A 144179-nucleotide genomic window follows, 5' to 3' on the forward strand; every position below is an offset into this window, starting at 1 on the left:
TATATGGCTGGCAGCGCAGTATTAGGGTACATACGGCAGCGCAGTATTAGGGTACATACGGCAGCGCAGTATTAGGGTACATATGGCAGCACAGTATTAGGGTACATACGGCAGCGCAGTATTAGGGTACATATGGCAGCGCAGTATTAGGGTACATACTGCAGCGCACTATTAGGGTGTATACGGCCGGCAGTGCAGTATTAGGGTATATACGGCAGTGCAGTATTAGTTTGTATACGGCAGCGCAGTATTAGGGTGTATACAGCCGGCAGCGCAGTATTTGGGTACATACGGCAGCGCAGTATTAGGGTGTATACGGCCGGCAGTGCAGTATTAGGGTACATACGGTAACGCAGTATTAGGGTGTATACGGCCGGCAGCGCAGTATTAGGGTGTATAAGGCAGCGCAGTATTAGGGTGTATACGGCAGCGCAGTATTAGGGTACATACGGCAGTGCAGTATTAGGGTACATACGGCAGCGCAGTATTAGGGTTTATACGGCCGGCCGCGCAGTATTAGGGTGTATACGGCCGGCAGCGCAGTATTAGGGTACATACGGCAGCGCAGTATTAGGGTACATACGGCAGCGCAGTATTAGTGTGTATACGGCTGGCAGCGCAGTATTAGGTTACATACGGCAGCGCAGTATTCGGTTACATACGGCAGCGCAGTATTAGGGTACATACGGCAGCGCAGTATTAGTGTGTATACGGCTGGCAGTGCAGTATTAGGGCACATACGGCAGCGCAGTACTAGGGTACATATGGCAGCGCAGTATTAGGGTACATACGGCAGCGCAGTATTAGGGTACATATGGCAGCGCAGTATTAGGGTACATACGGCAGCGTAGTATTAGGGTGTATACGGCTGGCAGCGCAGTATAAGGGTACATACGGCAGCGCAGTATTAGGGTACAAACGGCAGCGCAGTATTAGTGTGTATACGGCTGGCAGCGCAGTATTAGGGTACATACGGCAGCGCAGTATTAGGGTACATATGGCAGCGCAGTATTAGGGTACATACGGCAGCGCAGTATTAGGGTACATATGGCAGCGCAGTATTAGGGTACATACGGCAGCGCAGTATAAGGGTGTATACGGCCGCGCAGTATTAGTGTGTATACGGCCGGCAGTGCAGTATTAGGGCACATACGGCAGTGCACTATTAGGGTGTATACGGCCGGAAGCGCAGTATTAGGGAGTTAATGGCAGCGCAGTATTAGGGTGTATACGGCAGCGCAGTATTAGGGTGTCTACGGCCGGCAGTGCAGTATTAGGGTACATACGGCAGCGCAGTATTAGGGTGTATACGGCAGCGCAGTATTAGGGTACATACGGCAGCGCAGTATTAGGGTGTATACGGCCGGCAGCGCAGTATTAGGGTGTATACAGCCGGCAGCGCAGTATTAGGGTACATACGGCAGCGCAGTATTAGGGTGTATACGGCCGCACAGTATTAGGGTGTATACGGCCGGCAGTGCAGTATTAGGGTACATACGGCAGCGCAGTATTAAGTTGTATACGGCAGCGAGTTTAAGGGGACATACGGCAGCGCAGTATTAGGGTGCATACGGCCGGCAGTGCAGTATTAGGGTACATATGGCAGCGCAGTATTAGGGTGTATACGGCTGGCAGCGCAGTATTAGGGTGTATACAGCCGGCAGCGCAGTATTTGGGTACATACGGCAGCGCAGTATTAGGGTGTATACGGCCGGCAGTGCAGTATTAGGGTACATACGGCAACGCAGTATTAGGGTGTATACGGCCGGCAGCGCAGTATTAGGGTGTATACGGCAGCGCAGTATTAGGGTGTATACGGCAGCGCAGTATTAGGGTACATACGGCAGCGCAGTATTAGGGTACATACGGCAGCGCAGTATTAGGGTTTATACGGCCGGCCGCGCAGTATTAGGGTGTATACGGCCGGCAGCGCAGTATTAGGGTACATACGGCAGCGCAGTATTAGGGTGTATACTACCGGCAGCGCAGTATTAGGGTACATACGGCAGCGCAGTATTAGTGTGTATACGTCTGACAGCGCAGTATTAGGTTACATACGGCAGCGCAGTATTCGGTTACATACGGCAGCGCAGTATTAGGGTACATACGGCAGCGCAGTATTAGTGTGTATACGGCTGGCAGTGCAGTGATATGGTACATACGGCAGCGCAGTACTAGGGTACATATGGCAGCGCAGTATTAGGGTACATACGGCAGCGCAGTATTAGGGTACATATGGCAGCGCAGTATTAGGGTACATACGGCAGCGTAGTATTAGGGTGTATACGGCTGGCAGCGCAGTATTAGGGTACATACGGCAGCGCAGTATTAGGGTACAAACGGCAGCGCAGTATTAGTGTGTATACGACTGGCAACGCAGTATTAGGGTACATACGGCAGCGCAGTATTAGGGTACATATGGCAGCGCAGTATTAGGGTACATACGGCAGCGCAGTATTAGGGTACATATGGCAGCGCAGTATTAGGGTACATACGGCAGCGCAGTATTAGGGTGTATACGGCTGGCAGCACAGTATTAGGGTACATACGGCAGCGCAGTATATGGCAGCGCAGTATTAGGGTACATACGGCAGCGCAGTATTAGGGTACATATGGCAGCGCAGTATTAGGGTACATACGGCAGCGCAGTATTAGTGTGTATACGGCTGGCAGCGCAGTATTAGGGTACATACGGCAGCGCAGTATTAGGGTACATACGGCAGCGCAGTATTAGGGTACATACGGCAGCGCAGTATTAGGGTACATACGGCAGCGCAGTATTAGGGTACATACGGCAGCACACTATTAGGGTGTATACGGCCGGCAGTGCAGTATTAGGGTATATACGGCAGTGCAGTATTAGGGTGTATACGCAGCGCAGTATTAGGGTGTATACTACCGGCAGCGCAGTATTAGGGTGTATACGGCCGGCAGCGCAGTATTAGTGTGTATACGGCTGGCAGCGCAGTATTAGGGTACATACGGCAGCGCAGTATTAGGGTACATACGGCAGCGCAGTATTAGGGTACATACGGCAGCGCAGTATTAGTGTGTATACGGCTGGCAGCGCAGTATTACGGTACATACGGCAGCGCAGTATTAGGGTACATATGGCAGCGCAGTATTAGGGTACATACGGCAGCGCAGTATTAGGGTACATACGGCAGCGCAGTATTAGGGTACATACGGCAGCGCAGTATTAGTGTGTATACGGCTGGCAGCGCAGTATTACGGTACATACGGCAGCGCAGTATTAGGGTACATATGGCAGCGCAGTATTAGGGTACATACGGCAGCGCAGTATTAGGGTACATATGGCAGCGCAGTATTAGTGTGTATACGGCTGGCAGCGCAGTATTAGGGTACATACGGCAGCGCAGTATTAGGGTGTATACTACCGGCAGCACAGTATTAGGGTGTATACGGCTGGCAGCGCAGTATTAGGGTACATACGGCAGCGCAGTATTAGGGTACATACGGCAGCGCAGTATTAGGGTACATACGGCAGCGCAGTATTAGGGTACATATGGCAGCGCAGTATTAGGGTGTATACGGCTGGCAGCGCAGTATTAGGGTACATACGGCAGCGCAGTATTAGGGTGTATACTACCGGCAGCACAGTATTATGGTGTATACGGCTGGCAGTGCAGTATTAGGGTACATACGGCAGCGCAGTATTAGGGTACATACGGCAGCGCAGTATTAGGGTACATACGGCAGCGCAGTAATAGTGTGTATACGGCTGGCAGTGCAGTATTAGGGTACATACGGCAGCGCAGTATTAGTGTACATATGGCAGCGCAGTATTAGGGTACATACGGCAGCGCAGTATTAGGGTACATATGGCAGCGCAGTATTAGGGTACATACGGCAGCATAGTATTAGGGTGTATACGGCTAGCAGCGCAGTATTAGGGTACATACGGCAGCGCAGTATTAGGGTACATACGGCAGCGCAGTATTAGTGTGTATACGGCTGGCAGCGCAGTATTAGGGTACATACGGCAGCACAGTTTTAGGGTACATACGGCAGCGCAGTATTAGGGTACATATGGCAGCGCAGTATTAGGGTACATCCAGCAGCGCAGTATTTGGGTGTATACGGCTGGCAGCGCAGTATTAGGATATATACGGCAGCGCAGTGTTAGGGTACATACGGCAGTGCAGTATTAGGGTACATATGGCAGCGCAGTATTAGGGTACATACGGCAGCGCAGTATTAGGGTACATATGGCAGCGCAGTATTAGGGTACATATGGCAGCGCAGTATTAGGGTACATACGGCAGCGCAGTATTAGGGTGTATACGGCCGGCAGCGCAGTATTAGTGTGTATACAGCAGCGCAGTATTAGGGTGTATACGGCCGGCAGCGCAGTATTAGGGTACATACGGCAGCGCAGTATTAGTGTGTATACGGCTGGCAGTGCAGTATTAGGGTACATATGGCAGCGCAGTATTAGGTTACATACGGCAGCGCAGTATTAGGGTACATATGGCAGCGCAGTATTAGTGTGTATATGGCTGGCAGTGCAGTATTAGGGTACATACGGCAGCGCAGTACTAGGGTACTTATGGCAGCGCAGTATTAGGGTACATACGGCAGCGCAGTATTAGGGTACATTTGGCAGCGCAGTATTAGGGTACATACGGCAGCGTAGTATTAGGGTGTATACGGCTGGCAGCGCAGTATTAGGGTACATACGGCAGCGCAGTATTAGTGTGTATATGGCTGGCAGCGCAGTATTAGGGTACATATGGCAGCGCAGTATTAGGGTACATACGGCAGCGCAGTATTAGGGTACATATGGCAGCACAGTATTAGGGTACATACGGCAGCGCAGTATTAGGGTACATATGGCAGCGCAGTATTAGGGTACATACGGCAGCGCAGTATTAGGGTGTATACGGCTGGCTGCGCAGTATTAGGGTACATACGGCAGCGCAGTATTAGGGTACATATGGCAGCGCAGTATTAGGGTACATACGGCAGCGCAGTATTAGGGTGTATACGGCCGGCAGAGCAGTATTAGGGTACATACGGCAGCGCAGTATTAGGGTACATACGGCAGCGCAGTATTAGTGTGTATACGGCTGGCAGCGCATTATTAGGGTACATACGGCAGCGCAGTATTAGGGTACATATGGCAGCGCAGTATTAGGGTACATACAGCAGCGCAGTATAAGGGTACATATGGCAGCGCAGTATTAGGGTACATACGGCAGCGCAGTATTAGGGTGTATACGGCTGGCAGCGCAGTATTAGGGTACATACGGCAGCGCAGTATTAGGGTACATACGGCATCGCAGTATTAGTGTGTATACGGCTGGCAGCGCAGTATTAGGGTACATACGGCAGCACAGTATTAGGGTACATACGGCAGCGCAGTATTAGGGTACATACGGCAGCGCAGTATTAGGGTACATACGGCAGCGCAGTATTAGGGTACATACGGCAGCGCAGTATTAGGGTACATATGGCAGCGCAGTATTAGGGTACATACGGCAGCGCAGTATTAGTGTGTATACGGCTGGCAGCGCAGTATTAGGGTACATACGGCAGCGCAGTATTAGTGTGTATATGGCTGGAAGTGCAGTATTAGGGTACATACGGCAGCGCAGTACTAGGGTACTTATGGCAGCGCAGTATTAGGGTACATACGGCAGCGCAGTATTAGGGTACATTTGGCAGCGCAGTATTAGGGTACATTTGGCAGCGCAGTATTAGGGTACATACGGCAGCGTAGTATTAGGGTGTATACGGCTGGCAGCGCAGTATTAGGGTACATACGGCAGCGCAGTATTAGTGTGTATATGGCTGGCAGCGCAGTATTAGGGTACATACGGCAGCGCAGTATTAGGGTACATACGGCAGCGCAGTATTAGGGTACATATGGCAGCACAGTATTAGGGTACATACGGCAGCCAGTATTAGGGTACATATGGCAGCGCAGTATTAGGGTACATACGGCAGCGCAGTATTAGGGTGTATACGGCTGGCTGCGCAGTATTAGGGTACATACGGCAGCGCAGTATTAGGGTACATATGGCAACGCAGTATTAGGGTACATACGGCAGCGCAGTATTAGGGTACATATGGCAGCGCAGTATTAGGGTACATACGGCAGCGCAGTATTAGTGTGTATATGGCTGGCAGCGCAGTATTAGGGTACATACGGCAGCGCAGTATTAGGGTACATACGGCAGCGCAGTATTAGGGTACATATGGCAGCACAGTATTAGGGTACATACGGCAGCGCAGTATTAGGGTGTATACGGCCGGCAGTGCAGTATTAGGGTATATACGGCAGTGCAGTATTAGTTTGTATATGGCAGCGCAGTATTAGGGTGTATACTACCGGCAGCGCAGTATTAGTGTGTATACGGCTGGCAGCGCAGTATTAGGGTACATACGGCAGCGCAGTATTAGGGTACATACGGCAGCGCAGTATTAGGGTGTATACTACCGGCAGCACAGTATTATGGTGTATACGGCTGGCAGCGCAGTATTAGGGTACATACGGCAGCGCAGTATTAGGGTACATACGGCAGCGCAGTAATAGTGTGTATACGGCTTGCAGTGCAGTATTAGGGTACATACGGCAGCGCAGTATTAGGGTACATATGGCAGCGCAGTATTAGGGTACATACGGCAGCGCAGTATTAGGGTACATATGGCAGCGCAGTATTAGGGTACATACGGCAGCATAGTATTAGGGTGTATACGGCTGGCAGCGCAGTATTAGGGTACATACGGCAGCGCAGTATTAGGGTACATACGGCAGCGCAGTATTAGTGTGTATACGGCTGGCAGCGCAGTATTAGGGTACATACGGCAGCACAGTTTTAGGGTACATACGGCAGCGCAGTATTAGGGTACATATGGCAGCGCAGTATTAGGGTACATACGGCAGCGCAGTATTAGGGTGTATACGGCTGGCAGCGCAGTATTAGGGTACATTCAGCAGCGCAGTATTTGGGTGTATACGGCTGGCAGCGCAGTATTAGGATATATACGGCAGCGCAGTGTTAGGGTACATACGGCAGTGCAGTATTAGGGTACATATGGCAGCGCAGTATTAGGGTACATACGGCAGCGCAGTATTAGGGTACATATGGCAGCGCAGTATTAGGGTACATACGGCAGCGCAGTATTAGGGTGTATACGGCCGGCAGCGCAGTATTAGGGTGTATACAGCAGCGCAGTATTAGGGTGTATACGGCCGGCAGCGCAGTATTAGGGTACATACGGCAGCGCAGTATTAGTGTGTATACGGCTGGCAGTGCAGTATTAGGGTACATATGGCAGCGCAGTATTAGGTTACATACGGCAGCGCAGTATTAGGGTACATACGGCAGCGCAGTATTAGTGTGTATATGGCTGGCAGTGCAGTATTAGGGTACATACGGCAGCGCAGTACTAGGGTACTTATGGCAGCGCAGTATTAGGGTACATACGGCAGCGCAGTATTAGGGTACATTTGGCAGTGCAGTATTAGGGTACATACGGCAGCGCAGTATTAGGGTACATATGGCAGCGCAGTATTAGGGTACATACGGCAGCGCAGTATTAGGGTACATATGGCAGCGCAGTATTAGGGTACATACGGCAGCATAGTATTAGGGTGTATACGGCTGGCAGCGCAGTATTAGGGTACATACGGCAGCGCAGTATTAGGGTACATACGGCAGCGCAGTATTAGTGTGTATACGGCTGGCAGCGCAGTATTAGGGTACATACGGTAGCACAGTTTTAGGGTACATACGGCAGCGCAGTATTAGGGTACATATGGCAGCGCAGTATTAGGGTACATACGGCAGCGCAGTATTAGGGTGTATACGGCTGGCAGCGCAGTATTAGGGTACATCCAGCAGCGCAGTATTTGGGTGTATACGGCTGGCAGCGCAGTATTAGGATATATACGGCAGCGCAGTGTTAGGGTACATACGGCAGTGCAGTATTAGGGTACATATGGCAGCGCAGTATTAGGGTACATACGGCAGCGCAGTATTAGGGTACATATGGCAGCGCAGTATTAGGGTACATACGGCAGCGCAGTATTAGGGTGTATACGGCCGGCAGCGCAGTATTAGGGTGTATACAGCAGCGCAGTATTAGGGTGTATACGGCCGGCAGCGCAGTATTAGGGTACATACGGCAGCGCAGTATTAGTGTGTATACGGCTGGCAGTGCAGTATTAGGGTACATATGGCAGCGCAGTATTAGGTTACATACGGCAGCGCAGTATTAGGGTACATACGGCAGCGCAGTATTAGTGTGTATATGGCTGGCAGTGCAGTATTAGGGTACATACGGCAGCGCAGTACTAGGGTACTTATGGCAGCGCAGTATTAGGGTACATACGGCAGCGCAGTATTAGGGTACATTTGGCAGCGCAGTATTAGGGTACATACGGCAGCGTAGTATTAGGGTGTATACGGCTGGCAGCGCAGTATTAGGGTACATACGGCAGCGCAGTATTAGTGTGTATATGGCTGGCAGCGCAGTATTAGGGTACATACGGCAGCGCAGTATTAGGGTACATACGGCAGCGCAGTATTAGGGTACATATGGCAGCACAGTATTAGGGTACATACGGCAGCCAGTATTAGGGTACATATGGCAGCGCAGTATTAGGGTACATATGGCAGCGCAGTATTAGGGTGTATACGGCTGGCTGCGCAGTATTAGGGTACATACGGCAGCGCAGTATTAGGGTACATATGGCAGCACAGTATTAGGGTACATACGGCAGCGCAGTATTAGGGTACATATGGCAGCGCAGTATTAGGGTACATACGGCAGCGCAGTATTAGTGTGTATATGGCTGGCAGCGCAGTATTAGGGTACATACGGCAGCGCAGTATTAGGGTACATACGGCAGCGCAGTATTAGGGTACATATGGCAGCACAGTATTAGGGTACATACGGCAGCGCAGTATTAGGGTACATATGGCAGCGCAGTATTAGGGTACATACTGCAGCGCACTATTAGGGTGTATACGGCCGGCAGTGCAGTATTAGGGTATATACGGCAGTGCAGTATTAGTTTGTATACGGCAGCGCAGTATTAGGGTGTATACTACCGGCAGCGCAGTATTAGGGTGTATACGGCCGGCAGCGCAGTATTAGTGTGTATACGGCTGGCAGCGCAGTATTAGGGTACATACGGCAGCGCAGTATTAGGGTACATACGGCAGCGCAGTATTAGGGTACATACGGCAGCGCAGTATTAGTGTGTATACGGCTGGCAGCGCAGTATTAGGGTACATACGGCAGCGCAGTATTAGGGTACATATGGCAGCGCAGTATTAGGGTACATACGGCAGCGCAGTATTAGGGTACATATGGCAGCGCAGTATTAGGGTACATACGGCAGCGCAGTATTAGGGTGTATACGGCTGGCAGCGCAGTATTAGGGTACATACGGCAGCGCAGTATTAGGGTACATACGGCATCGCAGTATTAGTGTGTATACGGCTGGCAGCGCAGTATTAGGGTACATACGGCAGCACAGTATTAGGGTACATACGGCAGCGCAGTATTAGGGTACATACGGCAGCGCAGTATTAGGGTACATACGGCAGCGCAGTATTAGGGTACATATGGCAGCGCAGTATTAGGGTACATACGGCAGCGCAGTATTAGTGTGTATACGGCTGGCAGCGCAGTATTAGGGTACATACGGCAGCGCAGTATTAGGGTACATACGGCAGCGCAGTATTAGGGTACATACGGCAGCGCAGTATTAGGGTGTATACTACCGGCAGCACAGTATTATGGTGTATACGGCTGGCAGCGCAGTATTAGGGTACATACGGCAGCGCAGTATTAGGGTACATACGGCAGCGCAGTAATAGTGTGTATACGGCTTGCAGTGCAGTATTAGGGTACATACGGCAGCGCAGTATTAGGGTACATATGGCAGCGCAGTATTAGGGTACATACGGCAGCGCAGTATTAGGGTACATATGGCAGCGCAGTATTAGGGTACATACGGCAGCATAGTATTAGGGTGTATACGGCTGGCAGCGCAGTATTAGGGTACATACGGCAGCGCAGTATTAGGGTACATACGGCAGCGCAGTATTAGTGTGTATACGGCTGGCAGCGCAGTATTAGGGTACATACGGCAGCACAGTTTTAGGGTACATACGGCAGCGCAGTATTAGGGTACATATGGCAGCGCAGTATTAGGGTACATACGGCAGCGCAGTATTAGGGTGTATACGGCTGGCAGCGCAGTATTAGGGTACATCCAGCAGCGCAGTATTTGGGTGTATACGGCTGGCAGCGCAGTATTAGGATATATACGGCAGCGCAGTGTTGGGTTCATACGGCAGTGCAGTATTAGGGTACATATGGCAGCGCAGTATTAGGGTACATACGGCAGCGCAGTATTAGGGTACATATGGCAGCGCAGTATTAGGGTACATACGGCAGCGCAGTATTAGGGTGTATACGGCCGGCAGCGCAGTATTAGGGTGTATACAGCAGCGCAGTATTAGGGTGTATACGGCCGGCAGCGCAGTATTAGGGTACATACGGCAGCGCAGTATTAGTGTGTATACGGCTGGCAGTGCAGTATTAGGGTACATATGGCAGCGCAGTATTAGGTTACATACGGCAGCGCAGTATTAGGGTACATACGGCAGCGCAGTATTAGTGTGTATATGGCTGGCAGTGCAGTATTAGGGTACATACGGCAGCGCAGTACTAGGGTACTTATGGCAGCGCAGTATTAGGGTACATACGGCAGCGCAGTATTAGGGTACATTTGGCAGTGCAGTATTAGGGTACATACGGCAGCGCAGTATTAGGGTACATATGGCAGCGCAGTATTAGGGTACATACGGCAGCGCAGTATTAGGGTACATATGGCAGCGCAGTATTAGGGTACATACGGCAGCATAGTATTAGGGTGTATACGGCTGGCAGCGCAGTATTAGGGTACATACGGCAGCGCAGTATTAGGGTACATACGGCAGCGCAGTATTAGTGTGTATACGGCTGGCAGCGCAGTATTAGGGTACATACGGTAGCACAGTTTTAGGGTACATACGGCAGCGCAGTATTAGGGTACATATGGCAGCGCAGTATTAGGGTACATACGGCAGCGCAGTATTAGGGTGTATACGGCTGGCAGCGCAGTATTAGGGTACATCCAGCAGCGCAGTATTTGGGTGTATACGGCTGGCAGCGCAGTATTAGGATATATACGGCAGCGCAGTGTTAGGGTACATACGGCAGTGCAGTATTAGGGTACATATGGCAGCGCAGTATTAGGGTACATACGGCAGCGCAGTATTAGGGTACATATGGCAGCGCAGTATTAGGGTACATACGGCAGCGCAGTATTAGGGTGTATACGGCCGGCAGCGCAGTATTAGGGTGTATACAGCAGCGCAGTATTAGGGTGTATACGGCCGGCAGCGCAGTATTAGGGTACATACGGCAGCGCAGTATTAGTGTGTATACGGCTGGCAGTGCAGTATTAGGGTACATATGGCAGCGCAGTATTAGGTTACATACGGCAGCGCAGTATTAGGGTACATACGGCAGCGCAGTATTAGTGTGTATATGGCTGGCAGTGCAGTATTAGGGTACATACGGCAGCGCAGTACTAGGGTACTTATGGCAGCGCAGTATTAGGGTACATACGGCAGCGCAGTATTAGGGTACATTTGGCAGCGCAGTATTAGGGTACATACGGCAGCGTAGTATTAGGGTGTATACGGCTGGCAGCGCAGTATTAGGGTACATACGGCAGCGCAGTATTAGTGTGTATATGGCTGGCAGCGCAGTATTAGGGTACATACGGCAGCGCAGTATTAGGGTACATACGGCAGCGCAGTATTAGGGTACATATGGCAGCACAGTATTAGGGTACATACGGCAGCCAGTATTAGGGTACATATGGCAGCGCAGTATTAGGGTACATATGGCAGCGCAGTATTAGGGTGTATACGGCTGGCTGCGCAGTATTAGGGTACATACGGCAGCGCAGTATTAGGGTACATATGGCAGCACAGTATTAGGGTACATACGGCAGCGCAGTATTAGGGTACATATGGCAGCGCAGTATTAGGGTACATACGGCAGCGCAGTATTAGTGTGTATATGGCTGGCAGCGCAGTATTAGGGTACATACGGCAGCGCAGTATTAGGGTACATACGGCAGCGCAGTATTAGGGTACATATGGCAGCACAGTATTAGGGTACATACGGCAGCGCAGTATTAGGGTACATATGGCAGCGCAGTATTAGGGTACATACTGCAGCGCACTATTAGGGTGTATACGGCCGGCAGTGCAGTATTAGGGTATATACGGCAGTGCAGTATTAGTTTGTATACGGCAGCGCAGTATTAGGGTGTATACTACCGGCAGCGCAGTATTAGGATGTATACGGCCGGCAGCGCAGTATTAGTGTGTATACGGCTGGCAGCGCAGTATTAGGGTACATACGGCAGCGCAGTATTAGGGTACATACGGCAGCGCAGTATTAGGGTACATACGGCAGCGCAGTATTAGTGTGTATACGGCTGGCAGCGCAGTATTAGGGTACATACGGCAGCGCAGTATTAGGGTACATATGGCAGCGCAGTATTAGGGTACATACGGCAGCGCAGTATTAGGGTACATATGGCAGCGCAGTATTAGGGTACATACGGCAGCGCAGTATTAGGGTGTATACGGCTGGCAGCGCAGTATTAGGGTACATACGGCAGCGCAGTATTAGGGTACATACGGCATCGCAGTATTAGTGTGTATACGGCTGGCAGCGCAGTATTAGGGTACATACGGCAGCACAGTATTAGGGTACATACGGCAGCGCAGTATTAGGGTACATACGGCAGCGCAGTATTAGGGTACATACGGCAGCGCAGTATTAGGGTACATATGGCAGCGCAGTATTAGGGTACATACGGCAGCGCAGTATTAGTGTGTATACGGCTGGCAGCGCAGTATTAGGGTACATACGGCAGCGCAGTATTAGGGTACATACGGCAGCGCAGTATTAGGGTACATACGGCAGCGCAGTATTAGGGTGTATACTACCGGCAGCACAGTATTATGGTGTATACGGCTGGCAGCGCAGTATTAGGGTACATACGGCAGCGCAGTATTAGGGTACATACGGCAGCGCAGTAATAGTGTGTATACGGCTTGCAGTGCAGTATTAGGGTACATACGGCAGCGCAGTATTAGGGTACATATGGCAGCGCAGTATTAGGGTACATACGGCAGCGCAGTATTAGGGTACATATGGCAGCGCAGTATTAGGGTACATACGGCAGCATAGTATTAGGGTGTATACGGCTGGCAGCGCAGTATTAGGGTACATACGGCAGCGCAGTATTAGTGTGTATACGGCTGGCAGCGCAGTATTAGGGTACATACGGCAGCACAGTTTTAGGGTACATACGGCAGCGCAGTATTAGGGTACATATGGCAGCGCAGTATTAGGGTACATACGGCAGCGCAGTATTAGGGTGTATACGGCTGGCAGCGCAGTATTAGGGTACATCCAGCAGCGCAGTATTTGGGTGTATACGGCTGGCAGCGCAGTATTAGGATATATACGGCAGCGCAGTGTTAGGTTCATACGGCAGTGCAGTATTAGGGTACATATGGCAGCGCAGTATTAGGGTACATACGGCAGCGCAGTATTAGGGTACATATGGCAGCGCAGTATTAGGGTACATACGGCAGCGCAGTATTAGGGTGTATACGGCCGGCAGCGCAGTATTAGGGTGTATACAGCAGCGCAGTATTAGGGTGTATACGGCCGGCAGCGCAGTATTAGGGTACATACGGCAGCGCAGTATTAGTGTGTATACGGCTGGCAGTGCAGTATTAGGGTACATATGGCAGCGCAGTATTAGGTTACATACGGCAGCGCAGTATTAGGGTACATACGGCAGCGCAGTATTAGTGTGTATATGGCTGGCAGTGCAGTATTAGGGTACATACGGCAGCGCAGTACTAGGGTACTTATGGCAGCGCAGTATTAGGGTACATACGGCAGCGCAGTATTAGGGTACATTTGGCAGTGCAGTATCAGGGTACATACGGCAGCGCAGTATTAGGGTACATATGGCAGCGCAGTATTAGGGTACATACGGCAGCGCAGTATTAGGGTACATATGGCAGCGCAGTATTAGGGTACATACGGCAGCATAGTATTAGGGTGTATACGGCTGGCAGCGCAGTATTAGGGTACATACGGCAGCGCAGTATTAGGGTACATACGGCAGCGCAGTATTAGTGTGTATACGGCTGGCAGCGCAGTATTAGGGTACATACGGTAGCACAGTTTTAGGGTACATACGGCAGCGCAGTATTAGGGTACATATGGCAGCGCAGTATTAGGGTACATACGGCAGCGCAGTATTAGGGTGTATACGGCTGGCAGCGCAGTATTAGGGTACATCCAGCAGCGCAGTATTTGGGTGGATACGGCTGGCAGCGCAGTATTAGGATATATACGGCAGCGCAGTGTTAGGGTACATACGGCAGTGCAGTATTAGGGTACATATGGCAGCGCAGTATTAGGGTACATACGGCAGCGCAGTATTAGGGTACATATGGCAGCGCAGTATTAGGGTACATACGGCAGCGCAGTATTAGGGTGTATACGGCCGGCAGCGCAGTATTAGGGTGTATACAGCAGCGCAGTATTAGGGTGTATACGGCCGGCAGCGCAGTATTAGGGTACATACGGCAGCGCAGTATTAGTGTGTATACGGCTGGCAGTGCAGTATTAGGGTACATATGGCAGCGCAGTATTAGGTTACATACGGCAGCGCAGTATTAGGGTACATACGGCAGCGCAGTATTAGTGTGTATATGGCTGGCAGTGCAGTATTAGGGTACATACGGCAGCGCAGTACTAGGGTACTTATGGCAGCGCAGTATTAGGGTACATACGGCAGCGCAGTATTAGGGTACATTTGGCAGCGCAGTATTAGGGTACATACGGCAGCGTAGTATTAGGGTGTATACGGCTGGCAGCGCAGTATTAGGGTACATACGGCAGCGCAGTATTAGTGTGTATATGGCTGGCAGCGCAGTATTAGGGTACATACGGCAGCGCAGTATTAGGGTACATACGGCAGCGCAGTATTAGGGTACATATGGCAGCACAGTATTAGGGTACATACGGCAGCCAGTATTAGGGTACATATGGCAGCGCAGTATTAGGGTACATATGGCAGCGCAGTATTAGGGTGTATACGGCTGGCTGCGCAGTATTAGGGTACATACGGCAGCGCAGTATTAGGGTACATATGGCAGCACAGTATTAGGGTACATACGGCAGCGCAGTATTAGGGTACATATGGCAGCGCAGTATTAGGGTACATACGGCAGCGCAGTATTAGTGTGTATATGGCTGGCAGCGCAGTATTAGGGTACATACGGCAGCGCAGTATTAGGGTACATACGGCAGCGCAGTATTAGGGTACATATGGCAGCACAGTATTAGGGTACATACGGCAGCGCAGTATTAGGGTACATATGGCAGCGCAGTATTAGGGTACATACTGCAGCGCACTATTAGGGTGTATACGGCCGGCAGTGCAGTATTAGGGTATATACGGCAGTGCAGTATTAGTTTGTATACGGCAGCGCAGTATTAGGGTGTATACTACCGGCAGCGCAGTATTAGGGTGTATACGGCTGGCAGCGCAGTATTAGTGTGTATACGGCTGGCAGCGCAGTATTAGGGTACATACGGCAGCGCAGTATTAGGGTACATACGGCAGCGCAGTATTAGGGTACATACGGCAGCGCAGTATTAGTGTGTATACGGCTGGCAGCGCAGTATTAGGGTACATACGGCAGCGCAGTATTAGGGTACATATGGCAGCGCAGTATTAGGGTACATACAGCAGCGCAGTATTAGGGTACATATGGCAGCGCAGTATTAGGGTACATACGGCAGCGCAGTATTAGGGTGTATACGGCTGTCAGCGCAGTATTAGGGTACATACGGCAGCGCAGTATTAGGGTACATACGGCATCGCAGTATTAGTGTGTATACGGCTGGCAGCGCAGTATTAGGGTACATACGGTAGCACAGTTTTAGGGTACATACGGCAGCGCAGTATTAGGGTACATATGGCAGCGCAGTATTAGGATATATACGGCAGCGCAGTGTTAGGGTACATACGGCAGTGCAGTATTAGGGTACATATGGCAGCGCAGTATTAGGGTACATATGGCAGCGCAGTATTAGGGTACATATGGCAGCGCAGTATTAGGGTACATACGGCAGCGCAGTATTAGGGTGTATACGGCCGGCAGCGCAGTATTAGGGTGTATACAGCAGCGCAGTATTAGGGTGTATACGGCCGGCAGCGCAGTATTAGGGTACATACGGCAGCGCAGTATTAGTGTGTATACGGCTGGCAGTGCAGTATTAGGGTACATATGGCAGCGCAGTATTAGGTTACATACGGCAGCGCAGTATTAGGGTACATACGGCAGCGCAGTATTAGTGTGTATATGGCTGGCAGTGCAGTATTAGGGTACATACGGCAGCGCAGTACTAGGGTACTTATGGCAGCGCAGTATTAGGGTACATACGGCAGCGCAGTATTAGGGTACATTTGGCAGCGCAGTATTAGGGTACATACGGCAGCGTAGTATTAGGGTGTATACGGCTGGCAGCGCAGTATTAGGGTACATACGGCAGCGCAGTATTAGTGTGTATATGGCTGGCAGCGCAGTATTAGGGTACATACGGCAGCGCAGTATTAGGGTACATACGGCAGCGCAGTATTAGGGTACATATGGCAGCACAGTATTAGGGTACATACGGCAGCCAGTATTAGGGTACATATGGCAGCGCAGTATTAGGGTACATATGGCAGCGCAGTATTAGGGTGTATACGGCTGGCTGCGCAGTATTAGGGTACATACGGCAGCGCAGTATTAGGGTACATATGGCAGCACAGTATTAGGGTACATACGGCAGCGCAGTATTAGGGTACATATGGCAGCGCAGTATTAGGGTACATACGGCAGCGCAGTATTAGTGTGTATATGGCTGGCAGCGCAGTATTAGGGTACATACGGCAGCGCAGTATTAGGTTACATACGGCAGCGCAGTATTAGGGTACATACGGCAGCGCAGTATTAGTGTGTATATGGCTGGCAGTGCAGTATTAGGGTACATACGGCAGCGCAGTACTAGGGTACTTATGGCAGCGCAGTATTAGGGTACATACGGCAGCGCAGTATTAGGGTACATTTGGCAGCGCAGTATTAGGGTACATACGGCAGCGTAGTATTAGGGTGTATACGGCTGGCAGCGCAGTATTAGGGTACATACGGCAGCGCAGTATTAGTGTGTATATGGCTGGCAGCGCAGTATTAGGGTACATACGGCAGCGCAGTATTAGGGTACATACGGCAGCGCAGTATTAGGGTACATATGGCAGCACAGTATTAGGGTACATACGGCAGCCAGTATTAGGGTACATATGGCAGCGCAGTATTAGGGTACATATGGCAGCGCAGTATTAGGGTGTATACGGCTGGCTGTGCAGTATTAGGGTACATACGGCAGCGCAGTATTAGGGTACATATGGCAGCACAGTATTAGGGTACATACGGCAGCGCAGTATTAGGGTACATATGGCAGCGCAGTATTAGGGTACATACGGCAGCGCAGTATTAGTGTGTATATGGCTGGCAGCGCAGTATTAGGGTACATACGGCAGCGCAGTATTAGGGTACATACGGCAGCGCAGTATTAGGGTACATATGGCAGCACAGTATTAGGGTACATACGGCAGCGCAGTATTAGGGTACATATGGCAGCGCAGTATTAGGGTACATACTGCAGCGCACTATTAGGGTGTATACGGCCGGCAGTGCAGTATTAGGGTATATACGGCAGTGCAGTATTAGTTTGTATACGGCAGCGCAGTATTAGGGTGTATACTACCGGCAGCGCAGTATTAGGGTGTATACGGCCGGCAGCGCAGTATTAGTGTGTATACGGCTGGCAGCGCAGTATTAGGGTACATACGGCAGCGCAGTATTAGGGTACATACGGCAGCGCAGTATTAGGGTACATACGGCAGCGCAGTATTAGTGTGTATACGGCTGGCAGCGCAGTATTAGGGTACATACGGCAGCGCAGTATTAGGGTACATATGGCAGCGCAGTATTAGGGTACATACGGCAGCGCAGTATTAGGGTACATATGGCAGCGCAGTATTAGGGTACATACGGCAGCGCAGTATTAGGGTGTATACGGCTGGCAGCGCAGTATTAGGGTACATACGGCAGCGCAGTATTAGGGTACATACGGCATCGCAGTATTAGTGTGTATACGGCTGGCAGCGCAGTATTAGGGTACATACGGCAGCACAGTATTAGGGTACATACGGCAGCGCAGTATTAGGGTACATACGGCAGCGCAGTATTAGGGTACATACGGCAGCGCAGTATTAGGGTACATATGGCAGCGCAGTATTAGGGTACATACGGCAGCGCAGTATTAGTGTGTATACGGCTGGCAGCGCAGTATTAGGGTACATACGGCAGCGCAGTATTAGGGTACATACGGCAGCACAGTATTAGGGTACATACGGCAGCGCAGTATTAGGGTGTATACTACCGGCAGCACAGTATTATGGTGTATACGGCTGGCAGCGCAGTATTAGGGTACATACGGCAGCGCAGTATTAGGGTACATACGGCAGCGCAGTAATAGTGTGTATACGGCTTGCAGTGCAGTATTAGGGTACATACGGCAGCGCAGTATTAGGGTACATATGGCAGCGCAGTATTAGGGTACATACGGCAGCGCAGTATTAGGGTACATATGGCAGCGCAGTATTAGGGTACATACGGCAGCATAGTATTAGGGTGTATACGGCTGGCAGCGCAGTATTAGGGTACATACGGCAGCGCAGTATTAGGGTACATACGGCAGAGCAGTATTAGTGTGTATACGGCTGGCAGCGCAGTATTAGGGTACATACGGCAGCACAGTTTTAGGGTACATACGGCAGCGCAGTATTAGGGTACATATGGCAGCGCAGTATTAGGGTACATACGGCAGCGCAGTATTAGGGTGTATACGGCTGGCAGCGCAGTATTAGGGTACATCCAGCAGCGCAGTATTTGGGTGTATACGGCTGGCAGCGCAGTATTAGGATATATACGGCAGCGCAGTGTTAGGTTCATACGGCAGTGCAGTATTAGGGTACATATGGCAGCGCAGTATTAGGGTACATACGGCAGCGCAGTATTAGGGTACATATGGCAGCGCAGTATTAGGGTACATACGGCAGCGCAGTATTAGGGTGTATACGGCCGGCAGCGCAGTATTAGGGTGTATACAGCAGCGCAGTATTAGGGTGTATACGGCCGGCAGCGCAGTATTAGGGTACATACGGCAGCGCAGTATTAGTGTGTATACGGCTGGCAGTGCAGTATTAGGGTACATATGGCAGCGCAGTATTAGGTTACATACGGCAGCGCAGTATTAGGGTACATACGGCAGCGCAGTATTAGTGTGTATATGGCTGGCAGTGCAGTATTAGGGTACATACGGCAGCGCAGTACTAGGGTACTTATGGCAGCGCAGTATTAGGGTACATACGGCAGCGCAGTATTAGGGTACATTTGGCAGTGCAGTATTAGGGTACATACGGCAGCGCAGTATTAGGGTACATATGGCAGCGCAGTATTAGGGTACATACGGCAGCGCAGTATTAGGGTACATATGGCAGCGCAGTATTAGGGTACATACGGCAGCATAGTATTAGGGTGTATACGGCTGGCAGCGCAGTATTAGGGTACATACGGCAGCGCAGTATTAGGGTACATACGGCAGCGCAGTATTAGTGTGTATACGGCTGGCAGCGCAGTATTAGGGTACATACGGTAGCACAGTTTTAGGGTACATACGGCAGCGCAGTATTAGGGTACATATGGCAGCGCAGTATTAGGGTACATACGGCAGCGCAGTATTAGGGTGTATACGGCTGGCAGCGCAGTATTAGGGTACATCCAGCAGCGCAGTATTTGGGTGTATACGGCTGGCAGCGCAGTATTAGGATATATACGGCAGCGCAGTGTTAGGGTACATACGGCAGTGCAGTATTAGGGTACATATGGCAGCGCAGTATTAGGGTACATACGGCAGCGCAGTATTAGGGTACATATGGCAGCGCAGTATTAGGGTACATACGGCAGCGCAGTATTAGGGTGTATACGGCCGGCAGCGCAGTATTAGGGTGTATACAGCAGCGCAGTATTAGGGTGTATACGGCCGGCAGCGCAGTATTAGGGTACATACGGCAGCGCAGTATTAGTGTGTATACGGCTGGCAGTGCAGTATTAGGGTACATATGGCAGCGCAGTATTAGGTTACATACGGCAGCGCAGTATTAGGGTACATACGGCAGCGCAGTATTAGTGTGTATATGGCTGGCAGTGCAGTATTAGGGTACATACGGCAGCGCAGTACTAGGGTACTTATGGCAGCGCAGTATTAGGGTACATACGGCAGCGCAGTATTAGGGTACATTTGGCAGCGCAGTATTAGGGTACATACGGCAGCGTAGTATTAGGGTGTATACGGCTGGCAGCGCAGTATTAGGGTACATACGGCAGCGCAGTATTAGTGTGTATATGGCTGGCAGCGCAGTATTAGGGTACATACGGCAGCGCAGTATTAGGGTACATACGGCAGCGCAGTATTAGGGTACATATGGCAGCACAGTATTAGGGTACATACGGCAGCCAGTATTAGGGTACATATGGCAGCGCAGTATTAGGGTACATATGGCAGCGCAGTATTAGGGTGTATACGGCTGGCTGCGCAGTATTAGGGTACATACGGCAGCGCAGTATTAGGGTACATATGGCAGCACAGTATTAGGGTACATACGGCAGCGCAGTATTAGGGTACATATGGCAGCGCAGTATTAGGGTACATACGGCAGCGCAGTATTAGTGTGTATATGGCTGGCAGCGCAGTATTAGGGTACATACGGCAGCGCAGTATTAGGGTACATACGGCAGCGCAGTATTAGGGTACATATGGCAGCACAGTATTAGGGTACATACGGCAGCGCAGTATTAGGGTACATATGGCAGCGCAGTATTAGGGTACATACTGCAGCGCACTATTAGGGTGTATACGGCCGGCAGTGCAGTATTAGGGTATATACGGCAGTGCAGTATTAGTTTGTATACGGCAGCGCAGTATTAGGGTGTATACTACCGGCAGCGCAGTATTAGGGTGTATACGGCCGGCAGCGCAGTATTAGTGTGTATACGGCTGGCAGCGCAGTATTAGGGTACATACGGCAGCGCAGTATTAGGGTACATACGGCAGCGCAGTATTAGGGTACATACGGCAGCGCAGTATTAGTGTGTATACGGCTGGCAGCGCAGTATTAGGGTACATACGGCAGCGCAGTATTAGGGTACATATGGCAGCGCAGTATTAGGGTACATACGGCAGCGCAGTATTAGGGTACACATGGCAGCGCAGTATTAGGGTACATACGGCAGCGCAGTATTAGGGTGTATACGGCTGGCAGCGCAGTATTAGGGTAAATACGGCAGCGCAGTATTAGGGTACATACGGCATCGCAGTATTAGTGTGTATACGGCTGGCAGCGCAGTATTAGGGTACATACGGCAGCACAGTATTAGGGTACATACGGCAGCGCAGTATTAGGGTACATACGGCAGCGCAGTATTAGGGTACATACGGCAGCGCAGTATTAGGGTACATATGGCAGCGCAGTATTAGGGTACATACGGCAGCGCAGTATTAGTGTGTATACGGCTGGCAGCGCAGTATTAGGGTACATACGGCAGCGCAGTATTAGGGTACATACGGCAGCGCAGTATTAGGGTACATACGGCAGCGCAGTATTAGGGTGTATACTACCGGCAGCACAGTATTATGGTGTATACGGCTGGCAGCGCAGTATTAGGGTACATACGGCAGCGCAGTATTAGGGTACATACGGCAGCGCAGTAATAGTGTGTATACGGCTTGCAGTGCAGTATTAGGGTACATACGGCAGCGCAGTATTAGGGTACATATGGCAGCGCAGTATTAGGGTACATACGGCAGCGCAGTATTAGGGTACATATGGCAGCGCAGTATTAGGGTACATACGGCAGCATAGTATTAGGGTGTATACGGCTGGCAGCGCAGTATTAGGGTACATACGGCAGCGCAGTATTAGGGTACATACGGCAGCGCAGTATTAGTGTGTATACGGCTGGCAGCGCAGTATTAGGGTACATACGGCAGCACAGTTTTAGGGTATATACGGCAGCGCAGTATTAGGGTACATATGGCAGCGCATTATTAGGGTACATACGGCAGCGCAGTATTAGGGTGTATACGGCTGGCAGCGCAGTATTAGGGTACATCCAGCAGCGCAGTATTTGGGTGTATACGGCTGGCAGCGCAGTATTAGGATATATACGGCAGCGCAGTGTTAGGTTCATACGGCAGTGCAGTATTAGGGTACATATGGCAGCGCAGTATTAGGGTACATACGGCAGCGCAGTATTAGGGTACATATGGCAGCGCAGTATTAGGGTACATACGGCAGCGCAGTATTAGGGTGTATACGGCCGGCAGCGCAGTATTAGGGTGTATACAGCAGCGCAGTATTAGGGTGTATACGGCCGGCAGCGCAGTATTAGGGTACATACGGCAGCGCAGTATTAGTGTGTATACGGCTGGCAGTGCAGTATTAGGGTACATATGGCAGCGCAGTATTAGGTTACATACGGCAGCGCAGTATTAGGGTACATACGGCAGCGCAGTATTAGTGTGTATATGGCTGGCAGTGCAGTATTAGGGTACATACGGCAGCGCAGTACTAGGGTACTTATGGCAGCGCAGTATTAGGGTACATACGGCAGCGCAGTATTAGGGTACATTTGGCAGTGCAGTATTAGGGTACATACGGCAGCGCAGTATTAGGGTACATATGGCAGCGCAGTATTAGGGTACATACGGCAGCGCAGTATTAGGGTACATATGGCAGCGCAGTATTAGGGTACATACGGCAGCATAGTATTAGGGTGTATACGGCTGGCAGCGCAGTATTAGGGTACATACGGCAGCGCAGTATTAGGGTACATACGGCAGCGCAGTATTAGTGTGTATACGGCTGGCAGCGCAGTATTAGGGTACATACGGTAGCACAGTTTTAGGGTACATACGGCAGCGCAGTATTAGGGTACATATGGCAGCGCAGTATTAGGGTACATACGGCAGCGCAGTATTAGGGTGTATACGGCTGGCAGCGCAGTATTAGGGTACATCCAGCAGCGCAGTATTTGGGTGTATACGGCTGGCAGCGCAGTATTAGGATATATACGGCAGCGCAGTGTTAGGGTACATACGGCAGTGCAGTATTAGGGTACATATGGCAGCGCAGTATTAGGGTACATACGGCAGCGCAGTATTAGGGTACATATGGCAGCGCAGTATTAGGGTACATACGGCAGCGCAGTATTAGGGTACATACTGCAGCGCACTATTAGGGTGTATACGGCCGGCAGTGCAGTATTAGGGTATATACGGCAGTGCAGTATTAGTTTGTATACGGCAGCGCAGTATTAGGGTGTATACTACCGGCAGCGCAGTATTAGGGTGTATACGGCCGGCAGCGCAGTATTAGTGTGTATACGGCTGGCAGCGCAGTATTAGGGTACATACGGCAGCGCAGTATTAGGGTACATACGGCAGCGCAGTATTAGGGTACATACGGCAGCGCAGTATTAGTGTGTATACGGCTGGCAGCGCAGTATTAGGGTACATACGGCAGCGCAGTATTAGGGTACATATGGCAGCGCAGTATTAGGGTACATACGGCAGCGCAGTATTAGGGTACATATGGCAGCGCAGTATTAGGGTACATACGGCAGCGCAGTATTAGGGTGTATACGGCTGGCAGCGCAGTATTAGGGTACATACGGCAGCGCAGTATTAGGGTACATACGGCATCGCAGTATTAGTGTGTATACGGCTGGCAGCGCAGTATTAGGGTACATACGGCAGCACAGTATTAGGGTACATACGGCAGCGCAGTATTAGGGTACATACGGCAGCGCAGTATTAGGGTACATACGGCAGCGCAGTATTAGGGTACATATGGCAGCGCAGTATTAGGGTACATACGGCAGCGCAGTATTAGTGTGTATACTGCTGGCAGCGCAGTATTAGGGTACATACGGCAGCGCAGTATTAGGGTACATACGGCCGCGCAGTATTAGGGTACATACGGCAGCGCAGTATTAGGGTGTATACTACCGGCAGCACAGTATTATGGTGTATACGGCTGGCAGCGCAGTATTAGGGTACATACGGCAGCGCAGTATTAGGGTACATACGGCAGCACAGTAATAGTGTGTATACGGCTTGCAGTGCAGTATTAGGGTACATACGGCAGCGCAGTATTAGGGTACATATGGCAGCGCAGTATTAGGGTACATACGGCAGCGCAGTATTAGGGTACATATGGCAGCGCAGTATTAGGGTACATACGGCAGCATAGTATTAGGGTGTATACGGCTGGCAGCGCAGTATTAGGGTACATACGGCAGCGCAGTATTAGGGTACATACGGCAGCGCAGTATTAGTGTGTATACGGCTGGCAGCGCAGTATTAGGGTACATACGGCAGCACAGTTTTAGGGTACATACGGCAGCGCAGTATTAGGGTACATATGGCAGCGCAGTATTAGGGTACATACGGCAGCGCAGTATTAGGGTGTATACGGCTGGCAGCGCAGTATTAGGGTACATCCAGCAGCGCAGTATTTGGGTGTATACGGCTGGCAGCGCAGTATTAGGATATATACGGCAGCGCAGTGTTGGGTTCATACGGCAGTGCAGTATTAGGGTACATATGGCAGCGCAGTATTAGGGTACATACGGCAGCGCAGTATTAGGGTACATATGGCAGCGCAGTATTAGGGTACATACGGCAGCGCAGTATTAGGGTGTATACGGCCGGCAGCGCAGTATTAGGGTGTATACAGCAGCGCAGTATTAGGGTGTATACGGCCGGCAGCGCAGTATTAGGGTACATACGGCAGCGCAGTATTAGTGTGTATACGGCTGGCAGTGCAGTATTAGGGTACATATGGCAGCGCAGTATTAGGTTACATACGGCAGCGCAGTATTAGGGTACATACGGCAGCGCAGTATTAGTGTGTATATGGCTGGCAGTGCAGTATTAGGGTACATACGGCAGCGCAGTACTAGGGTACTTATGGCAGCGCAGTATTAGGGTACATACGGCAGCGCAGTATTAGGGTACATTTGGCAGTGCAGTATTAGGGTACATACGGCAGCGCAGTATTAGGGTACATATGGCAGCGCAGTATTAGGGTACATACGGCAGCGCAGTATTAGGGTACATATGGCAGCGCAGTATTAGGGTACATACGGCAGCATAGTATTAGGGTGTATACGGCTGGCAGCGCAGTATTAGGGTACATACGGCAGCGCAGTATTAGGGTACATACGGCAGCGCAGTATTAGTGTGTATACGGCTGGCAGCGCAGTATTAGGGTACATACGGTAGCACAGTTTTAGGGTACATACGGCAGCGCAGTATTAGGGTACATATGGCAGCGCAGTATTAGGGTACATACGGCAGCGCAGTATTAGGGTGTATACGGCTGGCAGCGCAGTATTAGGGTACATCCAGCAGCGCAGTATTTGGGTGTATACGGCTGGCAGCGCAGTATTAGGATATATACGGCAGCGCAGTGTTAGGGTACATACGGCAGTGCAGTATTAGGGTACATATGGCAGCGCAGTATTAGGGTACATACGGCAGCGCAGTATTAGGGTACATATGGCAGCGCAGTATTAGGGTACATACGGCAGCGCAGTATTAGGGTGTATACGGCCGGTAGCGCAGTATTAGGGTGTATACAGCAGCGCAGTATTAGGGTGTATACGGCCGGCAGCGCAGTATTAGGGTACATACGGCAGCGCAGTATTAGTGTGTATACGGCTGGCAGTGCAGTATTAGGGTACATATGGCAGCGCAGTATTAGGTTACATACGGCAGCGCAGTATTAGGGTACATACGGCAGCGCAGTATTAGTGTGTATATGGCTGGCAGTGCAGTATTAGGGTACATACGGCAGCGCAGTACTAGGGTACTTATGGCAGCGCAGTATTAGGGTACATACGGCAGCGCAGTATTAGGGTACATTTGGCAGCGCAGTATTAGGGTACATACGGCAGCGTAGTATTAGGGTGTATACGGCTGGCAGCGCAGTATTAGGGTACATACGGCAGCGCAGTATTAGTGTGTATATGGCTGGCAGCGCAGTATTAGGGTACATACGGCAGCGCAGTATTAGGGTACATACGGCAGCGCAGTATTAGGGTACATATGGCAGCACAGTATTAGGGTACATACGGCAGCCAGTATTAGGGTACATATGGCAGCGCAGTATTAGGGTACATATGGCAGCGCAGTATTAGGGTGTATACGGCTGGCTGCGCAGTATTAGGGTACATACGGCAGCGCAGTATTAGGGTACATATGGCAGCACAGTATTAGGGTACATACGGCAGCGCAGTATTAGGGTACATATGGCAGCGCAGTATTAGGGTACATACGGCAGCGCAGTATTAGTGTGTATATGGCTGGCAGTGCAGTATTAGGGTACATACGGCAGCGCAGTATTAGGGTACATACGGCAGCGCAGTATTAGGGTACATATGGCAGCACAGTATTAGGGTACATACGGCAGCGCAGTATTAGGGTACATATGGCAGCGCAGTATTAGGGTACATACTGCAGCGCACTATTAGGGTGTATACGGCCGGCAGTGCAGTATTAGGGTATATACGGCAGTGCAGTATTAGTTTGTATACGGCAGCGCAGTATTAGGGTGTATACTACCGGCAGCGCAGTATTAGGGTGTATACGGCCGGCAGCGCAGTATTAGTGTGTATACGGCTGGCAGCGCAGTATTAGGGTACATACGGCAGCGCAGTATTAGGGTACATACGGCAGCGCAGTATTAGGGTACATACGGCAGCGCAGTATTAGTGTGTATACGGCTGGCAGCGCAGTATTAGGGTACATACGGCAGCGCAGTATTAGGGTACATATGGCAGCGCAGTATTAGGGTACATACGGCAGCGCAGTATTAGGGTACATATGGCAGCGCAGTATTAGGGTACATACGGCAGCGCAGTATTAGGGTGTATACGGCTGGCAGCGCAGTATTAGGGTACATACGGCAGCGCAGTATTAGGGTACATACGGCATCGCAGTATTAGTGTGTATACGGCTGGCAGCGCAGTATTAGGGTACATACGGCAGCACAGTATTAGGGTACATACGGCAGCGCAGTATTAGGGTACATACGGCAGCGCAGTATTAGGGTACATACGGCAGCGCAGTATTAGGGTACATATGGCAGCGCAGTATTAGGGTACATACGGCAGCGCAGTATTAGTGTGTATACGGCTGGCAGCGCAGTATTAGGGTACATATGGCAGCGCAGTATTAGGGTACATACGGCAGCGCAGTATTAGGGTACATACGGCAGCGCAGTATTAGGGTGTATACTACCGGCAGCACAGTATTATGGTGTATACGGCTGGCAGCGCAGTATTAGGGTACATACGGCAGCGCAGTATTAGGGTACATACGGCAGCGCAGTAATAGTGTGTATACGGCTTGCAGTGCAGTATTAGGGTACATACGGCAGCGCAGTATTAGGGTACATATGGCAGCGCAGTATTAGGGTACATACGGCAGCGCAGTATTAGGGTACATATGGCAGCGCAGTATTAGGGTACATACGGCAGCATAGTATTAGGGTGTATACGGCTGGCAGCGCAGTATTAGGGTACATACGGCAGCGCAGTATTAGGGTACATACGGCAGCGCAGTATTAGTGTGTATACGGCTGGCAGCGCAGTATTAGGGTACATACGGCAGCACAGTTTTAGGGTACATACGGCAGCGCAGTATTAGGGTACATATGGCAGCGCAGTATTAGGGTACATACGGCAGCGCAGTATTAGGGTGTATACGGCTGGCAGCGCAGTATTAGGGTACATCCAGCAGCGCAGTATTTGGGTGTATACGGCTGGCAGCGCAGTATTAGGATATATACGGCAGCGCAGTGTTAGGTTCATACGGCAGTGCAGTATTAGGGTACATATGGCAGCGCAGTATTAGGGTACATACGGCAGCGCAGTATTAGGGTACATATGGCAGCGCAGTATTAGGGTACATACGGCAGCGCAGTATTAGGGTGTATACGGCCGGCAGCGCAGTATTAGGGTGTATACAGCAGCGCAGTATTAGGGTGTATACGGCCGGCAGCGCAGTATTAGGGTACATACGGCAGCGCAGTATTAGTGTGTATACGGCTGGCAGTGCAGTATTAGGGTACATATGGCAGCGCAGTATTAGGTTACATACGGCAGCGCAGTATTAGGGTACATACGGCAGCGCAGTATTAGTGTGTATATGGCTGGCAGTGCAGTATTAGGGTACATACGGCAGCGCAGTACTAGGGTACTTATGGCAGCGCAGTATTAGGGTACATACGGCAGCGCAGTATTAGGGTACATTTGGCAGTGCAGTATCAGGGTACATACGGCAGCGCAGTATTAGGGTACATATGGCAGCGCAGTATTAGGGTACATACGGCAGCGCAGTATTAGGGTACATATGGCAGCGCAGTATTAGGGTACATACGGCAGCATAGTATTAGGGTGTATACGGCTGGCAGCGCAGTATTAGGGTACATACGGCAGCGCAGTATTAGGGTACATACGGCAGCGCAGTATTAGTGTGTATACGGCTGGCAGCGCAGTATTAGGGTACATACGGTAGCACAGTTTTAGGGTACATACGGCAGCGCAGTATTAGGGTACATATGGCAGCGCAGTATTAGGGTACATACGGCAGCGCAGTATTAGGGTGTATACGGCTGGCAGCGCAGTATTAGGGTACATCCAGCAGCGCAGTATTTGGGTGTATACGGCTGGCAGCGCAGTATTAGGATATATACGGCAGCGCAGTGTTAGGGTACATACGGCAGTGCAGTATTAGGGTACATATGGCAGCGCAGTATTAGGGTACATACGGCAGCGCAGTATTAGGGTACATATGGCAGCGCAGTATTAGGGTACATACGGCAGCGCAGTATTAGGGTGTATACGGCCGGCAGCGCAGTATTAGGGTGTATACAGCAGCGCAGTATTAGGGTGTATACGGCCGGCAGCGCAGTATTAGGGTACATACGGCAGCGCAGTATTAGTGTGTATACGGCTGGCAGTGCAGTATTAGGGTACATATGGCAGCGCAGTATTAGGTTACATACGGCAGCGCAGTATTAGGGTACATACGGCAGCGCAGTATTAGTGTGTATATGGCTGGCAGTGCAGTATTAGGGTACATACGGCAGCGCAGTACTAGGGTACTTATGGCAGCGCAGTATTAGGGTACATACGGCAGCGCAGTATTAGGGTACATTTGGCAGCGCAGTATTAGGGTACATACGGCAGCGTAGTATTAGGGTGTATACGGCTGGCAGCGCAGTATTAGGGTACATACGGCAGCGCAGTATTAGTGTGTATATGGCTGGCAGCGCAGTATTAGGGTACATACGGCAGCGCAGTATTAGGGTACATACGGCAGCGCAGTATTAGGGTACATATGGCAGCACAGTATTAGGGTACATACGGCAGCCAGTATTAGGGTACATATGGCAGCGCAGTATTAGGGTACATATGGCAGCGCAGTATTAGGGTGTATACGGCTGGCTGCGCAGTATTAGGGTACATACGGCAGCGCAGTATTAGGGTACATATGGCAGCACAGTATTAGGGTACATACGGCAGCGCAGTATTAGGGTACATATGGCAGCGCAGTATTAGGGTACATACGGCAGCGCAGTATTAGTGTGTATATGGCTGGCAGCGCAGTATTAGGGTACATACGGCAGCGCAGTATTAGGTTACATACGGCAGCGCAGTATTAGGGTACATACGGCAGCGCAGTATTAGTGTGTATATGGCTGGCAGTGCAGTATTAGGGTACATACGGCAGCGCAGTACTAGGGTACTTATGGCAGCGCAGTATTAGGGTACATACGGCAGCGCAGTATTAGGGTACATTTGGCAGCGCAGTATTAGGGTACATACGGCAGCGTAGTATTAGGGTGTATACGGCTGGCAGCGCAGTATTAGGGTACATACGGCAGCGCAGTATTAGTGTGTATATGGCTGGCAGCGCAGTATTAGGGTACATACGGCAGCGCAGTATTAGGGTACATACGGCAGCGCAGTATTAGGGTACATATGGCAGCACAGTATTAGGGTACATACGGCAGCCAGTATTAGGGTACATATGGCAGCGCAGTATTAGGGTACATATGGCAGCGCAGTATTAGGGTGTATACGGCTGGCTGCGCAGTATTAGGGTACATACGGCAGCGCAGTATTAGGGTACATATGGCAGCACAGTATTAGGGTACATACGGCAGCGCAGTATTAGGGTACATATGGCAGCGCAGTATTAGGGTACATACGGCAGCGCAGTATTAGTGTGTATATGGCTGGCAGCGCAGTATTAGGGTACATACGGCAGCGCAGTATTAGGGTACATACGGCAGCGCAGTATTAGGGTACATATGGCAGCACAGTATTAGGGTACATACGGCAGCGCAGTATTAGGGTACATATGGCAGCGCAGTATTAGGGTACATACTGCAGCGCACTATTAGGGTGTATACGGCCGGCAGTGCAGTATTAGGGTATATACGGCAGTGCAGTATTAGTTTGTATACGGCAGCGCAGTATTAGGGTGTATACTACCGGCAGCGCAGTATTAGGGTGTATACGGCCGGCAGCGCAGTATTAGTGTGTATACGGCTGGCAGCGCAGTATTAGGGTACATACGGCAGCGCAGTATTAGGGTACATACGGCAGCGCAGTATTAGGGTACATACGGCAGCGCAGTATTAGTGTGTATACGGCTGGCAGCGCAGTATTAGGGTACATACGGCAGCGCAGTATTAGGGTACATATGGCAGCGCAGTATTAGGGTACATACGGCAGCGCAGTATTAGGGTACATATGGCAGCGCAGTATTAGGGTACATACGGCAGCGCAGTATTAGGGTGTATACGGCTGGCAGCGCAGTATTAGGGTACATACGGCAGCGCAGTATTAGGGTACATACGGCATCGCAGTATTAGTGTGTATACGGCTGGCAGCGCAGTATTAGGGTACATACGGCAGCACAGTATTAGGGTACATACGGCAGCGCAGTATTAGGGTACATACGGCAGCGCAGTATTAGGGTACATACGGCAGCGCAGTATTAGGGTACATATGGCAGCGCAGTATTAGGGTACATACGGCAGCGCAGTATTAGTGTGTATACGGCTGGCAGCGCAGTATTAGGGTACATACGGCAGCGCAGTATTAGGGTACATACGGCAGCGCAGTATTAGGGTACATACGGCAGCGCAGTATTAGGGTGTATACTACCGGCAGCACAGTATTATGGTGTATACGGCTGGCAGCGCAGTATTAGGGTACATACGGCAGCGCAGTATTAGGGTACATACGGCAGCGCAGTAATAGTGTGTATACGGCTTGCAGTGCAGTATTAGGGTACATACGGCAGCGCAGTATTAGGGTACATATGGCAGCGCAGTATTAGGGTACATACGGCAGCGCAGTATTAGGGTACATATGGCAGCGCAGTATTAGGGTACATACGGCAGCATAGTATTAGGGTGTATACGGCTGGCAGCGCAGTATTAGGGTACATACGGCAGCGCAGTATTAGGGTACATACGGCAGCGCAGTATTAGTGTGTATACGGCTGGCAGCGCAGTATTAGGGTACATACGGCAGCACAGTTTTAGGGTACATACGGCAGCGCAGTATTAGGGTACATATGGCAGCGCAGTATTAGGGTACATACGGCAGCGCAGTATTAGGGTGTATACGGCTGGCAGCGCAGTATTAGGGTACATCCAGCAGCGCAGTATTTGGGTGTATACGGCTGGCAGCGCAGTATTAGGATATATACGGCAGCGCAGTGTTAGGTTCATACGGCAGTGCAGTATTAGGGTACATATGGCAGCGCAGTATTAGGGTACATACGGCAGCGCAGTATTAGGGTACATATGGCAGCGCAGTATTAGGGTACATACGGCAGCGCAGTATTAGGGTGTATACGGCCGGCAGCGCAGTATTAGGGTGTATACAGCAGCGCAGTATTAGGGTGTATACGGCCGGCAGCGCAGTATTAGGGTACATACGGCAGCGCAGTATTAGTGTGTATACGGCTGGCAGTGCAGTATTAGGGTACATATGGCAGCGCAGTATTAGGTTACATACGGCAGCGCAGTATTAGGGTACATACGGCAGCGCAGTATTAGTGTGTATATGGCTGGCAGTGCAGTATTAGGGTACATACGGCAGCGCAGTACTAGGGTACTTATGGCAGCGCAGTATTAGGGTACATACGGCAGCGCAGTATTAGGGTACATTTGGCAGTGCAGTATTAGGGTACATACGGCAGCGCAGTATTAGGGTACATATGGCAGCGCAGTATTAGGGTACATACGGCAGCGCAGTATTAGGGTACATATGGCAGCGCAGTATTAGGGTACATACGGCAGCATAGTATTAGGGTGTATACGGCTGGCAGCGCAGTATTAGGGTACATACGGCAGCGCAGTATTAGGGTACATACGGCAGCGCAGTATTAGTGTGTATACGGCTGGCAGCGCAGTATTAGGGTACATACGGTAGCACAGTTTTAGGGTACATACGGCAGCGCAGTATTAGGGTACATATGGCAGCGCAGTATTAGGGTACATACGGCAGCGCAGTATTAGGGTGTATACGGCTGGCAGCGCAGTATTAGGGTACATCCAGCAGCGCAGTATTTGGGTGTATACGGCTGGCAGCGCAGTATTAGGATATATACGGCAGCGCAGTGTTAGGGTACATACGGCAGTGCAGTATTAGGGTACATATGGCAGCGCAGTATTAGGGTACATACGGCAGCGCAGTATTAGGGTACATATGGCAGCGCAGTATTAGGGTACATACGGCAGCGCAGTATTAGGGTGTATACGGCCGGCAGCGCAGTATTAGGGTGTATACAGCAGCGCAGTATTAGGGTGTATACGGCCGGCAGCGCAGTATTAGGGTACATACGGCAGCGCAGTATTAGTGTGTATACGGCTGGCAGTGCAGTATTAGGGTACATATGGCAGCGCAGTATTAGGTTACATACGGCAGTGCAGTATTAGGGTACATACGGCAGCGCAGTATTAGTGTGTATATGGCTGGCAGTGCAGTATTAGGGTACATACGGCAGCGCAGTACTAGGGTACTTATGGCAGCGCAGTATTAGGGTACATACGGCAGCGCAGTATTAGGGTACATTTGGCAGCGCAGTATTAGGGTACATACGGCAGCGTAGTATTAGGGTGTATACGGCTGGCAGCGCAGTATTAGGGTACATACGGCAGCGCAGTATTAGTGTGTATATGGCTGGCAGCGCAGTATTAGGGTACATACGGCAGCGCAGTATTAGGGTACATACGGCAGCGCAGTATTAGGGTACATATGGCAGCACAGTATTAGGGTACATACGGCAGCCAGTATTAGGGTACATATGGCAGCGCAGTATTAGGGTACATATGGCAGCGCAGTATTAGGGTGTATACGGCTGGCTGCGCAGTATTAGGGTACATACGGCAGCGCAGTATTAGGGTACATATGGCAGCACAGTATTAGGGTACATACGGCAGCGCAGTATTAGGGTACATATGGCAGCGCAGTATTAGGGTACATACGGCAGCGCAGTATTAGTGTGTATATGGCTGGCAGCGCAGTATTAGGGTACATACGGCAGCGCAGTATTAGGGTACATACGGCAGCGCAGTATTAGGGTACATATGGCAGCACAGTATTAGGGTACATACGGCAGCGCAGTATTAGGGTACATATGGCAGCGCAGTATTAGGGTACATACTGCAGCGCACTATTAGGGTGTATACGGCCGGCAGTGCAGTATTAGGGTATATACGGCAGTGCAGTATTAGTTTGTATACGGCAGCGCAGTATTAGGGTGTATACTACCGGCAGCGCAGTATTAGGGTGTATACGGCCGGCAGCGCAGTATTAGTGTGTATACGGCTGGCAGCGCAGTATTAGGGTACATACGGCAGCGCAGTATTAGGGTACATACGGCAGCGCAGTATTAGGGTACATACGGCAGCGCAGTATTAGTGTGTATACGGCTGGCAGCGCAGTATTAGGGTACATACGGCAGCGCAGTATTAGGGTACATATGGCAGCGCAGTATTAGGGTACATACGGCAGCGCAGTATTAGGGTACATATGGCAGCGCAGTATTAGGGTACATACGGCAGCGCAGTATTAGGGTGTATACGGCTGGCAGCGCAGTATTAGGGTACATACGGCAGCGCAGTATTAGGGTACATACGGCATCGCAGTATTAGTGTGTATACGGCTGGCAGCGCAGTATTAGGGTACATACGGCAGCACAGTATTAGGGTACATACGGCAGCGCAGTATTAGGGTACATACGGCAGCGCAGTATTAGGGTACATACGGCAGCGCAGTATTAGGGTACATATGGCAGCGCAGTATTAGGGTACATACGGCAGCGCAGTATTAGTGTGTATACGGCTGGCAGCGCAGTATTAGGGTACATACGGCAGCGCAGTATTAGGGTACATACGGCAGCGCAGTATTAGGGTACATACGGCAGCGCAGTATTAGGGTGTATACTACCGGCAGCACAGTATTATGGTGTATACGGCTGGCAGCGCAGTATTAGGGTACATACGGCAGCGCAGTATTAGGGTACATACGGCAGCGCAGTAATAGTGTGTATACGGCTTGCAGTGCAGTATTAGGGTACATACGGCAGCGCAGTATTAGGGTACATATGGCAGCGCAGTATTAGGGTACATACGGCAGCGCAGTATTAGGGTACATATGGCAGCGCAGTATTAGGGTACATACGGCAGCATAGTATTAGGGTGTATACGGCTGGCAGCGCAGTATTAGGGTACATACGGCAGCGCAGTATTAGTGTGTATACGGCTGGCAGCGCAGTATTAGGGTACATACGGCAGCACAGTTTTAGGGTACATACGGCAGCGCAGTATTAGGGTACATATGGCAGCGCAGTATTAGGGTACATACGGCAGCGCAGTATTAGGGTGTATACGGCTGGCAGCGCAGTATTAGGGTACATCCAGCAGCGCAGTATTTGGGTGTATACGGCTGGCAGCGCAGTATTAGGATATATACGGCAGCGCAGTGTTAGGTTCATACGGCAGTGCAGTATTAGGGTACATATGGCAGCGCAGTATTAGGGTACATACGGCAGCGCAGTATTAGGGTACATATGGCAGCGCAGTATTAGGGTACATACGGCAGCGCAGTATTAGGGTGTATACGGCCGGCAGCGCAGTATTAGGGTGTATACAGCAGCGCAGTATTAGGGTGTATACGGCCGGCAGCGCAGTATTAGGGTACATACGGCAGCGCAGTATTAGTGTGTATACGGCTGGCAGTGCAGTATTAGGGTACATATGGCAGCGCAGTATTAGGTTACATACGGCAGCGCAGTATTAGGGTACATACGGCAGCGCAGTATTAGTGTGTATATGGCTGGCAGTGCAGTATTAGGGTACATACGGCAGCGCAGTACTAGGGTACTTATGGCAGCGCAGTATTAGGGTACATACGGCAGCGCAGTATTAGGGTACATTTGGCAGTGCAGTATTAGGGTACATACGGCAGCGCAGTATTAGGGTACATATGGCAGCGCAGTATTAGGGTACATACGGCAGCGCAGTATTAGGGTACATATGGCAGCGCAGTATTAGGGTACATACGGCAGCATAGTATTAGGGTGTATACGGCTGGCAGCGCAGTATTAGGGTACATACGGCAGCGCAGTATTAGGGTACATACGGCAGCGCAGTATTAGTGTGTATACGGCTGGCAGCGCAGTATTAGGGTACATACGGTAGCACAGTTTTAGGGTACATACGGCAGCGCAGTATTAGGGTACATATGGCAGCGCAGTATTAGGGTACATACGGCAGCGCAGTATTAGGGTGTATACGGCTGGCAGCGCAGTATTAGGGTACATCCAGCAGCGCAGTATTTGGGTGTATACGGCTGGCAGCGCAGTATTAGGATATATACGGCAGCGCAGTGTTAGGGTACATACGGCAGTGCAGTATTAGGGTACATATGGCAGCGCAGTATTAGGGTACATACGGCAGCGCAGTATTAGGGTACATATGGCAGCGCAGTATTAGGGTACATACGGCAGCGCAGTATTAGGGTGTATACGGCCGGCAGCGCAGTATTAGGGTGTATACAGCAGCGCAGTATTAGGGTGTATACGGCCGGCAGCGCAGTATTAGGGTACATACGGCAGCGCAGTATTAGTGTGTATACGGCTGGCAGTGCAGTATTAGGGTACATACGGCAGCGCAGTATTAGGTTACATACGGCAGCGCAGTATTAGGGTACATACGGCAGCGCAGTATTAGGGTGTATATGGCTGGCAGTGCAGTATTAGGGTACATACGGCAGCGCAGTACTAGGGTACTTATGGCAGCGCAGTATTAGGGTACATACGGCAGCGCAGTATTAGGGTACATTTGGCAGCGCAGTATTAGGGTACATACGGCAGCGTAGTATTAGGGTGTATACGGCTGGCAGCGCAGTATTAGGGTACATACGGCAGCGCAGTATTAGTGTGTATATGGCTGGCAGCGCAGTATTAGGGTACATACGGCAGCGCAGTATTAGGGTACATACGGCAGCGCAGTATTAGGGTACATATGGCAGCACAGTATTAGGGTACATACGGCAGCCAGTATTAGGGTACATATGGCAGCGCAGTATTAGGGTACATATGGCAGCGCAGTATTAGGGTGTATACGGCTGGCTGCGCAGTATTAGGGTACATACGGCAGCGCAGTATTAGGGTACATATGGCAGCACAGTATTAGGGTACATACGGCAGCGCAGTATTAGGGTACATATGGCAGCGCAGTATTAGGGTACATACGGCAGCGCAGTATTAGTGTGTATATGGCTGGCAGCGCAGTATTAGGGTACATACGGCAGCGCAGTATTAGGGTACATACGGCAGCGCAGTATTAGGGTACATATGGCAGCACAGTATTAGGGTACATACGGCAGCGCAGTATTAGGGTACATATGGCAGCGCAGTATTAGGGTACATACTGCAGCGCACTATTAGGGTGTATACGGCCGGCAGTGCAGTATTAGGGTATATACGGCAGTGCAGTATTAGTTTGTATACGGCAGCGCAGTATTAGGGTGTATACTACCGGCAGCGCAGTATTAGGGTGTATACGGCCGGCAGCGCAGTATTAGTGTGTATACGGCTGGCAGCGCAGTATTAGGGTACATACGGCAGCGCAGTATTAGGGTACATACGGCAGCGCAGTATTAGGGTACATACGGCAGCGCAGTATTAGTGTGTATACGGCTGGCAGCGCAGTATTAGGGTACATACGGCAGCGCAGTATTAGGGTACATATGGCAGCGCAGTATTAGGGTACATACAGCAGCGCAGTATTAGGGTACATATGGCAGCGCAGTATTAGGGTACATACGGCAGCGCAGTATTAGGGTGTATACGGCTGGCAGCGCAGTATTAGGGTACATACGGCAGCGCAGTATTAGGGTACATACGGCATCGCAGTATTAGTGTGTATACGGCTGGCAGCGCAGTATTAGGGTACATACGGTAGCACAGTTTTAGGGTACATACGGCAGCGCAGTATTAGGGTACATATGGCAGCGCAGTATTAGGATATATACGGCAGCGCAGTGTTAGGGTACATACGGCAGTGCAGTATTAGGGTACATATGGCAGCGCAGTATTAGGGTACATACGGCAGCGCAGTATTAGGGTACATATGGCAGCGCAGTATTAGGGTACATACGGCAGCGCAGTATTAGGGTGTATACGGCCGGCAGCGCAGTATTAGGGTGTATACAGCAGCGCAGTATTAGGGTGTATACGGCCGGCAGCGCAGTATTAGGGTACATACGGCAGCGCAGTATTAGTGTGTATACGGCTGGCAGTGCAGTATTAGGGTACATATGGCAGCGCAGTATTAGGTTACATACGGCAGCGCAGTATTAGGGTACATACGGCAGCGCAGTATTAGTGTGTATATGGCTGGCAGTGCAGTATTAGGGTACATACGGCAGCGCAGTACTAGGGTACTTATGGCAGCGCAGTATTAGGGTACATACGGCAGCGCAGTATTAGGGTACATTTGGCAGCGCAGTATTAGGGTACATACGGCAGCGTAGTATTAGGGTGTATACGGCTGGCAGCGCAGTATTAGGGTACATACGGCAGCGCAGTATTAGTGTGTATATGGCTGGCAGCGCAGTATTAGGGTACATACGGCAGCGCAGTATTAGGGTACATACGGCAGCGCAGTATTAGGGTACATATGGCAGCACAGTATTAGGGTACATACGGCAGCCAGTATTAGGGTACATATGGCAGCGCAGTATTAGGGTACATATGGCAGCGCAGTATTAGGGTGTATACGGCTGGCTGCACAGTATTAGGGTACATACGGCAGCGCAGTATTAGGGTACATATGGCAGCACAGTATTAGGGTACATACGGCAGCGCAGTATTAGGGTACATATGGCAGCGCAGTATTAGGGTACATACGGCAGCGCAGTATTAGTGTGTATATGGCTGGCAGCGCAGTATTAGGGTACATACGGCAGCGCAGTATTAGGGTACATACGGCAGCGCAGTATTAGGGTACATATGGCAGCACAGTATTAGGGTACATACGGCAGCGCAGTATTAGGGTACATATGGCAGCGCAGTATTAGGGTACATACTGCAGCGCACTATTAGGGTGTATACGGCCGGCAGTGCAGTATTAGGGTATATACGGCAGTGCAGTATTAGTTTGTATACGGCAGCGCAGTATTAGGGTGTATACTACCGGCAGCGCAGTATTAGGGTGTATACGGCCGGCAGCGCAGTATTAGTGTGTATACGGCTGGCAGCGCAGTATTAGGGTACATACGGCAGCGCAGTATTAGGGTACATACGGCAGCGCAGTATTAGGGTACATACGGCAGCGCAGTATTAGTGTGTATACGGCTGGCAGCGCAGTATTAGGGTACATACGGCAGCGCAGTATTAGGGTACATATGGCAGCGCAGTATTAGGGTACATACAGCAGCGCAGTATTAGGGTACATATGGCAGCGCAGTATTAGGGTACATACGGCAGCGCAGTATTAGGGTGTATACGGCTGGCAGCGCAGTATTAGGGTACATACGGCAGCGCAGTATTAGGGTACATACGGCATCGCAGTATTAGTGTGTATACGGCTGGCAGCGCAGTATTAGGGTACATACGGCAGCACAGTATTAGGGTACATACGGCAGCGCAGTATTAGGGTACATACGGCAGCGCAGTATTAGGGTACATACGGCAGCGCAGTATTAGGGTACATATGGCAGCGCAGTATTAGGGTACATACGGCAGCGCAGTATTAGTGTGTATACGGCTGGCAGCGCAGTATTAGGGTACATACGGCAGCGCAGTATTAGGGTACATACGGCAGCGCAGTATTAGGGTACATACGGCAGCGCAGTATTAGGGTGTATACTACCGGCAGCACAGTATTATGGTGTATACGGCTGGCAGCGCAGTATTAGGGTACATACGGCAGCGCAGTAATAGTGTGTATACGGCTTGCAGTGCAGTATTAGGGTACATACGGCAGCGCAGTATTAGGGTACATATGGCAGCGCAGTATTAGGGTACATACGGCAGCGCAGTATTAGGGTACATATGGCAGCGCAGTATTAGGGTACATACGGCAGCATAGTATTAGGGTGTATACGGCTGGCAGCGCAGTATTAGGGTACATACGGCAGCGCAGTATTAGGGTACATACGGCAGCGCAGTATTAGTGTGTATACGGCTGGCAGCGCAGTATTAGGGTACATACGGCAGCACAGTTTTAGGGTACATACGGCAGCGCAGTATTAGGGTACATATGGCAGCGCAGTATTAGGGTACATACGGCAGCGCAGTATTAGGGTGTATACGGCTGGCAGCGCAGTATTAGGGTACATCCAGCAGCGCAGTATTTGGGTGTATACGGCTGGCAGCGCAGTATTAGGATATATACGGCAGCGCAGTGTTAGGGTACATACGGCAGTGCAGTATTAGGGTACATATGGCAGCGCAGTATTAGGGTACATACGGCAGCGCAGTATTAGGGTACATATGGCAGCGCAGTATTAGGGTACATACGGCAGCGCAGTATTAGGGTGTATACGGCCGGCAGCGCAGTATTAGGGTACATACGGCAGCGCAGTATTAGTGTGTATACGGCTGGCAGTGCAGTATTAGGGTACATATGGCAGCGCAGTATTAGGTTACATACGGCAGCGCAGTATTAGGGTACATACGGCAGCGCAGTATTAGTGTGTATATGGCTGGCAGTGCAGTATTAGGGTACATACGGCAGCGCAGTACTAGGGTACTTATGGCAGCGCAGTATTAGGGTACATACGGCAGCGCAGTATTAGGGTACATTTGGCAGCGCAGTATTAGGGTACATACGGCAGCGTAGTATTAGGGTGTATACGGCTGGCAGCGCAGTATTAGGGTACATACGGCAGCGCAGTATTAGTGTGTATATGGCTGGCAGCGCAGTATTAGGGTACATACGGCAGCGCAGTATTAGGGTACATACGGCAGCGCAGTATTAGGGTACATATGGCAGCACAGTATTAGGGTACATACGGCAGCCAGTATTAGGGTACATATGGAAGCGCAGTATTAGGGTACATACGGCAGCGCAGTATTAGGGTGTATACGGCTGGCTGCGCAGTATTAGGGTACATACGGCAGCGCAGTATTAGGGTACATACGGCAGCGCAGTATTAGGGTACATATGGCAGCGCAGTATTACGGTACATACGGCAGCGCAGTATTAGGGTACATATGGCAGCGCAGTATTAGGGTACATACGGCAGCGCAGTATTAGTGTGTATATGGCTGGCAGCGCAGTATTAGGGTACATACGGCAGCGCAGTATTAGGGTACATACGGCAGCGCAGTATTAGGGTACATATGGCAGCACAGTATTAGGGTACATACGGCAGCGCAGTATTAGGGTACATATGGCAGCGCAGTATTAGGGTACATACTGCAGCGCACTATTAGGGTGTATACGGCCGGCAGTGCAGTATTAGGGTATATACGGCAGTGCAGTATTAGTTTGTATACGGCAGCGCAGTATTAAGGTGTATGCGGCAGGCAGCGCAGTATTAGGGTGTATACGGCCGCGCAGTATTAGGGTTTATACGGCCGGCCGCTCAGTATTAGGGTTTATACGGCCGGCAGCACAATATTAGGGTACATACGGCAGCAGCGCAGTATTAGGGTGTATACGGCAGCGCAATATTAGGGTGTATACGGCCGGCAGCGTACTATTAGGGTACATACGGCAGCGCAGTATTAGGGTACATACGGCAGCGCAGTATTAGGGTACATACGGCAGCGCAGTATTAGGGTACATACGGCAGCGCAGTATTAGGGTGTATACGGCAGGCAGCGCAGTATTAGGGTGTATACGGCCGCACAGTATTAGGGTGTATACGGCCGGCCGCTCAGTATTAGGGTGTATACGGCCGGCAGCACAATATTAGGGTACATACGGCAGCAGCGCAGTATTAGGGTATATACGGCAGCGCAATATTAGGGTGTATACGGCCGGCAGCGTAGTATTAGGGTACATACGGCAGCGCAGTATTAGGGTACATACGGCAGCGCAGTATTAGGGTACATACGGCAGCGCAGTATTAAGGTACATACGGCAGCGCAGTATTAGGGTGTATACGGCAGGCAGCGCAGTATTAGGGTGTATACGGCCGCGCAGTATTAGGGTTTATACGGCCGGCCGCTCAGTAATAGGGTGTATACGGCCGGCAGCACAATATTAGGGTACATACGGCAGCAGCGCAGTATTAGGGTGTATACGGCAGCGCAATATTAGGGTGTATATGGCCGGCAGCGAAGTATTAGGGTACATACGGCAGCGCAGTATTAGGGTACATAAGGCAGCGCAGTATTAGGGTACATACGGCAGCACAGTATTAGGGTGTATACGGCCGGCAGCACAATATTAGGGTACATACGGCAGCAGCGCAGTATTAGGGTGTATACGGCAACGCAATATTAGGGTGTATACGGCCGGCAGCGTAGTATTAGGGTACATACGGCAGCGCAGTATTAGGGTACATACGGCAGCGCAGTATTAGGGTACATACGGCAGCGCAGTATTAGGGTGTATACGGCAGGCAGCGCAGTATTAGGGTGTATACGGCCGCGCAGTATTAGGGTTTATACGGCCGGCCGCTCAGTAATAGGGTGTATACGGCCGGCAGCACAATATTAGGGTACATACGGCAGCAGCGCAGTATTAGGGTGTATACGGCAGCGCAATATTAGGGTGTATACGGCCGGCAGCGTAGTATTAGGGTACATACGGCAGCGCAGTATTAGGGTACATACGGCAGCGCAGTATTAGGGTACATACGGCAGCGCAGTATTAGGGTGTATACGGCAGGCAGCGCAGTATTAGGGTGTATACGGTCGCGCAGTATTAGGGTTTATACGGCCGGCCGCGCAGTAATAGGGTGTATACGGCCGGCAGCACAATATTAGGGTACATACGGCAGCAGCGCAGTATTAGGGTGTATACGGCAGCGCAATATTAGGGTGTATACGGCCGGCAGCGCAGTATTAGGGTACATACGGCAGCGCAGTATTAAGGTACATACGGCAGCGCAGTATTAGGGTACATACGGCAGCGCAGTATTAGGGTGTATACGGCAGGCAGCGCAGTATTAGGGTGTATACGGCCGCACAGTATTAGGGTGTATACGGCCGGCCGCTCAGTATTAGGGTGTATACGGCCGGCAGCACAATATTAGGGTACATACGGCAGCAGCGCAGTATTAGGGTATATACGGCAGCGCAATATTAGGGTGTATACGGCCGGCAGCGTAGTATTAGGGTACATACGGCAGCGCAGTATTAGGGTACATACGGCAGCGCAGTATTAGGGTACATACGGCAGCGCAGTATTAAGGTACATACGGCAGCGCAGTATTAGGGTGTATACGGCAGGCAGCGCAGTATTAGGGTGTATACGGCCGCGCAGTATTAGGGTTTATACGGCCGGCCGCTCAGTAATAGGGTGTATACGGCCGGCAGCACAATATTAGGGTACATACGGCAGCAGCGCAGTATTAGGGTGTATACGGCAGCGCAATATTAGGGTGTATATGGCCGGCAGCGTAGTATTAGGGTACATACGGCAGCGCAGTATTAGGGTACATACGGCAGCGCAGTATTAGGGTACATACGGCAGCACAGTATTAGGGTGTATACGGCCGGCAGCACAATATTAGGGTACATACGGCAGCAGCGCAGTATTAGGGTGTATACGGCAACGCAATATTAGGGTGTATACGGCCGGCAGCGTAGTATTAGGGTACATACGGCAGCGCAGTATTAGGGTACATACGGCAGCGCAGTATTAGGGTACATACGGCAGCGCAGTATTAGGGTGTATACGGCAGGCAGCGCAGTATTAGGGTGTATACGGCCGCGCAGTATTAGGGTTTATACGGCCGGCCGCTCAGTAATAGGGTGTATACGGCCGGCAGCACAATATTAGGGTACATACGGCAGCAGCGCAGTATTAGGGTGTATACGGCAACGCAATATTAGGGTGTATACGGCCGGCAGCGTAGTATTAGGGTACATACGGCAGCGCAGTATTAGGATACATACGGCAGCGCAGTATTAGGGTACATACGGCAGCGCAGTATTAGGGTGTATACGGCAGGCAGCGCAGTATTAGGGTGTATACGGTCGCGCAGTATTAGGGTTTATACGGCCGGCCGCGCAGTAATAGGGTGTATACGGCCGGCAGCACAATATTAGGGTACATACGGCAGCAGCGCAGTATTAGGGTGTATACGGCAGCGCAATATTAGGGTGTATACGGCCGGCAGCGCAGTATTAGGGTACATACGGCAGCGCAGTATTAGGGTACATACGGCAGCGCAGTATTAGGGTACATACGGCAGCGCAGTATTAGGGTGTATACGGCAGGCAGCGCAGTATTAGGGTGTATACGGCCGCACAGTATTAGGGTGTATACGGCCGGCCGCTCAGTATTAGGGTGTATACGGCCGGCAGCACAATATTAGGTTACATACGGCAGCAGCGCAGTATTAGGGTATATACGGCAGCGCAATATTAGGGTGTATACGGCCGGCAGCGTAGTATTAGGGTACATACGGCAGCGCAGTATTAGGGTACATACGGCAGCGCAGTATTAGGGTACATACGGCAGCGCAGTATTAAGGTACATACGGCAGCGCAGTATTAGGGTGTATACGGCAGGCAGCGCAGTATTAGGGTGTATACGGCCGCGCAGTATTAGGGTTTATACGGCCGGCCGCTCAGTAATAGGGTGTATACGGCCGGCAGCACAATATTAGGGTACATACGGCAGCAGCGCAGTATTAGGGTGTATACGGCAGCGCAATATTAGGGTGTATATGGCCGGCAGCGTAGTATTAGGGTACATACGGCAGCGCAGTATTAGGGTACATACGGCAGCGCAGTATTAGGGTACATACGGCAGCACAGTATTAGGGTGTATACGGCCGGCAGCACAATATTAGGGTACATACGGCAGCAGCGCAGTATTAGGGTGTATACGGCAACGCAATATTAGGGTGTATACGGCCGGCAGCGTAGTATTAGGGTACATACGGCAGCGCAGTATTAGGGTACATACGGCAGCGCAGTATTAGGGTACATACGGCAGCGCAGTATTAGGGTGTATACGGCAGGCAGCGCAGTATTAGGGTGTATACGGCCGCGCAGTATTAGGGTTTATACGGCCGGCCGCTCAGTAATAGGGTGTATACGGCCGGCAGCACAATATTAGGGTACATACGGCAGCAGCGCAGTATTAGGGTGTATACGGCAGCGCAATATTAGGGTGTATACGGCCGGCAGCGTAGTATTAGGGTACATACGGCAGCGCAGTATTAGGATACATACGGCAGCGCAGTATTAGGGTACATACGGCAGCGCAGTATTAGGGTGTATACGGCAGGCAGCGCAGTATTAGGGTGTATACGGTCGCGCAGTATTAGGGTTTATACGGCCGGCCGCGCAGTAATAGGGTGTATACGGCCGGCAGCACAATATTAGGGTACATACGGCAGCAGCGCAGTATTAGGGTGTATACGGCAGCGCAATATTAGGGTGTATACGGCCGGCAGCGCAGTATTAGGGTACATACGGCCGGCAGCGCATTATTAGGGTGTATACGGCAGCGCAATATTAGGGTGTATACGGCCGGCAGCGCAGTATTAGGGTACATACGGCAGCAGCGCATTATTAGGGTGTATACGGCAGCGCAATATTAGGGTGTATACGGCCGGCAGCGCAGTATTAGGGTACATACGGCAGCAGCGGGAGGCTGGACCTATATCACCACCGCCTATACGCCAGCATCTCGCCCCAACGGCCCCGCCCCCTCTGTACGTGCATGACGTCACGGGCGGAGAGGCCGCCGCAGGACCGGTCGCTATGGCCGCACGTTGCGGGGCTCCGGGGACGCGGGCGGCGCTGCTGCTGCTTCTGGCCGGGGTCGGGGCGCTGCTGGCGGCGGATAAGTCGCTGTACGGGCCGCAGGACGCGGGGATCTCTGTGCTGGAGCGGAGCTCGGTGAGCCGCGTCCTGTACAACTCATCCTCCGCCTGGCTGCTGGAGTTCTACTCCTCCTGGTGCGGACACTGCATCCACTACGCCCCCACCTGGCGGCTGCTGGCCTCCGACCTGCAGGGTGAGAGCTCCGGGTGCGGGGGGTAGTTATCATATACACAGGGGCATTATATATACAGGGGGGTAGTTATCATATACACAGGGGCATTATATATACAGGGGGGTAGTTATCATATACACAGGGGCATTATATATACAGGGGGGTAGTTATCATATACACAGGGGCATTATATATACAGGGGGTAGTTATCATATACACGGGGCATTATATACACAGGGGGGTAGTTATCATATACACAGGGGGCATTATATATACAGGGGGGTAGTTATCATATACATAGGGGCATTATATACACAGGGGGGTAGTTATCATATACACAGGGGCATTATATATACAGGGGGGTAGTTATATACACAGGGGCATTATATATACAGGGGGGTAGTTATCGTATACACAGGGGCATTATATATATATACAGGGGGGTAGTTATCATACACAGGGGCATTATATATACAGGGGGGTAGTTATCATATACACAGATGGCATTATATATACAGGGGGGTAGTTATCATATACACAGATGGCATTATATATACAGGGGGTAGTTATTATATACACAGGGGCATTATATATACAGGGGGTAGTTATCATATACACAGATGGCATTATATATACAGGGGGTAGTTATATACACAGATGGCATTATATATACAGGGGGGTAGTTATCATATACACAGATGGCATTATATATACAGGGGGGTAGTTATCATATACACAGGGGCATTATATATACAGGGGGGTAGTTATCATATACACAGGGGGCATTATATATACAGGGGGGTAGTTATCATATACACAGATGGCATTATATATACAGGGGGGTAGTTATCATATACACAGGGGCATTATATATACAGGGGGGTAGTTATCATATACACAGGGGCATTATATATACAGGGGGGTAGTTATATACACAGGGGCATTATATATACAGGGGGGTAGTTATCATATACACAGGGGGCATTATATATACAGGGGGGTAGTTATCATATACACAGGGGGCATTATATATACAGGGGGGTAGTTATCATATACACAGGGGCATTATATATACAGGGGGTAGTTATCATATACACAGAGGGCATTATATATACAGGGGGGTAGTTATCATATACACAGAGGGCATTATATATACAGGGGGGTAGTTATCATCTACACAGGGGCATTATATATACAGGGGGGTAGTTATCATATACACAGGGGCATTATATATATACAGGGTGGTAGTTATCGTATACACAGGGGGCATTATATATACAGGGGGGTAGTTCTCATATACACAGGGGGCATTATATATACAGGGGGTAGTTATCATATACACAGATGGCATTATATATACACAGGGGGGTAGTTATCATATACACAGGGGCATTATATATACAGGGGCGTAGTTATCATATACACAGATGGCATTATATATACAGGGGGTAGTTATCATATACACAGATGGCATTATATATACAGGGGGGTAGTTATCATATACACAGATGGCATTATATATACAGGGGGTAGTTATCATATACACAGATGGCATTATATATACAGGGGGTAGTTATCATATACACAGATAGCATTATATATACAGGGGGTAGTTATCATATACACAGATGGCATTATATATACAGGGGGGTAGTTATCATATACACAGATGGCATTATATATACAGGGGGGTAGTTATCATATACACAGATGGCATTATATATACAGGGGGTAGTTATCATCTACACAGAGGGCATTATATATACAGGGGGGTAGTTATCATATACACAGATGGCATTATATATACAGGGGGGTAGTTATCATATACACAGGGGGCATTATATATACAGGGGGTAGTTATCATATACACAGATGGCATTATATATACAGGGGGGTAGTTATATACACATGGGGCATTATATACAGGGGGATAATTATATACACAGTGGGGTAGTTATATACACAGAGGGCATTATATACATGGGGAGGGGGTATATACAGGGGGGTAGTTATATACACAGGGCATTATATACATGGGGAGGGGGGTATATACAGGGGGCTATTTATATACACAGGTGGTATTTATATACACAGGTGGTAGTTATATACACAGGTGGTAATTATATACACATGGGGCATTATATACATGGGGAGGGGGGTAGTTATATACACAGATCGCATTATATACATGGGGAGGGGGTATATACAGGGGGGTAGTTATATACACATGGGGCATTATATACATGGGGAGGGGGGTATATACAGGGGGTTAGTTATCATATGCACAGGGTGCATTATACACATACCTGGGGGATGGGGTGTATATACATACAGGGAGAGGTATAATGTACACTGGGGAGGGGGGTATATACATACAGGGAGAGGTATAATGTACACTGGGGGGGAGGGAATATATACATACAGGGAGAGGTATAATGTACACTTGGGGGGAGGGGGGTATATACATACAGGGAGAGGTATAATGTACACTTGGGGGGAGGGGGTATATAGATACAGGGAGAAGTATAATGTACACTGGGGGGAGGGGGGTATATACATACAGGGAGAGGTATAATGTACACTGGGGGAGGGGGGTATATACATACAGGGAGAGGTATAATGTACACTGGGGGAGGGGGTATATAGATACAGGGAGAAGTATAATGTACACTGGGGGGGAGGGGGTATATACATACAGGGAGAGGTATAATGTACACTTGGGGGGAGGGGGGGTTATATACATACAGGGAGAGGTATAATGTACACTGGGGGGGAGGGGTTATATACATACAGGGAGAGGTATAATGTACACTGGGGGGAGGGGGTATATACATACAGGGAGAGGTATAATGTACACTTGGGGGGAGGGGGGTATATACATACAGGGAGAGGTATATTGTACATTGGGGGAGGGGGTATATACATACAGGAAGAGGTATATTGTACATTGGGGGGGAGGGGTTATATACATACAGGGAGAGGTATAATGTACACTGGGGGGGAGGGTGTATATACATACAGGGAGAGGTATATTGTACACTGGGGGGGAGGGGTTATATACATACAGGGAGAGGTATAATGTACACTGGGGGGGAGGGGGTATATACATACAGGGAGAGGTATAATGTACACTGGGGGGGGAGGGGTATATACATACAGGGAGAGGTATAATGTACACTGGGGGGGAGGGGTTATATACATACAGGGAGAGGTATAATGTACACTGGGGGGGAGGGGTTATATACATACAGGGAGAGGTATATTGTACACTGGGGGGGAGGGGTTATATACATACAGGGAGAGGTATAATGTACACTGGGGGGAGGGGGTATATACATACAGGGAGAGGTATAATGTACACTGGGGGAGGGGGTATATACATACAGGGAGAGGTATAATGTACACTGGGGGGGAGGGGGGTATATACATACAGGGAGAGGTATAATGTACACTGGGGTAGGGGGGTATATACATACAGGGAGAGGTATAATGTACACTGGGGGGGAAGGGGTATATACATACGGGGTGGGGGTATATACATACAGGGAGAGGTATAATGTACACTTGGGGGGAGGGGGGTTATATACATACGGGAGAGGTATAATGTACAATGGGGGGAGGGAGTATATACATACAGGGAGAGGTATAATGTACACTGGGGGGAGGGGGTATATACATACAGGGAGAGGTATAATGTACACTGGGGAGGGGGGGTATATACATACAGGGAGAGGTATAATGTACACTGGGGGGGAGGGGGTATATACATACAGGGAGAGGTATAATGTACACTTGGGGGGAGGGGGGTTAAATACATACAGGGAGAGGTATAATGTACACTGGGGGGGAGGGAGTATATACATACAGGGAGAGGTATAATGTACACTGGGGGAGGGGGTTATATACATACAGGGAGAGGTATAATGTACACTGGGGGAGGGGGTTATATACATACAGGGAGAGGTATAATGTACACTGGGGGGGAGGGGGTATATACATACAGGGAGAGGTATAATGTACACTTGGGGGGAGGGGGGTTATATACATACAGGGAGAGGTATAATGTACACTGGGGGGGGAGGGGGTTATATACATACAGGGAGAGGTATAATGTACACTGGGGGGGAGGGGGGTATATACATACAGGGAGAGGTATAATGTACACTGGGGGGGGAGGGGGTATATACATACAGGGAGAGGTATAATGTACACTGGGGGGAGGGGGGTATATACATACAGGGAGAGGTATAACGTACACTGGGGGGGAGGGGGGTAATATACATACAGGGAGAGGTATAATGTACACTGGGGGGGAGGGGGGTTATATACATACAGGGAGAGGTATAATGTACACTGGGGGGAGGGGGTATATGCATACAGGGAGAGGTATAATGTACACTGGGGGGGAGGGGGGGTATATACATACAGGGAGAGGTATAATGTACACTGGGGGGGGGAGGGGGTATATACATACAGGGAGAGGTATAATGTACACTGGGGGGGAGGGGGTATATATATATACAGGGAGAGGTATAATGTACATGGGGGGAGGGGGGTATATACATACAGGGAGAGGTATAATGTACACTGGGGGGGAGGGGGTATATACATACAGGGAGAGGTATAATGTACACTGGGGGGGAGGGGGGTATATACATACAGGGAGAGGTATAACGTACACTGGGGGGGAGGGGGGTTATATACATACAGGGAGAGGTATAATGTACACTGGGGGGGGAGGGGGGTTATATACATACAGGGAGAGGTATAATGTACACTGGGGGGGGAGGGGGGGTTATATACATACAGGGAGAGGTATAATGTACACTGGGGGGAGGGGGTATATACATACAGGGAGAGGAATAATGTACACTGGGGGGGAGGGGGGGGTATATACATACAGGGAGAGGTATAATGTACACTGGGGGGGGAGGGGGTATATACATACAGGGAGAAGTATAATGTACACTGGGGGGGGAGGGGGTATATACATACAGGGAGAGGTATAATGTACACTGGGGGGGAGGGGGGGTATATACATACAGGGAGAGGTATAATGTACACTGGGGGGGAGGGGGTATATACATACAGGGAGAGGTATAATGTACACTGGGGGGGAGGGGGTATATACATACAGGGAGAGGTATAATGTACACTGGGGGAGGGGGTATATACAAACAGGGAGAGGTATAATGTACACTGGGGGGGAGGGGGGGTATATACATACAGGGAGAGGTATAATGTACACTGGGGGGGAGGGGGTATATACATACAGGGAGAGGTATAATGTACACTTGGGGGGAGGGGGGTTAAATACATACAGGGAGAGGTATAATGTACACTGGGGGGGAGGGAGTATATACATACAGGGAGAGGTATAATGTACACTGGGGGAGGGGGTTATATACATACAGGGAGAGGTATAATGTACACTGGGGGAGGGGGTTATATACATACAGGGAAAGGTATAATGTACACTGGGGGGAGGGGGGTTATATACATACAGGGAGAGGTATAATGTACACTTGGGGGGAGGGGGGTTATATACATACAGGGAGAGGTATAATGTACACTGGGGGGGAGGGGGTTATATACATACAGGGAGAGGTATAATGTACACTGGGGGGGAGGGGTATATACATACAGGGAGAGGTATAATGTACACTGGGGGGGGAGGGGTTATATACATACAGGGAGAGGTATAATGTACACTGGGGGGGAAGGGTTCTATACATACAGGAAGAGGTATAATGTACACTGGGGGGAGGGGGTATATACATACAGGGAGAGGTATAACGTACACTGGGGGGGAGGGGGGTTATATACATACAGGGAGAGGTATAATGTACACTGGGGGGGAGGGGGGTTATATACATACAGGGAGAGGTATAATGTACACTGGGGGGAGGGGGTATATGCATACAGGGAGAGGTATAATGTACACTGGGGGGGAGGGGGGGTATATGCATACAGGGAGAGGTATAATGTACACTGGGGGGGGAGGGGGTATATACATACAGGGAGAGGTATAATGTACACTGGGGGGGAGGGGGTATATATATATACAGGGAGAGGTATAATGTACACTGGGGGGGAGGGGGTATATACATACAGGGAGAGGTATAATGTACACTGGGGGGGAGGGGGTATATACATACAGGGAGAGGTATAATGTACACTGGGGGGGAGGGGGTATATACATACAGGGAGAGGTATAACGTACACTGGGGGGGAGGGGGGTTATATACATACAGGGAGAGGTATAATGTACACTGGGGGGAGGGGGTATATACATACAGGGAGAGGAATAATGTACACTGGGGGGGGAGGGGGTATATACATACAGGGAGAGGTATAATGTACACTGGGGGGGAGGGTTATATACATACAGGGAGAGGTATAATGTACACTGGGGGGGCGGTTATATACATACAGGGAGAGGTATAATGTACACTGGGGGGGCGGTTATATACATACAGGGAGAGGTATAATGTACACTGGGGGAGGGGGGTATATACATACAGGGAGAGGTATAATGTACACTGGGGGAGGGGGGTATATACATACAGAGAGAGGTATAATGTACACTGGGGGGGGCGGTTATATACATACAGGGAGAGGTATAATGTACACTGGGGGGGCGGTTATATACATACATGGAGAGGTATAATGTACACTGGGGGGGAGGGGGGTTATATACATACAGGGAGAGGTATAATGTACACTGGGGGGGCGGTTATATACATACATGGAGAGGTATAATGTACACTGGGGGGGAGGGGGGTTATATACATACATGGAGAGGTATAATGTACACTGGGGGGGAGGGGGGTTATATACATACATGGAGAGGTATAATGTACACTGGGGGGGAGGGGGGTTATATACATACATGGAGAGGTATAATGTACACTGGGGGGTGGGGGGTTATATACATACAGGGAGAGGTATAATGTACACTGGGGGGGAGGGGGTGTATACATACAGGGAGAGGTATAATGTACACTGGGGGAGGGGGTATATACATACAGGGAGAGGTATAATGTACACTGGGGGGGAGGGGGTGTATACATACAGGGAGAGGTATAATGTACACTGGGGTGGAGGGGGTGTATACATACAGGGAGAGGTATAATGTACACTGGGGGGGAGGGGGTGTATACATACAGGGAGAGGTATAATGTACACTGGGGTGGAGGGGGTGTATACATACAGGGAGAGGTATAATGTACACTGGGGGGGAGGGGGTGTATACATACAGGGAGAGGTATAATGTACACTGGGGGGGAGGGGGTGTATACATACAGGGAGAGGTATAATGTACACTGGGGGGGAGGGGTTATATACATACAGGGAGAGGTATAATGTACACGGGGGGGCACTGGGCTGTCTGTGGTGGGTGCACCATGGGGTATAATCCCCGGTATATCGGGTCTGGCGGCCGGGGGGGGGGGGGGGGGGGGGTGTCGCTCGTGTCTGTGCTGTAATCACCTCCGCAGACACCTTGCCAGGTTGTCTCTCCTGTTCCTGCAGATAATTACGGCCATCGCCCCGTGTAACAGTCCGTGGCTGACGTGCGCTCGCTGACCTGATGAACCGGAATAACGGGTGCAGAGTGCAGCTGCTGGAATGCTGTATGCCCCCTGCCCTGTGTTCCTGGGGTCAGACGAGCTGTGGCAGTGTGCCCCGGACACTGACCTGGTGTTTATATGGGGTGACAGTGATGAGGAAATCCTCTGCCCGGGAGACCGGGCGCTCCAATTACCCAGGAGTCTCTGGGCACCCTAACAGCGCATGTTTTCCTGGTCTCCTCACAGAATGGCATGTGGAGCAATCCGCACTAACGGAGGATGTCCTGTCACATGCTACAGCAGGGAGATCAGGAAAACATGCACTGCGCTGCCAGGACACGTGATCTGTGATGCTGCCACAGTGGATCTGCAGATATATCTATAGTAGCATTGGGCAGTGCGTTGTGCATACATACTGCCCGTTCCGTCGGGACTGGCGTGACAAAGTGGGCGGGCCTTTACATGTGCCCTCCTAATTCAGTCATCAGTCACCGCCCGCTGCCGCAGTTTGTACGGGCAGTCGGCTGACCACGTGTACACACACACAGCGACGCACCAGTATATCGGTAGATATATTGGTCATCGTGTGTGGCACAAGGGCTGACTCAATATGTCGGTGACTGACGGCGTTCACAGACATAGCGTTGGTACACACCGGCTGACGAGCCAACGATATATCAGCCAACGTGTACCCAGCACAAGAGAGTTCAATACAGTGTGCACCTATAGGTGTATAGTGTAGCGCCCTCTTCTGACATGCTGCGTGGAGCAGTGTGTGGGGGCACACGACGGGGAGCAGTATGTGGGGGCACACGACGGGGAGCAGTATGTGGGGGCACACGACGGGGAGCAGTGTGTGGGGGCACACGACGGGGAGCAGTGTGTGGGGGCACACGACAGGGAGCAGTGTGTGGGGGCACACGACGGGGAGCAGTGTGCGGGGGTACACGACGGGGAGCAGTGTATGAGGGCACACGACGTGGAGCAGTGTGTGGGGGCACAGAGATGGGGAGCAGTGTATGAGGGCACATGACGTGGAGCAGTGTGTGGGGGCACATGACGTGGAGCAGTGTATGAGGGCACATGACGTGAAGCAGTGTGTGGGGGCACACGACGGGGAGCATTGTGTGGGGGCACATAGACGGGGAGCAGTGTGTGGGGGCACATAGACGGAGAGCAGTGTGTGGGGGCACAGGACACGGAGCAGTATATGGGGGCACACGACGGGGAGCAGTGTGTGGGGGCACACGACGGGGAGCAGTGTGTGGGGGCACATAGACGGGGAGCAGTGTGTGGGGGCACGTGCTGTAAGAGTATTGCCCTCATCGGTAATTACAAAGCAGTGTATTATATCCCGCAGCGCGAGACGTCCTGCCAGGAGAAACCATTAATGATGAGAGCGATGAGTGAGGGTGCACCGTCTCTCCCCGGCGTCCACTAGGAGGCGCTGTCCTATAGTCTGTGTCCAGGGCTCTCTGCGTAGTATTCTCTGGTCTGTGCACTTTGCTGCGGTGAATAATGGATGATCGGTGTTATCAGCGTCCTGTGTGCAGTATATATTACCTGGGCCGGCGTCACCTGTGCCTCGGGCGCACGCTTCTCACATTATGTAAACAGCTTTATCCGCCAGCTTGGAGATTGCTCGTTTAGTAACCTGTCATTAAAGTATTAGAGCCGGCTGAGCTCCCCGCACGCTGCCAGCACCTGGCTCAGGTTACAGCCTGTAAGGGGGCAAATCGCAGGTTCCCAGCCGCTCACCGGACGGGCCGTCGCGATCTCCGGTCCATAGGATTTACTGCTCTCACTCATTCCAGTACTGTGTGATGTCACTGGCTGCTCCTGGGGCCCGCCGTGTGTGCTGCTCCTGGGGCCCGCCGTGTGTGCTGCTCCTGGGGCCTGCCGTGTGTGCTGCTCCTGGGGCCTGCCGTGTGTGCTGCTCCTGGGGCCTGCCGTGTGTGCTGCTCCTGGGGCCTGCCGTGTGTGCTGCTCCTGGGGCCTGCCGTGTGTGCTGCTCCTGGGGCCTGCCGTGTGTGCTGCTCCTGGGGCCTGCCGTGTGTGCTGCTCCTGGGGCCCGCCGTGTGTGCTGCTCCTGGGGCCCGCTGCGTGCTGCTCCTGGGCCCGCCGCGTGTGCTGCTCCTGGGGCCCGCCGTGTGTGCTGCTCCTGGGGCCCGCCGTGTGTGCTGCTCCTGGGGCCCGCCATGTGTGCTGCTCCTGGGGCCCGCCATTGTTTACCTTTGTTATGTGCCGTACCCCTTAGTGTTGCTGCGGACAGACTTCCACAGACATATGGCAGCTATCAGGAAGCAACTTCCACCTGATTTCCCGGGTAAATCTCCCCGGCTGCGCTTATTGCTGCGTCACTCGGGTCTGTGCGGGTTGTGGCCGTAATGTTACATATGATCCGTGTAATGCGACTTCCGCCGCTTGGCTTCCATTAGTGCTGTGTAGTGTGGTAGTGCTGCGATGGGCTGTAGTCATGTGACCGGCGGTCAGCTGCTGCTGGTGGAGGTGATTATAGCGGAGCTGATCGCTGCGTATTATATGGGCAGCCGGAGTTACTCATTCTGTTCAGAGACTAGACTGATAATGGCGGGGGGGGGCTCAGTCACACAGCTGCCGGTACAGGCGTGACAGGCGCAGTATGGAAGGGAATTCCCGCCTGACGCTCTCCATCGGCTCTGCACTTGTACGGACCTATACCTGCCCGGCGTTTGCACCATCCCTGTGTATGGCGGTGGGAGCGTATGAGATGTGAGCTGGCACGCGCACCCCCAGCCAGGCACAGGTGGCTATTGTCAGGCAGCATTAACATTGCAGCACATATATTGGTGACATGGGAGGGTCTCCCCCCCCCCCCCCTCTGTGTGCCGTAGAATAGTCAGTTACATCCTTTGTCTGTAGTTCTATGGTCTCCATCTGTCCTCCCTGTACCTGCAGTCTGCTCATCTGCTGCAACCGCCGGCCCGTCAGCTGCTGCCCGTCCGGGGGGAGGAATTCCTGGGCCGGCCCCTCCTGCCAGAGCTGAGGGAGATGTTTGCGTTGCTGGTCGGGTGCTGAACCCCTAATGCCTGTGTATATACAGATGGGAGTTATACTGTCCATGCAGCAGGTGTACTACCAGTGAGCGGACAGAGGGATTGTCAGCTCTTTGGTTCTGGCAGTACTAGCTGCCGCTATAGAGTAATGTGCGCTGTTATTCTCTGTATAGATGTGCAGGAAACCTGCTGCCGCGTTACTGGCCTGTAATAGGGCATCTGGGTATTACCGCCAGTAACGTGATAATAGTCCGTGACACATGTATGTTGTTCTGTAACCGTTCCTGATGTTTCCTCTTAGACTGGGATCCGGTAATAAAGATCGGAGTATTAAATTGCGCGGACGAGGAAAACACCCAGATCTGCAAAGATTATGGCGTCCAGTTCTATCCGACCTTCCGGGTAGGTGCACGATAGTCCTGTACCTGTGTGCCCCTGACAGGCCCAGATCTAAGGATTTGCTTAGTCATAAATAGGGGAATGAATTCAGTCAACCAGTTCTGTAGTTATCCCATATGTTCCCACACACAGGGATATCCTGACAACATGTCCTGCTTGTGTGATGAGAGGGTTGGGGCCTGTGTTATAAAGCGATGGTACTCGGCAGTAACACAGAGCCACGTGTATTACTGTCTGCGCGTCATCTCTTTTACATATGCAAATATCCCCAGGCAGCGGCTGACCGTAATTGCCGACACGCACTGATTACTGCTGCAGGTGAACGTGGCTTGTTACACGTGATATAAGGAAGTACACGTAGTGTGACGGGGAGTGTGTGTCACCAGGTGCTGCACTTGTGTGTAATGTGTGTGTACACTATACAGGGCTACACACAGCTCATGGCCCACAATAGTCTTATTACACTATAATAGGCAGTAACAGGTTCTCTTATTACATGTTACTTTCTCTGCATTATTGTGTAGACCGGAGTTTCTGGAAACACCTAGAAGTGTATAAATGTGTCTTTGCAGCTGAGTGTTGTGTCCAGTCCTACTCCAGGCTGCACTGACAGTCTCCTCATTCATTGTGTGTCTGCATAGTGGGGATTACTGTGTGTGTGTGTCTGTCTGCTGGCCAGTAACAACTGTGTGCGTAATATGCAGTGTGTGTAGTGTAATATGCAGTGTGTGTAGTGTAATATGCAGTGTGTGTGTATAATGGGGGTGATTCCGAGTTGTTCACTCGCTAGCTGCTTTTAGCAGCATTGCACACGCTAAGCCGCCACCTTCTGGGAGTGAATCTTAGCTTAGCAGATTTGCGAACGAAAGATTAGCAGAATTGCGAATAGAAATTTCTTAGCAGTTTCTGAGTAGCTCCAGACTTACTCTTCCACTGCGATCAGTTCAGTCAGTTTCGTTCCTGGTTTGACGTCACAAACACGCCCTGCGTTCGGTCAGCCACTCCCCCGTTTCTCCAGCCACTCCTGCGTTTTTCCCAGAAACGCCAATGTTTTCCCGCACACTCCCATAAAACGTCCAGTTTCCGCCCAGAAACACCCACTTCCAGTCAATCACAGTACGATCACCAGAACGATGAAAAAACTTCGGTACGCCGTGAGTAAAATACCAAACTTTTGAGCTAATTTACTTGGCGCAGGCGCACTACGAACATTGAGCATGCGCAGTTTGCGACTAATCGCTCCGTAGCGAAAAAAAACTAACGAGCAAACAACTCTGAATCACCCCCAATGTGTAGTGTAATATGCAGTGTGTGTGTAATATGCAGTGTGTGTAATGTGTAGTATAATATGCAGTATGTGTGTGTGTGTAATGTGTAGTGTAATATGCAGTATGTGTGTAATGTGTAGTGTAATATGCAGTGTGTGTGTGTGTGTAATATGCAGTGTGTGTAGTGTAATATGCAGTGTGTGTAATGTGTAGTGTAATATGCAGTGTGTGTGTAATGTGTAGTGTAATATGCAGTGTGTGTAATGTGTAGTGTAATATGCAGTGTGTGTAATGTGTAGTGTAATATGCAGTGTGTGTGATGTGTAGTGTAATATGCAGTGTGTAATATGCAGTGTGTGTAGTGTAATATGCAGTGTGTGTGTAATGTGTAGTGTAATATGCAGTGTGTGTAGTGTAATATGCAGTGTAGTGTAATGTGTGTGTGTAGTGTAATATGCAGTGTGTGTAATATGCAGTGTGTGTAATGTGTAGTGTAATATGCAGTGTGTGTGTAATGTGTAGTGTAATATGCAGTGTGTGTAATGTGTAGTGTAATATGCAGTGTGTAATGTGTAATATGCAGTGTGTGTGTGTAATGTGTAGTGTAATATGCAGTGTATGTAATGTGTGGTGTAATATGCAGTGTGTGTAATGTGTGGTGTAATATGCAGTGTGTGTAATGTGTAGTGTAATATGCAGTGTGTGTAATGTGTAGTGTAATATGCAGTGTGTGTAATGTGTAGTGTAATATGCAGTGTGTGTAGTGTAATATGCAGTGTGTGTGTGTGATGTGTAGTGTAATATGCAGTGTGTATAATATGTAGTGTGAGTGTAATGTGTAGTGTAATATGCAGTGTGTGTGTGTAATGTGTAGTGTAATATGCAGTGTGTAATGTGTAGTGTAATATGCAGTGTGTGTAATGTGTAGTGTAATATGCAGTGTGTGTAATGTGTAGTGTAATATGCAGTGTGTGTAATGTGTAGTGTATTATGCAGTGTGTGTAATGTGTAGTGTAATATGTAGTGTGTGTGTAATGTGTAGTGTAATATGCAGTGTGTGTGTGTAATGTGTAGTGTAATATGCAGTGTGTGTAGTGTAATATGCAGTGTGTGTAATGTGTAGTGTAATATGCAGTGTGTGTAATATGCAGTGTGTAATGTGTGTGTAATATGCAGGGTGTATAATATGCAGTGTGTGTGTAATGTGTAGTGTAATTTGCAGTGTGTGTAATGTGTAGTGTAATATGCAGTGTGTAATGTGTAGTGTTTATGCAGTGTGTAATGTGTAGTGTAATATGCAGTGTGTGTGTAGTGTAATATGCAGTGTGTGTAATTTGTAGTGTGTAATGTGTAGTGTAATATGCAGTGTGTGTAGTGTAATATGCAGTGTGTGTGTAATGTGTAGTGTAATATGCAGTGTGTGTGTAGTGTAATATGCAGTGTGTAATGTGTAGTGTAATATGCAGTGTGTGTAATATGCAGTGTGTATAATATGCAGTGTGTGTATAATGTGTAGTGTAATATGCAGTGTGTAATGTGTAGTGTTTATGCAGTGTGTAATGTGTAGTGTAATATGCAGTGTGTGTGTAGTGTAATATGCAGTGTGTGTGTAATGTGTAGTGTAATATGCAGTGTGTGTGTGTAGTGTAATATGCAGTGTGTGTAATGTGTAGTGTAATATGCAGTGTGTGTAATATGCAGTGTGTATAATATGCAGTGTGTGTATAATGTGTAGTGTAATATGCAGTGTATAATGTGTAGTGTAATATGCAGTGTATAATGTGTAGTGTAATATGCAGTGTGTGTGTAATGTGTGTAATATGCAGTGTATGTGTAATGTGTAGTGTAATATGCAGTGTGTGTGTATAATGTGTAGTGTAATATGCAGTGTGTAGTGTAATATGCAGTGTGTAATATGCAGTGTGTGTAATATGCAGGGTGTATAATATGCAGTGTGTATAATGTGTAGTGTAATATGCAGTGTGTATAATGTGTAGTGTAATATGCAGTGCGTGTGTGTAATATGCAGTGTATGTGTAATGTGTAATATGCAGTGTGTGTATAATGTGTAGTGTAATATGCAGTGTGTTATGTGTGTAATATGCAGTGTGTATAATGTGTAGTGTAATATGCAGTGTGTATAATATGTAGTGTAATATGCAGTGTATGTGTAATGTGTAGTGTAATATGCAGTGTGTGTGTATAATGTGTAGTGTAATATGCAGTGTGTAGTGTAATATGCAGTGTGTCTAATATGCAGTGTTCTTGTGTTTTATCAGTTCTTCAGTGCGTTTACCAAGGAGTTTGCGCAAGGTGAAAACTACAAAGGTAATTACTAATTCTCTAAATGCTGATCTGTTTTATCATCTAATTAGTGCAACACATCCGCCCCAATCCTCTGCTGCCACCAACAGGTCCGGATTTCAGGATAGCCATTCAGAGCAATAGTCTATGCACAACCCAGATGTTAAGTTGTGTAAACAACTGTGTGATCCCCGGCTAATCCGGTTATCTGCTCCCGATCAGCTGAGGGGTGTGTATCCAGCCGTGACATGGGGGCAGCAGCGGGGGCTGGGGGGAGCGGCTCCTCTATGGGACAGCAGCGGGGGCTGGGGGGAGCGGCTCCTCTATGGGACAGCAGCTGGGGCTGGGGGGAGCGGCTCCTCTATGGGGCGGGGGCTGGGGGGAGCGGCTCCTCTATGGGGCGGGGGCTGGGGGGAGCGGCTCCTCTATGGGGCTGGGGGGAGCGGCTCCTCTATGGGGCGGGGGCTGGGGGAGCGGCTCTTCTATGGGGCAGCAGCGGGGGCTGGGGGGAGCGGCTCCTCTATGGGGCGGGGGCTGGGGGGAGCGGCTCCTCTATGGGGCGGGGGCTGGGGGGAGCGGCTCCTCTATGGGGCTGGGGGGAGCGGCTATTCTATGGGGCAGCAGCGGGGGCTGGGGGAAGCGGCTCCTCTATGGGACAGCAGCGGGGGCTGGGGGGAGTAGCGTCTCCTCTATGGGGCAGCAGCGGGTGCTGGGGGGAGCGGCTCCTCTATGGGGCGGGGGCTGGGGGGAGCGGCTCCTCTATGGGGCGGGGGCTGGGGGTAGCGGCTCCTCTATGGGGTGGCAGCGGGGGCTGGGGGGAGCGGCTCCTCTATGGGACGGCAGCGGGGGCTGGGGGGAGTAGCGTCTCCTCTATGGGGCAGCAGCGGGTGCTGGGGGGAGCGGCTCCTCTATGGGGTGGGAGCTGGGGGGAGTGGCTCCTCTATGGGGTGAGGGCTGGGGTTAGCGGGTCTTCTATGGGGCAGCAGCAGGGGGGGGGGGAGCGGCTACTCTATGGGTATCGGGAGGTCACATGTGCAGCCCTCCTGGTCCCGACTGTTGCAGGAGAAGTTACAAGCCGCTTATCGGCTAGCACTCCTGCGTCGGCACTACATACACACCTATAGAATCAATGGCTCATTATCAGAACGTTGCGGCTATTATATAGGTGTGTGCGCAGCGCTAGGAGCGGTAGCGTGTGAAACGCGTTTCATCCAGTCGATCAGATAATGGGCCTAGACAAGGACTGACCAATAACAGCCCTCCTCATTTACATGACGCCTGGGTCAGCCGGGCTGATGGAGGTGCTCTAGTACAGCAGGGAGACGCGGGCAAGGAGGGCAGTGAGGGGTGTAGCGCCATAATATTTGGTAATAGAACGCGCTGTAACATCCTCTCATCCTATCACAGCAGACACAGACCGGGAAGTACCGACAGTCCGACATGTCATTATAGATTACCTCCAGGCCTCCCCCGTAGAGCACAGGCCCCCGGCTCTTCCGTCGCTCCAGCCAATCAGGTGAGTGGATCTCCTTTCTCTAGAATCACAACGTATTATTCTTCCACCAAGTCTGTGTACCCTGTTTTGAAAAGAGTAGTGATAGGGTATCCTGCAGCCTACAGCAGAACAGAGTGTTTCAGCAGAATCCTACCATATGTTCGGGACTAGGTGTGTGAGGCCTCGTCTCCTCATCTCATTAGGTAGATGCCTCCTATGTTTAACATGCAAATTCGGGTCTGCATTCTGATTGGCTGAACCCTGAGCACCAAAGCGTGGATTGTGCGCGCCCCGGTCTGTGTGACCGCTCTCATTTAGTTTTACGTTACCTCATTTTTGTTTGTTTTTTAGAATAAATAATAGTTGTACCTTTCCCACGTGAGCGTTGTCAGACGTTCCGTCATCGGGGCTCGTAGCGGCTTAGTAAATAGTCTTGTCCTAATGAGAGTAATGGTTTACAATGAAGCTGATGCAATATTAATAAAAAGTCAAATGTAAAGAAAGATTTTGGTTTGGATGAAAACCTGTATCTCACCCTAAGTGTCTCTCTCTCCCTTTCTCCCTCTCTCATACATACACACATATATATATATATATATATATATATATATATATATACATATATATATATATATAATCTCTATCCTGACATGTGCCTTCCTTTCCAGCCTCAGTGACGTCGCTGCGCTCCTCCACCAGACGCAGAACCATTACACGGCCATCATATTTGAGAGTGAGGAGTCGTACGTTGGGCGAGAGGTGTGTTCTCCATTCTTTATATAATCCCCCAGTGATCGCGCAGGTCAGGCGCACGCGTCCATAGGCGGACGGTTAGGGAACGGTCATATTAGGTATATGATAGTGTGGAGAGTGACGCTGCCGCAGCCGTCATTAGCGCAGTAGATACGAGCTGCACGTAGCATTCTGGTAAGCGCAGTAGCGAGGATTATACGTTGCCCTGAACGTTCTCCTCCCCGCGGATTGCGCACCTCTCACACTGCGCTCTCGTCCTCCAGGTGATGTTGGACCTGATTCTGTACGATAACATTGTGGTGCGGAGAGCGCTGAATTCCGATAAGGCCGGGATGGAGAAACTGGGGATTGTGTCCGTTCCGTCCTGTTACCTGATCTACCCCAACGCTACACATGGACTGACTAACATGTAAGTACCTAGGTCCCGGTAGTAGGACGCAGCACATACATGTAAGTACCTAGGTGCCGGTAGGAGGATGCAGCACATACATGTAAGTACCTAGGTGCTGGTAGTAGGATGTAGCACATACATGTTAGTACCTAGGTGTCGGTAGTAGGATGCAGCACATACATGTAAGTACCTAGGTGCCGGTAGGAGGACGTAGCGCATACATGTAAGTACATAGGTGCCGGTAGGAGGACGTAGCACGTACATGTAAGTACCTAGGTGCCGGTAGGAGGACGTAGCGCATACATGTAAGTACCTAGGTGGCGGTAGTAGGACGTAGCACATACATGTAAGTACCTAGGTGTCGGTAGTAGGATGTAGCACATACATGTAAGTACCTAGGTGCCGGTAGTAGGACGTAGCACATACATGTAAGTACCTAGGTGCCGGTAGGAGGATGCAGCACATACATGTAAGTACCTAGGTGTCGGTAGTAGGATGTAGCACATACATGTAAGTACCTAGGTGCCGGTAGTAGGATGTAGCACATACATGTAAGTACCTAGGTGTCGGTAGTAGGACGCAGCACATACATGTAAGTACCTAGGTGCCGGTAGTAGGACGTTGCACATACATGTAAGTACCTAGGTGCCGGTAGGAGGATGAAGCACATACATGTAAGTACCTAGGTGTCGGTAGTAGGATGTAGCACATACATGTAAGTACCTAGGTGCCGGCAGTAGGATGTAGCACATACATGTAAGTACCTAGGTGCCGGTAGTAGGACGTAGCACATACATGTAAGTACCTAGGTGCCGGTAGGAGGATGCAGCACATACATGTAAGTACCTAGGTGTCGGTAGTAGGATGTAGCACATACATGTAAGTACCTAGGTGCCGGTAGTAGGATGTAGCACATACATGTAAGTACCTAGGTGTCGGTAGTAGGACGCAGCACATACATGTAAGTACCTAGGTGCCGGTAGTAGGACGTTGCACATACATGTAAGTACCTAGGTGCCGGTAGGAGGATGAAGCACATACATGTAAGTACCTAGGTGTCGGTAGTAGGATGTAGCACATACATGTAAGTACCTAGGTGCCGGCAGTAGGATGTTGCACATACATGTAAGTACCTAGGTGCCGGTAGTAGGACGCAGCACATACATGTAAGTACCTAGGTGCCGGTAGTAGGACGCAGCACATACATGTAAGTACCTAGGTGCCGGTAGGAGGACGTAGCACATACCTGTAAGTACCTAGGTGCCGGTAGGAGGATGTAGCACATACATGTAAGTAGCTAGGTGTCGGTAGTAGGTCGCAGCACATACATGTAAGTACCTAGGTGTCGGTAGTAGGATGCAGCACATGCATGTAAGTACCTAGATGCCGGCAGTAGGATGCAGCACATACATGTAAGTACCTAGGTGTCGGTAGTAGGATGCAGCACATACATGTAAGTACCTAGGTGTCGGTAGTAGGATGCAGCACATACATGTAAGTACCTAGGTGCCGGTAGGAGGACGCAGCACATACATGTAAGTACCTAGATGCCGGTAGGAGGACGCAGCACATACATGTAAGTACCTAGGTGCCGGTAGGAGGACGTAGCACATACATGTAAGTACCTAGGTGCCGGTAGTAAGATGCAGCACATACATGTAAGTACCTAGGTGCCGGTAGTAGGATGCAGCACATGTAAGTACCTAGGTGCCGGTAGGAGGACGTAGCACATACATGTAAGTACCTAGGTGCCGGTAGGAGGACGTAGCACATACATGTAAGTACCTAGGTGTCGGTAGTAGGATGCAGCACATACATGTAAGTACCTAGGTGCCGGTAGGAGGACGTAGCACATACATGTAAGTACCTAGGTGCCGGTAGGAGGACGTAGCACATACATGTAAGTACCTAGGTGCCGGTAGTAGGATGTAGCACATACATGTAAGCACCTAGGTGCCGGTAGTAGGACGTAGCACATACATGTAAGTACCTAGGTGCCGGTAGTAGGACGTAGCACATACATGTAAATAGCTAGGTGCCGGTAGGAGGATGTAGCACATACATGTAAGTACCTAGGTGTCGGTAGGAGGACGTAGCACATACATGTAAATACCTAGGTGCCGGTAGGAGGATGTAGCACATACATGTAAGTACCTAGGTGTCGGTAGTAGGATGCAGCACATACATGTAAGTACCTAGGTGTCGGTAGTAGGATGCAGCACATACATGTAAGTACCTAGGTGTCGGTAGTAGGATGCAGCACATACATGTAAGTACCTAGGTGTCGGTAGTAGGATGCAGCACATACATGTAAGTACCTAGATGCCGGTAGTAGGACGCAGCACATACATGTAAGTACCTAGGTGCCGGTAGGAGGACGTAGCACATACATGTAAGTACCTAGATGCCGGCAGTAGGATGCAGCACATACATGTAAGTACCTAGGTGCTGGTAGTAGGATGCAGCACGTACATGTAAGTACCTAGGTGCCGGTAGTAGGATGCAGCACATGTAAGTACCTAGGTGCTGGTATTTGGACGTAGCACATACATGTAAGTACCTAGGTGCCGGTAGTAGAACGTAGCACATACATGTAAGTACCTAGGTGCCGGTAGTAAGATGCAGCACATACATGTAAGTACCTAGGTGCCGGTAGTAGAACGTAGCACACACATGTAAGTACCTAGGTGCCGGTAGTAAGATGCAGCACATACATGTAAGTACCTAGGTGCCGGTAGTAGGATGCAGCACATGTAAGTACCTAGGTGCCTGTAGTAGGACGTAGCACATACATGTAAGTACCTAGGTGCCGGTAGGAGGATGCAGCACGTACATGTAAGTACCTAGGTGCCGGTAGTAGGATGTAGCACATACATGTAAGTACCTAGGTGCCGGTAGTAGGATGTAGCACATACATGTAAGTACCTAGGTGTCGGTAGTAGGATGTAGCTCATACATGTAATTACCTAGGTGCCGGTAGGAGGATGCAGCACGTACATGTAAGTACCTAGGTGCTGGTAGTAGGACGTTGCACATACCTGTAATTACCTAGGTGCCGGTAGGAGGATGCAGCACGTACATGTAAGTACCTAGGTGCCGGTAGTAGGACGTTGCACATACCTGTAAGTACCTAGGTGCTGGTAGTAGGACGTAGCACATACATGTAAGTACCTAGGTGCCGGTAGCAGGACGTAGCACATACATGTAAGTACCTAGGTGCCGGTAGTAGGACGTAGCACATACCTGTAAGTACCTAGGTGCCGGTATGAGGACGTAGCACATACATGTAAGTACCTAGGTGCCGGTAGGAGGATGCAGCACATACATATAAGTACCTAGGTGCCGGTAGGAGGATGCATCACATACATGTAAGTACCTAGGTGCCGGTAGTAGGACGTAGCACATACCTGTAAGTACCTAGGTGCCGGTAGTAGGACGTAGCACATACATGTAAGTACCTAGGTGCCGGTAGTAGGACGTAGCACATACATGTAAGTACCTAGGTGCCGGTAGTAGGACGTAGCACATACCTGTAAGTACCTAGGTGCCGGTAGTAGGACGTAGCACATACATGTAAGTACCTAGGTGCCGGTAGTAGGACGTAGCACATACATGTAAGTACCTAGGTGCCGGTAGTAGGACGTAGCACATACCTGTAAGTACCTAGGTGCCGGTATGAGGACGTAGCACATACATGTAAGTACCTAGGTGCCGGTAGGAGGATGCAGCACATACATATAAGTACCTAGGTGCCGGTAGTAGGATGCATCACATACATGTAAGTACCTAGGTGCCGGTAGTAGGACGTAGCACATACCTGTAAGTACCTAGGTGCCGGTAGGAGAAGCAGGGAGTGCATTCGGATGTAGCTCATACATGTAAGTACCTAGGTGCAGGTAGTAGGACGTAGCACATGCATGTAAGTACCTAGGTGCCGGTAGTAGGACGTAGCACATACATGTAAGTACCTAGGTGCCGGTAGTAGGACGTAACACATACCTGTAAGTACCTAGGTGCCGGTAGGAAAAGCAGGGAGTGCATTCGGATGCAGCACATACATGTAAGTACCTAGGTGCCGGTAGTAGGATGTAGCACATACATGTAAGTACCTAGGTGCCGGTAGTAGGACGTAGCACATGCATGCAAGTACCTAGGTGCCGGTAGTAGGACGTAGCACATACCTGTAAGTACCCAGGTGCCGGTAGGAGGACGTAGCACATACATGTAAGTACCTAGGTGCCGGTAGGAGGACGTAGCACATACATGTAAGTACCTAGGTGCCGGTAGGAGGACGTAGCACATACATGTAAGTACCTAGGTGTCGGTAGTAGGACGCAGCACATACATGTAAGTACCTAGGTGCCGGTAGTAGGACGTGGCACGTACATGTAAGTACCTAGGTGCCGGTAGTAGGACGTGGCACGTACATGTAAGTACCTAGGTGCCGGTAGTAGGACGTGGCACGTACATGTAAGTACCTAGGTGCCGGTAGTAGGACGTAGCACGTACATGTAAGTACCTAGGTGCCGGTAGTAGGACGTAGCACGTACATGTAAGTACCTAGGTGCCGGTAGTAGGACGTGGCACGTACATGTAAGTACCTAGGTGCCGGTAGTAGGACGTGGCACGTACATGTAAGTACCTAGGTGCCGGTAGTAGGACGTGGCACGTACATGTAAGTACCTAGGTGCCGGTAGTAGGACGTGGCACGTACATGTAAGTACCTAGGTGCCGGTAGGAGACGCAGGGAGCGCGTTAGGACGCAGCACAGACATGTATACGGGCTCTCTGACCTGATATAAACCTGGAGCATTGGAGGATTTGTGTCCTGATGAAGGTTCTGCCGCCTCCGGCAGTGTGGATGTGAGTGGAATCTGGGACCAGGCGGCTCCGTGATCTCTGTGACCTGGATGATTAATCTTAGTCCTAGAAGAAGGAGATCTCATTGTCTTAGATAAATGTACTTGGGTGTTGGTGAGAAATTCAGCGTGGGGTAATCTCTACGTGTGGGGTGTGTGTCTCCCGGGGCTTATTACCACAAGTCACACACTGCAGCCAGGATGCGTCTGTCCCAGCTGTGCGCCTTATAGTAACGTATGGCCTGGGTACCCCAGACATTGCACAGATCTACCTCCCTATAGCAGAGGGTCTCTGGTAATACAAGGTGTTGGGATGGACACACAGATCCGCTGAAGGGTGGGGGAGGGAGGGGGTGAGACGGGCAGTGGGTGTCCTTCTTGTACTTACCCTTAGGCTCGGGCTTGTCCTGTCCATGGAAATAATAATTGCTCCGCACACTCCTCCCTACAGTGTGAAACCTCTGCGCTCCGTGATCTCCTCCCACCTGAAGTCCCTCCCCAACATAAGGAGAAAAGCCGGGACTCGCCCTGCGCCACAACCGGGACTCGCTAAGACAGACCAAGAGAAGGAGGTGCCCTGGAAGGACCATGATAAGTAAGGACTCGGGTAGAAAACATGGCCGGCTCTGGAAGCTCTACCTGAATAAAGCCCCTACATAGACCGGTGCCTGTCCTCACCTAGCTGCGTTCTCGTTTTCCAGGTCCCGATTGTACATGGCGGACCTGGAGTCTGGCCTCCACTACCTCCTGCGCGTGGAGCTGGCCACACACCCCTTCCTGGAGGGAGAGAAGCTGAAAGCCTTCAAGGATTTTGTTACCATCCTGTACAAGGTGCGTGTGTCGGCATAGGAGCGTACGGCGCTGTGGGATAACCATTCGCTAAACTCGCGCTGTTTCGGCAGGTAGCTGTGGTGTCATGTGACTGGTGGACACGTAGAGGAGGTCCAGCTTTGTAGAAATGGGGTGATATGGCGGAACTGTTGCTCCCTACTGTACGTTATATGGGTAATAGGATCCCCCAGCCACAGTCTGTCCATATTGCTGTATAGTAGGGAGCGCGTTATTCCCTCCAGTACACAATCACTGAGGCGTATTCGCTGGGTACAGAGCGCACAACGGATGTGTCGCCATAGTGATGCGCAGATACCGCACTGCATTTATAATATCGGGTAATAGCAGATCCCAGATGTCTGAGCGCTCGGCGGGCTCCCAAATGGGGCAGATCAGGGTTTATTGGGTCATTAGATCATGCCACGTGAGGGAGCTTAGTGGAATAGACCTGGTCCCCGGGGGCCACGTCTTCATGCAGAACAAGACGAACCAGCTAGTGGGGAACTACAAGTTCCAGCCAGCCATGGCTCCACAATAGCAGGGAATCTGCCTCTAAGTGGTTAGTGTAGATGTCAGGGTATAGTTTGTGCATTACATATAAAGGGATTATGTACTATTATAATAGGTTCCAGAAGTAACTTCTCTCTGTCTCCACCTGTCTGTCACAAATGGTATTGCAGCACTGTACCTATATTATATTGTAAAGTCTGCTAAGGTCTGTCCCATCTTCAACATGTGGGAGTTGGGGATCGCGCCGCCCCTCCAGGGGCTCCTAGTGCTAGAGCGATAGGGCAGACCCGAGGGGACCTGCTGGGAACTGGCAAGTGTGCAGCCGCAGGAGGAGGGGCAGCGTATACCGGGTCCCTTTACTAGTATATCTCCTATATAATAGCCCAGATCTGTGACTCTGTGCCTGTGTGTATAACGCTGGGCGTGGCTAGGAGCTCTCATTGGGTTAGCAGCAGGTCTATCACACCCAGTCCACAGTTGATTGGGCGATAAACGCCCTCCCACACAGGTTGCATCCAATGGGAGGCTCTGTCCTTTGGCTGCTGTGTGTTCTCAGAGCAGGATTAGCAATGGGGCTGATGGAGCTGCAGCTCCAGGCCCACACCCCAAAATAGGCCCACTGCATCTGCAGCAACATACCCTCCAACAGTGTACACATAAACATCGCTATACTTTCAATGGAAGTTTGGAGAGCCAAACATCGGTACAGACCATAAAAGAAGGTCCTGTACCTGCCAAAAAGGTGCAGCTGGGGGTATGACGCTGCATCTGCAGCAAGTCTCTGCGCTGTACATAAGGGGAAAAAATCCTTTCTCTGACGTCCTAGTGGATGCTGGGAACTCCGTAAGGACCATGGGGAATAGACGGGCTCCGCAGGAGACTGGGCACTCTAAAAAAAAAAAAAGATTAGGTACTATCTGGTGTGCACTGGCTCCTCCCTCTATGCCCCTCCTCCAGACCTCAGTTAGAATCTGTGCCCGGCCAGAGCTGGGTGCTCCTAGTGGGCTCTCCTGAGCTTACTAGAAAAAGTATTTATTAGGTTTTTTATTTTCAGTGAGCTTCTGCTGGCAACAGACTCACTGCTACGAGGGACTGAAGGGAGAGAAGCGAACCTACCTGCTTGCAGCTAGGTTGCGCTTCTTAGGCTACTGGACACCATTAGCTCCAGAGGGTTCGAACACAGGCACCTGTCCTCGATCGTCCGTTCCCGGAGCCGCGCTGTCGTCCCCCTTGCAGAGCCGGAAGAACAGAAGCTGGAAGACGTCAAAATCGGCGGCTGAAGACTCCTGTCTTCATTAAGGTAGCGCACAGCACCGCAGCTGTGCGCCATTGCTCCCAGCACACTTACACACTCCGGTCACTGTAGGGTGCAGGGCGCTGGGGGGGGGGGGGGGGGGCGCGCCCTGGGCTGCAATTGAGATACCTTTGGCACAAAATCATACATATATACAGTCTAGCACTGTATATATGTAAAAAACCCCGCCATTATTATACACTGAAAGCGGGACAGAAGCCCGCCACTGAGGGGGCGGGGCCTTCTTCCTCAGCACACCAGCGCCATTTTCCCTTCACAGCTCCGCTGGAAGCACGCTCCCCAGGCTCTCCCTGGCAGTATCCAGGTACAAGACGGGTAAAAAAGAGAGGGGGGGCACATAAATTTAGGCGCAAATAAGATATTTAAGCAGCTATTGGGTAAATCACTTTTTATAGTGTGAATCCCTGTGTTATATAGCGCTGTGGTGTGTGCTGGCATACTCTCTCTCTGTCTCCCCAAAGGACTTTGTGGGGTCCTGTCCTCAGTCTGAGCATTCCCTGTGTGTGTGCGGTGTGTCGGTACGGCTGTGACGACATGTTTGATGAGGAAGGTTACGTGGAGGCGGAGCAAGGGCAGATAAGTGTGGTATCGCCCCCGTCGGGGCCGACACCAGATTGGATGGATATGTGGAAGGTCTTAAATGACAATGTAAACTCCTTACATAAAAGGTTTGATGACGCTGCAGCCTTGGGACAGCCGGGGTCTCAGCCCGCCCCTGCCCAGGCGACTCAGAAACCGTCAGGGGCTCATAAACGCCCTCTAGCTCAGATGGTTGACACTGATGCCGACACGGAGTCAGACTCCACTGTCGACGATGATGAGGCACATTTACAGTCTAAAATGACTAAGGCCATCCGATACATGATTATTGCAATGAAAGATGTATTACACATTTCTGAGATTAACCCTGTTAATACCAAGAGGGTTTATATGTTTGGGGAGAAAAAGCAGCCAGTGACTTTTCCCCCATCTGATGAATTAAATGAATTGTGTGAAGAAGCGTGGAGTTCCCCTGATAAGAAATTAGTGATTTCTAAGAGGTTACTGATGGCGTACCCTTTCCCGCCAACGGACAGGTTACGTTGGGAAACATCCCCTAGGGTGGACAAGGCGCTGACACGCTTATCTAAAAAGGTGGCCCTGCCGTCTCAGGATACGGCCGCCCTAAAGGAGGCTGCGGATAGAAAGCAGGAAGCTATCCTGAAGTCTGTGTATACACACTCTGGTACTCTACTGAGACCTGCTATTGCTTCAGCCTGGATGTGTAGTGCTGTAGCAGCGTGGACAGATACTCTGTCAGACGACATAGATTCCCTCGACAGAGATACTGTTTTGCTAACCCTGGGCCATATCAAAGACGTCGTCTTATATATGCGGGATGCTCAGAGGGACATTTGCCTGCTGGGCTCTAGAATTAATGCTATGTCCATTTCTGCCAGGAGGGTCTTATGGACTCGGCAATGGACAGGAGATGCTGATTCTAAAAAACACATGGAGGTTTTGCCTTATAAGGGTGAGGAATTGTTTGGGGACGGTCTGTCGGAACTCGTGTCTCAGCGACAGCTGGAAAGTCCACTTTCTTGCCTCAGGTTTCCTCACAGCCTAAGAAAGCACCGTATTATCAAATGCAGTCCTTTCGTTCCCAAAAAGGATGCACCCCTGACCCTCTTGCCTTTCTTGCCAGAGGCAGCGGTAGAGGTAAGAAGCTGCACCATGCAGCCAGTTCCCAGGAACAAAAGTCCTCCCCTGCTTCCACTAAGTCCACCGCATGACGTTGGGGCTCCACAGGCGGAGCCAGTTGCGGTGGGGGCGCGTCTCCGAAACTTCAGCAGCCAGTGGGTTCGCTCACAGGTGGATCTCTGGGCTGTACAAATTGTATCTCAGGGGTACAAGCTGGAGTTCGAAGCGACTCCCCCCCGCCGTTACCTCAAATCAGCCTTGCCAGCTTCCCTCATGGAAAGGGAGGTAGTGCTTGCGGCAATTCACAAGCTATACCTCCAGCAAGTGATTGTCAGGGTCCCCCTCCTTCAACAGGGAAGGGGTTACTATTCCACAATGTTTGTGGTACCGAAACCGGACGGTTCGGTGAGACCCATTCTGAATTTTAAAGTCCTTGAACACTTATATAAAGAAATTCAAGTTCAAAATGGAATCGCTCAGAGCGGTGATTGCAAGCCTGGAAGAGGGGGATTTTATGGTGTCGCTGGACATCAAAGATGCTTACTTGCATGTCCCCATTTACCCACTTCACCAGGAGTACCTCAGATTTCTTTTTCATCCACTAGGGGTCACTGGAGTACTCTTGGGATATGGGCGGCGTAGCAGAACAAAGGCACTGAATATTTAAATTTAGAACTCTCCACCCCTCCATATCCCAGAGTACCTCAGTGTACGAACCCAGTGTTTTTTCTGTGCTCAAAGCACTAACATCGGCTTGTGGGATTCCCACACTTGTTGGAAGATTTTATTAATTTTTCATTTTTACTTTTAATTTTTTTTTAAGAGCACATCCCTTCCCAGTTTCAAGAAAGACATGGGTCCGGGATAGTGCCGCTGCACGGGCAGCGCATGGCGTGTCGGTCCTCACAAAGAGCACCCTCACAGCCACAGACAGCCCACTGCTCCTGCAAAGAGCAGCCAGGACTAGAGAGCTGGACGGAGCTTGCACAGAAGAAGCCCCGTCGCAGCCATAGATCACTGGAAGCTGACTGAAAGCTGGACGGAGCTTACACATAGAAGCCCCGTCGCAGCCAGGACTACACAGCTGGACGGAGCTTACACAGAAGAAGCCCCGTCACAGCCATGAGTCACATCACTGAAGCTGGACGGAGCTTACACAGAAGAAGCCCGTCACAGCCATGATCAGGAGCAAGCAAGGTAGGCTGGGGAACGGGGCGGTCAGCGCAGGCTGCCGCCCCGCTATGTTGGGGTTAATATGCTGCCTCGCCGCTCATACGCCGCCAAGCCCAGCCGCTACGTCTAACAGAGAAACAGAGACGGTGACATCAAGCCGCCCGTCCCAGCGCTCCGTTCGGCCGCCCAGCTCCGTCCGGCCGCACAGCAGGGGGGGAAGCCATACTCAGTCTCAGTATGACCGCCGCTCCGGCACCTTCCATCCACAAAGTACTAGTGCAGGCCTCCCGCAGAGAGTCGGCCGCCCAGCTACGTCCGGCCGCCCAGCGCCATACAGCCGCAGCTCCCTCAGTCTCCGTACAGAGACGGTGACATGCCAGTGCAGGCTTCCCGCAGACACAGCGTTACAGGGGGGAAGAGGCACGGTGGAAGCTGGCGGATCAAATATATCAACAGCAGGGTATATATATATATATATATATATATATATCACAGGTATTTATAAGGTATTGTACCTGTCCTGGCAGTAATAGGCTATTGAATCTATATTACTGTCTGTGAATAGGCTATTGAGCCTATATATTAATGGCTGTTATTAACACTGTAAATAGGCTAGGGAGCCTATATTAAGGTCGGTGGTATCACTGTATAATAGGCTATTGAGCCTATATTAATGCTGTATAAATATATTAATGTATGTAATTATCATAGGCTATGAGCTTAGATATATTTATTCATAGAGCATGTGTTGTACCCGGCCTGTGATTATACTGTATAATATATTAACACGGAAACAATTGTAATTTGTTCTGTGATTATCAGGGTCAGCATGGCAAAGGGGCCATTTTAACCATGCTTCCTGTTGTTTTCCAGTTTGTAATTCTGGAACATTCCTGCCTTACATCTCTAAGCCACCAGAGGCGCAGGGGTGTTAGTGGGAATTTGGTTCGGATTTCACATGCCCATGTGAACTGCTTTTCACATAAGAATACTCTTGTTTCTCTTCAGAGCGAATAAATCTTTCGCCTTTTACTAAAGATTTCCGTAGAGAGGAACAACCATGAGTTTCATATACAATAAAATATATATATGACACATAATAACTTCAATAAGTCGGGCAAGTGTCTGTCCGTTGCCTATTGTGGTGTCTGTCTGAATAGCGAGTGAGGCTCTAGCGCAGACTAAAAATAATTTTAAAAATCCTATAAGCATGGGCAATTCAAATTAAAAGAGCGGTAACATCTGAGTCTCGGAAGTACTCCGCCTGCTCTAACAAAAGACAGTCTTTCCAAAGGGCCAATTTCCCTTTGGGTACCAGGGTGTTTATTTAACTGGTCTTATAATTTAATGCACGATTCTATGTCAGATCTCACACCGATAACTACGAGTGAGAAGGGTACATTAGACCAGCACTCAGATAGTGCGGGGTTGTTGACGTACATTGCTAAATCCCAGTCAATGTCTCCATTTTTACAAAGACTGAGTAGACTTTGACCACTATTTAATCCTTTCCAAAATGACGCGATCCGCCATTGGTAAATGCGTCTGTGTCAAACATTATAAAGACCCAAGATACATTTGGGTCACTAGACTCTATGTATGCAAACAATGAGATAACTGTTAAAAGAAGCTGTAGAGTATATCTGTAAAGCTTCTACTAACGCCGGTTACTTCGATTCTCACTTTTCATCGTCGCTAGTTTCAGCACGACAAGGCCAGAGCTTGTTTGGTCCTAAATTTGATATTCAGCCATTACCGCATTCCGTATCAAAACGGAAATACTTGTGCCGGCGTTTAGTCCCTTTAGACTTCAGTTTTTTCCAGGCGGTGGTACAAAACAGTCACGCCTTGTAACGACAGGACGCTACAGTCAGCAAGCCAGTGGTTTGATGACCTCTTTTCCAATTGTGGAAGCGCGTCTTTACATGTTACATTTGCGGGGGTTCCAGACTTCAACTCATGGATGTCTCAGCTATTTACAGATTAAAGGACAAGACTGCCTCTGTCGAACGGTTTGGCAGGTTGCCATTTAGTCTCTGCTGGTTTTCAGCTGTCTTTATAATCCAGGCAGTAGTACACCAACAGAGTCAGGGTTACTTATTCCCCTCTGTTTGAGCAAAACCAGACAGCTCCGTCGCAATCTCAATCAGCAAGTCACTTACTGCAGTTTGAAAATGGAATTTCTGCGGTTAGTATTTTGCTTATTAGAGCCACAAAATTGCATAATTGCATTTGATCTTCACAATGCGTATTTACCCATTCCGGTTTGTTCATCACAGGTTCTAGCGTTTGCAAAACGCCACAACCATTAACCATTTCAGGTCTACCGTTTCTTGTCGCCTCGGGTATTTACCAAAGTGATGTTGGTGATGATAGCTCATCTCAGAGTCCTGATAGACATAAGAACTCTGTCTCAACAGAGTTCCTCTATCTTAGACGATCTGCTCATAAGAACTCTGTCTCAACAAAGTTCCTCTAACTTGCGCTACTAATGTATACTGCGGTGGCAGATCAAGTTCAAAAACAATCGCATCTAATTCCGTCTAAACGACGTCAATTCCTAGGTAAGATTATAAATACGGTAAATCGAAGACATTTACCTACTACACCAGCAAGAACAAATGTACATCTAGTAATTAGTGCAAAACACGCACACTAGCGGTACATTGCTGTATTCGCCAACACGCGCACTAGCGGTACATTGCTGGATTCGCCTGTTAAGAATAATGATGTGTTTCAAAGCGATTTAGTTCGCCGGCCTTCACTCGCGTTTCCCACAGAGGGGCGAGGGTGTATATAATCTGGACGAGAGTCTCAGAGGTTCAGGAGTTGTAGTTAAAAAAGATCAGCGACAGAGGTTCTGAAACGGATCACGACAGATTGCTGTCGATAAATGTCCTGGAACTCCGTGCATTTTACAATGCACTACATGCTTCGCTTTCAGTCTGACCAACAGTCAGACAACGCAACGGGAGTTGCATACACAACAACCAGAGAGAACCAAGAAGCCGCATGGCAATGCGGCAGGTAACTCGAATCCTCAATTGCCCAGAACACCATTATGTGATAATGTCAACGGGGTTCATTCCGCGAGTGGACATCTGTTAGACAGATGATCTCACCCGTCAGGATTTAGATCCTGAAAACTGGACATTACATCCAGAGGTGTTTCATATGTGAGTCCACAGAAGGGGGTTACCCTCAGGTATACATGATGGCATCTCGCCACAATTACAGCTCAGTATGTGTACAGAACGACAGATCACAAGGGCAGTGGCGGTGGAGTCTCTCACATTCGTGTGGTCATTTAGCATCGTGTATCTGGCTCCACCATTTTCCGCTGCTCTCTCCGTTGCCAAAACGGATCATAAGACAGTTCGTCACAGTCATACTAGTGATATCTCATGGGTTTCGGAGAGCTTGCTTCTCGAATCTCCAAGGAATACTTGCACACGATCTTGGCCCGCTCATAATACGTCCAGCCTGTTACAACAGGGAACGTTCTTTTACCCATAGTTACCTATGTACCTATTACCTATGTACCGCAGCTGCGGTTGACGGGGTGAGGGTTCAGACCGCCCTCTTAAGAAAAGAAATAGGGCATTACAGTATTATACCAACCATGTTACGAGCTAGTAAGCCGCTTAAGGCAGCTTATTATTACAAAATTTGGTGTGCTTACATAGGTGGTAAAGCTCGGAAGTTTCCGACATCATCCTTCAAGTTACCCGTATTCTGTTAAACGGGGTGGGATGGAAAACTGCGTTTATCTGCACTGAGGGTGCAGGTATCTGTGTGGTCAACTTATTTTCAAAGACGTTTGACTCTATTGCGTCTGTACACACCTTTCTACAAGGTGTCATCAAAGTGCAGCCTCCATTTATCCCATCTACAGCGCCAGGTGACTTGAGGTTGGGTTCAGATTTCTTACAGTTTTCATATTTTGAACCCTTACAATAAATGGGGATTAAGTTTCTCACTTGGGAAAACATTTTTCTTCTAGCCTTAGCTTCGGCAAGGGTTTTGTTTTCATATTTGGGTGCCTTGTATTCCAAGCCACCGTATTTGAGTTTTCTCATGACAAAGCAGATCTTCGGACGAATTCCGCTTTATTATTCTTCACATCAATAAACCAATAGTGGTTCCTGTGTGGACAGCACATTCTAGAATTCTGAATGTGGTACACGCATTACGCGTTTATATATGTCCCGAACGTCTACAGTACGTGATACGGATACGTTGTTTGTTCTCTATAATGCTGCCAACTGGGGTTAGCCAGTTTCTCAGCAGACATTATCCAGTGGGATAATAATAATGACTACAAGTCAGGCTTACTTTAAGGCTAAGTTACAATAATGACTACAAGTCAGGCTTACTTTAAGGCTAAGTTACAATCGCCTACGTCAGTAATAGCTCATCCCACAGGTTCTGTGGGAATGTCAGACCCAGCGGGTCGTGGAGCGTCTACAACGCGGCTACATAGCCTTCAGTGCACACGTTTGTGCACGTTTACACGTTATGAATGGTTGCGGCATCAGCATCTAGCTTTGGCTGCCTACTGTTACAAGTGTCAAACAGCTCTCCCGCCCACGAGGGAAGCTTTGGTACGTCCCAAGAGTACTCCAGTGACCCCTAGTGGATGAAAAAGAAAATAGGATTTTGGTACTTACCAGGTAAATCCTTTTCTTTGAATCCATAGGGGGCACTGGACGCCCACCCAGAGCAGTTTTACCTGGGTTGTTTTAAGCTCAGAGGAGCTTAGGGTAACACGTTTTACCTGGTTTGTATTAAGCTCAAAGGAGCTTATGGTAACACATTTTCACCGATTGGTTCAAACTATAAAGGTCTATCGGTTATGCTGTCAACTGTTTAGTTGACACTAACGTTATGGGTCAACTTTGTTGTTGTCCGTTATGTTATAGAAATTCTCCATTGTCAACCTCTCTATAGTAGTTCGCTCAGTAAAAACTCTGGGTTCGTACACTGAGGTACTCTAGGGATATGGAGGGGTGGAGAGTTCTAAATTTAAATATTCAGTGCCTTTGTTCTGCTACGCCGCCCATATCCCAAGAGTACTCCAGTGCCCCCTATGGATTCAAAGAAAAGGATTTACCTGGTAAGTACCAAAATCCTATTTTGTGGTACAGGACTGTCATTACCAATTCCAGACGTTGCCGTTTGGCCTGTCCACGGCACCGAGAATATTTACCAAGGTAATGGCCGAAATGATGATACTCCTTCGGCAGAAGGGAGTTATAATTATCCCGTACTTGGACGATCTCCTCATAAAGGCGAGGTCCAGGGAGCAGTTGTTGATCAGCGTAACACTCTCTCAGGAAGTGTTACTACAGCACGGTTGGATTCTGAATGTTCCAAAGTCGCAGCTGATTCCTACGACGCGTCTGCTTTTCCTGGGAATGATTCTGGACACAGAACAGAAGAAGGTGTTTCTCCCGGTGGAGAAGGCCCAGGAATTAGCATCTCTGGTCAGGGACCTCCTGAAACCAAAACAGGTATCGGTGCATCACTGCACGCGAGTCCTGGGAAAGATGGTGGCTTCATACGAAGCCATTCCCTTCGGCAGGTTCCATGCGAGGATCTTTCAGTGGGATCTGTTAGACAAATGGTCCGGATCGCATCTTCAGATGAATCGGCTGATCACCCTGTCCCCAAGGGCCAGGGTGTCTCTTCTGTGGTGGCTGCAGAGTGCTCACCTTCTCGAGGGCCGCATGTTCGGCATACAGGACTGGGTCCTGGTGACCACGGATGCAAGCCTCCGAGGGTGGGGGCAGTCACTCAGGGAAGAAACTTCCAAGGGCTGTGGTCAAGTCTGGAGACTTCTCTACACATAAATATACTGGAACTAAGGGCCATTTACAACGCCCTGAGTCAAGCAGAGCCTTTGCTTCAAAACCGGCCAGTGCTGATTCAGTCAGACAACATCATGGCGGTCGCCCATGTAAACCGCCAGGGCGGCACAAGAAGCAGAATGGCAATGGCGGAAGCCACAAAGATTCTTCGATGGGCGGAGAATCACGTGCAAGCACTATCAGCAGTGTTCATTCCGGGAGTGGACAACTGGGAAGCAGACTTCCTCAGCAGACACGACCTCCACCCGGGAGAGTGGGGACTTCATCAAGAAGTTTTCCAACTGATTGCAAACCGATGGGAACTGCCACAGGTGGACATGATGACGTCCCGCCTCAACAAAAAGCTAAAAAGATATTGCGCCAGGTCAAGGGACCCTCAGGCGATAGCTGTGGACGCCCTAGTGACACCGTGGGTGTACCAGTCGGTATATGTGTTTCCTCCTCTTCCTCTCATACCAAAAGTACTGAGAATAGTAAGAAGGAGAGGAATAAGAACAATACTCATTGTTCCGGACTGGCCAAGAAGGACTTGGTATCCGGATCTGCAAGAAATGCTCACAGAGGACCCATGGCCTCTACCTCTCAGAAAGGACCTGCTGCAACAAGGGCCCTGTCTGTTCCAAGACTTACCGCGGCTGCGTTTGACGGCATGACGGTTGAACGCCGGATCCTAGCGGAAAAAGGCATTCCAGATGAAGTTATGACGTGACCGCAAAACATTATCACCGTATATGGCGGTAGTATGTTGCTTGGTGTGAGGCCAGGAAGACCTCTACGGAGGAATTCCAGCTGGGTCGATTCCTGCACTTCCTACAGTCAGGGGTGACTATGGGCCTAAAATTGGGGTCCATAAAGGTCCAGATTTCGGCCCTATCCATTTTCTTTCAAAAAGAACTGGCTTCACTGCCTGAAGTTCAGACATTTGTTAAGGGAGTGCTGCATATTAAGCCCCCTTTTGTGCCTCCAGTGGCACCCTGGGATCCTAACGTTGTGTTGGATTTCCTGAAATCACACTGGTTTGAGCCACTTAAAACCGTGGAACTAAAATATCTCACGTGGAAAGTGGTCATGCTGTTGGCCTTGGCATCGGCTAGGCGTGTGTCGGAATTGGCGGCTTTGTCATGTAAAAGCCCATATCTGATCTTCCATATGGACAGGGCAGAATTGAGGACTCGTCCACAATTTCTCCCAAAGGTGGTGTCATCGTTTCATTTGAACCAACCTATTGTGGTGCCTGCGGCTACTAGGGACTTGGAGGACTCCAAGTTGCTGGACGTAGTCCGGGCTTTGAAGATATGTTTCCAGAACGGCTGGAGTCAGGAAAACTGACTCGCTGTTTATCTTGCATGCACCCAACAAGCTGGGTGCTCCTGCTTCAAAGCAAACTATTGCTCGTTGGATTTGTAGTACAATTCAGCTTGCTCATTCTGCGGCTGGACTGCCGCATCCAAAATCTGTGAAAGCCCATTCCACGAGGAAGGTGGGCTCATCTTGGGCGGCTGCCCGAGGGGTCTCGGCTTTACAGCTTTGCCGAGCTGCTACTTGGTCGGGTTCAAACACATTTGCTAAATTCTACAAGTTTGATACCCTGGCTGAGGAGGACCTGGAGTTCTCTCATTCTGTGCTGCAGAGTCATCCGCACTCTCCCGCCCGTTTGGGAGCTTTGGTATTATCCCCATGGTCCTGACGGAGTCCCAGCATCCACTAGGACGTCAGAGAAAATAAGATTTTACTTACCGATAATTCTATTTCTCGTAGTCCGTAGTGGATGCTGGGCGCCCATCCCAAGTGCGGATTATCTGCAATACTTGTACATAGTTACAAAAATCGGGTTATTATTGTTGGGAGCCATCTTTTCAGAGGCTCCTTCTGTTATCATGCTGTTAACTGGGTTCAGATCACAAGTTGTACGGTGTGATTGGTGTGGCTGGTATGAGTCTTACCCGGGATTCAAAATCCTTCCTTATTGTGTACGCTCGTCCGGGCACAGTATCCTAACTGAGGCTTGGAGGAGGGTCATAGGGGGAGGAGCCAGTGCACACCAGCTAGTCCTAAAGCTTTTACTTTGTGCCCAGTCTCCTGCGGAGCCGCTATTCCCCATGGTCCTTGCGGAGTACCCAGCATCCACTACGGACTACGAGAAATAGATTTACCGGTGAGTAAATTCTTATGGGGGTCATTCTGACCTGATCGCTCGCTGCAGTTCATCGCAGTGCAGCGATCAGGTCAGAACTGCACATGCACCAGCTCCGCAGTGCGTCGGCACATGGCTGACAGCCGACTGCTTTCGTTGCCTAGTGATCACCTCTGTTTGATTGACGGGCAGAGGCAGTCGCTGGGTAGGAGGGGGCGGCACGGCGGCGTTGGCTCACCGTTTTGTGCAGTGGTGGGGGGCCTGACATGCGGGGCGGACTAACCCTGTGCTGGGGCCACCCCCCGCATGTCCGTGTAAGTGATCGTAGCTGGGCTATATTTAGCACAGCTATGATCAGGTCGGAATGACCCCTTATGTCCTGCTGCCAGTCCGCCTGCCCCCCTCGGCATCAACAATCCCCACTCCCTAGCTGCGGCGCAGGTGGAACAAAAGCTGCTGCGGCCACCAGCATAGATGTGTATGAAAGCGTTGCAGCGGAAGCCTTTCATAGCCCTCCCTGCGCCACATACTCTCTGAGACCCGGAGCCTCCTCTGCGTGTGATGTCACAGAAGTGCCTCCCAGCCACAGCCGCACCCAGATCCCCAGAGGCCCCGACTCCGCAACACAGCACCTGGGCTGCCGGCCTGGACGCCCCGATATGGCTAATGTAACGGATAGAGAGGGTGATATCACGGAGGGTAATGTCTGGACGCTGAATCAATGTAAAAGGTGACAGTGCAGTGCAGTGCAGTGCAGTGGGTGTGCGGGGTCACTACACTGCACAGCACTCTCACCTTTTATATTGATTCAGCCAGTCACACAGTTCTGCCAGCCAGTCACTATTGTTATCACCAGTGTCCCAACGCGTCGCATTACAGGGAAGTAGACGCACTAAATAAACTACAGCTCCCAGCAGCCCTTAGCACCGAAGCATTCCGACCCTTAAGGGCTGCTGGGAGCCGTAGTTTATTGCGTACATCTTCTTCCCTGTAATGCGGCGCGTTGGGATACCGGCGCTAACAATAGTGACTGGCTGCTGTGCGAGTCTCCGGGAGAGCCACTGCCAAAGGGAGGACAGCAGCTTAGCTGCTTCCAGGAGGAGAAGCATTACCCGACCCTCCCCCACTCGCAGTACCTCCGGGCCCCATACTCGGCACCCCTACACCCCCCCCCCCCCCCTTCCCCCACCAGCCACGGTGGTTCCGGACCTCCTCCCCCACCCGCGGCGCCCCCGCACTCGCGGTGGCTGCAGACCCCCTCCCCCACCTGCAGCACCCCTACACCTGCCCGACCCGCGGTGGCTCCGATCCCGCGCCCGCCCCTCCCCCACCACCGCATCAGCCCCTCCCCCACAACCACGGCACCCGCCACTCCCCCAACCACAGCACCTACTAGGTGATTCACCAGGCCACTTGCCGTTGCAAGGGGCTACAACCCCTTAACCATCGCATGCCCTTTATCCGTGCAATATTTAACCACTCCCACAATTATGATTGGATGTAATACTCCATATAATACAAATATTGCACGCCACAAGGGTGTGCAAGGGTTAAGGGGGCGTAGCCCCTCACGACGGTGTGAAGAGCGCCCGTAGGGCTTGATGAATCACCCAGTGATGTAATACTAAGACGCCTGTTATCCTTTTCCCGTGACCTCTGTTTTCATGACTATTGTGCGATTAGTTACAGAACGCTCTGCGTGAATGTCCGCCAGTAATTGTGTGCGCTATACGGTAATCTTCCTGTGTTGGCGCGCAGCGTTTTTTCGGGACACACTTTGCGCTGTGACTATCGCGCTGTTCTGACTTACGATGATTATTCATAGAAGAGGACAGTGAGGAATAATATAACCAGGTGAAATGAGAAGAAGCGAATGTCTCATCCCGATGTGTCTGCTCCGCCCCCCAGGACTCGGACGCAGTCTTCTCCTCACAGCACCCGCAGTAGGAAACGGTCGCCCTGTCTCTATAGGACATAAACATGTAGAAGTAAATATAACACCGGTGGGGGAGGTGGGTGGGGGGGGGGGGTGCCGGCAGCGTCTTATAGGCCAGGCGGAGCAGGTGAGAACGCGCTCTAATCTGTGTTGCTGACTGCGTGCGGCTGGGCAGACGCGCTCCTGACAGATTCCCACCCAATGGGATGAGGAGCTCGGCGGTCTGTGTCCCCATTCCCTGCGGATAGCGTAGTGCTAATCTGTCATCTTATCTGCACTCTGGTGCTGGCCGCAGGATAATGCTTTTAGCAGATAAGTCTCAATGTCCTCAAATGGTTACAGCAGATGCCGGAGCCCTGTTGTGTCTGCGGCAGCCGTGCGCGGTTATCTCTCGCAGAATATAGACTATAGAAATAAATAAAGCATACGAGTTGTCCCATTATGCCGTAGGGTGAGGAGGACCCGGAGGCTTTGCAATTTACTAACCTTTCCAATCGCATAATGTACATCCTGATGGAGAATCTCCTGATATAACGGCACGCCTGGTAATTGGTGTGATTTTTAATGTGTTCGGCGTTGCATGGCGTGTGTTAGAGGTGGGTGTTACTCCTGTATATTGCTGTGGAGGAGCTGCTCTGCTGCGTGGTGGGAGGGGCTCTGGCTGGCGTAGTCCTGTATATTGCTGTGGAGGAGCTGCTCTGCTGCGTGGTGGGAGGGGCTCTGGCTGGCGTAGTCCTGTATATTGCTGTGGAGGAGCTGCTCTGCTGCGTGGTGGGAGGGGCTTTGGCTGGCATAGTCCTGTATATTGCTGTGGAGGAGCTGCTGTGCTGCGTGGTGGGAGGGGCTCTGGCTGGCGTAGTCCTGTATATTGCTGTGGAGGAGCTGCTCTGCTGCGTGGTGGGAGGGGCTTTGGCTGGCATAGTCCTGTATATTGCTGTGGAGGAGCTGCTGTGCTGCGTGGTGGGAGGGGCTCTGGCTGGCATAGTCCTGTATATTGCTGTGGAGGAGCTGCTGCGCTGCGTGGTGGGAGGGGCTCTGGCTGGTGTAGTCCTGTGTATTGCTGTGGAGGAGCTGATGCGCTGCGTGGTGGGAGGGGCTCTGGCTGGTGTAGTCCTGTGTATTGCTGTGGAGGAGCTGATGCGCTGCGTGGTGGGAGGGGCTCTGGCTGGTGTAGTCCTGTGTATTGCTGTAGAGGAGCTGCTGTGCTGCGTGGTGGGAGGGGCTCTGGCTGGCATAGTCCTGTATATTGCTGTAGAGGAGCTGCTGTGCTGCGTGGTGGGAGGGGCTCTGGCTGGTGTAGTCCTGTGTATTGCGATGGAGGAGCTGCTGTGCTGCGTGGTGGGAGGGGCTCTGGCTGGCGTAGTCCTGTATATTGCGGTGAAGGAGCTGCTGCGCTTCGTGGTGGGAGGGGCTCTGGCTGGCGTAGTCCTGTATATTGCGGTGAAGGAGCTGCTGCGCTTCGTGGTGGGAGGGGCTCTGGCTGGTGTAGTCCTGTGTATTGCTGTGGAGGAGCTGCTGCGCTTCGTGGTGGGAGGGGCTCTGGCTGGCGTAGTCCTGTATATTGCGGTGAAGGAGCTGATGCGCTGCGTGGTGGGAGGGGCTCTGGCTGGCATAGTCCTGTGTATTGCTGTAGAGGAGCTGCTGCGCTGCGTGGTGGGAGGGGCTCTGGCTGGTGTAGTCCTGTGTATTGCTGTAGAGGAGCTGCTGCGCTGCGTGGTGGGAGGGGCTCTGGCTGGCATAGTCCTGTGTATTGCGGTGGAGGAGCTGATGCGCTGCGTGGTATTGTATTATAGTTACTGTATTCCGCCTGCCAGCCAGGGACCTCCTACGTTGTTGGAAAGGGGGATAATAGAGGACATGTCTGTTACTGGATCCATTACACAATGAGGGGGAATTCTCATTCATATCCTGTGTGACTGTTTCCGTTCTGTGAGTGACCCCAGACTCCCTCTCTGCTCTCAGCTGTTCCCAGGGCGCCCCCATGTGGTCAAGCTGCTAGAAACGCTGCAGGAGTGGCTGGTAAGCATGCCTCTGGACAAGATCCCTTATGACGCCATCTTGGATCTGGTCAACAACAAAATGCGAGTGAGTAATAATGTGTCTGAGAGCTGAGGGGAGGAGGGGCTCATATCAGCCATCCATGCCGCATGTATACCCAGCCCGCGCCATGCGCAGTGATGTCATACATGTATACCCAGCCCGCGCCATGCGCAGTGATGTCATACATGTATACCCAGCCCGCGCCATGCTCAGTGATGTCATACAGGTATACCCAGCCCACGCCATGCTCGGTGATGTCAGGGGATGGATGGCGGTGTCATACATGTATACCCAGCCCGCACCATGCGCAGTGATGTCAGGGGATTTATGGCGTTGTCATACAGGTATACCCAGCCCCCGCCATGCGCAGTGATGTCGGGATTTATGGCGGTGTCATACATGTATACCCAGCCTGCGCCAAGCGCAGTGATGTCGGGACGGATGGCGGTCTCATACATGTATACCCAGCCCGCGCCATGCTCAGTGATGTCAGGGGATGGATGGCGGTGTCATACATGTATACCCAGCCCGCGCCATGCGCAGTGATGTCAGGGGATTTATGGCGGTGTCATACATGTATACCCAGCCCGCGCCATGCTCAGTGATGTCAGGGGATGGATGGCGGTCTCATACATGTATACCCAGCCCGCGCCATGCTCAGTGATGTCAGGGGATGGATGGCGGTGTCATACATGTATACCCTGCCCGCGCCATGCGCAGTGATGTCAGGGGATTTATGGCGGTGTCATACATGTATACCCAGCCCGCGCCATGCTCAGTGATGTCATACATATATACCCAGCCCGCGCCATGCTCAGTGATGTCAGGGGATGGATGGCGGTCTCATACATGTATACCCAGCCCGTGCCATGCTCAGTGATGTCAGGGGATGATGGCGGTGTCATACATGTATACCCAGCCTGCGCCATGCTCAGTGATGTCATACATGTATACCCAGCCCGCGCCATGCTCAGTGATGTCATACATGTATACCCAGCCCGCGCCATGCTCAGTGATGTCAGGGGATGGATGGCGGTGTCATACATGTATACCCTGCCCGCGCCATGCGCAGTGATGTCAGGGGATTTATGGCGGTGTCATACATGTATACCCAGCCCGCGCCATGCTCAGTGATGTCATACATGTATACCCAGCCCGCGCCATGCTCAGTGATGTCAGGGGATGGATGGCGGTCTCATACATGTATACCCAGCCCGTGCCATGCTCAGTGATGTCAGGGGATGGATGGCGGTGTCATACATGTATACCCAGCCTGCGCCATGCTCAGTGATGTCATACATGTATACCCAGCCCGCGCCATGCTCAGTGATGTCATACAGGTATACCCAGCCCACGCCATGCTCAGTGATGTCAGGGGATGGATGGCGGTGTCATACATGTATACCCAGCCCGCGCCATGCTCAGTGATGTCATACATGTATACCCAGCCCGCGCCATGCTCAGTGATGTCAGGGGATGGATGGCGGTGTCATACATGTATACCCAGCCATGCTCAGTGATGTCATACATGTATACCCAGCCCGCGCCATGCGCAGTGATGTCAGGGGATGGATGGCGGTGTCATACATGTATACCCAGCCCGCGCCATGCTCAGTAATGTCATACATGTATACCCAGCCCGCGCCATGCTCAGTGATGTCAGGGGATGGATGGCGGTGTCATACATGTATACCCTGCCCGCGCCATGCGCAGTGATGTCAGGGGATTTATGGCGGTGTCATACATGTATACCCAGCCCGCGCCATGCTCAGTGATGTCATACATGTATACCCAGCCCGCGCCATGCTCAGTGATGTCAGGGGATGGATGGCGGTCTCATACATGTATACCCAGCCCGTGCCATGCTCAGTAATGTCAGGGGATGGATGGCGGTGTCATACATGTATACCCAGCCTGCGCCATGCTCAGTGATGTCATACATGTATACCCAGCCCGCGCCATGCTCAGTGATGTCATACAGGTATACCCAGCCCACGCCATGCTCAGTGATGTCAGGGGATGGATGGCGGTGTCATACATGTATACCCAGCCCGCGCCATGCTCAGTGATGTCATACATGTATACCCAGCCCGCGCCATGCTCAGTGATGTCAGGGGATGGATGGCGGTGTCATACATGTATACCCAGCCATGCTCAGTGATGTCATACATGTATACCCAGCCCGCGCCATGCGCAGTGATGTCAGGGGATGGATGGCGGTGTCATACATGTATACCCAGCCCGCGCCATGCTCAGTAATGTCATACATGTATACCCAGCCCGCGCCATGCTCAGTGATGTCAGGGGATGGATGGCGGTGTCATACATGTATACCCAGCCCTCGCCATGCTCAGTGATGTCATACATGTATACCCAGCCCGCGCCATGCTCAGTGATGTCAGGGGATGGATGGCGGTGTCATACATGTATACCCAGCCCGCGCCATGCTCAGTGATGTCAGGGGATGGATGGCGGTGTCATACATGTATACCCAGCCCGTGCCATGCGCAGTGATGTCATACATGTATACCCAGCCCGCGCCATGCTCAGTGATGTCAGGGGATTTATGGCGGTGTCATACATGTATACCCAGCCCGCGCCATGCGCAGTGATGTCAGGGGATGGATGGCGGTCTCATACATGTATACCCAGCCTGCGCCATGCTCAGTGATGTCAGGGGATGGATGGCGGTCTCATACATGTATACCCAGCCCGCGCCATGCTCGGTGATGTCAGGGGATGGATGGCGGTGTCATACATGTATACCCAGCCCGCGCCATGCGCAGTGATGTCATACATGTATACCCAGCCCGCGCCATGCTCGGTGATGTCAGGGGATGGATGGCGGTGTCATACATGTATACCCAGCCCGCGCCATGCTCAGTGATGTCATACATGTATACCCAGCCCGCGCCATGCTCAGTGATGTCAGGGGATGGATGGCGGTCTCATACATGTATACCCAGCCCGCGCCATGCGCAGTGATGTCAGGGGATGGATGGCGGTGTCATACATGTATACCCAGCCCGCGCCATGCGCAGTGATGTCAGGGGATGGATGGCGGTGTCATACATGTATACCTAGCCCACGCCATGCGCAGTGATGTCATACATGTATACCCAGCCCGCGCCATGCGCAGTGATGTCAGGGGATGGATGGCGGTGTCATACATGTATACCTAGCCCACGCCATGCGCAGTGATGTCAGGGGATGGATGGCGGTCTCATACATGTATACCCAGCCTGCGCCATGCTCAGTGATGTCAGGGGATGGATGGCGGTCTCATACATGTATACCCAGCCCGCGCCATGCTCGGTGATGTCAGGGGATGGATGGCGGTGTCATACATGTATACCCAGCCTGCGCCATGCGCAGTGATGTCATACATGTATACCCAGCCCGCGCCATGCTCGGTGATGTCAGGGGATGGATGGCGGTGTCATACATGTATACCCAGCCCGCGCCATGCTCAGTGATGTCATACATGTATACCCAGCCCGCGCCATGCTCGGTGATGTCAGGGGATGGATGGCGGTCTCATACATGTATCCCCAGCCCGCGCCATGCGCAGTGATGTCAGGGGATGGATGGCGGTGTCATACATGTATACCTAGCCCACGCCATGCGCAGTGATGTCATACATGTATACCCAGCCCGCGCCATGCTCAGTGATGTCAGGGGATGGATGGCGGTGTCATACATGTATACCCAGCCCGCACCATGCTCAGTGATGTCATACATGTATACCCAGCCCGCGCCATGCTCAGTGATGTCAGGGGATGGATGGCGGTGTCATACATGTATACCCAGCCCGCGCCATGCGCAGTGATGTCAGGGGATGGATGGCGGTGTCATACATGTGTGCTCATTGAACTGTGTGTCCCATTGAATTAGTATCCTGGGACATGTAGTTCTGTAAGAGGTTTTTATAGTTCTGGTGTAAGCTGATTTGTTCTCACTATGTTCTTCAGATTTCCGGAATCTTCCTCACAAACCGCACTGAGTGGGTCGGGTGCCAGGGGAGCTGGTCGCAGCTTCGGGGGTACCCCTGCTCCCTATGGAAGCTGTTTCACACTCTGACCGTCCAGGCCGCCAGTCAGCCGGGTGCCCTGGCTAACACCGGTAATGTCTTATTGTCTGTCTGTGCCCTGCCTGGGGCAGTGTGTGTGAGACGGGTGCATGGGTATGGCTGTGCCACGCTGGCCTCTCCAGTGCCGTGCCCACCTGCTGTTGTAGTGTGCGGCATTGACCCCAGAGTCCGCACACAGCCAGGTGCTCTAGAGCTATATTCTAACACTGCACTGATAAGTACTTACAGACGGCACTCTCTCCATACAGCCCTGTGATTGGCCAGTGGCCTGGAGGCTGCTCTCTGCACAACCCTGTAATTGGCTAGAGATCACCTGCTCAGTACAGCCCTGTAACTGGCTGGTGGCACGTAGACTGTTCTCTGTGCAGCCCTGTAATTGGCCGGTGGCCCGGAGGCTGTTCTCTGTGCAGCCCTGTAATTGGCTAGAGATCACCTGCTCAGTACAGCCCTGTAACTGGCTGGTGGCACGTAGACTGTTCTCCGTGCAGCCCTGTAATTGGCTGGTGGCCCGTAGACTGTTCTCTGTGCAGCCCTGTAATTGGCTGGTGGCCGGAGCCTGTTCTCTGTGCAGCCCTGTAATTGGCCGGTGGCCGCGTGCGCCGTACAGCCCTGTAATTGGCCGTTGGCCGCGTGCACCGTACAGCCCTGAAATTGGCTGGTGGCTGCGTGCGCCGTACAGCCATGTAATTGGGCATAGGTACGATAGTTCTAGGTATTCCTGTTGGCATCCCACCAGGCTGTGACCTCAGGGAACATCGGGAAGTAAGTTGATACGGTCTCGCGGGCTGCCTGTGGAGTAGGACTTGTTGCTGAGCTGTTGCGGGGGATTAGCTCGGTAGTGGGTGATATGTGGTCCTGCCCGCCTCGGTCGCCCCATTCCCAGCACAGCTGACAGTCTCTTCTTACGCTGAAAGAATTGGGTCACTTGGAGTCTGCTGGATTATATCTTGGGAAGGTTTTTTCCCCTCTCCTTATATCTTGTTTTAAATCCCATGGAGTAAAAAGCATGCCGCCTCTAATCCCCCCACCACCAGGTAGGGCTTTAATGGCTATTGTCCACTTTAGAGATTAGGGTGAAGTGGAATTGCGGTAGTTGGTGAGGAAGGAGGAAAGGAGGATTATACGATGATACGCGGCAGATGTTCCAGAAGATTCATCCGGGGACTTAGCCAAGAAAAAAACAAAATGAGCCATTTGTCTCTTAACTCCTTCCCCGTCCCTCAGGCGGCAAGGGGCTCTCTGTCTGGGGAGAGGCTGGAGGGGGGGCGCTCTGTCTGGGGAGAGGCTGGAGGGGGGCTCTCTGTCTGGGGAGAGGCTGGAGGGGGGCTCTCTGTCTGGGGAGAGGCTGGAGGGGGGCTCTCTGTCTGGGGAGAGGCTGGAGGGGGGCTCTCTGTCTGGGGAGAGGCTGGAGGGGGGGGCTCTCTGTCTGGGGAGAGGCTGGAGGGGGGCTCTCTGTCTGGGGAGAGGCTGGAGGGGGGCTCTCTGTGTGGGGCGAGGCTGGAGGGGGCGCTCTGTGTGGGGCGAGGCTGGAGGGGGGCTCTCTGTCTGGGGAGAGGCTGGAGGGGGGCTCTCTGTCTGGGGAGAGGCTGGAGGGGGGCTCTCTGTCTGGGGAGAGGCTGGAGGGGGGCTCTCTGTCTGGGGAGAGGCTGGAGGGGGGCTCTCTGTCTGGGGAGAGGCTGGAGGGGGGGCTCTGTCTGGGGAGAGGCTGGAGGGGGGCTCTCTGTCTGGGGAGAGGCTGGAGGGGGGCTCTCTGTCTGGGGAGAGGCTGGAGGGGGGCTCTCTGTCTGGGGAGAGGCTGGAGGGGGGGCTCTGTCTGGGGAGAGGCTGGAGGGGGGCTCTCTGTCTGGGGAGAGGCTGGAGGGGGGCTCTTCGAGGGGGGAGAAGGGGTAATGCTGGAGGGGCTCTGTCTGGGGGGGAAATGCTGGAGGGGCTCTGTCAGTGGGGGGGATGCTGGAGGGGCTCTGTCAGTGGGGGGGGGGTGCTGGAGGGGCTCTGTCAGTGGGGGGGGGGATGCTGGAGGGGCTCTGTCAGTGGGGGGGATGCTGGAGGGGCTCTGTCAGTGGGGGGAGATGCTGGAGGGGCTCTGTCTGGGGGGGGGGGTGCTGGAGGGGCTCTGTCAGTGGTGGGGATGCTGGAGGGGCTCTGTCAGTGGGGGGGGGGGATGCTGGAGGGGCTCTGTCAGTGGGGGGGGGGGATGCTGGAGGGGCTCTGTCAGTGGGGGGGGATGCTGGAGGGGCTCTGTCAGTGGGGGGGGATGCTGGAGGGGCTCTGTCAGTGGGGGGGGGGTGCTGGAGGGGCTCTGTCAGTGGGGGGGGGGGTGCTGGAGGGGCTCTGTCAGTGGGGGGGGGATGCTGGAGGGGCTCTGTCAGTGGGGGGGGGATGCTGGAGGGGCTCTGTCAGTGGGGGGGGGATGCTGGAGGGGCTCTGTCAGTGGGGGGGGGATGCTGGAGGGGCTCTGTCAGTGGGGGGGGGATGCTGGAGGGGCTCTGTCAGTGGGGGGGATGCTGGAGGGGCTCTGTCAGTGGGGGGGGATGCTGGAGGGGCTCTGTCTGGGGGGGGGGGATGCTGGAGGGGCTCTGTCAGTGGGGGGAGGGATGCTGGAGGGGCTCTGTCAGTGGGGGGGGGGATGCTGGAGGGGCTTTGTCAGTGGGGGGGGGGATGCTGGAGGGGCTCTGTCAGTGGGGGGGGGGGATGCTGGAGGGGCTCTGTCAGTGGGGGGGGGGGATGCTGGAGGGGCTCTGTCAGTGGGGGGGGGGATGCTGGAGGGGCTCTGTCAGTGGGGGGGGGGGATGCTGGAGGGGCTCTGTCAGTGGGGGGGGGATGCTGGAGGGGCTCTGTCAGTGGGGGGGGGGATGCTGGAGGGGCTCTGTCTGTGGGGGGGGATGCTGGAGGGGCTCTGTCAGTGGGGGGGGATGCTGGAGGGGCTCTGTCAGTGGGGGGGGGATGCTGGAGGGGCTCTGTCAGTGGGGGGGGGGATGCTGGAGGGGCTCTGTCAGTGGGGGGGGGATGCTGGAGGGGCTCTGTCAGTGGGGGGGGGATGCTGGAGGGGCTCTGTCAGTGGGGGGGGATGCTGGAGGGGCTCTGTCAGTGGGGGGGGATGCTGGAGGGGCTCTGTCAGTGGGGGGGGATGCTGGAGGGGCTCTGTCAGTGGGGGGGGGGGATGCTGGAGGGGCTCTGTCAGTGGGGGGGGGGGGATGCTGGAGGGGCTCTGTCAGTGGGGGGGGGGATGCTGGAGGGGCTCTGTCAGTGGGGGGGGGGGATGCTGGAGGGGCTCTGTCAGTGGGGGGGGGATGCTGGAGGGGCTCTGTCAGTGGGGGGGGGATGCTGGAGGGGCTCTGTCAGTGGGGGGGGGATGCTGGAGGGGCTCTGTCAGTGGGGGGGGGATGCTGGAGGGGCTCTGTCAGTGGGGGGGGGATGCTGGAGGGGCTCTGTCAGTGGGGGGGGGGATGCTGGAGGGGCTCTGTCAGTGGGGGGGGGATGCTGGAGGGGCTCTGTCAGTGGGGGGGGGATGCTGGAGGGGCTCTGTCAGTGGGGGGGGGGATGCTGGAGGGGCTCTGTCTGGGGGGGGGGATGCTGGAGGGGCTTTGTCAGTGGGGGGGGATGCTGGAGGGGCTCTGTCAGTGGGGGGGGGGGATGCTGGAGGGGCTCTGTCAGTGGGGGGGGGGGATGCTGGAGGGGCTCTGTCAGTGGGGGGGGGGGATGCTGGAGGGGCTCTGTCAGTGGGGGGGGATGCTGGAAGGGCTCTGTCAGTGGGGGGGGGGATGCTGGAGGGGCTCTGTCAGTGGGGGGGGGATGCTGGAGGGGCTCTGTCAGTGGGGGGGATGCTGGAGGGGCTCTGTCAGTGGGGGGGGGATGCTGGAGGGGCTCTGTCTGGGGGGGATGCTGGAGGGGCTCTGTCTGGGGGGGATGCTTGAGTTACTTTGAGGTGCACAGCGGATGCAGCCATTTTGTTTCCAGTGAAGGTAAGGTCTCCTATTATCTTGGCAAACAAAATGGCTACCTCAGCGGTGTGCAAGCCACAGGTGCACGCTAATGTAATGACGCCGGATATTCAGTTGGCCTAATGAGTGCCAGAAGATTAAAAAGTCTCGCACAGGCTCCATATTTATCGCTCGTTTACAATCTAATCAGCTTTTTAGCTGTGAAATATATTGAAATATATTCTCATTATACTGCGTCAAGTTTCCGATCATAAATCTCCTGGTTTCCGGGACTCTCCGCCTCCGGAGAATTGCGCGTCTGCGGCCGGAGTCATTAGGTGATTTAATTTTGCTTCTAAAAATTGTTTTCAAGCATTTTTTTAATACTGGCGTTTAATCTGCTGTAATCTCATCAGCCGGCGTCTTATTTATGTGCCTTCCTCCGTCAGGAATATGAGGGCGCGGGGGGGGGGGGCTGTCTCCAGCGAGATGTGCTGATGTCCGGGCCGCTCCTGTGTGGGGGGATGTGGGACACGGCAGAGACACAATGCGGGGGGGGGGGGGGGGGTTTCGCTCGTCATTATGAAGTTGAGGAAATAAGTCAGATCCTGTTTTATTTTGTGTTTGATTTGAGGGAAATTATTAATCGTTTTGACTATTTTAATGGTTTTTTTTTTTCAGATGTAAAAATTCAGGTAATGCAATGTGTGATTATTGAGAACTGTATAGACTGCAGCATCTTTCTTTTTGCTGTACATGGTCTATCCTCTGCGTTTTGTGTGTATGTGGGCGATCAGTCATCTGTAGCGCACTGTGATTATATTAACTTTAATAAGGTGTGCATGGCGCGATATCTGCCACCAGGTCCCGTGCAGCTCTGCTGTGTATATCTGTGTGCGACTGAGCCGACAGGTCCCGTGCAGCTCTGCTGTGTATATCTGTGTGCGACTGAGCAGCCAGGTCCCGTGCAGCTCTGCTGTGTATATCTGTGTGCGACTGAGCCGCCAGGTCCCGTGCAGCTCTGCTGTGTATATCTGTGTGCGACTGAGCCGACAGGTCCCGTGCAGCTCTGCTGTGTGTGCGACTGAGCCGCCAGGTCCCGTGCAGCTCTGCTGTGTGTGCGACTGAGCCGCCAGGTCCCGTGCAGCTCTACTGTGTATATCTGTGTGCAACTGAGCCGCCAGGTCCCGTGCAGCTCTGCTGTGTATATCTGTGTGCGACTGAGCCGCCAGGTCCCGTGCAGCTCTGCTGTGTGTGCGACTGAGCTGCCAGGTCCCATGCAGCTCTGCTGTGTATATCTGTGTGCGACTGAGCCGCCAGGTCCCGTGCAGCTCTGCTGTGTATATCTGTGTGCAACTGAGCCGCCAGGTCCCATGCAGCTCTGCTGTGTATATCTGTGTGCGACTGAGCCGCCAGGTCCCGTGCAGCTCTGCTGTGTATATCTGTGTGCGACTGAGCCGCCAGGTCCCGTGCAGCTCTGCTGTGTGTGCGACTGAGCCACCAGGTCCCGTGCAGCTCTGCTGTGTGTGCGACTGAGCCGCCAGGTCCCGTGCAGCTCTGCTGTGTGTGCGACTGAGCCGCCAGGTCCCGTGCAGCTCTACTGTGTATATCTGTGTGCGACTGAGCCGCCAGGTCCCGTGCAGCTCTGCTGTGTATATCTGTGTGCAACTGAGCCGCCAGGTCCCGTGCAGCTCTGCTGTGTATATCTGTGTGCAACTGAGCCGCCAGGTCCCGTGCAGCTCTGCTGTGTATATCTGTGTGCGACTGAGCCGCCAGGTCCCGTGCAGCTCTGCTGTGTATATCTGTGTGCAACTGAGCCGCCAGGTCCCGTGCAGCTCTGCTGTGTATATCTGTGTGCGACTGAGCAGCCAGGTCCCGTGCAGCTCTGCTGTGTATATCTGTGTGCGACTGAGCCGCCAGGTCCCGTGCAGCTCTGCTGTGTATATCTGTGTGCGACTGAGCCGCCAGGTCCCGTGCAGCTCTGCTGTGTGTGCGACTGAGCCGCCAGGTCCCGTGCAGCTCTGCAGTGTATATCTGTGTGCGACTGAGCCGCCAGGTCCCGTGCAGCTCTGCTGTGTGTGCGACTGAGCCGCCAGGTCCCGTGCAGCTCTGCTGTGTGTGCGACTGAGCCGCCAGGTCCCGTGCAGCTCTACTGTGTATATCTGTGTGCAACTGAGCCGCCAGGTCCCATGCAGCTCTGCTGTGTATATCTGTGTGCGACTGAGCCGCCAGGTCCCGTGCAGCTCTACTGTGTATATCTGTGTGCAACTGATCCGCCAGGTCCCATGCAGCTCTGCTGTGTATATCTGTGTGCGACTGAGCCGCCAGGTCCCGTGCAGCTCTGCTGTGTATATCTGTGTGCGACTGAGCCGCCAGGTCCCGTGCAGCTCTGCTGTGTGTGCGACTGAGCCGCCAGGTCCCGTGCAGCTCTGCTGTGTATATCTGTGTGCGACTGAGCCGCCAGGTCCCGTGCAGCTCTGCTGTGTGTGCGACTGAGCCGCCAGGTCCCGTGCAGCTCTGCTGTGTATATCTGTGTGCGACTGAGCCGCCAGGTCCCGTGCAGCTCTGCTGTGTATATCTGTGTGCAACTGAGCCGCCAGGTCCCATGCAGCTCTGCTGTGTATATCTGTGTGCGACTGAGCCGCCAGGTCCCGTGCAGCTCTGCTGTGTATATCTGTGTGCGACTGAGCCGCCAGGTCCCGTGCAGCTCTGCTGTGTGTGCGACTGAGCCACCAGGTCCCGTGCAGCTCTGCTGTGTGTGCGACTGAGCCGCCAGGTCCCGTGCAGCTCTGCTGTGTGTGCGACTGAGCCGCCAGGTCCCGTGCAGCTCTACTGTGCAGTGATCGCGCGGAGCAAAAGAATTTGTGGGTCCTGGGGACCACTCACTTGAAAAAATGTGGGTCCTACGCCACTATTTCTGGGTCCCATCACATATTATGGGGGATGAGGGCAGAAAGCAGATGGGACAGTGCTGGGGAACAAGGAGAGGGTTAGCTACATCCTATGGAGGGGGTAAGGGAGGGGGTAAGGGTATAAAGCACTTTGGGGAGTACTGGTGGGAAAGGAGGTGATTGACGAGTGATACGGCCACTGAGGAATGATCGGGTCCTGCATTACGCTCTGTGAGTCAGAATCCTGTGTGCACCTCAGTCAATACCATTCCTTAGTATTGGCTGAGGCACACACAGGACTCTGACTCACAGCGTGTCCTGCTGTACCCGGTCTGTTGTCCTCTAGTCATTGCAGAGGGGTGGCACTCGTTATACCGGCAGTCGGGATCCCGGCGCTCAGCATACCGGCACTGGGATCCCGACTGCCGATATATTCACAAATTATCTTCCTCTTGGGGTGTCCATGACACCCCTGGAGGGAGAATATGCGCGCCACCGTGCCTGTAGCTTGGCGAGCGCAGCGAGCCCGCAAGGGGCTCTTTTGCGCTCACCCTGCTGCCAGCATGCCGGCTGTCGGGAACCCAGCGCCATTATACTGGGCGCCGGGATCCCGACAGCCGGCATTTCGTAGTACACCGATTGAAGAGCTATAAATAATTGATACTAATAATGCAATGCCCAGCATGCCCCCAGTAAAAGGCTTTCTCTATTCTAACATGCAGATTTACCTGAGCTACTATCTACAGTATATAAAAACAAAACAGGTCAGGCTGCAGGGGAGGTATGGTTAGATTTAGGCAGCAGGGATGGGGGTGGTTAGGGTCAGACACTAAGGGGGGAGGTTAGTCTGCGGGAACAGAGTGTTAGGGTTATGGAGCAGGGGGATATACCATCTACTCACCCCTGTCTGTATTTTATATATCAGGATTCTGGCATCGGTGTCATGAACGCCGGGATCCCATGCTCTGGCATTACATATTGATTCCCCATAGGCCAGATACACAACCTGCTCAGGCTCCCAGGTGCAGTAACAATCAGTAAGCCTGGGTCTTGTACCTGCACCGTAGCCATAGAGAGCCACAGGTTGCCTCCTCCTGCTGTAAAGGCCAGAGAGGGAGCGAACAGAGCAACATGGGAAAGGGACCTGGGACGGCTGTATGCATGTATGTGCGCCCCGTGGTCACATGAACGGGTGACGGAGCCCCCTTCTGTGACAGCGTCGCCATACCCTGTTACCTGACCCTGCTGTTCGTGCAGTAGTGGGGAGATAGATACGCACCCCCGCAGCGCTACTGAGGACGCAAAGCACACCACAAATACCACTCCCCACCTGCTGTCAGCTATTGCTGGGTCAACCAACAGTCTGGATTTCCACCCTGATATGACTGACACATGATCACGCAGCCTGTATATGGCATGTGCAGATAAACACAGCGCGGTGGTTGTCAATCATCCTTGCCCATGCAGAACCTGCGTGAAGCTCAGAACCAGCCAGTTGCCCATGCTGATACTACTCAGCGCCCAGCCAGAGACACACCAGGGCGCTGAGTAGTATCAGCATCATGCCCATATCAGCATCATGCCCATTGACCGCACTTGCCTGCACGTCTCCCGGGAAGTAAACAACGTGGTACAGCCGCTACCCTCTCCCCCGCGGTGGGCACAGAAGCACGTCATTAAAACTGCTGGGCTCAGCCCCGGCCACCGCCGGCAGCCAGAGCAGCGGGACGGCCTCAGGCGCGCGGAAACATCTCCACACACATGCTCATCACACTGGCCACAGCCCGAAGCAGCAGCTTCACACACACACACACACACTGGCCCCGCCCCCTCTTCTCAGTTACAAGAAGACGGATGCATGCTGCCAGCGGTGAGTGACAGGGGGGACGGCCACTGAAGAATAAGCAGGTCCTGCATGACGCGCTGAGTCCTGTGTGCGCTTCATCCAATAGCATTTCAGTATTGGCTGAGGCGCACACAGGACTGACTCACAGCGCGTCCTGCAGGACCCGCTCATTTTTAAAAAGAGAGTCCCTTGTGTGCTGTAGCGCGTAAAAACGCGCTACAGCGCGTATTTTGCGATCACTGCTGTGTATATCTGTGTGCAACTGAGCCGCCAGGTCCCGTGCAGCTCTGCTGTGTATATCTGTGTGCGACTGAGCCGCCAGGTCCTGTGCAGCTCTGCTGTGTATATCTGTGTGCAACTGAGCCGCCAGGTCCCGTGCAGCTCTGCTGTGTATATCTGTGTGCGACTGAGCCGCCAGGTCCCGTGCAGCTCTGCTGTGTATATCTGTGTGCAACTGAGCCGCCAGGTCCCGTGCAGCTCTGCTGTGTATATCTGTGTGCGACTGAGCCGCCAGGTCCCGTGCAGCTCTGCTGTGTGTGCGACTGAGCCGCCAGGTCCCGTGCAGCTCTGCTGTGTGTGCGACTGAGCCGCCAGGTCCCGTGCAGCTCTGCTGTGTGTGCGACTGAGCCGCCAGGTCCCGTGCAGCTCTACTGTGTATATCTGTGTGCAACTGAGCCGCCAGGTCCCGTGCAGCTCTGCTGTGTATATCTGTGTGCGACTGAGCCGCCAGGTCCCGTGCAGCTCTGCTGTGAATATCTGTGTGCGACTGAGCCGCCAGGTCCCGTGCAGCTCTGCTGTGTATATCTGTGTGCGACTGAGCCGCCAGGTCCCGTGCAGCTCTGCTGTGTGTGCGACTGAGCCGCCAGGTCCCGTGCAGCTCTGCTGTGTATATCTGTGTGCGACTGAGCCGCCAGGTCCCGTGCAGCTCTGCTGTGTATATCTGTGTGCGACTGAGCCGCCAGGTCCCGTGCAGCTCTGCTGTGTATATCTGTGTGCGACTGAGCAGCCAGGTCCCGTGCAGCTCTGCTGTGTATATCTGTGTGCGACTGAGCCGCCAGGTCCCGTGCAGCTCTGCTGTGTATATCTGTGTGCAACTGAGCCGCCAGGTCCCGTGCAGCTCTGCTGTGTATATCTGTGTGCGACTGAGCCGCCAGGTCCCGTGCAGCTCTGCTGTGTGTGCGACTGAGCCGCCAGGTCCCGTGCAGCTCTGCTGTGTGTGCGACTGAGCCGCCAGGTCCCGTGCAGCTCTGCTGTGTGTGCGACTGAGCCGCCAGGTCCCGTGCAGCTCTACTGTGTATATCTGTGTGCAACTGAGCCGCCAGGTCCCGTGCAGCTCTGCTGTGTATATCTGTGTGCAACTGAGCCGCCAGGTCCCGTGCAGCTCTGCTGTGTATATCTGTGTGCGACTGAGCCGCCAGGTCCCGTGCAGCTCTGCTGTGTATATCTGTGTGCGACTGAGCCGCCAGGTCCCGTGCAGCTCTGCTGTGTATATCTGTGTGCAACTGAGCCGCCAGGTCCCGTGCAGCTCTGCTGTGTATATCTGTGTGCGACTGAGCCGCCAGGTCCCGTGCAGCTCTGCTGTGTGTGCGACTGAGCCGCCAGGTCCCGTGCAGCTCTGCTGTGTGTGCGACTGAGCCGCCAGGTCCCGTGCAGCTCTGCTGTGTGTGCGACTGAGCCGCCAGGTCCCGTGCAGCTCTACTGTGTATATCTGTGTGCAACTGAGCCGCCAGGTCCCGTGCAGCTCTGCTGTGTATATCTGTGTGCGACTGAGCCGCCAGGTCCCGTGCAGCTCTGCTGTGAATATCTGTGTGCGACTGAGCCGCCAGGTCCCGTGCAGCTCTGCTGTGTATATCTGTGTGCGACTGAGCCGCCAGGTCCCGTGCAGCTCTGCTGTGTGTGCGACTGAGCCGCCAGGTCCCGTGCAGCTCTGCTGTGTATATCTGTGTGCGACTGAGCCGCCAGGTCCCGTGCAGCTCTGCTGTGTATATCTGTGTGCGACTGAGCCGCCAGGTCCCGTGCAGCACTGCTGTGTATATCTGTGTGCGACTGAGCCGCCAGGTCCCGTGCAGCTCTGCTGTGTATATCTGTGTGCAACTGAGCCGCCAGGTCCTGTGCAGCTCTGCTGTGTATATCTGTGTGCGACTGAGCCGCCAGGTCCCGTGCAGCTCTGCTGTGTGTGCGACTGAGCCGCCAGGTCCCGTGCAGCTCTGCCGTGTGTGCGACTGAGCCGCCAGGTCCCGTGCAGCTCTGCTGTGTGTGCGACTGAGCCGCCAGGTCTCGTGCAGCTCTACTGTGTATATCTGTGTGCAACTGAGCCGCCAGGTCCCGTGCAGCTCTGCTGTGTATATCTGTGTGCGACTGAGCCGCCAGGTCCCGTGCAGCTCTGCTGTGTATATCTGTGTGCGACTGAGCCGCCAGGTCCCGTGCAGCTCTGCTGTGTATATCTGTGTGCAACTGAGCCGCCAGGTCCCGTGCAGCTCTGCTGTGTATATCTGTGTGCGACTGAGCCGCCAGGTCCCGTGCAGCTCTGCTGTGTGTGCGACTGAGCCGCCAGGTCCCGTGCAGCTCTGCTGTGTGTGCGACTGAGCCGCCAGGTCCCGTGCAGCTCTGCTGTGTGTGCGACTGAGCCGCCAGGTCCCGTGCAGCTCTACTGTGTATATCTGTGTGCAACTGAGCCGCCAGGTCCCGTGCAGCTCTGCTGTGTATATCTGTGTGCGACTGAGCCGCCAGGTCCCGTGCAGCTCTGCTGTGTATATCTGTGTGCAACTGAGCCGCCAGGTCCCGTGCAGCTCTGCTGTGTATATCTGTGTGCGACTGAGCCGCCAGGTCCCGTGCAGCTCTGCTGTGTGTGCGACTGAGCCGCCAGGTCCCGTGCAGCTCTGCTGTGTGTGCGACTGAGCCGCCAGGTCCCGTGCAGCTCTGCTGTGTGTGCGACTGAGCCGCCAGGTCCCGTGCAGCTCTACTATGTATATCTGTGTGCAACTGAGCCGCCAGGTCCCGTGCAGCTCTGCTGTGTATATCTGTGTGCGACTGAGCCGCCAGGTCCCGTGCAGCTCTGCTGTGTATATCTGTGTGCGACTGAGCCGCCAGGTCCCGTGCAGCTCTGCTGTGTATATCTGTGTGCGACTGAGCCGCCAGGTCCTGTGCAGCTCTGCTGTGTATATCTGTGTGCGACTGAGCCGCCAGGTCCTGTGCCGCTCTGCTGTGTATATCTGTGTGCGACTGAGCCGCCAGGTCCCGTGCAGCTCTGCTGTGTGTGCAACTGAGCCGCCAGGTCCCGTGCAGCTCTGCTGTGTATATCTGTGTGCGACTGAGCCGCCAGGTCCCGTGCAGCTCTGCTGTGTGTGCGACTGAGCCGCCAGGTCCCGTGCAGCTCTGCTGTGTGTGCGACTGAGCCGCCAGGTCCCGTGCAGCTCTGCTGTGTGTGCGACTGAGCCGCCAGGTCCCGTGCAGCTCTACTGTGTATATCTGTGTGCAACTGAGCCGCCAGGTCCCGTGCAGCTCTGCTGTGTATATCTGTGTGCGACTGAGCCGCCAGGTCCCGTGCAGCTCTACTGTGTATATCTGTGTGCAACTGAGCCGCCAGGTCCCGTGCAGCTCTGCTGTGTATATCTGTGTGCGACTGAGCCGCCAGGTCCCGTGCAGCTCTGCTGTGTATATCTGTGTGCGACTGAGCCGCCAGGTCCCGTGCAGCTCTGCTGTGTATATCTGTGTGCGACTGAGCCGCCAGGTCCCGTGCAGCTCTGCTGTGTATATCTGTGTGCGACTGAGCCGCCAGGTCCCGTGCAGCTCTACTGTGTATATCTGTGTGCAACTGAGCCGCCAGGTCCCATGCAGCTCTGCTGTGTATATCTGTGTGCGACTGAGCCGCCAGGTCCCGTGCAGCTCTGCTGTGTATATCTGTGTGCGACTGAGCCGCCAGGTCCCGTGCAGCTCTGCTGTGTGTGCAACTGAGCCGCCAGGTCCCGTGCAGCTCTGCTGTGTATATCTGTGTGCGACTGAGCCACCAGGTCCCGTGCAGCTCTGCTGTGTGTGCGACTGAGCCGCCAGGTCCCATGCAGCTCTGCTGTGTATATCTGTGTGCGACTGAGCCGCCAGGTCCCGTGCAGCTCTGCTGTGTATATCTGTGTGCAACTGAGCCGCCAGGTCCCATGCAGCTCTGCTGTGTATATCTGTGTACGACTGAGCCGCCAGGTCCCGTGCAGCTCTGCTGTGTATATCTGTGTGCGACTGAGCCGCCAGGTCCCGTGCAGCTCTGCTGTGTGTGCGACTGAGCCACCAGGTCCCGTGCAGCTCTGCTGTGTGTGCGACTGAGCCGCCAGGTCCCGTGCAGCTCTGCTGTGTGTGCGACTGAACCGCCAGGTCCCGTGCAGCTCTACTGTGTATATCTGTGTGCAACTGAGCCGCCAGGTCCCGTGCAGCTCTGCTGTGTATATCTGTGTGCGACTGAGCCGCCAGGTCCCGTGCAGCTCTGCTGTGAATATCTGTGTGCGACTGAGCCGCCAGGTCCCGTGCAGCTCTGCTGTGTATATCTGTGTGCAACTGAGCCGCCAGGTCCCGTGCAGCTCTGCTGTGTATATCTGTGTGCGACTGAGCCGCCAGGTCCCGTGCAGCTCTGCTGTGTATATCTGTGTGCAACTGAGCCGCCAGGTCCCGCGCAGCTCTGCTGTGTATATCTGTGTGCGACTGAGCCGCCAGGTCCCGTGCAGCTCTGCTGTGTGTGCGACTGAGCCGCCAGGTCCCGTGCAGCTCTGCCGTGTGTGCGACTGAGCCGCCAGGTCCCGTGCAGCTCTGCTGTGTGTGCGACTGAGCCGCCAGGTCTCGTGCAGCTCTACTGTGTATATCTGTGTGCAACTGAGCCGCCAGGTCCCGTGCAGCTCTGCTGTGTATATCTGTGTGCGACTGAGCCGCCAGGTCCCGTGCAGCTCTGCTGTGAATATCTGTGTGCGACTGAGCCGCCAGGTCCCGTGCAGCTCTGCTGTGTATATCTGTGTGCGACTGAGCTGCCAGGTCCCGTGCAGCTCTGCTGTGTGTGCGACTGAGCCGCCAGGTCCTGTGCAGCTCTGCTGTGTATATCTGTGTGCGACTGAGCTGCCAGGTCCCGTGCAGCTCTGCTGTGTATATCTGTGTGCGACTGAGCCGCCAGGTCCCGTGCAGCTCTGCTGTGTATATCTGTGTGCGACTGAGCCGCCAGGTCCTGTGCAGCTCTGCTGTGTATATCTGTGTGCGACTGAGCCGCCAGGTCCCGTGCAGCTCTGCTGTGTGTGCAACTGAGCCGCCAGGTCCCGTGCAGCTCTGCTGTGTATATCTGTGTGCGACTGAGCCGCCAGGTCCCGTGCAGCTCTGCTGTGTGTGCGACTGAGCCGCCAGGTCCCGTGCAGCTCTGCTGTGTGTGCGACTGAGCCGCCAGGTCCCGTGCAGCTCTACTGTGTATATCTGTGTGCAACTGAGCCGCCAGGTCCCGTGCAGCTCTGCTGTGTATTTCTGTGTGCGACTGAGCCGCCAGGTCCCGTGCAGCTCTGCTGTGTATATCTGTGTGTGACTGAGCCGCCAGGTCCCGTGCAGCTCTGCTGTGTATATCTGTGTGCGACTGAGCCGCCAGGTCCCGTGCAGCTCTGCTGTGTATATCTGTGTGCGACTGAGCCGCCAGGTCCCGTGCAGCTCTGCTGTGTATATCTGTGTGCGACTGAGCCGCCAGGCCCTGTGCAGCTCTGCTGTGTATATCTGTGTGCGACTGAGCCGCCAGGTCCCGTGCAGCTCTGCTGTGTGTGCAACTGAGCCGCCAGGTCCCGTGCAGCTCTGCTGTGTATATCTGTGTGCGACTGAGCCGCCAGGTCCCGTGCAGCTCTGCTGTGTATATCTGTGTGCGACTGAGCCGCCAGGTCCCGTGCAGCTCTGCTGTGTATATCTGTGTGCGACTGAGCCGCCAGGTCCCGTGCAGCTCTGCTGTGTATATCTGTGTGCGACTGAGCCGCCAGGTCCCGTGCAGCTCTGCTGTGTATATCTGTGTGCGACTGAGCCGCCAGGTCCCGTGCAGCTCTGCTGTGTATATCTGTGTGCGACTGAGCCGCCAGGTCCCGTGCAGCTCTGCTGTGTATATCTGTGTGTGACTGAGCCGCCAGGTCCCGTGCAGCTCTGCTGTGTATATCTGTGTGTGACTGAGCCGCCAGGTCCCGTGCAGCTCTGCTGTGTATATCTGTGTGCGACTGAGCCGCCAGGTCCTGTGCAGCTCTGCTGTGTGTGCGACTGAGCCGCCAGGTCCCGTGCAGCTCTGCTGTGTATATCTGTGTGCGACTGAGCCGCCAGGTCCCGTGCAGCTCTGCTGTGTATATCTGTGTGCGACTGAGCCGCCAGGTCCTGTGCAGCTCTGCTGTGTATATCTGTGTGCGACTGAGCCGCCAGGTCCCGTGCAGCTCTGCTGTGTGTGCAACTGAGCCGCCAGGTCCCGTGCAGCTCTGCTGTGTATATCTGTGTGCGACTGAGCCGCCAGGTCCCGTGCAGCTCTGCTGTGTATATCTGTGTGCGACTGAGCCGCCAGGTCCCGTGCAGCTCTGCTGTGTGTGCGACTGAGCCGCCAGGTCCCGTGCAGCTCTGCTGTGTATATCTGTGTGTGAGACTGAGCCGCCGGGTCCCGTGCAGCTCTGCTGTGTGTATCTGTGTGTGTGACTGAGCCGCCGGGTCCCGTGCAGCTCTGCTGTGTATATCTGTGTGTGCGACCGAGTCTGTATACGGAGTAGAACAGAACGTGGATTGGAAAAATGCTGCGGCTGCTACATTGTAGCACTTTGTGTACAGATTCAGAGTCTCAGCCACTCAGATATGTGTTATTACAGGGCAAACAGCTGAATCAGGCAATCACGGCGTGTCAGTTACACCTGGCAGCCCTCCTAGTGGTGGGATAACATTCAGGAGTTCACTATAAAAAGAGACTTTATTATAATTATATATGTTATATATGTGTCCTCAATACGCTATTCATTGGGAGACGCCTGGCATGTCGCTGGCCATCTTTTTTGCCAAAAATGCATCTTAGTTGCAACGCAATCCAACCAGGATGCACGAGGAGACTGTGCGGAGTAATGCAATATGTGACACTTGTATTTTTTAACTTTTCAATCTATACTTTAAAAATGTCTGTAAGGGGGGAGATAGATTCCGTACACCGGAGCTCACGTCACCACAGAGTAACAGTAAACCAACTCCCTTCCTGCCATTTTATTACTACGTTAGGATGTCCGTCATGTCTGAGTGCTAGAGCCGATCTGGAATCCCTCCCCCACCGCAGAGCATTGCAGTGGTAAATGCTGCAGACCATCGCTGCTCTCTCCCTCATTCATGTCCGCGCTCGGCTATCTCCCCATCACCAAAATAAAACCTATTTTGTCTGTGTTGAAACCGATGCCTCGCTGTGGAATCCTGATCCTGGACGCGGCGCTCGTCTTTCCCGCGCACTCCGGATAAGGAGCAGCAAAACATCACTGCTGCCGGGATGTTAATTATTGATGTTGGTAAAGTGGGCAGTGGCGCGGTGCCAGGCCATTATGTGACAGACGATCTGCCCGTGGCACGTCCCACTGACCGGCGGGGTATGAGGTTTCTGTAGTACTGCCCAGATTACAGCCCGTCGCACAGTACGCAGGACTCGCCCTAGTCAGCCAGTCTTACCTATCGCCTGTATGCAGTCAGCCGCCCATTTTGGGATGCCCCAGTATGCAGTTATATTTATATATATATAGTCCATGGATGAGTCCGGCACTCAGCTTCCCCGTAGGGGTATGTGCTCCGGTGCCCTCCCAGGGGGGTGAACCCCAATATATAACCAACAATATAGGCGGCACTCGGAGACTTGCACAAAATAGGTGAAAAAACAGCCAGGTGAGTTTATTCAAGTCAACGTTTCGGGGGACGTACCCCCTTCCTCAGGACACAACACACTAATGTGCAACACAGTGATACAAACTTAAATAACTACTTACCAGGACCCCAGCCGCCCCACGGTGTCAGCGCGATCCCGGCGCACGCGACCCGCACTTCCGGTCGCGGCTCTCACCCAGCACAGGAAGTGACGTCATCGCGCCGCCGAGAGCCGCCTCCACCGTAGCTGCGTACACAGAGGGACTGGTAACCATGGGAGCAGAGTGCACAACTCATGTTCGGTGCGCTCGCTGCTGCCAGGTGTAAACATGACATATTAACATATAAAAAACACATGTGAATAACCTGCACAAGACAATGGTGACAATATGCTCAATAAAAACTAACAAAGTGATTGATTACGACACACCCCGGATCTCTCCGTGTGTGATGAATGATCAAAGTGCATAATGTATAAAGTGCCTAGTGAGTAAATACACATCAAAAAAATATATAAAAGATATAAAAAGGTATATAAAAAACTACATGGCTAAACATCTGGACAGTCTTGCTACCTCTGTGATATGTGCAAAAATCGCTAGATATCTGTAAATAACTTACACCAGCATAACTGACTGTGCCTGACACAATATGTAATTGACTGAAAGAAGTATCTCTAACACTTTTAGTCGGCCTGTCAGTGTATCTATATCGATTAATTGTTTAATAGAGGTTCTTCTGAATGGAAGACATAAAGCATAGAACAAGATGTGTTGGGAATATATATCCAACACAGTACATTATATTATATTGTGTCGCCAAAGGTATCATAAGATGCACTGTAGACTTAAATATTCATTCAAGCCTCGGGGATGAATGGTGTCGAGTTTATAGATCCATCTTGCCTCAAGTTTTAATAATTTATTGGCACGATCGCCACCTCTTATTGTGGCTGGGATGTGGTCCACGATTTTATAACGCACTGATGCCAAAGAATGTCGCATCTGTGCGAAGTGGCGTGCCACAGGTTGGTCACTTTTCCCTGATTGCAGGGCTGCCCTGATGGATGACCTGTGTTGGGCCATCCTTTCTTTAAAGTGGCACTGCGTTTTGCCGACATAATATAGGCTACAGGGGCAGATTAACACATAAATTACGAACGTGGAACTGCAGGTAAGGGGCAATCGAATGGACATCTTTTTACCTGTATGCGGGTGAGTGATGAAATCACCCGTGAGCATGTAACTGCATGTAGTGCAGCCTAGGCATTTGAAACAACCATTTTTGCGGCTAAGAAAATGTGCAGTGGGTAAGGGTTTATTAAAACCCGTTACATCATTTTTGACTACTAAGTCCTTAATATTCGCGCTTCTGGTGTAACATGGCATGATCTTGCTGCGTTTAAGGGAGGTTAAACTGGGGTCCGTGGTTATGATGGGCCACATTTGTTTCATCTGTTTACTTCTGACCCCACTGGCGGTGTTGAATTCATTGACCCACGTGACCCTATCATCTGTGGATGTCATGCCATCCTGTTGGAGTAGCTCCATTCTACTGGTGGACATCACCTTAGTGCGAGCTTGTGTCAGAATGCTAGATGGATAGCCTCGTTGTGCAAATTTGTTGGACATGGCATCAAGCTGGATCTCCAGGTCTTCGGGTTCGCTGGTAATCCTGCGCACCCGGAGGAACTGTGAGTATGGTAGACCTCTTACCAGCGATCTAGGATGGAAACTGTCGTATCGCAACAGAGTGTTGCGATCAGTGGGTTTACTATACAGTGATGTCTGTATATGTCCATGATGAATTTTAATTTTAATATCCAAAAAACACATTTCCGTGGGATGAGTGGATAAAGCTAGCTTAACGGGGCTAGGAGACCTGTTGTGGTCTTCAATCAATCTGACCAAGGTTGGTTCATCATGGGTCCAGAACAGCAACAGGTCGTCTATATAGCGATAATAAAGTGCTATGTGCTCTGAGACAGAGGGGTCCTCAAAAAACAACGCCCGCTCGACCTCCCACATGTAGGCGTTAGCCAGAGACGGGGCCACTGCCGACCCCATGGCACAGCCTGTGTTTTGTTTGAAAAACTGGCCATTGAAAAGAAAATAATTATGGGTCAGAGTGAATTCCAACAGTGTGATAAACAGGTCAACATCTGGCCCTGTGTATGCTGGGTTGTGTGTGATCAGCCGCCTAACTGCTGATATACCTGCCTGATGCAGAATGCAGGTATAGAGGCTGGCTACATCCAGGGTGGCTAAGATGGTGCCCTCATATACTTGCCCCACAACCAGTAGTTTCCTCAATAGCATATTGGAATCCTTAAGATGGGTAAATGTGGCTTGCACACAAGGTTGCAAGTATGCATCCAAGAAAATGGCAATGGATTCGCACAGCGACCCCCTGGCCGAAATAATCGGTCTACCAGGGGGGTACTGGGCATCCTTGTGTACCTTTGGGATGGCGTAAAATATTGGAGTAACCGGGTGCGCACACACTAATTTGTTATGAATCTCTTGTGTGATCAAGCCTTCAAGTAGAGCCTCTGCTAAGATGTTATCTAATGAGGATTTGTAAACAACAGTGGGATCATTATCCAGTGAACTATATGTGTCGCTGTCTGCGAGCAAGCGGTTACTTTCAGCGATGTAATCTGATGTATCTAGGATCACAATCCCACCCCCTTTGTCCGCTCCCCTGATGATTATGTCCTGTCTGTTTGCCAGGGACCTGAGGGCGGACTGTTCGTCAATATTGAGGTTGTTATAAACCTGCGGGGAAGGGGCATTCTGTAAATTGTCCATCATGCGGGTAAAGGTTCTGATGGATGCATTTTGGGACACCGGATCAAATTTAGATGCAGTTCCTAGTTTGCGTATCTGTGGTGGAAGGTCCTTGACTGCAGTGTGGTCCGGTTTCTTTTCAAAATGTTCTTTTAATTTTAATGTCCTGTTGAGCTTGAACGTCTCAATTTTCCATTTGAATTTGTCCGGGACTTTGGTGGGGACATAAGACAGACCTTTAGACAGCACGGCGATCTCAGCAGGGGTTAAATTTACAGAAGACAAGTTGAAGACTAGGTCCGTTTCGACCTGGGCGGTCTTCCTCCCCGTTTGCCGCCTCGACTGGCCCCCCCGTCTGGTGGGTGTTTTCGTCTGCCGGACGTGATTGCCCGGGTCTGTGCCCCTAAAGGGGCCCCCTGAGTGGAAGGGGTGTGGTCTGATGCAAATGCCTCATCGGTCTCACTGGCAGAGGTGCTGTATTGTGCCCTCTGTGTCCTGCGCCTGCGTGGTCCCGAATAATTTCTCTGTGCAGGGGGACCCGTGCTGTTGGCCAACCAGGTATACACCCGATGTTGCTCGTAATCAGCCTGAACTTTGCGTAGCTTGTCTTTTTTATATTTGACCAGCTCCGTTCTATATGATTCAAGTTGAGTCTTGAGTTTGTCCAGCCAGTTAACAGATTTATCAGCAGTGAGGGCACTCAGGTGACTTTCCTCAAATGTCCTGAGTTTCTCCCTGGTGTCATTGACCTCCCGAGTTGACTCCTCAATGACCAACAGCATGAGGTCCATGGCACACTTATTTAAGACCGATATCCACCTCTTACATACTCTTTTATATATATATATATAATGTGTATGTATAGATATATATGTGTGTCTGTGTGTGTGTGTGTGTGTGTGTATATATATATATATATATATTTATTTATTATTATTATTATTATATTTTTTAGTGTTGTCACAGTCGGTGTCACCATAATCCCGCTCTGTTTCCCTCCTCTAGAGTTTGAAGGTGACCCGCAGGCGGTCCTGAAGACCATGAGACGCTACATCAAGGAGTTCTTTGGCTGCCGGGAGTGCGCGCAGCACTTTGAAGCGATGGCCGAAGCGTCCGTGGAGACTGTGAAAACGATGGACGAGGCTGTGCTGTGGCTGTGGCGGACGCACAACGTGGTGAATAACAGACTGGCCGGTGCGTAGAACTACAGAGTGACAGGAATACGTGTGGGGGCGCTGGCGGACGCTGAGCGCAGAATGACTGGCGGCGTCTCTCCGCTGTATTAGGTCTCCCAGAATAATGAGCCCAGCTGGCCGGCCACTCGCTCGCTCTTACAGGGGTTCCCGATTGCGTCTGGTACATGGGGGGGACTGTGTGAGGGTTCCCGATTGCGCCTTGTCCATGGGGACTGTATGAGGGTTCCCGACTGCTCTTTGTCCATGGGGACTGTGTGAGAGGGTTCCCGACTGCTCTTTGTCCATGGGGACTGTGTGAGGGTTCCCGACTGCGCCTTGTACATGGGGACTGTGTGAGGGTTCCCGACTGTATGGGGACTGTGTGAGGGTTCACGATTGCGCCTGGTACATGGGGGGGACTGTGTGAGGGTTCCCGATTGCGCCTTGTCCATGGGGACTGTGTGAGGGTTTCCGACTGCGCCTTGTCCATGGGTACTGTGTGAGGGTTCCCGACTGCGCCTTGTACATGGGGACTGTGTGAGGGTTCCCGACTGTGTGAGGGTTCCCGACTGCGCCTTGTCCATGGGGACTGTGTGAGAGGGTTCCAGAATGTGCCTTGTACATGGGGACTGTGTGAGGGTTCCCGACTGTATGGGGACTGTGTGAGGGTTCCCGACTGCGCCTTGTGCATGGGGACTGTGTGAGGATTCCCGATTGCGCCTTGTACATGGGGACCGTGTGAGGGTTCCCGACTGCGCCTTGTACATGGGGACTGTGTGAGGGTTCCTGACTGCGCCATGTACATGGGGACTGTGTGAGGGTTCCCGACTGTACATGGTGTCTGTGTGAGGGTTCCCGACTGCGCCTTGTACATGGGGACTGTACATGGTGTCTGTGTGAGGGTTCCCGACTGTGCATTGTACATGGGGACTGTGTGAGGGTTCCCGACTGTGCATTGTACATGGGGACTGTGTGAGGGTTCCCGACTGCGCCTTGTACATGGTGTCTGTGGGAGGGTTCCCGACTGTACATGGTGTCTGTGGGAGGGTTCCCGACTGTACATGGTGTCTGTGGGAGGGTTCCCGACTGTGCATGGGGACTGTGGGAGGGTTCCCGACTGTGCATGGGGACTGTAGGAGGGTTCCCGACTGTGCATGGGGACTGTAGGAGGGTTCCCGACTGTGCATGGGGACTGTGGGAGGGTTCCCGACTGTGCATGGGGACTGTGGGAGGGTTCCCGACTGTGCATGGGGACTGTAGGAGGGTTCCCGACTGTGCATGGGGACTGTAGGAGGGTTCCCGACTGTGCATGGGGACTGTAGGAGGGTTCCCGACTGTGCATGGGGACTGTAGGAGGGTTCCCGACTGTGCATGGGGACTGTGGGAGGGTTCCCGACTGTGCATGGGGACTGTGGGAGGGTTCCCGACTGTGCATGGAGACTGTGGGAGGGTTCCCGACTGTGCATTGTACATGGGGACTGTGTGAGGGTTCCCGACTGCGCCTTGTACATGGGGACTGTGGGAGGGTTCCCGACTGTACATGGGGACTGTGGGAGGGTTCCCGACTGTGCATGGGGACTGTGGGAGGGTTCCCGACTGTGCATGGGGACTGTGTGAGGGTTCCCGACTGCGTCTTGTACATGGGGACCATGTGAGGGTTCCCGACTGCGCCTTGTACATGGGGACTGTGGGAGGGTTCCTGACTGTACATGGGGACTGTGGGAGGGTTCCCGACTGTGCATGGGGACTGTGGGAGGGTTCCCGACTGTGCATTGTACATGGGGACTGTGTGAGGGTTCCCGACTGTGCATTGTACATGGGGACTGTGTGAGGGTTCCCGACTGTGCATTGTACATGGGGACCGTGTGAGGGTTCCCGACTGCGCCTTGTACATGGGGACTGTGTGAGGGTTCCCGACTGTGCATTGTACATGGGGACTGTGTGAGGGTTCCCGACTGCGCCTTGTACATGGGGACTGTGGGAGGGTTCCCGACTGTACATGGGGACTGTGGGAGGGTTCCCGACTGTGCATGGGGACTGTGGGAGGGTTCCCGACTGTGCATGGGGACTGTGTGAGGGTTCCCGACTGCGTCTTGTACATGGGGACCATGCGAGGGTTCCCGACTGCGCCTTGTACATGGGGACCGTGCGAGGGTTCCCGACTGCGCCTTGTACACGGGGACTGTGCGAGGGTTCCCGACTGCGCCTTGTACATGGGGACCGTGTGAGGGTTCCCGACTGCGCCTTTTACATGGGGACCGTGCGAGGGTTCCCGACTGCGCCTTGTACATGGGGACTGTGCGAGGGTTCCCGACTGCGCCTTGTACATGGGGACTGTGCGTGGGTTCCCGACTGCGCCTTGTACATGGGGACTGTGCGAAGGTTCCCGACTGCGCCTTGTACATGGGGACTGTACATGGTGTCTGTGTGAGGGTTCCCGAGTGCGCCTTGTACATGGGGACTGTACCTGGTGTCTGTGTGAGGGTTCCCGACTGCGTCTTGTACATGGGGACCATGCGAGGGTTCCCGACTGCGCCTTGTACATGGGGACCGTGCGAGGGTTCCCGACTGCGCCTTGTACACGGGGACTGTGCGAGGGTTCCCGACTGCGCCTTGTACATGGGGACCGTGCGAGGGTTCCCGACTGCGCCTTTTACATGGGGACCGTGCGAGGGTTCCCGACTGCGCCTTGTACATGGGGACCGTGCGAGGGTTCCCGACTGTGCATTGTACATGGGGACTGTGTGAGGGTTCCCGACTGCGCCTTGTACATGGGGACTGTGCGTGGGTTCCCGACTGCGCCTTGTACATGGGGACTGTGCGAAGGTTCCCGACTGCGCCTTGTACATGGGGACTGTACATGGTGTCTGTGTGAGGGTTCCCGAGTGCGCCTTGTACATGGGGACTGTACCTGGTGTCTGTGTGAGGGTTCCCGAGTGCGCCTTGTACATGGGGACTGTACATGGTGTCTGTGTGAGGGTTCCCAACTGTACATGGGGACTGTGTGAGGGTTCCCGACTGTACATGGGCACTGTGTGAGGGTTCCCGACTGTACATGGGGACTGTGTGAGGGTTCCCGACTGTGCATTGTACATGGGGACTGTGTGAGGGTTCCCGACTGTGCATTGTACATGGGGACTGTGTGAGGGTTCCCGACTGTGCATTGTACATGGGGACACTGTGAGGGTTCCCGACTGTGCATTGTACATGGGGACTGTGTGAGGGTTCCCGACTGTGCATTGTACATGGGGACTGTGTGAGGGTTCCCGACTGTGCATTGTACATGGGGACTGTGTGAGGGTTCCCGACTGTGCATTGTACATGGGGACTGTGTGAGGGTTCCCGACTGTGCATTGTACATGGGGACTGTGTTAGGGTTCCCGACTGTGCATTGTACATGGGGACTGTGTGAGGGTTCCCGACTGCGCCTTGTACATGGTGTCTGTGTGAGGGTTCCCGACTGTGCATGGGGACTGTGTGAGGGTTCCCGACTGTGCATGGGGACTGTGTGAGGGTTCCCGACTGTGCATGGTGTCTGTGTGAGGGTTCCCGAGTGCGTCTTGTACATGGGGACTGTACATGGTGTCTGTGTGAGGGTTCCCAACTGTACATGGGGACTGTGTGAGGGTTCCCGACTGTACATGGGCACTGTGTGAGGGTTCCCGACTGTACATGGGGACTGTGTGAGGGTTCCCGACTGTGCATTGTACATGGGGACTGTGTGAGGGTTCCCGACTGTGCATTGTACATGGGGACTGTGTGAGGGTTCCCGACTGTGCATTGTACATGGGGACTGTGTGAGGGTTCCCGACTGTGCATTGTACATGGGGACTGTGTGAGGGTTCCCGACTGTGCATTGTACATGGGGACTGTGTGAGGGTTCCCGACTGTGCATTGTACATGGGGACTGTGTGAGGGTTCCCGACTGCGCCTTGTACATGGTGTCTGTGTGAGGGTTCCCGACTGTGCATGGGGACTGTGTGAGGGTTCCCGACTGTGCATGGGGACTGTGTGAGGGTTCCCGACTGTGCATGGTGTCTGTGTGAGGGTTCCCGAGTGCGTCTTGTACATGGGGACTGTACATGGTGTCTGTGTGAGGGTTCCCGAGTGCGTCTTGTACATGGGGACTGTACATGGTGTCTGTGTGAGGGCTCCCGACTGTGCATGGGGACTGTGTGAGGGTTCCCGACTGCGCCTTGTACATGGTGTCTGTGTGAGGGTTCCCGACTGTGCATGGGGACTGTGTGAGGGTTCCCGACTGTGCATGGGGACTGTACATGGTGTCTGTGTGAGGGTTCCCGAGTGCGTCTTGTACACGGGGACTGTACATGGTGTCTGTGTGAGGGTTCCCGACTGTCCATGGGGACTGTGTGAGGGTTCCCGACTGCGCCTTGTACATGGGGTCTGTGTGAGGGTTCCCGACTGTACATGGGGACTGTGTGAGGGTTCCCGACTGTACATGGGGACTGTGTGAGGGTTCCCGACTCTGCATTGTACATGGGGACTGTGTGAGGGTTCCCGACTGTGCATGGGGACTGTGTGAGGGTTCCCGACTGTGCATGGGGACTGTGTGAGGGTTCCTGACTGTGCATATGGGGACTGTGTGAGGGCTCCCGACTGCGCCTTGTACATGGGGACTGTACATGGTGTCTGTGTGAGGGTTCCCGACTGTGCATGGGGACTGTGTGAGGGTTCCCGACTGCGCCTTGTACATGGTGTCTGTGTGAGGGTTCCCGACTGTACATGGGGACTGTGTGAGGGTTCCCGACTGTGCATGGGGACTGTGTGAGGGTTCCCAACTGTGCATGGGGACTGTACATGGTGTCTGTGTGAGGGTTCCCGAGTGCGTCTTTTTCATGGGGACTGTACATGGTGTCTGTGTGAGGGTTCCCGACTGCGCCTTGTACATGGTGTCTGTGTGAGGGTTCCCGACTGTACATGGGGACTGTGTGAGGGTTCCCGACTGTGCATGGGGACTGTGTGAGGGTTCCCAACTGTGCATGGGGACTGTACATGGTGTCTGTGTGAGGGTTCCCGAGTGCGTCTTTTTCATGGGGACTGTACATGGTGTCTGTGTGAGGGTTCCCGACTGTACATGGGGACTGTGTGAGGGTTCCCGACTGTACATGGGGACTGTGTGAGGGTTCCCGACTGTGCATTGTACATGGGGACTGTGTGAAGGTTCCCGACTGTGCATGGGGACTGTGTGAGGGTTCCCGACTGTGCATGGGGACTGTGTGAGGGTTCCCGACTGCGCCTTGTACATGGGGACTGTACATGGTGTCTGTGTGAGGGTTCCCGAGTGCGTCTTGTACATGGGGACTGTACATGGTGTCTGTGTGAGGGTTCCCGACTGTGCATGGGGACTGTGTGAGGGTTCCCGACTGCGCCTTGTACATGGTGTCTGTGTGAGGGTTCCCGACTGTACATGGGGACTGTGTGAGGGTTCCCGACTGTACATGGGTTACTGTGTGAGGGTTCCCGACTGTGCATTGTACATGGGGACTGTGTGAGGGTTTCCGACTGTGGATGGGGACTGTGAGGGTTCCCAACTGTGCATTGTACATGGGGACTATGTGAGGGTTCCCGACTGTGCATGGGGACTGTGTGAGGGTTCCCGACAGCGCCTTGTACATGGGGACTGTACATGGTGTCTGTGTGAGGATTCCCGAGTGCGTCTTGTACATGGGGACTGTACATGGTGTCTGTGTGAGGGTTCCCGACTGTACATGGTGTCTGTGTGAGGGTTCCCGAGTGCGTCTTTTTCATGGAGACTGTACATGGTGTCTGTGTGAGGGTTCCCGACTGCGCCTTGTACATGGTGTCTGTGTGAGGGTTCCCGACTGTACATGGGGACTGTGTGAGGGTTCCCGACTGTACATGGGGACTGTGTGAGGGTTCCCGACTGTGCATTGTACATGGGGACTGTGTGAAGGTTCCCGACTGTGCATGGGGACTGTGTGAGGGTTCCCGACTGTGCATGGGGACTGTGTGAGGGTTCCCGACTGCGCCTTGTACATGGGGACTGTACATGGTGTCTGTGTGAGGGTTCCCGACTGTACATGGGGACTGTGTGAGGGTTCCCGACTGTACATGGGGACTGTGTGAGGGTTCCCGACTGTGCATTGTACATGGGGACTGTGTGAAGGTTCCCGACTGTGCATGGGGACTGTGTGAGGGTTCCCGACTGTGCATGGGGACTGTGTGAGGGTTCCCGACTGCGCCTTGTACATGGGGACTGTACATGGTGTCTGTGTGAGGGTTCCCGAGTGCGTCTTGTACATGGGGACTGTACATGGTGTCTGTGTGAGGGTTCCCGACTGTGCATGGGGACTGTGTGAGGGTTCCCGACTGCGCCTTGTACATGGTGTCTGTGTGAGGGTTCCCGACTGTACATGGGGACTGTGTGAGGGTTCCCGACTGTACATGGGTTACTGTGTGAGGGTTCCCGACTGTGCATTGTACATGGGGACTGTGTGAGGGTTTCCGACTGTGGATGGGGACTGTGAGGGTTCCCAACTGTGCATTGTACATGGGGACTATGTGAGGGTTCCCGACTGTGCATGGGGACTGTGTGAGGGTTCCCGACAGCGCCTTGTACATGGGGACTGTACATGGTGTCTGTGTGAGGATTCCCGAGTGCGTCTTGTACATGGGGACTGTACATGGTGTCTGTGTGAGGGTTCCCGACTGTACATGGTGTCTGTGTGAGGGTTCCCGAGTGCGTCTTTTTCATGGAGACTGTACATGGTGTCTGTGTGAGGGTTCCCGACTGCGCCTTGTACATGGTGTCTGTGTGAGGGTTCCCGACTGTACATGGGGACTGTGTGAGGGTTCCCGACTGTACATGGGGACTGTGTGAGGGTTCCCGACTGTGCATTGTACATGGGGACTGTGTGAAGGTTCCCGACTGTGCATGGGGACTGTGTGAGGGTTCCCGACTGTGCATGGGGACTGTGTGAGGGTTCCCGACTGCGCCTTGTACATGGGGACTGTACATGGTGTCTGTGTGAGGGTTCCCGAGTGCGTCTTGTACATGGGGACTGTACATGGTGTCTGTGTGAGGGTTCCCGACTGTGCATGGGGACTGTGTGAGGGTTCCCGACTGCGCCTTGTACATGGTGTCTGTGTGAGGGTTCCCGACTGTACATGGGGACTGTGTGAGGGTTCCCGACTGTACATGGGTTACTGTGTGAGGGTTCCCGACTGTGCATTGTACATGGGGACTGTGTGAGGGTTTCCGACTGTGGATGGGGACTGTGAGGGTTCCCAACTGTGCATTGTACATGGGGACTATGTGAGGGTTCCCGACTGTGCATGGGGACTGTGTGAGGGTTCCCGACTGTACATGGGGACTGTGTGAAGGTTTCTGACTGTACATGGGGACTGTGTGAGGGTTCCCGACTGTACATGGGGACTGTGTGAGGGTTCCCGACTGTACATGGGGACTGTGTGAGGGTTCCCGACTGTACATGGGGACTATGTGAGGGTTCCCGACTGTGCATGGGGACTGTGTGAGGGTTCCCGACAGCGCCTTGTACATGGGGACTGTGTGAGGGTTCCCGACTGTACATGGGGACTGTGTGAGGGTTCCCGACTGTACATGGGGACTGTGTGAGGGTTCCCGACTGTACATGGGGACTGTGTGAGGGTTCCCGACTGTACATGGGGACTGTGTGAGGGTTCCCGACTGTACATGGGGACTGTGTGAGGGTTCCCGACTGTACATGGGGACTGTGTGAGGGTTTCTCTGGGTTTGTGTGTTAGTAGTTTGGACAGTTCGTTGCCCAGGTGCTTACAGCTCCTTTCGTGTTCCTGTCTCCACATAGGTGCTGAGAGCGAAGATCCTAAAAGCCCCAAAGTGCAGTGGCCCACCCCCGCGCTGTGCTCCGCCTGCCACGAGGAGACCCATGGTCTGCACAACTGGAATGAGCAGGAAGTTCTGGCCTTCCTGAAACGGCTCTACGGGAGCAAGGAGATCTCCTTCCAGTACTCTGGTCCTAGCAGCAACAGCCCGCAGCACGCCGCGGAGGACAGGCCCCACCAGGCCCTCACCAAGAGCCCTAAAGCTGAGCAGCCCCACCATGGTCCCATCCGTAAACCAGAATTCCTGGACAAATTAATCCAAAAGCAGCCGGAAAGAGGCCGTGAGGAGCGGAACCAGTCTGCCGGCTTTCTGGGCCTCGGGTTCTCCAACATAGACATGAGCCTGTGTGTGGTCCTGTACATCACCTCCTCCCTGTTCCTCATTATAATGTACTTCTTCTTCAAAGCTCGCTCCAGGCGCTGGAAAATCCGCTATAACCGGCCCTACGTGTAAATCCTAGAACCGTTCCCGCGCCCTTCAGCCGTTCTCCGGAGTGTAAATAGGTCTGTGGATCAGGGATATATACCGGAGGCTCCTCTAGGAACTTGTGGCTGGTGACTTGGGTCCTTCCTAGCCTCAGCCATTGTGCTTGCCGAGACCATTCATGCCAGGGATGGAGTAACTGTCCAGCGGCTGGATAAAGCCATGTAGCGGTGACGTAATGTACTCCGGTGACATCAGCGGTGAGGAAGCCCCAAATGACGCAGTTCTGCGGTGGCAGCGCTCAGCTGGACGTCTCTCCTGCCTCTGCCTATTGTGCAAGAACCGCCAAAGTGTTTTATTTCTTCCATAGCCGTCACATCCAATATAACACACGTGTCCTCCCGGCTGTGGTACAAAGCGTTGTGTAGCGTGGCGCACGCATTTGTGGCCTGCACCTTCTCCGTCAGGGAGCGTGTTCCCATAGTGGCTGTGCTACGCTCACTACTTAGTTATATTTCAGCATTTCTCTATCGTCCTAGTGGATGCTGGGGTTCCTGAAAGGACCATGGGGAATAGCGGCTCCGCAGGAGACAGGGCACAAAAAGTAAAGCTTTAGGATCAGGTGGTGTGCACTGGCTCCTCCCCCTATGACCCTCCTCCAAGCCTCAGTTAGATTTTTGTGCCCGGCCGAGAAGGGTGCAATCTAGGTGGCTCTCCTAAAGAGCTGCTTAGAAAAGTTTAGCTTAGGTTTTTTATTTTACAGTGAGTCCTGCTGGCAACAGGATCACTGCAACGAGGGACTTAGGGGAGAAGAAGTGAACTCACCTGCGTGCAGGATGGATTGGCTTCTTTGGCTACTGGACATTAGCTCCAGAGGGACGATCACAGGTACAGCCTGGATGGTCACCGGAGCCTCGCCGCCGGCCCCCTTGCAGATGCTGAAACAAGAAGAAGGTCCAGAATCGGCGGCATGAAGACTCCTCAGTCTTCTTAAGGTAGCGCACAGCACTGCAGCTGTGCGCCATTTCCTCTCAGCACACTTCACACGGCAGTCACTGAGGGTGCAGGGCGCTGGGAGGGGGGCGCCCTGGGAGGCAAATGAATACCTATTTTGGCTAAAAATACCTCACATATAGCCTCCGGAGGCTATATGGAGATATTTAACCCCTGCCAGAATCCGTTAAGAGCGGGAGACGAGGCCGCCGAAAAAGGGGCGGGGCCTATCTCCTCAGCACACAGCGCCATTTTCCCTCACAGAAAGGCTGGAGGGAAGGCTCCCAGGCTCTCCCCTGCACTGCACTACAGAAACAGGGTTAAAACAGAGAGGGGGGGCACTAATTTGGCGTTAGAAATATATAAAAAAGATGCTATAAGGGAAAACACTTATATAAGGTTGTCCCTATATAATTATAGCGTTTTTGGTGTGTGCTGGCAAACTCTCCCTCTGTCTCTCCAAAGGGCTAGTGGGTCCTGTCCTCTATCAGAGCATTCCCTGTGTGTGTGCTGTGTGTCGGTACGTGTGTGTCGACATGTATGAGGACGATGTTGGTGAGGAGGCGGAGCAATTGCCTGTAATGGTGATGTCACTCTCTAGGGAGTCGACACCGGAATGGATGGCTTATTTAGGGAATTACGTGATAATGTCAACACGCGGCAAGGTCGGTTGACGACATGAGACGGCCGACAAACAATTAGTACCGGTCCAGACGTCTCAAAAACACCGTCAGGGGTTTTAAAACGCCCGTTTACTTTAGTCGGTCGACACAGACACAGACAGGGACACTGAATCCAGTGTCGACGGTGAATAAACAAACGTATTCCTTATTAGGGCCACACGTTAAGGGCAATGAAGGAGGTGTTACATATTTCTGATACTACAAGTACCACAAAAGAGGGTATTATGTGGGATGTGAAAAAACTACCGTAGTTTTTCCTGAATCAGATAAATTAAATGAAGTGTGTGATGATGCGTGGGTTCCCCCCGATAGAAAATATGGGCGGTATACCCTTTCCCGCCAGAAGTTAGGGCGCGTTGGGAAACACCCCTTAGGGTGGATAAGGCGCTCACACGCTTATCAGAACAAGTGGCGGTACCGTCTATAGATAGGGCCGTCCTCAAGGAGCCAGCTGACAGGAGGCTGGAAAATATCATAAAAAGTATATACACACATACTGGTGTTATACTGCGACCAGCGATCGCCTCAGCCTGGATGTGCAGAGCTGGGGTGGCTTGGTCGGATTCCCTGACTAAAAATATTGATACCCTTGACAGGGACAGTATTTTATTGACTATAGAGCATTTAAAGGATGCATTTCTATATATGCGAGATGCACAGAGGGATATTTGCACTCTGGCATCAAGAGTAAGTGCGATGTCCATATCTGCCAGAAGATGTTTATGGACACGACAGTGGTCAGGTGATGCAGATTCCAAACGGTACAAAGGTGTATTGCCGTATAAAGGAAGAGGAGTTATTTGGGGTCGGTCCATCGGACCTGGTGGCCACGGCAACTGCTGGAAAATCCACCGTTTTTTACCCTAAGTCACATCTCTGCAGAAAAAGACACCGTCTTTTCAGCCTCAGTCCTTTCGTCCCTATAAGAGTCATATCTGCCCAGGGATAGAGGAAAGGGAAGAAGACTGCAGCAGGCAGCCCATTCCCAGGAACAGAAGCGTTCCACCGCTTCTGCCAAGCTCTCAGCATGACGCTGGGACCGTACAGGACCCCTGGATCCTACATGTAGTATCCCAGGGGTACAGATTGGAATGTCGAAACGTTTCCCCTGCGCAGGTTCCTGAAGTCTGCTTTACCAAGGTCTCCCTCCGACAAGGAGGCAGTATGGGAAACAATTCACGAGCTGTATTCCCAGCAGGTGATAATTTAAATTACCCCTCCTACAACAAGAAAAGGGGTATTATTCCACACTATATTGTGGTACTGAAGCCAGAAGGCTAGGTGAGACCTATTCTAAATCTAAAAAAATTTGAACACTTACAAAGGTTCAAATCAAGATGGAGTCACTCAGAGCAGTGATAACGAACCGGGAAGAAGGGGACTATATGGTGTCCCGAGACATCAGGGATGCTTACCTCCATGTCCCAAATTTGCCCTTATCACTAAGGGTACCTCAGGTTCGTGGTACAGAACTGTCACTATCAGTTTCAGACGCTGCCGTTTGGATTGTCCACGGCACCCCGGGTCTTTACCAAGGTAATTGCCGAAATGATGATTCTTCTTCGAAGAAAAGGCGTCTTAATTATCCCTTACTTGGACGATCTCCTGATAAGGGCAAAGTCCAGGGAACAGTTGGAGGTCGGAGTAGCATGATCCCGACAACAAGTCTCCTGTGCTTAGGGATGATTCTGGACACAGTCCAGAAAAAGGTGTTTCTCCCGGAAGAGAAAGCCAGGGAGTTATCCGAGCTAGTCAGGAACCTCCTAAAATCAGTGCATCATTGCACAAGGGCCATGGTAAAAAAATGGTGACTTCCTTCGAAGCAATTCCAGTCGGCAGATTTCATGCAAGAACTTTTCAGTGGGATCTGCTGGACAAATGGTCCGGATCGCATCTTCAGATGCATCAGCGGATAACCCTATATCCAAGGACAAGGGTGTCTCTCCTGTGGTGGTTACAGAGTGCTCATCTTCTAGAGGGCCGCAGATTCGGCATTCAGTTTTGGATGTTGGTGACCACGGAGGCCAGCCCGAGAGGCTGGGGAGCAGTCACACAAGGAAAAAATTTCCAGGGAGTGTGATCAAGTCTGGAGACTTTTCTCCACATAAATATAGCTAAGGGTAATTTTATAATGCTCTAAGCTTAGCAAGACCTCTGCTTCAAGGTCAGCCGGTATTGATCCAGTGGGATAAAACATCACGGCAGTCGCCCACGTAAATAGACAGGGCGGCACAAGAAGCAGGAGGGCAGTGGCAAAAACTGCAAGGACTTTTCGCTGTGCGGAAAATCATGTGATAGCACTGTCAGCAGTGTTTCATTCCGGGAATGGAAACTGGGAAGCAGACTTCCTCAGTAGGCACGACCTCCACCCGGCAGAGTGGGAACTTCATGAGGAAGTTTTCCACATGATTGTAAACCGTTGGGAATTACCAAAGGTGGACATGATGGCGTCCCGTCTGAACAAAAAACGGGACAGGTATTGCGCCAGGTTAAGAGACCCTCAGGCAATAGCTGTGGACGTTCTGGTAACACCGTGGGTGTACCAGTCGGTGTATGTGTTCCATCCTCTGCTTTTCATACCTAAGGTACTGAGAATTATAAGACGTAGAGGAGTAAGAACTATACTCATGGCTCCGGATTGGCCAAGAAGGACTTGGTACCCGGAACTTCAAGAGATGCTCACAGAGGACTTATGGCCTCTGCCGCTAAGAAGGGACTTGTTTCAGCAAGTACCATGTCTGTTCCAAGACTTACCGCAGCTGCGTTTGACGGCATGGCGGTGGAACGCCGGATCCTAAGGGAAAAGGCATTCAGGAAGAGGTCATTCCTACCCTGGTCAAAGCCAGAAAGGAGGTGACCGCACAACATTATCACCACATGTGGCGAAAATATGTTGCGTGTTGTGAGGCCAGGAAGGCCCCACGAAGAAATTTCAACTCGGTCGATTCCTGCATTTCTTGCAAACAGGAGTGTCTATGGGCCTCAAATTGGGGTCCATTAAGGTTCAAATTTCGGCCCTGTCGATTTTTCTTCCAGAAAGAATTGGCTTCAGTTCCTGAAGTCCAGAAGTTTGTCAAGGGAGTATTGCATATACAACCCCCTTTTGTGCCTCCAGTGGCACTGTGGGATCTCAACATAGTTCTGGGATTCCTCAAAACACATTGGTTTAAAACCAGTCAAATCTGTGGATTTGAAGCATCTCACATGAAAAGTGAACATGCTCTTGGACCTGGCCTGGACCAGGCGAGTGTCAAATTGGTGTTTTTTTTCTCAAAAAAGCCCATATCTGTTTGTCCATTCGGACAGGGCAGAGCTGCGGACTCGTCCCCAGTTCTCTCCCTAAGGTGGTGTCAGTGTTTCACCTGAACCAGCTTATTGTGGTGTCTTGCGCCTACTAGGGACTTGGAGGACTCCAAGTTGCTAGATGTGGTCAGGGCCCTGAAAATATAGGTTCCAGGACGGCTGGAGTCAGGAAAACTGACTTGCTGTTATCCTGTATGCACCCAACAAACTGGGTGCTCTTGCTTCTAAGCAGACTTTTGCTAGTTGGATGTGTAATACAATTCAGCTTGCACATTCTGTGGCAGGCCTGCCACAGCCAAAATATGTAAATGCCCATTCCACAAGGAAGGTGGGCTCATCTTGGGCGGCTGCCCGAGGGGTCTCGGCTTTACAACTTTGCCGAGCGGCTATTTAGTCAGGGGCAAACACGTTTGTAAAATCCTACAAATTTGATAACCTGGCTAAGGAGGACCTGGAGTTCTCTCATTCGGTGCTGCAGAGTCATCCGCACTCTCCCGCCCGTTTGGGAGCTTTGGTATAATCCCCATGGTCCTTTCAGGAACCCCAGCATCCACTAGGACGATAGAGAAAATAAGAATTTACTTACCGATAATTCTATTTCTCGGAGTCCGTAGTGGATGCTGGGCGCCCATCCCAAGTGCGGATTATCTGCAATACTTGTACATAGTTACAAAAATCGGGTTATTATTGTTGTGAGCCATCTTTCAGAGGCTCCGCTGTTATCATACTGTTAACTGGGTTCAGATCACAGGTTGTACAGTGTGATTGGTGTGGCTGGTATGAGTCTTACCCGGGATTCATAAATCCTTCCTTATTGTGTACGCTCGTCCGGGCACAGTATCCTAACTGAGGCTTGGAGGAGGGTCATAGGGGGAGGAGCCAGTGCACACCACCTGATCCTAAAGCTTTACTTTTTGTGCCCTGTCTCCTGCGGAGCCGCTATTCCCCATGGTCCTTTCAGGAACCCCAGCATCCACTACGGACTCCGAGAAATAGAATTATCGGTAAGTAAATTCTTATTTTCCTTCTGGTTTCTGTTCGGGCGCTGTGCCGCTGGTGACCGGTTCCAGGTATAATTCCTTCTGCTCTTATCTGTAACGCAGCGGCCTCTCTGACGCATTGCTCCCTGGCTGTGTCCTATGGGCAGGTTGGGGCATATGAGCCCAGGTCTCCGCAGGACGGCGCTGCGCTGTCAGGATAGTTTCATCTTCATGTCATTTGTCTCGGCGAATGATTGAGAGGTAAGGGCGACTACACTTCAGCTGTTGTGGAACTACACATTCCAGCATGTCCTTCCACAGCTTTAGCATTATCTAATGACACAACTGTGGAAGGGCATGCTGGGTCTTGTAGTTGCCACAGGTTGGGCAGGCCTGACATAGACGCTGTGTGGCTGTGATCGGGAAGAGCGCCACCCTCAGTCATAATGTAGGCATCATGGGGAAACTAGTAAATATATAAAAACCTCATAATAAATGTATGGAGGGTAACCTGGGGTCCGGTACCCCTGTGCCAGCCAGTGGGGGTGTGGGCAGTGCCCTGTGACTATCCCCCATACACACATCTACATTCCCAGTAGCACTGCAGCAATATTACTATAGTAAAGTAGAATCCTCCTCGGGGGCTGATATTGATCCATGCGGCTGCCATACGTCTGCTGGTGACATTGCGCCTGGGTCACAGCGGTGCAGAGAAGATATGTAATGGCGCAGGAGCCACCCAACGCCAGCTGCCTGCTTCTAAAGATGCAGAATCGGACCAACGCTGGAATCCTCACCTCATCATTGTACCGCCGAGCAACCCGAAGTCTGCCGCAATTACGCTGCCGGGCCCCTAAAACAGCATCAACCGGCCCCGTCACAGCCTGCAGGCGGCATCTAATGTCACACTGAGGGCACCATCGCGGCAGATGCACCGTGCGGCTCAGGCACATGGGCAGACCACAACACGCCAGTCATATGCCAACAAATGTAAGCCGACCCATTGTCTCTGACAGCTGGTGCTATGGAGAGAGCCCCCGTCTTTTTATATATATATATATATATATATATATATATATATATATATATATACACACACACACACACGAGCATTTTACACGTGTACGGGTGTTGGCGCCTCGCTGCAGCCCACGGAGTACGGCATATGCAGTGCTTGCACATGGCGCAGATCTTCTGCACACTTATAGGCCGGCACGGAGATCTCGCTGCCTCACCTATAACCGGATGCCCCTCGTGTACCTGCGCAGGAATGATGAGATTGATGAGAAGGTGCTTCGTGTTTATTACACCTAGGGTGAGATGTAATGGAGTCAGAGTTCGCCTGACGTGCGCGATGTCGGCCGAAGACTTTTTTGGGGGGTAAACGGGCAATCCTTTATTAGGCCTGGTTATGTCTTTGTAAATGACTGCCCCTTTAAAAAAATGTCCACGTTCGGTCAGCATCCCGCATGTCAGGCAAACTCAGACTCCATTGCATCCCACACCTAGAATGAATTTAGCACAAATAACCAGTAGTAAATGGAATGGGAAATATTTGGTGGCAGAGCAGTGGGCGCTCAGGGGAATGGGAAATCCGGTGGCAGAGCAGTGGGCGCTCAGTGGAATGGGAAATATTTGGTGGCAGGGCATTGGGCGCTCAGTGGAGTGGGAAATTCGGTGGCAGGGCATTGGGCCCTCGGGAATGGGAAATATTTGGTGGCAGAGCATTGGGCGCTTAGTGTAATGGGAAATCCGGTGGCAGGGCAGTGGGTGCTCAGTGGAATGGGAAATCTGGTGTCAGAGCATTGGGCGCTCAGTGGAATGGGAAATATTCGGTGGCAGAGCAGTGTCCACTCAGTGGAATGGGAAATATTCGGTGGCAGGGCATTAGGCACTCAATGGAATGGGAAATCCGGTTGCAAAGCATTGGGCACTCAGTGGAATGGGAAATATTAAGTGGCAGGGCAGTGTCCGCTCAGTGGAATGGGAAATATTCGGTGGCAGGGCATTAGGCACTCAATGGAATGGTAAATCCGGTTGCAAAGCATTGGGCGCTCAGTGGAATGGGAAATATTCGGTGGCAGAGCAGTGTCCACTCAGTGGAATGGGAAATATTCGGTGGCAGGGCATTAGGCACTCAATGGAATGGGAAATCCGGTTGCAAAGCATTGGGCGCTCAGTGGAATGGGAAATATTAAGTGGCAGGGCAGTGTCTGCTCAGTGGAATGGGAAATATTCGGTGGCAGGGCATTAGGCACTCAATGGAATGGGAAATCCGGTTGCAAAGCATTGGGTGCTCAGTGGAATGGGAAATTCGGTGGCAGGGCATTTGGCCGCTCATGGAATGGGAAATATTCGGTGGCAGAGCATTAGGCGCTCAGTGGAATGGGAACTATTTGGTGGCAGAGCAGTGGGCGCTCAGTGGAATGGGAAATCCGGTGGCAGAGCATTGGGCGCTCAGTGGAATAGGATATATTTGGTGGCAGAGCAGTGGGCGCTCAGGGGAATGGGAAATATTTGGTGGCAGAGCATTAGGCGCTCAGGGGAATGGGAAATATTCGGTGGCAGAGCAGTGAGCGCTCAGGGAAATTCGGTGGCAGAGCATTAGGCGCTCAGGGGAATGGGAAATATTCGGTGGCAGAGCAGTGAGCGCTCAGGGAAATTCGGTGGCAGAGCATTAGGCGCTCAGGGGAATGGGAAATATTCGGTGGCAGAGCATTAGGTTCTCAGTGGAAGTGTCCTTGTTGGATGTTCTCTCAGATGAACTTTACATGATGCACAGTGTGGCTATCCAATTGTGGAACTACACATCCCAGCATACTGAAAGTAATGCTGGGACTAGTAGCCCCTCAGGTGCTGGCGAGCCACAGTTTGATGGTCTATATAGGAGTTATGAGGTAAATATTTATTGATAATAAGAAAATGGACCTTTCTGACCTAACGACCCCATACTAATCTGACCTGTAGAGTCTGACTTCAGACCGGCCCGCGGAGTATAAATGGGAATGAAATTAAATATTATTTATGGGTGTTTTTTTTTTTTTAAATCAGGGAACACGACTGTTTTATACTAAATATTTTCATTGTTCTGCTTTCAATAAATGATGCGATGCATCCGAACATATGGAGGGTCTGGCTGTTATTATGTCACATTATAATGGAACGTTGTTACAGAATGTTATAATGGAACGTATATAATGTTATGGGGCATTTACAGTGTTGCAGAACTGCAGAGGTAAGTCCATCTACTCACCTGTACAGCAAACGCCGCAGCCCTTACACTGTTACTATGTCTAACAAAGGTCACATGCACGTCCTGTGCAGCGGGATTATCTCTCCCCCCGGGACACGGTACAGGACGGTCTGTGTGCATCTTGCTATACTCCACCTAACCAGCCGGCCCCACCAGCCCCCGCCACCCGCGGGTGTCTTCCTTCTCACATCTTAGCAGCTCCCGCTCTGCCTCCCCCTAACAAATAGATTGTGTAGTTGGGAATAGTGTCTTTCGCTTCTTCTCCCCTTAGTCCCTCGCAGCTAGCTTGGGCTTCTTAGGCTACTGGACACCATTAGCTCCAGAGGGATCGACCGCAGGACCCGACCTTGGTGTTCGTTCCCGGAGCCGCGCCGCCGTCCCCCTTACAGAGCCAGAAGCATGAAGAGTCCGGAAAATCGGCGGCAGAAGACTTCGGTCTTCACCAAGGTAGCGCACAGCACTGCAGCTGTGCGCCATTGCTCCTCATGTACACCTCACACTCCGGTCACTGATGGGTGCAGGGCGCTGGGGGGGGCGCCCTGAGGGCAATATTTCTCCTTCATCCACTAGGGGCCACTGGAGCGTAGTTACAATGGGGAATAGTAGGCAGTAATTGGGAGCTGGCACTTTAAAAAACTCTAACCCTGTGGCTAGCTCCTCCCCTACTATCTCCCCTCCAAGCCAGTCTTAGTTTAGTGCCCAAGTGAGCTGGTTCACTTGGGTTTAGCTGAAGAAATTTTTTCTTTATTTTATTTTTCTTTACACACACGCACAGACTGGCAGCTCTGCCACTGCCAGTCTGCACCGCGGGAGCTGCCGGCGGGGTCCCATCGCAGTTGCTTGCGGCTCGGGATGGGCCCCGGCTGAGGGAGACACTGAGCTCTCCTGAGTTGGCGGACACCGCTGCGTGCGGCGCGTGTCGGGACCACTCCATCCAGCAGAAGATTACGGCAGCGGTGAGTATCGGCGGCCGGACACCGCTGCGTGCGGCGTGTCGGGGCCACCCTCCACCACTGAAAGGTGAGTGTGTGTATTTCCCCCTCTTCCCCCCCAGAGTGTTGGGATGAAGGGGTGACAGGGGGGTTTTGAAAAATTAATTTTATTATTGGTGACTGAGGACAATGACAGAACTGCCCTCCAGCACCCAAACAACCCCCCCAATCCCCCCCCCCCCCCCCCTCCCCTCGGATTATTAATTATTACTACTCATTTTTATTTAATATTTGTTTTTTAAAAAAAAAAGTAGTAAAAGTAACAGCGCAGTGCCGCGCTCATCCGCCAGCCGCCCGCCCTCCTCCCTGCTCGGATCCCCGCCAGCGCGGCTCACAGAGCCGCTACAGGGATCCGGCATAAGACACGGCAACTTTGAATTTGGCGCCGTCGAGGAGGGGGCGGGGCTTAGTCCTGCTCTGCGCGCCCGGAAGTAGAGCGCGCTGGGGACCCGTCATTTTCCTGTCTGCAGCGCGGGACGGAGGCCACGCGATCACAACAACGAGCAGTTACAGTGGGGAAGGGGGGCACTCGGGGGCACTGCAGGTACAATAGTTGTTTATTTCAGCCTGTCACTGCACACAGTATCGTGCAGGACAGATCGGCTGCTGTGGCTACATTCTTTTCCCTGCTTCACTCCCCTCCCTCCCATTCTGCCTATAGCTGTTTTCCTGTGGGGGAAGGGTATCAAGTTTAGGTGCTGCCATGGCCACCAAAGGCTCCAAGGCAACACAAAAGCAGGGTCAGGTTTTAGGGGAGGAGTCACAGCCATCGGCTCAGCCCTCCTCAGAACCCCAGAGCGCCCCGACATGGACGACACAACTCACAGAGATGATGTCCCTGCTGACTGGGGAACTTAAAGCCTCTCGGGAAGATAGGGAGGCGGCCCGATTCCGACAGCTTGTCCCGGTACCGGCGCCAGAACCTGCATGGGCAGTCTCATTGGCAAAGTCAGTGGAAGGGCTTTCCAGGGCTGTAATACCTTCCCAAGCCCCGTCCTTTAGCCCCCCCCAACAGGCTGCAAAAAAGAGATTGCTAGCCTCTGTGTTGCAGGACTTTGATGATGATATGCCTCAATTAGATGAGGCGGGGTTAGATGTACAGGATATACAGGATGTGGATATCCAGGATACTGACGATCAGGTATATGAGGACTCTGAACCAGTAGCTCAGGGTATAGAGGCTCTTATTACTGCTATTCGCTCAGTCTTACAGGTGGAGGAGACTGAAGACACCTTACGCCCTTCAAGGTTTGGCACCGACCAATACCTGCCGGTGACTTTTCCAGTTTCGGAGGAGCTGGATGCGCTTATAACAACAGCCGGGAAGCATCCAGACGCGAAATTTCAGGTATCAAGAAAAATGTTGTCTTCCTATCCTTTTCCCGCAGGTAGCAGAACGCGCTATGAGACCTCTCCGATCGTGGATCCTTCGGTGTCTCATCTGTCCAAAAAGACGGTCCTGCCTGTTCCGGGGGCAACTTCACTTAAGGAGGCGTCAGATAGGAAGTTGGAGTCTACCTTAAAGAATATTTACTCTGCGGCAGGGGTTTTACATCGCCCGACGCAGGTAGGTTGTTGGGTCAACAAGGCGATCGAAGCTTGGGCGGAACAATTGTCCTCTGGAATTCGTGACGAATTACCGGCGGATCAATTGATAGAGTTGGCAGAACACATCCGTGAATCAGCCCTTTATCTTTGCGAAGCGTCCAAGGACATAGGTGTTCTCGGAGCTAGAATTTCCGCTTTAACAATTGCGGCCCGCAGAGCTCTATGGCTCCGGCATTGGCATGCGGATACGGAATCCAAAAGGGCGGCAGAGGCGTTGCCCTTTACGGGTGAGTTTCTGTTTGGTAAGGATCTGGATGCCTGGATTTCTACGGCCACGGGGGGTAGGTCGGCTTATCTTCCTTATGCTGCTCCAGCCGCTCGCAGACCATATAGGGGTCCCTCTTTTCGATCCTTTCGTGCCCCTTCCAGGTTTCGAGGACAGGCCAGGGGTGGAGCTTCTTCCTTCCGTGGCCATAGAGGTAGAGGCGGCGGCAGGGGTAGAGGTTCCGCAGCCTCAGCCCAGTCAGACGTTAAGTCTTCTACCACTGCCACCGCATGACGGACCTCCCTCCCACCTGGGAGATCACAGGGTGGGAGCTCGTTTGTGGGATTTCAAGGAGGTCTGGATACAGTCCTGCCCGGATGCTTGGGTCCGGGATCTCATCACTTGCGGTTACAAGCTCGTTTTTCAGGAACAACCACCCCAGCGGTTCTTTACCACGGGTTTGCCAGTTTCCGACAACCGGGGAGTTGCCTTACAAGCCGCGGTCCAGAAGCTTCTGTCTCCAAGGGTTGTGATCCCTGTTCCCTCGCATCATCGGAAACAGGGCTATTACTCAAGCCTGTTTCTAGTACCGAAGCCGGACGGCTCAGTCAGACCAATCCTGAACTTGAAAGATCTCAATCCGTATTTGAAGGTATTCAAGTTCAAGATGGAGTCCCTCCAGTCTGTTATTGCGGGGTTGGAAAAAAGACGAGTTTCTGGCATCCTTAGACATCAAAGACGCATACTTACATGTTCCCATTTGGCCTCCTCATCAGGCTTTTCTCCGGTTCGCAATACAAGACGCTCATTTACAGTTCCAGGCCCTTCCTTTCGGTCTCTCTTCTGCTCCCAGAGTGTTCACAAAGGTCATGGCGGTCATGATGGCCCTACTTCGGAAGCAGGGTGTGACAATTGTTCCCTATCTGGACGATCTGCTAATAAAAGCAAGCTCAGCAGAAGGGTTACTTCAGAATATCCGGATGACACAGGACCTTCTGATCCGACACGGGTGGGTCCTGAATTTTCCGAAGTCTCACTTATGCCCCTCACAACGGCTGTTGTTTCTGGGAATGATTCTCGACACAGTCCATCAGAGGGTTTTCCTTCCGCGGGACAAGATACTGTCTCTGCAGACACTGGTAAGATTGGTCCTTCAGCACCGTCGGGTGTCAGTATATCTGTGCATTCGCCTGCTGGGAAAGATGGTAGCAGCGTTCGAAGCTCTTCCGTACGGTCGCTTCCACTCTCGACCGTTTCAGCTGTGTCTTCTAAATCAGTGGTCAGGATCTCATCTGTTCCTTCATCAGCGGGTGACGCTATCTCCAAAGGCACGGTCATCGCTGCATTGGTGGCTCCAGTCGACCCATCTGTTGGAAGGAAGACGGTTCGGCATATGGGATTGGACTCTCCTCACCACGGACGCGAGGCTGGGGGGCAGTGACCCTGGGACATCAGTTTCAGGGGCGCTGGTCAATCCACGAATCCGCTCTCCCCATAAACATTCTCGAACTAAGGGCGGTGTACAACGCCCTGCTGCAGGCACATCACCTCCTGCGAGGTCGAGCGGTCAGAGTTCAGTCCGACAACGCCACGGCGGTAGCGTACATCAACCGTCAGGGCGGCACTCGCAGCCGCGCAGCAATGAGGGAAGTCACCAACATCCTTCTCTGGGCGGAGAAGTACGCTCTGTCCTTCTCGGCAATATTCATTCCGGGAGTGGACAATTGGGAAGCCGACTATCTAAGCCGACAGGACATGCACCCGGGAGAGTGGTCGCTACATCCCCAGGTGTTTTGGCAACTGGTACGTCGGTGGGGAAAACCACAGATCGACCTCATGGCATCCCGCCTGAACCATCAGTTGCCTCTTTATTACTCTCGGACAAGGGACCCGGCGGCGGCGGCCGTGGATGCCCTCACGGCTCCTTGGAATTTCCGGTTCGTCTACCTCTTTCCTCCTTTCCCGCTGTTGCCGAAGGTTCTGCAACGCATCAAGAGGGAAGACGCTCTGGTTCTCCTAGTGGCTCCGGATTGGCCACGCAGGGTTTGGTACTCCACTCTACATCTGTTGTCGGTGGCCGAGCCTTGGACCCTACCACTACGAGACGACCTTCTACAACAGGATCCTTTTCTTTATCCAGACTTACGCAGGCTACGTTTGACGGCGTGGCTGTTGAGAAAGCCATCTTGACAAGGAAGGGGATTCCTCGTACAGTTATACCTACTATGCTTCGGGCTAGAAAGTCAGTTACATCTTCTCACTACTACCGCATTTGGAAGGCTTATGTAGCATGGTGTGAACGTCGAGAGTTTTCTCCTTCCGTGTATAGCTTAGCCCGTCTTCTCCGTTTTTTACAGGCGGGTTTTTCAGCAGGCCTAAGACTGGGCTCACTAAAAGTGCAGGTCTCTGCTCTTTCGGTTTACTTCCAGAAAAGGTTAGCCTTGCTGCCTGAGGTTCAGACCTTCTTTCAAGGGGTTTTTCGAATACAGCCTCCCTTCCGTCCTCCGACAGCGCCATGGGACCTCAGTCTTGTCCTGTCTTTTCTGCAGTCTTCATTGTTTGAGCCCCTGGAATCAGTAGAGATAAAATATCTCACCTGGAAGGTGGTTCTTCTCCTGGCGCTGGCTTCAGCTAGATGGGTGTCGGAACTGGGGGCTCTCTCTTGCAGGTCTCCTTACCTGGTGTTTCATGCGGATAGGGCCGAGCTTCGTACTCGTATGTCCTTTCTACCTAAAGTGGTGTCTGATTTTCACATCAATCAGCCGCTTGTCGTCCCGGCCCTCTCGGGGGACTCTCCGGATGCGGGCTCATTGGACGTTGTAAGAGCGCTCAAGATCTATGTGGATAGGACTACAACTATTCGGAAGTCTGATTCCTTATTTGTTCTGTACGACGACGCCCGCCGTGGTTGGCCGGCCTCTAAGCAAACCTTGTCTCGATGGATTCGACTGACCATCAGACAAGCTTATTTGGCGGCTTCTCGGGAACCTCCATCTTCCATTTCAGCACACTCCACACGCTCTGTGGGACCTTCGTGGGCGGCTGCCCGGGGGGTCTCTATGACTACTTTATGTCGGGCGGCTACTTGGTCCGGCCGTCATATGTTTGTCAAATTCTACAAGTTTGACACTTTTGCGGCCTCTGCATCTCAGTTTGGCCGAGCGGTTTTACAGGACTCTCAGCGCTCTCCCACCAGTTCTGGGAGCTCTGGGATGTCTCCATTGTAACTACGCTCCAGTGGCCCCTAGTGGATGAAGGAGAAATCAGGATTTTGGTACTTACCGATAAATCCCTTTCTCCGATTCCACAGGGGCCACTGGACGCCCGCCCAGCGCTGTTCCTCCTTGTTGTTTTTTGCTTAACGGTTTGCGGTTCAATAAATGACCGCTTGTTGACTTCAGGTTAGCCTGTTTATTGTTAGGTTCTATTCCAGGGTTAGTTTGGATTATCCTGGTTGACTGGACGTCAATAACCTCCTCTACCTTAAGGTTTTCTTTATTACAGCTCTCCTTGGGCACAGTTTTACGTAGACTGGCTTGGAGGGGAGATAGTAGGGGAGGAGCTAGCCACAGGGTTAGAGTTTTTTAAAGTGCCAGCTCCCAATTACTGCCTACTATTCCCCATTGTAACTACGCTCCAGTGGCCCCTGTGGAATCGGAGAAAGGGATTTATCGGTAAGTACCAAAATCCTGATATGACACCTTGGCTGGCAAATCTACATCATATATAGTCCTAGAGGCTATATAGATGTAAAATTACCCCTGCCAGTATTCCAGAAAAAGCGGGAGAAAGTCAGTTGAAAAAGGGGCGGGGCTTCTCCCTCAGCACAGTGGCGCCATTTTCTCTTCACAGTGCAGCTGGAAGACAGCTCCCCAGGCTCTCCACTGTAGTTTTCAGGCTAAAAGGGTTAAAAAAGAGAGGGGGGGCACTAAATGTAGGCGCAATATATGTATACAAGCAGCTATTTGGGGAAAAATCACTCAGTTATAGTGTTAATCCCTGCATTATATAGCGCTCTGGTGTGTGCTGGCATACTCTCTCTCTGTCTCCCCAAAGGACTTTGTGGGGTCCTGTCCTCAGTCAGAGCATTCCCTGTGTGTGTGCGGTGTGTCGGTACGGCTGTGTCGACATGTTGGATGAGGAAGGTTACGTGGAGGCGGAGCAGAGGCCGATAAATGGGATGTCGCCCCCTGTGGGGCCGACACCAGAGTGGATGGATAGGTGGAAGGTATTAACCGACAGTGTCAACTCCTTACATAAAAGGCTGGATGACGTAACAGCTGTGGGACAGCCGGCTTCTCAGCCCACGCCTGCCCAGGCGTCTCAAAGGCCATCAGGGGCTCAAAAAAACGCCCGTTACCTCAGATGGCAGACACAGATGTCGACACGGAGTCTGACTCCAGTGGCGACGAGGTTGAGACATATACACAATCCACTAGGAACATCCGTTACATGATCTTGGCAATGAAAAATGTGTTACGCATTTTCTGACATGAACCCAAGTACCACATAAAAGGGGTTTTATTTTTTGGGAGAAAAAGCAGCCGGTGTTTTGTTCCCCCATCAGATGAATGGATGAAGTGTGTAAAGAAGCGTGGTTTCCCCCGATAAGAAACTGGTAATTTCTAAAAAGTTACTGATGGCGTACCCTTTCCCGCCAGAGGATAGGTCACGTTGGGAGATATCCCTTAGGGTGGATAAGGCGCTCACACGTTTGTCAAAAGGTGGCACTGCCGTCTTAGGATACGGCCACCTTGAAGGAACCTGCTGATAAAAAGCAGGGGGCGATCCTGAAGTCTGTATTTACACACTCAGGTTATATACTGAGACCTGCAATTGCCTCAGCATAAATAGTGCTGCTGCAACGTGGTCTGATACCCTGTCAGATAATATTAATACGCTAAGACAGGGATAATATTTTGCTAACATTGAGCATATTTAAGACGTTGTCTTATATATATATAAAGGATGCACAGAGGGATATTTGCCGGCTGGCATCCAGAATTAATGCAATGTCCATTCTGCCAGGAGGGTATTAGAAACCCGGCAGTGGACAGGTGATGCTGCCTGTAAAAGGCACATGGAGATTCTGCCTTATAAGGGTGAGGAATTGTTTGGGGATGGTCTCTGGGACCTCGTATCCACAGCAACAGCTGGGAAGAAAATTTTTTACCTCAGGTTTCCTCACAGCCTAAGAAAGCACCGTATTTTCAGGTACAGTCCTTTCGGCTTCAGAAAAGCAAGCGGGTCAAAGGCGCTTCCTTTCTGCACAGAGACAAGGGAAGAAGGAAAAAAGCTGCACCAGCAGCCAGTTCCCAGGATCAAAAATCTTCCCCCGCTTCCTCTGAGTCCACCGCATGACGCTGGGGCTCCACAGGTGGGGACAGGTGCGGTAGGGGCGCGTCTCGGGAACTTCAGGGTCCAGTGGGCTTGCCCACAGGTGGATCTCTAGGTTCTGCAAATAGTATCACAGGGATACAGGCTGGAGTTCGAGGCGACTCCCCCTCGCCGTTACCTCACATCAGCCTTGCCGGCTGCCCTCGGAGAAAGGTAGTACTGGCGGCAATTCACAAGCTGTACTTCCAGCAGGTGAAAGCAAGGTACCCCTCCTTCAACAAGGCCGGGGTTACTATTCCAAAATGTTGTGGTACCGAAACCAGACGGTTTGGTGAGACCCATTCTAAAATTGAAAGCCTTGAACACTTATATATGAAGGTTCAAGTTCAAAATGGAATCGCTCAGGGCAATTATTGCAAGCCTGGAGAATTTCATGGTATCACTGGACATCAAGGATGATTACCTGCATGTCCCTATTTACCCTCTTCACCAGGAGTACCTCAAAATTGTGGTACAGGATTGTCATTACCAATTCCAGACGTTGCCGTTGGTCTGTCCCCGGCACCGAGGTATTTACCAAGGTAATGGCCGAAATAATTATCCGTACTTGGACGATCTCCTTATAAAGGCGAGGTCCAGGGAGCAGTTGTTCGTCGGAGTAGCACTATCTCGGGAAGTGCTACAACAGCACGGCTGGATTCTGAATATTCCAAAGTCGCAGCTGGTTCCTACGACGCGTCTACTGTTCCTGGGTATGGTTCTGGACACAGAACAGGATAAAAAGGGTTTCTCCCGGAGGAGAAGTCCAAGGAGTTGTTGTCTCTAGACAGAGACCTCCTAATACGTATACAGGTGTCGGTGCATCAATGCACGCGAGCCCTGGGAAAGATGGTAGCTTCTTACGAAGAAATTCCATTCGCCAGGTCCCATGCAAGGATTTTCCAGTGGGATCTGTTGGACAAGTGGTCCGGGTCGCATCTTCAGATGTATCGGCGGATAACCCTATCTCCAAGGGTCAGGGTGTCGCTGTTGTGGTGGCTGCAGAGTGCTCATCTTCTAGGGGGCCGCAGATTCGGCATACAGGACTGGGTCCTGGTGACCACGGATGCCAGCCTTCGAGGCTGGGGGGCAGTCACACAGGGAAGGAACTTCCAAGGCTATGGAAAAGTCAGGTGACTTCCCTACACATAAATATTCTGGAACTGAGGGCCATTTACAATGCCCTAAGTCAGGCTAGACCCCTGCTTCAACACCGGCCGGTGCTGATCCAGTCAGACAACATCACGGCGGTCGCTCATGTAAACCGACAGGGCGGCACAAGAAGCAGGATGGCGATGGCAGAAGCCACAAGGATTCTCCGATGGGCGGAAAATCATGTGTTAGCACTGTCAGCAGTGTTCATTCCCGGAGTGGACAACTAAGAAACCTCCACCCGGGAGAGTGGGGACTTCATCCAGAAGTCTTCCAAATGATTGTACACCGTTGGGAAAGGCCACAGGTGGACATGATGGCGTCCCGCCTCAACTAAAAGTTACAAAGATATTGCGCCAGGTCAAGGACCCTCAGGCGATAGCTGTGGACGCTCTGGTAACACCGTGGGTGTACCAGTCGGTGTATGTGTTCCCTTCTCTGCCTCTCTTACCCAGGGTAATGAGAATAATAAGAAGGAGAGGAGTAAGAACTATACTCATTGTTCCGGGTTGGCCAAGAAGAGCTTGGTAACCAGAACTCCAAGAAATGATCTCAGAGGACCCATGGCCTCTGCCGCTCAGACAGGACCTGCTGCAGCAGGGGGCCTGTCTGTTCCAAGACGTACCGCGGCTGCGTTGACGGCATGGCGGTTGAACGCCGGATCCTGAAGGAAAAGGGAATTCCGGAGGAAGTTATCCCTACGCTATTTGAAGCTAGAAAAGAAGTGAACGCAAACCATTATCACCGCATATGGCGGAAATATGTTGCGTGCTGTGAGGCCAGGAAGGCCCCAAAGGAGAAATTTCAGCTAGGTCGATTTCTGCACTTCCTACAGTCAGAGGTGACTATGGGCCTAAAATTGGGTTCCATTAAGGTCCAGATTTCGGCTTGATTGATTTTCTTCCAAAATAGAACTGGCTTCACTGCCTGAAGTTCAGACTTTTGTTAAGGGAGTGCTGCATAGTCAGCCCCCGTTTGTGCCTCCAGTGGCACCGTGGGATCTCAACGTAGTGTTGGATTTCCTGAAGTCGCATTGAGTTGAGCCACTTAAATCCGTGGAGCTACAATACCTCACGTGGAAAGTGGTCATGCTGTGGGACTTGGCGTCGGCCAGGCGTGTATCAGAATTGGCGGCTTTGTCAAAAGCCCTTATCTGTATTTTATAGGGATAAGGCGGAATTGAGGACTCGTTTCCAATTCCTTCCTAAGGTGGTAGCAGTTTTTCATGTGAACCAACCTATTGTGGTGCCTGCGGCTACTTGGGACTTGGAGGATTCCAAGTTTCTGGACGTAGTCAGGGCCCTGAAAAGTATATGTTTCCAGGACGGCTGGAGTCAGAAAAACTGACTCGCTGTTTATCTTGCATGCACCCAACAAGCTGGGTGCTCCTGCTTCAAAGCAGACTATTGCTCGCTGGATCTGTAGCACGATTCAACTTGCTCATTCTGCGGCTGGATTGCCGCATCCAAAATCTGTAAAAGCCCATTCCACGAGGAAGGTGGGCTCTTCTTGGGCGGCTGCCCGAGGGGTCTCGGCTTTACAAATTTGCCGAGCTGTTACTTGGTCGGGTTCAAACACTCTTGCAAGAGTCTACAAGTTTGTTACCCTGGCTGAGGAGGACCTAGAGTTTGCTCATTCGGTGCTGCAGAGTCATCCGCACTCTCCCGCCCGTTTGGGAGCTTTGGTATAATCCCCATGGTCCTTACGGAGTCCCCAGCATCCACTTAGGACGTTAGAGAAAATAAGATTTTACTCACCGGTAAATCTATTTCTCGTAGTCCGTAGTGGATGCTGGGCGCCCATCCCAAGTGCGGATTGTCTGCAATACTTGTATATAGTTATTGCCTAACTAAAGGGTTATTGTTGAGCCATCTGTTGAGAGGCTCAGTTGTTATCATGCTGTTAACTGGGTATAGTATCACGAGTTATACGGTGTGATTGGTGTGGCTGGTATGAGTCTTACCCGGGATTCAAAATCCTTCCTTATTGTGTCAGCTCTTCCGGGCACAGTATCCTAACTGAGGTCTGGAGGAGGGTCTTAGTGGGAGGAGCCAGTGCACACCAGGTAGTCCTAAAGCTTTCTTTAGTTGTGCCCAGTCTCCTGCGGAGCCGCTAATTCCCATGGTCCTTACGGAGTCCCCAGCATCCACTACGAACTACGAGAAATAGATTTACCGGTGAGTAAAATCTTATTTTTACCATCCGTTGCCTATTGGAGCAGTGTTACATTGCACCACAGACAGTGACTAAACTCCACAGTGCCACCTGCTGGCTGGAACAGGTACTATACACATAGAAGCATCCCATTCCCAGTATATGGTCAGGATTCCGGCTTCCCAAATAGGGTCACCAGCCGGGAGCCCGCTGGAGAGGTAAGCCCCAGGGGGTTAGGTTTAGGCGGCTAGAAGGGAGGGTTAGGGGGCCGGTGGGGGACGATAAGTATACTTACCTGCCCCTTCGGGATGCTGATAATTGGCTTGCCACGGTTGGTATTCTGACCGCCCTCATTACAATCTCAACCTTGCAGGTCACCTGTGTATCACATACGGTCACACAGTCCCAGTATATGTACGTTACCTACATATCCGACACCGTCTCAGTATATGTAGGTCACCTGTGTATTACACTGTCCCATTCCCAGTATATGTAAGTTACCTATGTTTACCAGTATACATATGTCATATATGGTATCAGTATATGTAGGTCACCTGTGTATTACACTGTCCCATTCCCAGTATATGTAAGTTACCTAGGTTTACCAGTATACATATGTCATATATGGTATCAGTATATGTAGGTCACCTGTGTATCACACAAGGCCCCACTCTCCCTATATGTACGTTACCTATGTATCACACACACAGTATCAGGAAGGCGTCCAGATCTGGCAGCCACAGGAGGACAGTGATGGCGGCATTTTAAATTTGAAGCTGCAGCCGCTTCTGATTGGCTGCTGGTCCACAAGCTCCATTTAGCTCACAGATGATGCTAAATTCAAACGCGGGTGCTGTCCTTCTATGGCTGTCTGCAGTGTGCGGCAATATACACCCCTGCTATCCAGGCCCCATCGCGGCGCGGGACACCTGCTGTGATGTCGTCCCCAACCCGATGGCGGCCCTTTTTGTTGGTAACTTACAGCTCATTAAAACGGTTTCATTCCCCCTGACCAATGCTGAAATGAAAAGCGGCTGTCTGGTATACCTGCTCCTTTGCTATGTCATAGAGTAAAGCAAACTGAAAACAGATAAACTGTTTATCCTGGATAGATTCCTTGGTTCCCCTTAGAAAAGATAATAAACAATTGGATTATAGTGATATTTCAAACAAATTGCTTTCGTGACTTAAAAATCATCAATCTTCTAATTAGTCATTCAGCCTGTTTTAATGGAGTAAAGCAGTGTTTGGTATCATAGTGTGCACCACAATGAGCATAGACCAGTGAAAGCAAAGGAGAGCGTTGTCTGAGGAGATCTAAAAGTATATTACAGACGAGCACATTAAAGGTAAAGGCTTTAAGACCCTCTCCAAGCTGCTTGATATTCCTGTGACTACATTTGCAAATATTATTAAGATAAATAAACTCTGCGGGACTGGAGCCAAACACGCTTGGTGCGGCATCAAGAGGAAAATCTATTCGAGATTAAAGGATAGTGAGAATGGTTAAAAAAAAAAAAAAGCCAAGGAAATCTGAAAACTTCCAAAGATATTCAGATATTGAAGCTGAACTCCAAGGTCAAGGTACGTCAGTGTCTGATCGCAACACCCAACATGAGTGACCGTGGGCTCCATGGAAGATGACTCAGGTGGTCTCCACTTTAAAAAAAAAAAAAAGCCAGACTGGAATTTGCTAAAATGCATACTGAAAAAGTGAAGCTGTAAAGAGAAGACCCCCATGCATACTGTGAGACATGAAGGAGGCTTGCTTGTGTTTTGGGGGTGCTTTGCTGCATCCGGCACGGGGCTCCTTTGTATCTGTGTAGGGCACAATGAAATCTCAGGACTATCATACTGACCAGTGTCGGGAGTCTCCGTTGCAGGTCATGTGTCCTCCAACAGGATCTGACCCAAACCACACAGCTAGAAACACCCAACTATGGATAAAGTGTCTCCTATGAGCCCTGATCTGACTCCTGTGGAACATCCATGGAAAGAGATGAAACCTGCAGCCTAGAGAAGACCCCATCACACCTGAGACAGCTGGAGCTCAGGAAGAGTGGTCCAAACTACCTTCTGACAGGTGAGAGGTTCTGGTATAAAAAAATAATGTCTCTGCGCTCCATATGTGGATATACAATGCAGGGTATATTATGAATTCTTTAACGTCTATGAACCATACATACTTCCCTATTCATACGAGTTTGAATAATCGTCTTATATGCAGCTGTGAAGTTTCTCCTCAGGCAATCATCACAAAGAGGTGGAAATACATGCAAAAGAATAAACATCGTACATAGTGTAATGGCTAGGTGACAGGTTCTGTTGGGAGCTACAGAAATTGCTGATTGCAGTGATTGCCTCTATAGGTTGTGCAACACAATATTAGGGTTCTCGTCCCATCATCTTTGGCCATATATTCTCATTAGATTTATTCTTTCAAATATTCTGTTTGTATCAACAATGAGATGTGGTCTGATTTCTATTATTTCTCCTTCATCCACTAGGGGCCACTGGAGTGCAGTAACAATGGGGATATAGTAGGCAGTAACTGGGAGCTGGCACTTTAAATTTATAACCATGTGACTAGCTCCTCCCCTACTATGTCCCCCCTCCAAGCCAGTCTTATTTTAGTGCCCAAGGGAGCTGGTCACTCTTGGGTCTTCTCTGAAGATTTTTTATTTATTTTTTAATGATTTTTCTTTTTCATTCTTACACTTACAGACTGGCAGCTCTGCCTCTGCCAGTCTGCACCGCGGGAGCTGCCAGCAGGGTCCCATCGCAGCTGCGTGCGGCTCGGGATGGGCCCCGGCTGAAGGAGACACTGAGCTCTCCGGAGACTGGCTGGACACCGCTGCGTGCGGCGCGTGTCGGGGCTGCTCCGTCGGCAGAAGATCCTGGCAGCAGTGAGTATAAGTGGCCGGACACCGCTGCGTGCGGCGCGTGTCGGGGCCACTCCATCGGAGGGCCAGGCTGATAATTCCCTTTTTATGTGAGGACTGTGGGTCAGAGCCTTCTGCTCAGTCCTCATCAGAACCCCAGAGCACCCCTGTTTGGACAACACAGCTCACAGAGGTTATGTCCCTGTTGACTGGGGAACTTATGGCCTCTCGGGAAGATAGAGAGGCGGCCCAGTTCAGACAGCTTGTCCCGATACCGGAGCCTGAACCAAAACCCGACCTGCTGTTACTTCAACAAAGAGGCCCCTGGTCCTAGAATATGGAGCCAGCTCACTAATGCTCTATGTCAGGGCCTAGTTTAGCTCACTGAATATTTACAGGACTTTACCCGGGCTTCACCCACTCTGTGGAATGCACTCCCACGCACAATAAGACTCTCCTCTAGTCTCCAAACCTTTAAACGTTCTCTGAAAACTCATCTCTTCAGACAAGCCTACCAAATTTCAGACCCACACACATAACCTTCACAGCTTCCCTATCAAGTTACATCCCCTCTGTACAGTCCACATAAACTCACATTTTGTCTTCCAACATTGCTGGGTGATCATATCATATAAGAACCTAGCAACCTGGGGAACCATTATGTGACAGGTAGCATCTATCCTTGTGTATCAATGCCTATTTCCCTATAGATTGTAAGCTTGCGAGCAGGGCCTTCCTACCTCTGTCTGTCTGTCTGTCTGTCTTTGCCCAGTTTTGTTCTATAATTGTTGTTCTAATTGTAAAGCGCAACGGAATATGCTGCGCTATATAAGAAACTGCTAATAAATAAATAATAATAATAGAGCTACAAGCTTCCACCGAAATGTAATTATAATAACAGGGACATCCTGGTACAGACCTGGGTTCACGTTCCACATATCTTAACCTTGCCACATTAAAGTTCCCTCGGTTTTACTCACATGGCCGCCATTTTGGGCACCCAGCGGAGCTTCCAAGAGACATGTCTTTCACCTGTTCTTGCTAAATTGGCAGTACATACAGGGTGGGTATTGACTTCCCTTTATTATTATTCCTTTGTTTCACTCTAATGCTGTTTGTGTTTTGGGGGAATGTGTGTGGCATCAGACAAATAGCCACTGTGGCTCGGTACGCTAATAGCGGGGACATCTGAACAACAAAAACCAACTTTAAGGGAAACGTGCCTGTCGCTGCACGTTATAGTGCAGAGAGTACATAGGGCTACGCTTCTTTAACCCACCTTTTCTCTTTTCGTTTAACTAAACGTAACACAGTCAGAGAATTCCCTGTTATGTGAGGATTGTGCGGTGGAGCCATCTGCTTAGTCCTCAACGCAGCTGCAGCGCACTCCTGTTTGAACGGCTCGGCTTATGCAGGTAAGGTCACTGTTAACCAGAGACCCCGTCCGTCATTTCTCCTCCCCAGGTTTCTAGATGGAGGTTGATAACCTCAATGTTACACCACTCTGCGGATGAGAGACCTCTCTTGGAGGAGACGAAAGATGTTCAGGAGACTGATGACGTGGGTTTTCGGTGGAGTCTGAACCAGTTTCTCAGGGTCCTGTAGACATCCGAATGCACAATTTCAGGTATCAAACAATGTTTGTTTTCCTATCCTTTCCCTGCAGACAGCAGGAAACGATATAAGATCTCTCCATTTGTATACCCCTCGATATATCGGCGGTCCAAGAAGCTGCCGGTTCCTGTTGCAACCTTGCTGAAGGAGTCGTCTGAGAGTAATAGGCGGCAGCAGGGGTTCTTCCTTGCCCGGCACAGGTAGGTTGTTGTTGAACAATTGACCTCTGAGTTACAGGACGGTTTGCATCAGCATCAGCTGATACCTTTGGCAGATCATATTCGCGAATCTGCTTTATATTCTTTTGAGGTCTCAAAAGACATCTGTATCCTAGGAGCCTGAATTTCCGCTTGGGCTATCTTAACCCAACGACTTTTAGGGCTGCGACAGTGTCAGGCGGATCTTGATTCCTAGGGGGCAGCAGAGGTGTTGTCCATTACGGGCATGGTCGGGAAGGATCTTCCTGCCTGGATTTCACAGGCCAATGGGGGTAGGTCCACTTTTCTTTCCCCTTCGG

The 144179-nt window shown here is 51.9% G+C and overlaps 1 protein-coding gene and 1 non-coding gene across 2 annotated transcripts; both read left to right on the forward strand.

Annotated features, from left to right (window-relative positions):
* Nucleotides 1-45737: 45737 nt before the first annotated feature.
* QSOX2 (quiescin sulfhydryl oxidase 2) lies at nucleotides 45738-119055 on the forward strand. Its single transcript, XM_063935830.1, has 12 exons — nucleotides 45738-46069; nucleotides 56956-57056; nucleotides 60601-60649; nucleotides 62033-62141; nucleotides 62789-62879; nucleotides 63137-63282; nucleotides 68575-68718; nucleotides 68825-68954; nucleotides 85535-85657; nucleotides 89584-89734; nucleotides 110008-110196; nucleotides 118007-119055. Exons 1-12 carry the CDS (start codon nucleotides 45814-45816, stop codon nucleotides 118495-118497), a joined length of 1980 nt encoding a protein of 659 aa, XP_063791900.1. The 5' UTR covers nucleotides 45738-45813; the 3' UTR covers nucleotides 118498-119055.
* On the forward strand, nucleotides 74621-74733 carry LOC134953776 (U5 spliceosomal RNA). The gene has a single exon (XR_010185775.1). It is a non-coding gene; the product is annotated as a U5 spliceosomal RNA (small nuclear RNA).
* Nucleotides 119056-144179: the final 25124 nt, after the last annotated feature.

Source organism: Pseudophryne corroboree, chromosome 8 (genome assembly GCF_028390025.1).
Source record: "Pseudophryne corroboree isolate aPseCor3 chromosome 8, aPseCor3.hap2, whole genome shotgun sequence".
NCBI lineage: Eukaryota > Metazoa > Chordata > Amphibia > Anura > Myobatrachidae > Pseudophryne > Pseudophryne corroboree.

Excerpts from the sequence above, each read along its gene's own strand:
- QSOX2 (XM_063935830.1), top strand. The coding sequence starts at position 45,814 with ATGGCCGCACGTTGCGGGGCTCCGGGGACGCGGGCGGCGCTGCTGCTG. Across the intron at positions 62,880-63,136 it reads AGTCGTACGTTGGGCGAGAG|GTGATGTTGGACCTGATTCT; the intron begins GTGTGTTCTCCA and ends CTCGTCCTCCAG. Across the intron at positions 68,955-85,534 it reads TTGTTACCATCCTGTACAAG|CTGTTCCCAGGGCGCCCCCA; the intron begins GTGCGTGTGTCG and ends CTCTGCTCTCAG.